The sequence below is a fragment of the Anguilla rostrata genome, chromosome 7, assembly GCF_018555375.3.
Source record: "Anguilla rostrata isolate EN2019 chromosome 7, ASM1855537v3, whole genome shotgun sequence".
Lineage (NCBI taxonomy): Eukaryota > Metazoa > Chordata > Actinopteri > Anguilliformes > Anguillidae > Anguilla > Anguilla rostrata.
The window spans coordinates 21760816-21904338 of record NC_057939.1 but is presented as its reverse complement, the minus strand read 5'-3'; the positions used below and the strand labels follow the sequence as shown (position 1 = coordinate 21904338).

Here is a 143523-nt window from a genome sequence, read left to right as displayed (position 1 = left end):
GCAGCCTCTAAGCCTCATAGCCACACGCCTCCCTCTACCTCTCATTCACAGCACCATTAGGCAGCCTCTAAGCCTCACAGCCACACACTACCTCTCATTCACAGCACCATTAGGCAGCCCCTAAGCCTCACAGCCACACACTACCTCTCATTCACAGCACCATTAGGCAGCCCCTAAGCCTCACAGCCACACACTACCTCTCATTCACAGCACCATTAGGCAGCCTCTAAGGCTTAAAGCCACACCTCTCCTCTACCTCTCATTCACAGCACCATTAGGCAGCCTCTAAGCCTCACAGCCACACACTACCTCTCATTCACAGCACCATTAGGCAGCCTCTAAGCCTCACAGCCACACACTACCTCTCATTCACAGCACCATTAGGCACCTTCTAAGGCTTAAAGCCACACCTCTCCTCTACCTCTCATTCACAGCACCACTAGGCAGCCTCTAAGCCTGACGGACACACGCCGGCACAGTCAGGTTCTGTTCCCTTTGTTCCTCTCTGATCGCGGCCCTGCGGCAGCCCTGGGATCAGAGGGAGGAAGTAAAGCCTATAATCCCGGCAGAAACATCCCAGGGAGTTTCATATTATTTATGAAATTACTGGAGCATTTTTGTTTAATAAGACGCTTCTTAATGGCCCAGTTCCCCCACTGCTGTTTGCTGCTTGCTGTTCTCGGGCGAGGCTTTTGATTAAGACCAGCGGATGAGTGCGAGACCACAGAGGACAGAGCAGTGGCACCGGAGGTTCAGATCCGCGTCTACCTCTGTGTGAATCGGGAGGGCTTATCGCATTAATGGCGGAATATGAGAAAGCAGCACGCTCGATGACAAGCTGTCCGCCATTCGCAACATTTTACTGCCTGCCTGAGGCAAGAAACATCTTTCCTCACAAATATAGTTACAGTTTAGCAGAGGCTTTTAGCTAAAGTAACGCAGGAAAGGCGCAGTAAACACGGCTAGAAATGCACCACTAGAGCAAGGCTATAATCAAATCAGTCCCATCAGAGAGATGCATGCAGTAGCACCATCATAACTGCCATATCCTGGTCACATGACTCAGGGAGACTGCAGGGGATGTGAGTGAACAGATCACAGAGAGGATGCCACTGGAAACTGTGAAGCCAAAAAACACCTGAGGGAAATATCTTCATCATGTTAAAATGACTGAAAGGGTTAAAGTGACTGTCATCAATTAAAACTATTACTCAGTAACATTGCAGGTTTGATATTGCAGCTGTTCTACGTAGAGAAATGAAGTTCATGACGATGGTTCTAGTGAATTAAGTGTCTGTTGATGACAATGGTTCTAATCATGAGTTAAGCACCTATGCATGGCGGTGGTTCCAATACGTTTAGCATCTGCATGGCGACGGTTCTAAAGAGTTAAGCGTCTGTGCATGGTAATGGTTCTAATGAGTTAGAAATCTGTAGATCATGATGGTTCTAATGAGCTAAGCTTCTGTGCATGACCACGGTTCTAATGAATTCATCATCTGTGCATGGTGATGGTTCTAATCATGAGTTAAGCATCTGTAGATGGCGATGGTTCTAACACACCAGTGTTACACACCAGTGTATCGCAGTGGCTCTAATGAGCATCTATGCATGATAATGGTGTTGAACATTTAACATCTGTGCATTATAACAGTGGGCAATTCCACAGTAACTGACATAGTAAACGCAGGATATTTTCATGCTGATGTCCAATACAGGTACATAACAGAAACGGACAGGGTTATTTCCTCCTGATGGTGTCTAATGCGTAGGTGCGTTGGACTTTACCACACAAATATCCCGCAGGTGTATTGTCAGTTATCGTGGACTTGCCCCAGTGCATAAGGGAGCATCTGCGCACTATCCTGCCTGAAGTTGAACAAGTTCTTCTGCTTTGAGCAGTACAATTTGGACAAGCACAGCTTCAGCAAAAAAATATATACATCCCACAGAACACAAAGATATAGAGCCTGGAACAGATCACCATGCTAAGAGACCTGAGAGGAGGTTTTTTCAACCAGCTCCTAAACTACTGTGGAGGTGCAGAATTTGATGCTTTCAGGGCCCAAAGCAGTTCTGAAAAAAAATCTCCATAATCTTTAAAGCAGCGATGCAATAAAAAAATCTCCACTGCAGCTTTGAAAGTCAATGAAATCCTCTCTGTTCTGTCTGGTTTGGGTCTGCTGCAGTGGGCCGAGCCAGGATCAGTCAGATTCACACAACAAAAACAAAACACATCAAACACACAGAAAGCAGAGGTCAGCCTTCCCCACAGAATGTGTGTGTGTGTGTGTGTGAGTGACAGAGCAGGCGGTTCTGCATCAAAGTGTGTGTGGGTGTGTGATAGAGCTGGCTGTTCTGCATCAAAGTGTGTATGTGTGTTTGTGTGTGTGTACGTGTGTGCGTGTGTGTGTGCGCACTTGTGTGATAGAGCAGGCTGTTCTGCATTCAAGTGTGTGTGTGTTTCTGTGTGTGGAACTTCGCTGGTCTATTCAAGTAAAGAAAATTAAGGGTCTTCAAGGAGAAATTTCAGCAGGTCCTTGAGAGCACATAAAATAATGTTATGTTTACTGGTTAAACATACATTTAAAATTTTACTTAATAAAAACTCATCAATATGGACTGTGGTAGGCGTATATATATTATGACTTACACATATAATGGGAAATATATGTTCCCAATTTCTAATCAAAAGAGAACCACTGATTAAAATCCCAAAACAATAAACACATACACACGCTAACCAATGTGCTGCTGAATTACACAGTATTATTTTAAGAGTGAATATTTGACTAATAAATGGAATTTGCTGTATCATTACGTTGAAGAGAATGTGAAATCTCTCATCAGTCTCCAGAGACGGCTCATAACACAGAGCTCTGCACTGGAGGAGGCCAGACACCGGGCTATTTATAGACTGGCAGAGTGGAGCAGGCTGCAGGACACACTCATTTTCAGCCTGGTGGGCGTGTGTGTGTGTGTGTGTGTGTATGTGTGTGTGTGAGCGTGTGTGTGTATGTCTGTGTTTGAGTGTTAGTATGTACGTATGTGTGTGTGTGTATGTGTGTACATGCATGCATGTCTGTGTGCGCTGGATGTGTATGTGTGTGCGTGCATGCATGTGTGTGTGTGTGTGCAAGCATGTGTGTCTGTGTTCGAGTGTTCGAGTGTGAGTGTATAAATGTGTGTGTGTGTGTATGTGTGCATATTCATGCTTGTCTGTGTGTGCTGTGTGTGCGCGTCTGTCTGTCTCTGTCCATGTGCGATTATCTCAATAGACTCTCGCCAGGAGAGGCAAAAGTACCTAAACGGTGTTCATGTGGTCTGTGATAAAACAGAACACAACAGTGGACTGCAGTAAGCCAGAGGACCAGCCCAGTGGCCCTGAGACAGAGAGAAACACTGCGCTGCATAAATCTGTTCCCCGTGTCGGTCTGGTTCCAGTTCCCAACTCCAGACACTCTCTTTAAAGTCCTGCGGGAGGAGAGACCGGATGATTCCGGCTGGGAGATCCTGGCACAGGCTCGACTGCCTCCGACAGCTCAAAGCCATTCATGAGGCGACACCCAGAACACGGGCCCAGAGCCAGGGTCGGATCACAACCCATCTCTGTGGCTCTGAAGGCACATCAGAGGCGGGGTGAGCAGAATAATCAGATACTCTGCAGGTCTGTATGAAAGTGTAATCACTGATGGGCAGTCGATCAGCGTGAGTCCCCCAGGCCTGAGTGCACAGGGAGAGGCAGAGCAGAATTTACCCCCAGCATTTCTGAGGTCCTCTTCAGAGCCTCCTTGTCCACATGGATGCGATGGCTCTCCATGGCTGTGGAAAACACAGGCTGGGTCAGAGACTGACGGCTACAGTGCGTTTGGGCTAAAGTAGCGGGTTTGGGCTAAAGCAGCAGGTTTGGGCTAAAGCAGCGGGTTTGGGCTAAAGCAGCGGGTTTGGGCTAAAGTAGCGGGTTTGGGCTAAAGCAGCGGGTTTGGGCTAAAGCAGAGGGTTTGGGCTAAAGCAGCGGGTTTGGGCTAAAGAGCGGGTTTGGGCTAAAGCAGTGGGTTTGGGCTAGTAGCGGTTTGGGCTAAAGCAGCGGGTTTGGGCTAAAGCAGCGGGTTTGGCTAAGGGTCTAAAGCAAGGGTTTGGGCTAAAGCAGCGGGTTTGGGCTAAAGCAGCGGGTTTGGGCTAAAGTAGCGGGTTTGGGCTAAAGCAGCGGGTTTGGGCTAAAGCAGAGGGTTTGGGCTAAAGCAGCGGGTTTGGGCTAAAGCAGCGGGTTTGGGCTAAAGCAGCGGGTTTGGGCTAAAGCAGCGGGTTTGGGCTAAAGCAGCGGGTTTGGGCTAAAGCAGCAGGTTTGGGCTAAAGCAGCAGGTTTGGGCTAAAGCAGCAGGTTTGGGCTAAAGTAGCGGGTTAGGGCTAGCAGAGTTTGGGCTAGCGAGGTTTGGGCTAAAGCAGCAGGTTTGGGCTAAAGCAGCAGGTTTGGGCTAAAGCGGCAGGTTTGGGCTAAAGTAGCGGGTTAGGGCTAAAGCAGCAGCCGCTCTGGAAGGGCAGCTATCCGCACCTGCACCAGAGAGGAACTCACCTGCCAGCACTGGAATCATGCTGAGCTCCATGCTGGAGAAGAGCTCCCACAGCCCCTGAGCCTGCAGGGACAGAGCACAGCCAGCAGGGCGATCAGAGCAGGGACGCTAGTGCAGGGGTATTACTGTAGGGAACACTACTGCAGGGACATTAGCATAGAGAACACTAGTCCAGGGACAGCATCTCCCCCAAAGCTGAAAGGAGTGAATGTGTCACTGTGAAGGATGTCAGCACAATGCAGTAAGCCCCCAGTGCTGTGCGCATACAGACTTGCCTGTAGGTTCGAGCGCAGCTCCATCATGAGCTGGTAGAGCAGGGAGAGGCTGGTGCCCAGGTTAGATGCCTGAGAGACAAAGGGAATAGTGAGTGAGTGAGAGCCAGTGAGAGCCAGTGAGAGAGAGAGAGAGAGAGAGAGAGAGAGCAAAATGGTTCCAAAATACAGTAATACTTCTATCCAGCAGTAGCTGCTTTTGGGCTCTTAATCTAAGACAGACAGGTACACAGTCTAAGACAGACAGGTACACACGCCAGGCTCACCTTGCCGGATGCCGGGGGCTGCAGTGGGTGCTTGGCTGGTCTCCTGCAGTGTTTGGTTACCAAGTCCTGGAAGCAGGAGGCGGAGTCGGCTGGATCAAGCAGCCAAGCTGCAATCTGAGGGTCCAGAATGCGGCACTGGGCCACTGTGAGGACCAGAAGGGGGGCTCAGCAGGTTTTGCCGAATTAACCAGATCACAAATCCTTTATTTTGAACAGATTAACATTTTTAACATCATTAAAACCAATGATTTGCTGGTATTAATATGAGTGTACGATCTGTTTAAAACCATGTTTCACTGTTAAGTCCATTTCAATTCAGTTGACTGATCAAATGAATTCCAATTCAAAACATGATCGGAATAACATTCAACTTCTGCAAGGATTTTTCAGTAGAATTTCAGTTTATTTCCTGTCGGGGCCGAATGGAAATGGAATGAAGCATGTGATTGGTGGGCCCCAGGGCTGTGGGAGTGATGTCAGAGCCCCGCCCCGCCTGCCTTGCTTCCAGCCGAGGTCTCCTCTGAAGTGCTGCAGCAGCGAGCGGAGCAGGTCCTTGGCTTTGTAGCACACCACCACCTGGCCAGCCGACACCACCCGCTGCACCACCTCTCTGTGGGGAATAACCAAGCAGCGCACCTCAGAGCAGGAAGCCTCCACCACACCCCCATCTGTCAGTCTCATACGGACTTGTGCAACATCACAGACTGTCGTCTTTGTTATTTATATCCATGTGTGGCAAAAGGTCACCACCTTGCAACATAGAACTATGAGACATCACCTTGTGACATAAGACCACATGACATAAGGTCACATCTTGTGGCATAAGACCATGTGATGTAAGGTCTTCACCTTTTACTAAAACTATACCACGCTCTCAATATTCGTCTACAGCCAGGACATAATGTTTTACCTGATTGTGCAGACAAGTACATTTGGTGTCTCTGTTCTTATTAAAGAGCAGACAGCGGGCAGACAGACAGCAGGCAGACAGACAGACCGACCCAACAGGCCGCCCCCCACAGCTCTTCCTGTCTGCCTCCCCGCCGAGGTGACAGATGCAAGGAATTTGCGCTCGATTTCACCGCACATATTTATTTAATCACACGCATTTAATCTTCTCATCTCCTCTGTTCTACACAGGAACAGCGCATGTGGACAGGAGAGAGAGAGGGCGAGAGAGAGAGAGATTGAAAGAGACAGAGCATGAGAGAGGACTGGGCCAGTATATGAAGAAGAGCTGTATAAAACTCAGAAAAGTGAGTGAGACTGAGAAGTGCAGTATACACTCAGAAAAGAGAAAGAGAGAGACTCTGACAGCATATGAGGAAGAGCTATATAATACTCAGAAAAGGGAAAGAGAGAGGCTCTGACAGCATATGAGGAAGAGCCATATAATACTCAGAAAAGGGAAAGAGAGAGGCTCTGACAGCATATGAGGAAGAGCCATATAATACTCAGAAAAGGGAAAGAGAGAGGACTGGGCCAGTATATGAGGAAGAGCTGTATAATACTCAGAAAAGGGAAAGAGAGAGGACTGGGCCAGTATATGAGGAAGAGCTGTATAATACTCAGAAAAGGGAAAGCGAGAGGGACAGGGGAGCAGATGGTCTGTAGGGGGTTATGATTCAGGTGCTCCAGGTACAGGGGCGCTGACCTTGATCTGCGCTCCGCTGCCTCTCAATGGCCCACTGCCGCGCGAGAGGACGAAGAGGAGATCTGACAGCCAGCCTGAGCCGCAGGAAGGAGCCAGCTATTACTCCGAACAGACCTGGCTCAGGAGCCGGGAGGACAATTAGCCCACTGGTTATAAAGCAGGGGGGATCCGATCCCTGACCGCCCGGGCTGAGCGAAGAGGTCACCTGGTGAAGAGGTCCTGGTCCCGGTCCAGGTCTTGCTGGGCCCAGGCCGGCCGCTGCTCGAGCCGGAGGAAGACGAGGCTGTCGCCGGGGCCCGGGGCCTCCTCCGGCCCGGTCACGTCCAGGCTCCGCTTCAGCAGGACCAGCACACCGCACGCCGAGGGGAGGGACTTCTGCGAGAGGGGGAACCAATAGCACGGAGGCGTCAGCGATGACATCATCGTTAGCTGAATACCAGGACAGGATTGAAACTGACAGAGGGAGACAGACCACCAGCGCAACATCATGGAAGGGTATACCACTGACACCGAGGCTCACTGACGCTGGCAGAGATGCACAGCATACAGTACAGTACCACAGAACAACACAGAAAAGCACTGTGCTGATATCAGGGTTGGGACAATTCTACTTCAGCCAATTCAGGAAAATGAAGAAAAAAAAAACTCCTCATGGGGGCATTTTGAAGTTCACTTCCTGTATGATAAATCCACTTCCGGGGCAGAAAGAGAACAGGTCCCGAACGCAGGACTGCTGCAGGGGGATCGGGCTCACCTGCTTTGGGCAGAGCTGGGTACTGCCGTCCTGGTACACCATGGTGAGGACCAGGGCGGGGGCACGGGCGACCTCCTGCAGCGCCTGGGCCCTCTCCTCCCGGCTGAACCGGCTGGCGTCCCGCACCGCGGGGTCAGAGGTCGGCGCCCAGGACGGCTCCTGCCCTTCCTCGCGGCGGTGGGTTTCCTGACCCTGCCCGCCGCGCCCCGCCCGTTTCTCTTTGAGGGGTTTGGGCAATTCGGGTGGGGCTTGTGGTCCTGGGGGGCTGTGGGACTCAGACGTCACCCCGTGTGTGTTCAGGCCCTTCCTGCAGGCCTCGGTGGCTGGGGAGGGGGCCGGGGGCGTGGGAGTCACGCCCCTGCTCCTCCTCTCCTGGGACGGGCGCGGGGGCTCCCACCTCCCCGGCCTCTTAGCACCAGAGCTCTTGGGTGGAGGGGAGGCCCGCCTCCTCTTCAGAGGGACGACCCGGTTGGCTGTGCCCTGGCTGTTGCCACGGCGAGGCAGGGGCTGGGAGTGGTCCGGGCAGGACGGGCCCGTGGTGGAGGGGGCAGGGGGGGTACACTCGCTGTTAGCAGGGGTCTCCTTGATGGGGCAGGAGCTCTCCAGGGCCAGATCCACACCAGACTCCAGTCTTCCACTGCCAACACCTGCAGCCTGAAGACAGCAGGGTACGTACAGAGCACAGCAACAGGGTTCTGCTGTTAAGCACAGAGAGTGCTCAGGAGCTTTCTAACAGATCTCCTGCAGTCACAGAGCCTGAACACAGTGGGGTACATACAGTGCACAGTAACAGGGTTCTGCTGTTAAGCACAGAGAGTGCTCAGGAGCTTTCTCACAGAGCTGCAGCAGTCACAGAGCCTGAACACAGTGGGGTACATACAGTGCACAGTAACAGGGTTCTACTGTTAAGCACAGAGAGTGCTCTGGAGCTTTCTCACAGAGCTCCAGCAGTCACAGAGCCTGAACACAGTGGGGTACATACAGTGCACAGTAACAGGGTTCTACTCTTGAGCACAGAGTGCGCTCTGGAGCTTTCTCACAGAGCTCCTGCAAGTCACAAGACGGCCAACCAGACGTGCACACAGACACGTGGGGTACATACAGTGCACAGTAACAGGGTTCTGCTTTTAAGCACAGAGAGTGCTCTGGAGCTTTCTCACAGAGCTCCAGCAGTCACAGAGCCTGAACACAGTGGGGTACATACAGTGCACAGTAACAGGGTTCTGCTGTTAAGCACAGAGAGCTTTCTCACAGATCTCCTGCAGTCACAGACAGGCCCTATTAAAGCACAGACCTCAGAGACGCTAAGACCGCCGCTGTCTGGGCATCAACGCCACGGCAACAGGCCGGGGCTGTCGAGACTCAGCCAGAGCCGCCGGCGTGTCACTTCCCCCTCCCTGCCCACACACATCAGCTCCGCCCTGCTGCCTGGCAACCCCCTGTCCCGTCAGACGAATACGTAACCAGCGGCCATGTCGCAAACGGCCAGCGGAGGACAGGACGTCTCAGGGGCCGGGAGGGTAGGGGCGGGGGGAGGGCGGGGACGTAAGGCCGTTCGGCAGGGTTAGAGAACGAATCCGCCGCAGGCTGTGACTCAGCCTTTCGCTGCCGGCGGTCGCCGTACAATCAGCGGCAGCAGCTGGCCGCGGCTGCAAGGGACGACAGGCGGGGGTCAGAGGTCATTCTCCCATATAAGGGCAGCAGGAAAGGACGGACGGGTGATCTAACTCAGCCGAAGAAGAGACTGAAAGTACAGCGCTGGGCGACCTCTCTGTAAACTTTGTTTTTACATAACCCCCGCCGGCGGCAGACCAGCGCTGTTTGTTCCCGCGCTGACGTCCGTCTCGCCGAGGGAACGCACCGACTGTCTGCTCCATCGAACGCTTCGCCACTCTCAGCGCTATTTTCCCTTTTCCACATCACTTTTAATATCCGTCTGACATATTTTCAGGTTCACGGCTAAGGGCCAGTCTGACATTTCTCCCGTAGGCACTCGGGAACACACTCAGGAGGAGCACTTCCAGCTTAGGCTGCTACTAACCTACAACTGGATCCTGCTCCCTCAGACCTTCAGCAAGCACAGCAAAGAAAAGAACAAAGCGGAGCAGAGCTTTCGCCTTCGTCACCTGTGCTAATAAGCCCTGTTCAATTCAGTTGGTTTCATGCAAGCTTTCAATTTTATTTAACGACTATGAACGCAGAGTGAGCGTCTATCCCTATAAACACAGAGAACAAGAAGCCCTAAAAACGCAAAGTTAGGGAAGAGAAACCCCACAAAACAGAGATGAGAGAAACTGGATAAAGTCTGATGGCTACAAAGGGCTCAGGTATGGAGCCTTTTGGGCAAGAAGCGGGAGGCACAGAAAAGCTGGTATTGCCATTCTTAATTATGCCTGATTCAGTGAAATGAAAGGACCACGGTGGTCCTGACTCTATTATACTTTAATGCGGAAATGCTTATTTTATTCTTTAATGAAGGCTATTGTTAGATCCTTTAAACTTGTCAATCATATTCAAAGCAATCACAATCAGGTTCAGGATAATTACGGAATCCCACGCATGCACTCACACTCTCTCTCTCTCTCTACTTCTCTCTCTCTCTCTCTCTCACACACACACACACACACAAACACACAGACACACACTTTAACCTAAGCACTCTCTCTGGTCTCCAGAAGCTCCAGAAGGCAGAGGGCAGCTCAGCCAAGTGTTGTGCTGAAGGAGGTGACTTCAGAGGCCTGCACCCTGCACATGACCCCCCCCCCCTGAATTGACCACAACCCTGCAGGTTCTGCCTCCAGCTTCTCTCTGAGTGACATGTCACCAGCATAATCTGCAAAGGTTGTCGACACAAACCGACAGTGTCATTCCACACCATCAGCAAATGACCGGTAGTTACCTGTGGGAAGCTGTCCGACACGGCAGGGAGTTTTAACAGTTATTTCAGGCCCCTGAGCGACTTTAATTCTAGTTGCACGTTGACGCAGTGTTTTTTTCCTAACGCTGCACTATACACTCTACTCTCTAATCTTTCTGCCAAAAAAAGCTTTCTCTCCCAGTGTTTCGCCCTCAGGCCGCTCACTGGTGCCCCTAGTGGCATGTAGCTGTAATCTCACTCTTCCTTTATTTCTGTTACTCCCTTTTGTTACTAAAACAACAACTTATTGTTAATAAATTCCTCTCTATTACAAATATCTAGTTTTTTTTTAGCTTTACGTTGCGACTCACCAGGGGTCAACCGACCATTCAGAGCAGACAGGCTGGGAGTCACACACACACACGCGCGCATGAACACACACAGATACGCGCGTGAACACACACGCACACAAACACGGTTTGTGGGAGTCACAGAGCACAGCTGATCCACAGCTGGGTCTCCTGTCAGAGGGGACTTCGCAATCCATTAGGGGCAAGATGGAACAGAAATAAATGCTGTACTAGATAAATATGTCTATACTCATCCCAGCAGTGCTATTTGTACACCTACAAGTCACCTGAACACTTGCCATGAGCTACTGGAATTAAACATCTGCCATACTGAGGGCCCATATTTGCACTTTTGCATAGCACGATGTTGACAGCATCCGTGCTGGGTGAACCATGACTGAATACATGTTTTACTGGACTTAACCCAACCACTCCTTTTTTGGGTCCAAAAAACAGTCTCTCAAGATGTTCTCACTGCAGATGAAAATTACTGGACCAATCTAAAGTGGGTCTTGCTTGGCTGATTCTCTCACGCACAATGGCAGTCTTCCGTGTTTTCATGTTTTCGATTTTTTGTTTTCAGAGTTAAACAACCCTGTTCTTAGAGAGTCCTGTTCTTTTGAGTGATTTTAACCCTATTACCAGTGTTAAACAGGGTTTTAAAAGCCAGCGTTTGGTGTTACTTTAACTCCATGCCAGAGTTAAACAGCTATTGTTCAGTATTAATTTAACTAGGCGTGTTGAGGTCACATACCTCTGAGCTGTCCCCATGGTCAGTCCCATTCACCTGTGAGGCGGTGTCATTGGGCCTGTCCTGATTGGACGTCTCCATCTGACCTTCTGTGAGTGAAGGACACACTGCCGCACTTCCTGGGTAGACAGGAATAAGCCTCATTGCACAGTAAAATATCCAGTGTTAATTCAACTCTAACAGTGTATGAGTTCTTAACTGGGACCATATGCACTCTGTAAGAGCTGATGTATCACTGAACATTTTACTGTGTACCTTACATTGCATTACGAGCCATTTAGCAGATGCTCTTACCCAGAGCAGCTTAGCACAGCTTATATTCATTTACATACAATCCATTTACACAGCTGGATATTTACTGAAGCAGTTCAGGTAAAGAACTTTGCGCAGGGGTATGTAAGGCGGTTTACAGAAGTGTGCTCCTTATCAGACCTCTGAAAGAAAACAGACAGTTTACTGTGCTGTCAGATAGTCAGGAAGTGTGATGAAGACACAGTGCTCAGTTACAAAACGTCCGATTGGATCAGCATTATGTAAAACTTAGGTTCTCCATCATGTACAGTGTAATCATGTTTTGTATTGCTGGAAAGCCGATGCCATGGGGAACAAGTTGGTGTCTCAGCTACAAAGGTTAACCTGGTGTGATATACTTGGAGATCAAGCAGGATCAGGATCTACACTGTTTTGTCATGATTGTGTCTTTAATTGATGACTTGGTGTTTTGCTCTTTCCTCTTTTTATACACAAGGGGAAGCATGCAATGGTTTGGTGAGACTTGTCAACATGATCTCGCATCACATGCCTATGCCCACAAGTCTGACTTGCAGAAGCACACGCCAAGTTTTGTTGCAGCTCCGTACTCTTCTCCCCTGTGCAGTATTGTTGATATAGGAAGCCACATCTCTGCTTTCCTTGAGCACAGCCCAGTTTCATAGGAAATTGTTCTAACCGGAAATGAGATTAAATATAATTCTAATGCAAAATTAGGTAACATACACACATACAGCATCTGGAGGCATAGCATCTCTGTACAAGTTTCTTTGGAGGTGTATTTACCTGTCTGGGCCAATCGAAAACATCGACTAAAAGTGAAATACTATTTAAAAAAACTCCAGAAAGTTAGTTATCCCTTTAAAACACTCTTGCAAAGACTGTTACTTTATCGCCACCTAGTGGCTGTTTGCAGATAGCACGGCATGCGATGAAAGGGACAGTTGCCCGTGAAAACGGCTTGGCGTTTGGTCATTAAGGGCCTGTGTTTGGGGCATGGCAGCGCTTCTGAATGGCAGCCCTTTGGTCGCGAAAGCCAAATGATCTCATGAGCGGAGGGCGGGGCTTGACAGAAGCACAGAACCACAGGGAGCAGGGGTCCGCGTGGGGGGCTGGCAGTCGCTGCCCGCTGATCCCATGGAGCTCCTCTGGCCCCACGCGCAGCCATCGTGTGGGCCCAGCGGAAGGAGGGGGAGGAGAGTGGGTGCGGGCGGAACAGAGAGGCAGCAGTACGTCCGCCGGGCTACACCTACATCCCACACCCACGCACGTCACAGCGAGACGCGCTCTCCAGGAGACGTCTCAAATTCCCGCTGAGCTGAAGGGTGATGCGTTTAAGAATAAACCATCGGCAGTGTTTAGGGAAAGCCGACGTACCCCCCGTCCCCCGTTCCACCCATGCCCAAGGCTGCTGCATGCAGACAGAAGTTCTTTTCTGGAGCGCTAGACTGTTGCCAGGCAAAACGAGAAGGCCTGAAAGAGAAAAGCGATTCGATTGGCTGTGACCGCCAGCTTCGCGCGCCTTATTGGCTGAGGAGTTTGCTTCCTAAATGTCAGGCCACCGCTGCCTACTCAAGAGTCAGTGGAGATTCAGGCAGGATTTAAACAGACACAAAACCCACTGACAGCACAGGCAGACAATCACGGCTAAAATAAAAACTTTCTCCTGCTCAGATTCTGCAAGGCCAATGTTGGAGGACATGGTACTGAAGGACATGTAAATGGTAAATGGACTGCATTTATATAGCGCTTTTATCCAAAGCGCTTTACAATTGATGCCAGAGCTCATTCGCCAGAGCAGTTAGAGGTTAGGGGTTAGGTGTCTTGCTCAAGGACACTTCCACATGCCCAGGGCGGGGTTTGAACCGGCAACCCTCCGACTGCCAGACAATCAGTCTTACCTCCTGAGCTATATCGTCCCTTCGCCCATGTTCTCATATAGGAATGCTGTGCATTGATACATTCATCTGAAGGATGCTCAGTTATCATCGTATGTAGTCAAAGCCAGTCATGATGCTTTGAGCTTTTTCCAGCTCCTCCAAACTACAGTACATAATGACAGGAACAGAAAGGCTATGAATGTGTCCTTTTGGACAGTTTGTATGCTGCACTCACCTGTGTATTCTCTGTTGTCCTGATACTCAGAGTGTGGATCCCTCTCAGAGTCTCTGTAGCCTCCCGCCTGTTCCTCCCTGCAGCCTCCCGCCTGGTCCTCCCTGGAACCTGCGGCCTGTTCCTCCCTGGAGCCTCCCGCCTGTTCTGCCCCGTAACTTCCGGCCTGTTCCTCCCTGTAGCCTCCCGTCTGTTCCTCCTTGGAGCCTCCCGCCTGTTCCCCCCTGTAGCCTCCCGCCTGTTCCTCCTTGGAGCCTCCCGCCTGTTCTGCCCCGTAACTTCCGGCCTGTTCCTCCCTGTAGCCTCCCGCCTGTTCCTCCTTGGAGCCTCCCGCCTGTTCCCCCCTGTAGCCTCCCGCCTGTTCCTCCTTGGAGCCTCCCGCCTGTTCCTCCCTGGAGCCTCCCGCCTGTTCCTCCCTGTACCCTCCTGCATGTTCCTCCCTGTACCCTCCTGCATGTTCCTCCCTGTAGCCTCCCACCTGTTCCTCCCTGCAGCCTCCGGCCTGTTCCTCCCTGGAGCCTCCCGCCTGTTCCTCCCTGCAGCCTCCGGCCTGTTCCTCCCCGTAGGCTCTTGGCTGTTTCTCCCTGTAGCCTCTGGCCTGTTCCTCCCTGTAGCCTCTGGCCTGTTCCTCCCTGTAGCCTCCCGCCTGTTCCTCCCTATAGCCTCCCGCCTGTTCCTCCCTATAGCACACCAAATGGTCCTCCTGTTGCACAGTGTGCCTAAATGGACTCAGTCTGTCCTCCTCCCTATAGATCGCTAGCTGGTCCCCTGCTCCAGTGTCGCTCCAGGAGGGGTTCCTGAAGCACTCTATCTCTGTAGGGGCGGCCTCCCACCCAGAGGGCGAGGTCACCTGGAATCCCCCCTGCACTGCTGGCTGCATCCCTAACACCGCACCATTTCTGCAGCGCCTCTCTTCTGCATCCTCGACCACGTCATCCCTCTGCAGGGACCGCCCAAAGCGGAGCATCTCACCGCGTCCCCACCCAACCCAATCACCTCCCTGCGTTACGCTGTCTCCAAGCAACCGGAATGCCGCCTCTCTCGCAGGCCACGACCCTCTTCCAAAGCTCCTGATCTGTCCGTCCCCCAGCGCTTTGGCAAGCCCCTTTTCAGACTCCGCCCCCTCTTTGCCCCGCCCTGCCTGCTCCCCTTCCTTTGACACGCGGTTCCACGGCGGTAGCAGCAGTCTCCCAAACTGCCTCCGTCCACCCTGAGGCCCTGCCTGGCATACTGGGTGGTTCAGGGCCCCCAGCACTGGCTCCTCTCGGCCTGCCACTCTGCACGGCCCCTCCCTCTCCCCGTGGCCGCTAGCCTGAGCCCCTCCCATGTTGATGATGTCAGACTGAAGCAGCAGCTGCCTGGCCCCACTCTCCCTTTCAGGACCCGCCCCATTGCCCCTGATCCCACCCTCATCCTCTGGGGGCCCCTGGGGTGAAAGGGGAGCACCGACTGCTGGGGCCCGCCCTCCATTCCTGCTGCAGGGACACAAGGAAAGGGTTCATTATGCCCCACCCAATCCATAACACTATTTTAATCTTAAATCCAGCGTGGCCTTGAATTAAGCTAAGTAAAAGTTACTGCTCATTTTTCATGATATTTGGTAAAACTAGCACCACAATATGATTTTTTGCCAGATATATGATGATATGTGATTGCACATATATTGCAACATGTGAAAGTGGAAATAAGTTTCACATCTTCAGACACTACATGGCCAGAAATGTGTAGAAACCTGACATCCTCATTCACTATGGGCAACACATCATTCATTGTGGGCACTAATAAGGAGTTGGTCCACCCTTTGCTGCTATAACACCTTTTACTCTACTGGGAATGGTCGTATACTAAATGTTGGAGTACTGTTGCAGAGAGCCAACTGATTTCCAACTGATCCCAAAGGTGTTGGATGGGGATGAGGTCAGGGCTCTATGCAAGTTATTCAAGTTCTACCACACCGTTCTTGACAAAAACATTTCTATGTGAACCTCGTGGTGTGCCAGGGGGCATTGTCATGCTGAAACAGGAAAGGGCCTTCCCCAGACTGTTGGGGTAGTACATGATCATCTAGAATGTAACTGAATGCTGTAGCATTACCATTTGCCTTCACTGGGTGTCCATATACTTCTGTATACAGTGTATTTTTTGTGGTATATGTTTTTTTCCATGAGGGCATGGTGTGAGAAAAATCCTTTTGAGGCAAATCAAGCAGAGGAAAAAGCTACGTCATCCATTATGTCAAAAATAGATTTCATAATGGTTATTATGTTGTTGTGACTATTTTCTTTAGACACGTTTTTTTACTATGATGAGCAAGTAAATGGGTTCCTGACGTTTTGGCAGCAGCCTTATTTACCAGTGCAAATCTTAAACACACACACACACACACACACAAGGTAAAATCTATTCTGTTTGCCTGTTAACAGAACAAAATAGGCACATTAAAATCGATTTTGACCTTGATTAAGAGGTCTGTTCTGTGAGGACGTGAGCAGCCTGAGGGGAATGGGGGACTGTGAGTGTGAGGGTGTGAGCAGTGTGAGGGGGGGCTGTGAGTGTGTGAGCAGTGTGGGGGGGACTGAGAGTGTGAGGATGTGAGCAGCGTGAGGGGGGCTGTGAGGTGAGGATGTGAGCAGTGTGGGGGGGCTGAGAGTGTGAGGATGTGAGCAGCGTGAGCGGGGCTGTGAGTGTGGTAGCAGGTGGGGGGGCTGTGAGTGTGGGGATGTGAGCAGCGTGAGGGGGCTGTGAGTGTGTGAGCAGTGTGGGGGGACTGGAGAGTGTGAGGATGTGAGCAGCGTGAGGGGGGCTGTGAGTGTGAGGATGTGAGCAGTGTGGGGGGGGCTGAGAGTGTGAGGATGTGAGCAGGTGAGGGGGCTGTGAGTGTGTGAGCAGTGTGGGGGGCTGGAGTGTGAGGATGTGAGCAGCGTGAGGGGGCTGTGAGTGGTGAGCAGTGTGGGGGACTGTGAGTGTGAGGATGTGAGCAGCGTGAGGGGGGCTGTGAGTGTGTGAGCAGGTGGGGGGACTGTGAGTGTGAGGATGTGAGCAGCGGAGGGGGCTGTGAGTGTGTGAGCAGTGTGGGGGGGGGACTGAGAGTGTGAGGATGTGAGCAGCGTGAGGGGGGCTGTGAGTGTGAGGATGTGAGCAGTGTGGGGGGGCTGAGAGTGTGAGGATGTGAGCAGCGTGAGGGGGGCTGTGAGTGTGTGAGCAGTGTGGGGGGGCTGTGAGTGTGAGGATGTGAGCAGCGTGAGGGGGGCTGTGAGTGTGTGAGCAGTGTGGGGGGACTGTGAGTGTGAGGATGTGAGCAGCGTGAGGGGGGCTGTGAGTGTGTGAGCAGTGTGGGGGGGGACTGTGAGTGTGAGGATGTGAGCAGCGTGAGGGGGGGCTGTGAGTGTGTGAGCAGCGTGAGGGGGGGCTGAGGATGTGAGCAGCGTGAAGGAGGCTGTGAGTGTGAGGATGTGAGCAGCGTGAGGGGGGGCTGTGAGTGTGAGGATGTGAGCAGCGTGACGGGGGCTGTGAGTGTGAGGATGTGAGCAGCGTGAAGGAGGCTGTGAGTGTGAGGATGTGAGCAGCGTGAGGGGGGGCTGTGAGTGTGAGGATGTGAGCTGGTAAAAGGCCCTGCATTGACCTGCTGCTCAGGGTCAGTACCGGGCTCCGGGGAGATGGCTGATCCTGCTCTACTCAGGGCCCTGATCCGAGGAGCAGGAGGCTCACCTGTTCCAGCTCAGCTCCGGGATATGTGCGTAAGGAGGTAGAGAAGGCCGGTCCCTGATCCCCTCCACCTGCAGGTGATCCCCGAGGTGACCCCTGGACCACGATCTGAAACACAGCAGAAGCTGTCTACAGGGGATCGTTCCCTCCTCTACCCCAATCCTGGTCCCTAACGGTACCACAATACTGACTAAAAACAAGAGGAAATCCCACCTCTTCAAGTCCCATAAACTATCAACCTCCTCCTAATAAACCCTCCTCCCCAGATTTGTGTCCCATATCCCATCTCCTCTACTAGCCCCCCCCGCCCCCACACACACACACACACACACCTGCCAGCTCCTCTCTGATCCCCTGTGGTTGAGCCCTGCTGTGTTCTGCTCCAGCTGCCCTCCTCCTGAATTCGCCTCAGCACAGCTCCTCCTGTTTCTCCTGCTGAAGGCACAGACCCTGTGGATTCGGTGCTACACTGAGGTCAATCGCCAGAGCCCTGTACACACACAGTACCAATGCCCTACACAGAGTACCAGAGTGCTGTACACACACAGTACTAATGCCCTGTACAGAGTACCAGAGCCCTGTACACACACAGTACCAATGCCCTGTACAGAGTACCAGAGCCCTGTACACACACAGTACCAATGCCCTACACAGAGTACCAGAGTGCTGTACACACACAGTACTAATGCCCTGTGCAGAGTACCAGAGCCCTGTACACACACAGTACTAATGCCCTGTGCAGAGTACCAGAGCCCTGTACACACACAGTACCAATGCCCTACACAGAGTACCAGAGCCCTGTACACACACAGTACCAATGCCCTACACAGAGTACCAGAGCCCTGTACACACACAGTACCAATGCCCTACACAGAGTACCAGAGCCCTGTACACACACAGTACCAATGCCCTTACAGAGTACCTAGAGCCCTGTACACACACAGTACCAATGCCCTCACAGAGTCACCAGAGTGCTGTACACACACAACTAATGCCCTGTGCAGAGTACCAGAGCCCTGTACACACACAGTACTAATGCCCTGTACAGAGTACCATAGCCCTGTACACACACAGTACTAATGCCCTGTACAGAGTACCAGAGCCCTGCACACACACAGTACCAATGCCCTACACAGAGTACCAGAGCCCTGTACACACACAGTACCAATGCCCTACACAGAGTACCAGAGCGCTGTACACACACAGTACCAATGCCCTACACAGAGTACCATAGCCCTGTACACACACAGTACCAATGCCCTACACAGAGTACCATAGCCCTGTACACACACAGTACTAATGCCCTGTACAGAGTACCAGAGCCCTGTACACACACAGTACCAATGCCCTACACAGAGTACCAGAGCGCTGTACACACACAGTACCAATGCCCTACACAGAGTACCAGAGCGCTGTACACACACAGTACCAATGCCCTACACAGAGTACCAGAGCGCTGTACACACACAGTACTAATGCCCTACACAGAGTACCAGAGCCCTGTACACACACAGTACCAATGCCCTACACAGAGTACCAGAGCGCTGTACACACACAGTACTAATGCCCTGTACAGAGTACCAGAGCCCTGTACACACACAGTACCAATGCCCTACACAGAGTACCAGAGCCCTGTACACACACAGTACTAATGCCCTGTACAGAGTACCAGAGCCCTGCACACACATAGTACCAGGGCCCTATACACAGTAACAATGATCTGTACACAAATATTTCAACACCAACCATAACTCACCCGGAAAAGCATTAGGAGTTTCCAGCACTGTACACACATAAATCTCCTAAACAGGATTTTGGCTTCACCTGCCCACGGCACACCCTAATGTCAAACACATCAGCTCAGGTTAAATGAAAGCGTGGATGACTGTTGAGCAGAGTGTCCACACACCCTGCGACCAACCAGAATCTTCCTTTCACCACACCCCTCCTTTTCCTCCAGACAAAATGTCTACCCCTCCCTCCACCCTCTTCAGTCATAAAGTCTCACTCTAACACCTTCTCTCTGGAGTAATCAACACTAGTTCAAACTCAATGAAAAGGATGGGTAGGAATCCTGTAGATCCTGAAGGTTCTGGCATCTGAAAGGATCCAAACAGAAATAAGGGGCGGTACTCTAAGGGGGATGTAGCGGGGCAGGGATGGCGTGTCAGAATCACTGCTGAGGCCACCCTAACCCTCGCCTCTCTTCCGTGCCAACTGCACAGACCGCCATATGCTGAGATGCAAGTGTGCGCACCAACCAGCACACAACCAGCTGGGCAGCACAGAGGGAAACCCTTTTTAATGTTACGGTATCAGAGAAAATGAAACAAAAACACTTGCAAGGTGTTGGGTCACAGGAATGCGCTCATTTGAAGCTCCAAAAAACAACAAAAATTATTTTACCATGTCAAGTCCTACTTGTCAAATCACCAAATTACCTGTCGTACTTTATGGGCTACCAATCTTGTGTGAATAATTACAGCAAAAACCATAAATGAAGTACTTAACTAAAAAAAAATCTATGGTACTTTTACAGAAGTCCACACTGTAGGACTGACAATTACGTACAGCACCATAACCAACCTCTTTTCTTTTTCTAAAAGACGAAGGTCACATTAATATTCTCCTTGTTTTTTCAGCATTACCATTGTTTGAGCGCCCTGTATGTGTTGCACAACGTTTGACTCATTGACAAAGAACAGGCTGGGGGGGGGCCTCACAAGCTCAGGACGCTCACACGCACAGACTGGCACGAGACTGCGGGGGAGACTGAAAGACTCACTCCGTCTGCGCAGGGCCCCTCTGTCTGCGTGCTGGGCCCTCAGCGCAGCCAGGATCCTCTGCGCAGACGCGGACAGGGGCCGTCCAGCCCGGCTGCGGTGCTCCATCTCCGGTCCTCTCAGGCCGCCTGCGCAGACGAGGAGTCGCAGCGTGTGAACATGCGCAGCTGAGGCATGAGGCCACAGCTTAGCACCGAGGCGACAGGTTCCTTTGCTAAGCGGGGGCAGACAGCTCTCCCTGAGGGAAGACTGAAATAAAGCGCTTTCTGTGGAAAAACACAGCAGCCTTACTAATCTCTTGGGACAATCTGTTGGACCTGCTGGACTTCCATTAAAACCAGAGGCAACCTGCTTAAAACCTTCATGCGATGGTCATTATCGCATCCGCCTGACCATCGGCTACTCAGCCCATGCACACCAAACCTGAGCCCACGTCCCACAGCCCAGTGGAGGCAGGGTGTGTGCGTGCATGCGTATGAGAGAGCCCACTGGAGAGGAAACAGACTGCGTAGTTCCTCCAGAAGTGCTGACGTCAAGCAGCCGAAACTCTTCAGGGGGCACTCCCATGCTCCCCTCTGTGCGCTGTGACAGGAGGGTCCCCCTCCAAAAAAAGAAAACATACGAGCCGGTCCGTGCCCCTGGCACGCCGCGGGGTCTCTGCGAGCGCTCCCGCCTCCCACAGCCCTCCAGGCCCTGCACCGCCCTCTTCGGCAGCCTGTCGTCCAGGTGACAGCAGACGTGGAGATCGCGCTCCCTCTTCAGGGTGCGGCCCCGCTCCAGCTGGGCCCTCTCACCCCGGATCTCCCCCACCATGTCCTTCTTTAAATTATTCAGGCTGTTGAGCTCAGCCTCCAGGTCCTGCGAATGTCCCTCAGCCCCTGAAGGAAGGAAAGAAGAAGAGAAGGAAGGAAGACAGACAGACAGACAGACAGAGGGATGGAAAGAGACGGAGAGTGATAGAGCCGTCAAAATTGGCGTTTCAATATTCCTTCTAAAAAAAAAAACACTTTTGTTCTAATACATTCAAATATACAATACAATTTTAAAGGTTAAATTATGTGCCAGAATTTCATCAACTCTCAGGCTATGTCAATTATGTCTTATGTCCGCAAGACGGCAAACCAAGGCAAAGAGAGATAACTAGCGTAGGTACATGTTACTGGAACTTGAATACAGTCTAGTTGAATGTTCAAGTTAATGTTGTTTTTTTCTTCAATATGGCTTTTAAGATCTACATACAGTACACTTTTATAATCAGTTTGTTTACATAAAATTAAGACAAATATGAGAAATGTGACTAAAAATTATTTTTATCCCGATCAGGGGTTAACATGAGAAGCACACAAGTAAGCATGCAAGGCAAAAGGACTAAAATGCGAGGCTATTTTATGTCCTGACAAAAAGCATCAAAAAGCAAGTGTACTTGCATGCCACTTACGTCAACCCCTGATCCTGATGGATAATTTACATTAAAGCACGATTAAAAAATGAAAAGTTTAATACCCCTATGACCCAGCAACTTCCGTTTTCAACAGAGGGGGTCGCTAAAAAGCAAGATTTATTTTTGGTTCAACAAAGCTGCAATAAAAATTCTAGGGATGGTGATCTTCAATCATTTCACAGATCGAGTAATCTCTTAATGTGCTCGATTCCAAATCGATTCCTAGCACGTTTACTGTTGTACAGAAAATTCAAGAAAGCATAACAACCCAGTATCCAAATTATTCCATCATAATAAAGTCTTGATGCTCGGTTTATTGTGTCAATAAACAGCAGGGAAGGAAACGAGGCATGAAGCCGTGATGGGTGGGAGTTTGCGGGGTGGAGGATGGAGGATGAGTGACGTGCAGATACAGACGGCAGCAGCCGGGTCCTCACCTTGGCCTTCCCACACAGGGTCTGGGTGATCCATTGCAGGCCGGCCCTGTTCCCGCACTCCTAAGCCGGGGCCGGAGGAGCTGCGGCTGGGTCAATTCTGCTGCCGCGTCTTCAGCTTCTTCTCCCCGTGCAGGGCCTGAAGCTCCTCCTCCAGCCGCACCACATCTGCCTCCACCAGCTGCGAAGAGGCCACCTGCACCGGGGTGACCCAGCAGGCCTTCAGCGCCTCCCCGAGCGGAGCCTCATCCAGGAGGTGTTTCCCGGAGTCCTGTAGAGCCCAGAAGGAGCATGCCTTCCCCAGGGAGAGCGCACTGTTGCAGCAGAGGCGCTGGAACTACTAGTGTTCGGGGAGTGTCCAACAATCTGGTAGCCCAGTCTCACCGCCGCCTCCACAAACTGACCCCCATCCAACTTCACCCCCACACAGGGGTGAAGTTATAAAAATTACATGTATATGCATGTGAAGAAAATACCAAGGGGAAGGTGTCCAGTCAGTCCCACATATCCTAGCAATATATATCAACAACAGACAGTAAAGTCATTGATGTTAGTGACAAATCTTATTTACGATTTGAGGACTTTTTTTATCGTGTTGACATGCAGCTTAATATTCTTGCATTATACTGGCACACACTGTTGAACTTTCCCTGAAAGAGGGTCGATGTTGAAAATAGACGTGGACAGGCAGAACAGGGGGGTCCATTAGCTACTTAAAACTCCTGGTTATTTGATACCATCAGTAAAAGCCAACCACTGTAAGGAAGCTGAGTCTAGCTAACTAGCTAGTTAACCGGCTAGCTAAGGTTAGCTCGCAGTAGCTAATGACTGTAAAACATCTTTATGACGCTAGAAAACGATGAATTGCTGACGATACTTAATTCGTGAAGTTTTCAGACGTCAGATCAGCTCATGAGTTATTGTGCAACACAAACAACCACTACACAAACTTCGGTAAGCTAGCTTGATTCAGCTGACTAGTTCGCTCTGATCGAAGTGAAAAAAGAGCCGCCTGAATTATAACGTTAGTTAGCTAAGTCAAGGTAACGGTTAGTCACCAAGCCCTGGCTGCCGAGCTAGTTAATTACAGTTACAGCTGGCTAATTCACATGTGGCAACGGTCAGCTTTAGGACTAGTTTAGTTTAAAACCATTCGTGAACTACCAACGAACAACGTTGATATACGTTTGAGATATTACCTCCAGATCTGGCACACACAGCGTCCTGACTCCTAGTGCCAATTTCCAATTGTCGGTCTGCTTAGTATCCGTTGTTCCGCGCCCCGACGGCCTCAAACGTGCAGTCTATTCTGCCAGATTTGAAAATAGTTAACGCGCACAATCTTTTGCCTAAATTTTAAGAAAAAAAAAAACATACAATACATAAAATACACGCGTTGGATATATATATATATATATATATATAAATAAAAAACGAACATAAATTTTCTTAGGTGTTGGGCCACCACTGGCTGCCAGAACAGCTTCAGTGTGTATTTGGCATAGATTCTGAACTCTACTGGAGGGATGGAACACCATTCTTCCAAAAGCTCATTTGGTGTTTTGATGATGGTGGTGGAGAGTGCTGTCAAACATGTCCAAAATCTCCCATAGGTGTTCATTTGGGTTGACTGGTGAAGGCCATAGCATACAATTCACATCATTATAATACTCATCAAACCACGATGGCCCCTCGTGCCACTGAGGATGGAGGCATTATCATCCTGGAAGAGACCACTCCCATCAGGATATAAATGCTTCATCATAGGATAAAGCTGATTGCGCAGAATAACTTTGTATTGATTTGCAGTGACCCTTCCCTCTTAGGGGACAAGTGGACCCAAACCATGCCAGGAAAATGCCCCCACAGCATAACAGAGCCTCCGGACCGTCACTGCAGAGGTCAAGCATTCAGTCCTACCGATCTCTTAGTGTACACCACACATGCACATGCCCACTTGTCGAGAACATGGTGAAGGATGACTGATCTGACCATATCACTTTTTTCCACATCTCTGCTGTAGACCAGTGCCTATGGTTTTTGCATAAATCTAAATGCAGACGTCACTTTAGTCACTGTTCCTATTGAAAAAGCAGCCAGTTGAGCAGTTTTTGTGAATGAAGCTCCTGCCACCTGTGCCCCAACAATGAACCCTCTTTCATAGTCTCATAGATCTTTTCATTTTGCCATCTTGATCCAAAATCAAGATCAACTGGGCTTGCTCAGCATTTTTATACATGCTACAGAGCAAGATATAATGTTAATTGCTTAACTGTATCATGCAGTACCTGTATGGAAGCATTTGTCATTTACATATATATATATATATATATATATATATATATATATATATATATATATATATATATATATATATATATATAATTTCAAAGACACAGCAGTGAAAAACACTTAGGCTTTGCGTTTAGTAGTATGTCTATCTTTTCTAGGCTCACTATCATGTGTTAACAGATAAAAGACATCTTTATATAACAGTATAATAGTTGCATATAGTAGCACGATGCAAATAAATGCAGCCACTAATTGACAGGTTGCAGGTGCAATGACGGCGGAGGAATAGGCTGAGGAGAAATAATAATAATAATAATAATAATAATAATAATAATAATAATAATAATAATAAACCAAATCGGCTCATCTTGAATGTGTTCTTTTCCCCCCAGAATATTCAAAACAGCATATGCACACTTTACCGACCATACGAACAAATTAAAACTGTGGCAAACGCTTCTTCTTGCTTCAGATTAATGCATGCAGGTGTCCGTGAATAGGCCTAAATAAACACATGCTTCGGGTAATTCCTCTGTAAATGCCAAATGAAATCTCAGCCGAGTAGAACCGATTCTACAATTTCTCCCGCGATGTATCAGCCTTTATCAGGCGAAGGGAAAAGTCCCACGCCTGATTTGTAGTGGTGTAGTGCTGTCTGTCTATGCAGGCCCAATTCGGCGGGAATCCACCCAATCTGGCAACACTGGCCGAAAGCCGCTGCTGATCGCTGATGCGCACGCGCTGGTTGTTTCAATTCACCACAGAGACTGTAAAAAATACACCACTGGTTAGATATTGTCGGGTGATTTGTCTGCTAAAATAATAATAATATAATATTCATTAGTGCATTCGTGATTCATTTATTTTTCTGTATATCAAAATACTTTTTTAAAAATCACACATAAAGATGAGACATGGTTGCACCAGACTTAGTAAAATTACACCCCGCCACTAAATAGTTACTGAGACTTCTTTATTGCGCGTCTGGCGACATTTTGTGGGAGGGGTCTGGCAACGCTGTCGCTCGCTGGCACAGCCTGGAAGTGCACTGGACATACGAGCGGTTACTGGAAACGGGCACAAGTAAGCTTCACACAATTCCCAAATTGACTTTACCCGTTAAGGAATACATGTATTCAACGATACGAGGTTAGGGTTAGGGTTAGACTACTAAATCTAAATCTGAGAATAAATGGTTAAGTAACTATGTGGTAGGCTATTGAGCATTTCTGTTGCGTGCGAAGTGGTGCACGCTGCACTTCCTTTTCTTCAACCAATGCAATGGAGTGTAACGTTAGCCAAAATAAATTTTTAAAAATGTGCGTTTTTTTGCTGGGCTAAAAGAAAAACATTCACCCACATCGAGTCTTTTCGGAGACGGCACCTCTGTTATAACAGGGTTCACGGTCATGAAAAACCTGGTCATTGAAATTTAAAATGCAATTTCCAGGCCCTGGAAAAGTTATGGAAAATAATATTTTTTGAAAAGTTTTGGAAAAGTAATGTAAATATAGCTAAAGTTGCATAAAATATAATTACTAATTAATCCAATCATAAAAATAGTATGTATAGTAATAAAACGTAAATTGGCACGTAACCTTCGCGGTATTTTGGTGGTGTGAGAAGTTAATTCGGTCTGGCTCAGTCTGTTTACAGGCACGCTTCTGCTAATGTAGCTGTTGGTAAACGTAGGCCCTACTGTGCCGACAATATGCCAGGGAAGTGCAGCTTCAATAATATATCAGGGCTCGAAATTAACTTTTTAACTTGGTAGCACTGGTGCTCCCAACTTCAAAAAGTTAGGAGCACCCACCAAAATGTAAGGAGCACCAACAATATATGCAATAGTTTTTTATTGATAAAAAACGACAATATAACAGTACGGTTTACAAGTAACAGTTAAACTGTCACGCCTAAAATGTGTCGACTCTTCAGGGAATTGAGTGTTAAAGCCGGGCACCCACCGCACGCGTATCGACCGCGAGCGCACTACGCGCGTATTATGCGCGTAACTGAAGCGTAGTTGAAGTACCGTTATTACAACGGCAGCGGGCGACGTCGTCTCCACCAGATGCGAACGCGTCGCGAACCGGCTGCGAAGCTCGCGCGACACAAGCGATCTGAAGCGTAGTTTTTCGCTTCTGTTCTATTTTTTCGGCTTGTCGTGCGTCACGATGGCCTGTTTATACACAGAAATATGCTCTAAAATGCTAGGTATACATGCTCTGATTTATATTTCATCCTTATATTACTGGGGGTGTGTCCCTAGTTCCCTCTTGCAGTAGTGGAGAACAAGATAAAACCAGATAAACACCAGATATTTTATAAGCAGCTAAAAAATACAAGCCTTTTCGTTTTTGTATTGTCCTTGCAGAAAAAAAAACTGGAACCTGGAGAAAAGGCAAACTTCGTTTCGCTATCTTATTTTGTGGAGGGGGTGGGTAAATTTGAAAATACACCACAGAAAGACGTAGTCTATTGAATGATGTAGAAGTGAATGCACCGAGCAGCGGTTTGTTAGCTCGAGTGTTGGAAGGTAGTTTTTAACCAACCGTTGCTCAGCCTATTTGATTTATCCGATGCCGTGCTTTCAAAAAGGGCTTGTTAATAAAAATCAGATAATCCACAGAGTTTTAGAAAATCAGATTATTTAGTGGTCTTGCCGATGAAAATGCTTACAACTTCATTTATAAAATAGGTGCAAGCCTTTATTGCACTTGTACTTCAAAGTTTACGGTGTTCATGGCGTTGTGGTGTTCATCTTTTTGATGATTAGCTGATTTTACTAAATCTGATCCTGTAGGCTACATGTATTGACGTGAATGACAAGACGACACGGGAATTCCCAATGGTTGATTACGGATTATTTATTATTATTATTATGATCATCACATATTCTTCATGAAATTGGCACGCTTGTTAACCAAGCAAATAAATTAATACAGTTTGAGGTGGAGTATTATGCAGGCTACGTTGCGATTTAAGCTTATGGTAATTCTTGAAAGCGTTTACTTTCTCACGTATTTACATGAGTTAACGAAATATTACCAAATTAACAAACTGAAAAAGGTCTCTCGCCAAGTATTCACTTAACCCATAATCAACAGTCGTGAACAAACGTGAAATACACGATGTAATCCCACTGCAGACTGCGAGAGCTACTAAGAATATAGAGCTTTAAGCAAGCCTTTGCGCGACACAAACGGAACCAGTGGAGACACGCTACGCGTCGCGCCGTGCTGCTTCGCCGTGCTGCTTTAATACCGCTAATTAAATCAACCGCCAGTAAACTGCATCGGAGAAATTAGCTGTTTCAACCTGGGTCGCTACAAAAAACACTACGTTAACGTTTCAAAAAAAATGTTCGCTTCACGTTTTCAGCTTTCGATAACGCTAATAAATTGAACATAAACTTTTGTCTTCAGGTAACATTAGTTAACGCGTTAGCTCTCTGTGTCGCGTGGAGTGCAGCGAAAGGGAAGGCTAATATTAACCAATTTAAAATCAGCGTTAAAGGTAAGAATGTCAAGCTCACGATTTGTTAGAAGGGTCACCGTCAGCTCACAAGGGACATACTGACTGTACTAACTAGCGAATGTACAGAGAAAGAGACGTTCGACTGGAAAAAGAAAAAAAAAAAGGTCGTACCAGAACAATTATTTGCACTCGCACAAATGCTCCCAATTATATTTCGAGGTCGCACAGATTACATTTCTGGAGCATATGCGACCAAAACGGTCGCAATTGCGAGCCCTGTTTGAGACATTGACAAAAATGTTAAACTATTCGAATTAAAATATGAGAGAATGTATCTAAGTGTGTCTGTCTGGTGTTTGTTTTAGAGAGGCACCATATGTTTCAGATGCAGACCTAATTTTACTTAGTGTTGCAATAAATAATTTTAAATCGTCCCGCTGAGATAAAGTAATTTGTTTTGGTCATGGAAATTCAGTTAAAGGTTGTGGAGAAGTCATGGAAAAGTCATTGAAAATAATTGGTGAAAAAGTGTATGAACCCTGTTATAACTTAATCACTCAGTGAACCATTGAGTAGCAATTCAGTAATTACACAGACAGCTACTATCGACATATAAAAGTCATTTTAATGGTAAGGCGATTGGAGTTAGACGTATGAACAAAGTCCAGTTGTCTAACGTGGCAGCAAAATCATATAACCACTCAGTCCACACCATTAATGCTCCTCAGTTCAGGTGCATGACCATACAGCCAACATCAGCGTCGCCGCGATTTACCCGCTGTTTCTATCTGTTTTTGTTGTGGACTACGTAGGCTATAGGTATAAGTTAAATGATTATCAAGTGATTACAATATCACATTGTGTCAGAAGCATTAAACATATATTAAGTTATGTTTGCACTGTGCAGCAGTCCATTTTTTAGCCGAAACTTGCAACCATGTTATCCTCACCCATTTATTTGTCGGGTTGTTACCGGGTTGCTAGTTTTTTTGTGGTTACAGAATGATTTAAATGAATTATCACCACATTTCTGTTTTCACTATCAACAATGACATCCATTCTGGGGAATACGGTGCAAGCCTAGACCAATAGGAGTGACTGGAGAAATTCTATTCTTTTCAAACTGCCTTATTTTAAGATAAAATTTTCCTGGAATTCACATTTCACAAATGTTTGATTTAATAATATCAATGTAAACATTTTTACTACAGTAAAGGTTTATTTATTTCACTTAAAATTAAATTGACTCAATTGTTTTCAAGGAGCTGTTTCCTTGTAGAAGCAAGTTATAGATAACAAATGTATTCTTTGGCTACAACTTGTAATATTAACCTTATTTTCTTTCCATACCTTCTCAGCTGTGTGAAGCAACGTACAATGGTTCAAGCAAAGACCTGGATTCTTCGGAAACACTTTGAGGGCTTCCCCAAGGACAGTGACTTTGAGCTCCGAGTGCAACAGGTCCCCGAGCCCAAAGATGGAGGTACTGGTCACTTCACTGACCTTCAGAATTTGCGATGGCTTTTTAGAACTGCTATTGGACAGGTTGTTGACAAATACGTCTTTTGATTTTGCCACTTGCATGCTAAATGAAATGTACGGGGTTAATGTATTTTGCCCCATGTCGTAAGAGAGAGTCCGCTAAATAAGAGCTTAACAGGCTAAATTTTGTCTATTTCAGAGGTTCTTCTCGAGGCTGTTTTTCTCAGCGTTGATCCTTACATGAGGTGTGTATTTGGAGCTATTGGAAAACCAGGGAGAGAGGATATTCATTTTGGCTGCAGCAGCTATTCTCAACTGGGAACTGTGGTCCAATAGGGCCCTCTACTAAATGGAAAGGATGTTCCCTCTCACCAAAAAGAAAAGCTTTCATTTTCATGCTTAATAAATTTAACTTTTGCAACACCCAAAAAATTAACACTTGACTACCAATATTTTCATAAAAAAATAAAGCTTGTCTGGTTTTCACATCACTGGTAATATTGGGGTCTTCTAATGATTAAATATTTGTATGCTGGTGTACTGTAGGTTAAGCGTCTGTGTACTAGTGTGTTAAATGGATATTGTCATTGCAGCTTATAATGGGTTTCTGAATTTATAAAGGCTTGCTGTGTTTGACACAGCAAGCTAATATTTGAGGTCCTCAGGCACAGGGCGGTCATTTAAGGACCATTTCAATGGGAAAAAACTGGCAACAGCCTGTACTACAGGAACTGCACGAATTCTTAAAATCTCCAGATTAACTCATGATCTCCCAGTTCATGTAGGAGCATCTGAAATGGCAAGTACAGCTTCCACTGGTATATTTGCACTGCCAGTAAACTGGCGCTAATGTGACTTATGAATAATGCATTTCATTTCATAGGCCATACAGCAGAGTACGCATGAAAGAAGGTGATGTGATGATCGGGACTCAAGTTGCCAAGTAAGACGCTATTTAAGCAATGACAATAAGGGGCACATTGTGCTTGCTGTTTCTTTTGTTGACACAATATTGTGCTTTCTCATAATTTTCCAAATAAAATAATTTGTTTATTCAAGGCAGCACATATTACTTTTTTTCTTGAGAAAATGCACATCTTGTTTTGCCATCTGTCCCACTACATTCACAAGGAGAAAAGACAAACCCAGAGGCCCCATTGACAAGCGAAAGCATAAGTTTTCTTTTCAAATGCATGTTAAACTGTAGAGGTGGCAACTCTTCCATTGTAAATATGGCAAGATATTATGCCATTATGCACTTCTTCAAACGAATGGATTGTACAAATGTCACCTTGTTCCTCTGTAGTTTGCCTAGGCTTTTTTCAGTAGCAAAGCCAAATGAATTGGTTGTGTTTTGTCCAAGTTTGTGGTTCAGTTACAAGTGGTGAGTGCCATCTGAACACATTGAGAACACATTTGAGAAGAAGATATTGGTCAAAGCAGCAATGAGACTGTTCACTGTGAAGGAAAGTTTGAAACCCACGGTCAAGGATCAGCACTTGTGACCAATCAGGTTTGTTGCATTGCAGGGTGATCCAGAGTAAAAACCCCAGCTTCCCGGTTGGGTCCCACGTGGTTACCAGACATGGCTGGAGGACTCACACTCTCTCGGATGGTACAGATATTACACGGTTACTGTCAGACTGGCCTCAGGACTGCCCAATGTCCCTGGCCCTGGGAACCATCGGCATGCCTGGGTAATGTATAAACACCAGTTCTGCGAGCTAGTGTTAGCCGTGATGTGTTCAGTTTAGCAAGGCGGCTAATGGCACTAACCCCAAGTGGAAAACCGCTGTTCTGCATTTAGAATGAACCATTGACCATATCAACCTTGAGAATGGCAGCCCTATAAATGTTTATTGAATTAAAAAATGAACTTTCATTTTGCACTCATCTAAATAGCTTTGCGTCATCTCTTTACAAAAATGGAAAAGGTTCACGGATCTGATGTTCTGCCTGTAGAGCTGTGTTATGGTGCTGAGTCCGATGGTGATGAAGCAGTACGTTTCTTGCATTTCAGGTTGACCGCTCTGTATGGTTTGGAGGAAGTGTGCCAAATTCAACCAGGCGAAATGGTTCTGGTGAATGCTGCGGCGGGTGCTGTTGGGTCTGTGGTCGGACAGATTGCCAAAATCAAGGTGGGCACAGCTGTCTCGCTTAGCTGTAACCACAGTATTAAATGCGCATATAAACAGAAAGTGTAAATGTACAGTACTGAATTAATGATGATTTGTCTTTTCTTAATTTTAGACTTAATTGAGGGTATTTCCCAGACAAAACCATGCATGACAATCTCTTCCAAATTAGTGATTTTATTTTGTTTTTTAGATCGGGGTCTTGGTAGGGTTGAATGTGCTATATTTGGTTAACAAATTAGTAGATGTCTTCGCATGCTCTTGGTTGTTTACCTGTTTGTTTTAACCACTCTATTTGACTTTCTTTAGGGCTGTAAAGTGGTTGGTTGTGCTGGAACTGATGCCAAGGTGTCATACCTGAAAGAGCTTGGGTTTGATCATGCTTTCAACTACAAGACTGTGACCTCATTGGAAGAGGCTTTGAGAGCTGCCTCCCCAGATGGATATGATTGCTACTTTGATAATGTAAGTTCAGAGTATTTCGTCTGCTTTGACATTAGCCACATAAATTTAATTGAGTACTTTGGTACTAGAGACCAAAGAGACGAGATACTTTGGTACAGTTCACCCTGATACGACAGGCCTGAAGAGACACATATTTTTGTTGTGCTTAATGCACCAAAAATTAACATTCAAAAAGCTCAACAGCAATGCCTTGTCACACTAACTATTATGCTTGTCTGGCAGCCTCAATTGTTTCTTATCCATTTATTTTACCATTAAGGTTGGGGGACCATTCTCTAGTGTGGCCATTCCTCAGATGAAGCAGTTTGGTCGGATTGCTGTGTGTGGGAGCATTTCCCTGTACAATGACACCACTCCCCAAACGGGTATGGTTCTCTCAGTTGTGTGCTGTAACTCGGTATTGATGCAAACTGTCCCTGATTGATCCACAAAATATTCAAATAGTCCAAATGACACAATGAGAACAAATCAGCAATGTTGAGACATTTGACAAAAAAGACACACCCTTTATTTTAACCCTCTTCAATAAAGTACTCTGGATATATCATTACATCATATATTATATAGAGAATCACACATGGACAGTTATAAAAGGCCTAAAATTATGTTTCTGAAGTACCGCCTTCCAAACAGAGGCCTTCTCAAAACTGAGATTTTTGCTCAGAAAGCATAGTCTGATAGTCTGATGCCCCCCCCCCCCCAAAACAAACAGTGCTGCACTGAGGCAGGTTTACAACTTCAATTGAACATTCCAAACTGGGGAATAAATAAAAGTTCAGAAAGTTGTTTTAAAAAAAAAATTTTTTTTAAAGGTTTACCTTCATTCATTCATTCCAAACAGCTGTTCAGTAAAGAGCCTCTTTGTGACAGAAAGGGTTATACTGGCCACAATGAGACTAAGGACATTTTTACACTCATAGTAAAGTGGCTTTCATATTAGGCAAAACGTGCATTTTCCTAGAATCATCCATCCAGAATGATTACCATTTTCCCAAACACTAGAGGGCATCAGTAATACCTTTTTGGCAAAGGACAAGCTGCACTGCATATATTGTCACAAAGCAGTCAAAATCTAAAAATGAGCAATTAGTCACTGAAGTAAAACAGCAGAAAAATATTGTAAGGTGAGGTTCAGTCCTAAACAACAGCTGTTCTGTTCAGGCTACCCTTTTCTAGAAATGTATATGTAATAAAATATGATTACAAAAGGAGTTGTAATGCAGTTTAAACAAAAATGTGGTTGTCCTGCAATGGCTCTTTTTAGGAAGTTGTGAAGTTGTGTGTAGATGTTAATGGATAACTTCTTCAAATGCTCCCAGGTCCTTTTTTACAGCAACATATGGTATTCAAGCAGCTGAAAATGGAAGGATTTCTTGTCGGTCGATGGGAGCATAAGAGTGCGGAATCTCTCCCGCGGCTGATATCGTGGATGAAAGAGGTAAGCTAAGCAGCAAAACTATCAACATTTCCATTAATTTACTTTTTTAACCTGACTTTTAATGTTATAGTGTTATTAGCAAGCTTCTGAGAACAAACTTCTTTAAAAAGAACAGGATGCATGAAGTAATGCGAATGCAGCCCAATCATGGTGATGATGGTCAGGATTTGCACTACACTAAGTGTTCTTTTTTTTGTGCATTAATTATCCACTGCCTTCAGTACGTGAAATGAGAATGTGGTTCTTGGCACTGATCGAACAAAGATGATCAGCGTTAAACTGGGTCTTGCAGGGGAAGCTGAAGTGCCAGGAGCACATCACCACCGGCTTTGAGAACATGCCAGCTGCCTTCATGGGGATGCTGAAGGGGGACAACATTGGGAAGGCCATCATCAAAATTTGACAATTCATTCAGAGCCTGTCCTATGCTATCCACCATTGGTACAATCATACAATCAAAAAAAATGTTTTAGGTTTTGTACAAGTTGTTTTCTTGAGTTTTATTCCACATCTGACCAGCCTTAAGAATGTATTCTGGGAGGATTTTTGTTCCCTTGAAAATAAAGAGCAGTATGTGGGGCCATAACCAGTGAAACTTACGGGTGAATGTTTTTGCAGATTCACCATTCCAAAAAAATTTTTTAAATTGCAAGTCCCCACCAGGCTTATGTTTCAGCATGAGTTTTTTCAAGTAATCAACATGGGGAAAAATTTTCTGTCCAATCTCTCATTCCCCTCATTGCAAATGAATCTCAAATGATTTGCTTAATTACTATTGGTTTCAGTTTTCTTGCAAGCCTTTTGTTTAACCTGAATGCAGGACAGTATTTTTAGACCTTGATTTGAATTTCATTAGATGGGCAAGAGTCCCGTTTCTATGGAGAAGATGGCCCTTTTTGTATGCACCAATCAGATGCTGAGAGGTGATCAAAGGAGTAAATGCTGTCAGAGGAACACCTGCCACAGACCAACGTATGAGGTGCTGATGTTCTATAAAAAATATCAATGAATGTATTAATACAACTGTGGACTGCCGAGGGATTTAAAATAGTATTTATGAGATAAACGCAGTCCTCTTTTGAGCATTAGCACCATATTTTTGTTTGAAGGAAATCAAGCAAATTGTATCTTATGAAAACGCATAACACGAAAGACTTAAAATGTGGAACCGCACGGCGGTGTCAGTTTTGCTGAACCTGTCTGGTTAATGTCTGCTATACAGATGTGTTTTGAATGAACTTATCAAACGAACACGGTTGCGTTGCGAAGCTGGTTACAGTAATAATTGTGCGTCTTTAAATTAGGTATATTATACAGATTCTTTAGAATCAGTAGTAACCACTGGATTTTCTAATATGTTCTATTGAACTATCTAGTATTTCTTAAGTCCAAAGTAACACAAAGTTGTAGTAAAGTCGTAACCAATCAACGCATTTTATCTATAATCACTCCAGCGTAAATTCTGTTGGACAAATAAGATATAAACTCGCCATTGATTTGTCTGGGCAAAACATTTCGTCATGGTTGCAAGTCACATTTAGATTTTTAAGAATGCCAATTAGCTTTTTACATCCTTTATTAAGATGTCTAAAGTTTGAGACTGACGACGCATTTTCTAGAATGGAAGCAAGCCGTAAAAGCTGTAAACGGGAGAAGACCTTGCTTGGTTCGCTGTGGTCGTGCTGCTCAGGAATACTACGTCCTAGCCCGAGGGGCTGGGCTTCTCATCGCGCTATAAACGCATTTGTCGAGAACGCGCACTGACCACAGCGCCACGGCCAGCGACTAAGTGAACCAGATCGTTTTAGGGCAACATAAATTCAAAATGATCATTGAAATCGAAAATAAGGTAAGAAACACAAATCACAGCTTGTAATAAATTATTAACGCTACCTTGGTACAAAATTAGTGACAGTTTATCAGCAATGCATTATTAGCAAGCTAACTTGTAAGGCAGCGGCACTGTCAAATGTGACTCCGTTCATTATTGTTCTAATGTGTGCACCGTTAGCTGGCGTGCCAACTAGCTCCCTACCAGCATGGCTAGCTTGTTTTTTATGTTGTAAGCTGGAGATAAAACAATTAGTCATCGTCTCTGGTAAAACCAGTTTATTAGCCAGCAGGTCTGATTAGGACTACAACCGAGTAGCTATCTGGGTAGCTGTGCAACTAGCGGCTGTCTGGGAGATCAAGGCAGGCGCAAGCACCAACTTGCTGACAGTCTATCCACTGCTGGTTTTCTGCCTTGATTAAGTAGCAGCCAGTGCTAACGTTAGCTGTTCTCTTGCCAGCAAATACAGAAGGAATGTTGCCATTTTATAGCATTCGATGCGGTCTCTGGCTAGTTAGTACGATTGTCGCCATAATAATGAGAAATGTTTTTATGTCCCAATACGGGATTTTATCTTGCGCGTCTCAGCGTAAGCACGTGTTCGTTTGTTTAAACCGTTGACCGAGCGCCAAAAGGACTTCACTCTCGAAGCTAGCAAGCCAATGACGTCGAGCTTTCTTGAAAGTGTATACAATTTAAAACAATAGAAAGGCATTATGTTTTTAAAAAGTGAAATAGTTTTTAATAGTTATTGAAACGACTCTTCATGCTGGAGCTTTTGTAGCTAGCTCGTTCCTTTTTATGACTCGTATAATTTAGGTGACGTTAACTCTGCTGTAGCTGGCTAACTTCGCCTGAATCACCAAACTGATTTTCTCATCGTCAGTGGCAGTGTAAAATCGTAACTCCGGAGTTATTTTAGGGAAGGTACTTAAAGAAGCCTTTCGTCTACATATACACTCACTGGCCACTTTATTAGGTAACGTTACACTTGCTTGTTATGCTCCTCCAAACGATGAATCATGTGGCTGAAACTCAATATAGATAGCATTCAAACAGTGAAGAGGTTTTATTTTTTGTTCTACCATTTGTTCAAACATTAGAATGGGAAAATGCGTGATTTTAGCGACTTTGACTATAGTTAGTGCCAGACGTGGTGGTTTCAGCATCTCAGAGACCGTTGTCTTCCCGGATTTTTACGCATTACAGTCTCTAGATTTTTGCGATGAATGTTGCGATAAAGATAACATCCAGTGAGTGTCAGTATTGGGCCGAAAACACCTTGTTAATGATAGGTCACAGAAGAATGAGTAGACTTGTTCAAGCGTAGAGAAAGGCCACAAATGCTCAAATAGCAGGTGATTAATAGCATCAGAAAGCACAACACATCAAAGCTTTAAGCCGAAACCTGACGATTGAAGTTTGGGAAAAATTTTTCTTGTCTGACTAGTGTTTATTTCTGCAGTAATATGCAGATCATAGGGTCAGTATTCGGTGTAAACAGCATAAATCCATGGATCCATTGTGTCAACAGTGCAGACTGGTGGTGGTGTTGTAATGGGGTGTGGAATGTATTACTGGTACATATTAGACTCCATAATATCAAGCATCATTTGAATGTCACATCATACCTAAACATTGCTGCTGACCATGTACATTCCTTTATGGTCACAGTCAATGTGATATGTCTCAAAGCACGCATCATCTCAAGTTGGTTCCAGGAATGTAACGGAGACTTCAGTCTATTGCAATCGCATGCACACTCCCCAGATAACAATCCCATAGAGTACCTTTGGGATGAGCTAGAATGGGAGGTTCGCAGCATGCATGTGTGGTCACAATCTGCAGGAATGGCTATTGAATCAGCATGATGCTATGCTATTGAATCAGCATGCACCAAAGTCACTAAAGAATGCTTCCAGCACTAACAATGTGGTTGGTGAGTATGGGTATAAAGCATGAGTGGGAGAGCTCTGTTCAAAGTGCCCAAGTGCCCATCCTGGAGTACCCCAGGGTATGTTGTTTTTTAATTTAGCTTTTTCAAGCTTATCTCATGTTTCATTAAGGTGAAAGCATGTTCTTTAAATGGAATTTAACACTATGTTGGTTTGGCTCATTACCATTTTATTTGTCTTTGAACTCTTCATTTTCCATGTGGTTTAGTATCAATGACCAGATGTCCACATTCATCATTTAAGACTTCATTGATTTCAGCTGTTGATCTGTTGGTTGATTAACCAATGCAAAACGTAACCTCTCCCAAAATTAATCATATACTGTCACATAACATAAAGTGAAACCATTAGTTGTATAAAAATTGACCTGACTGGCTGAATGTCCTTAAATTAATATGGAAAATGAATTCTTTCCAATAAGAATATCTTTCTTATATACGTAACTGAGAGTGTAATCATCCCTCATAGACCTTTAAAAGTCTCTAATAAAAATCATGAACAATTCCTGATCCTTCAAGAATTGAAATAAAGGTTTGAACAAAAACTCGCATACTCGGGTACTCCAGGAACATGGTTGAAAAGTAACCACTGTTAGAGAATGTTTAAGAGATTTTGTCTTCATTCCTGAGGTACGTTTTTAAAAGATTTTTATAGAAAAACCATAACCTCTATAATTCTTTAACAGAAAGAAACATTTTACATAATCTGGCTTTGTACCTTTAAAACGGACCCCTCAGCCTAATTGTTCTTTGTGCTATTAGCTAAACATTTTGAGGGTGACTGTTGGAAGTGTGGTTGTGCTGGCATTAGCTAGCCAGCTATGATCTCCACTTCTCCTCCAAGATATGATATTTTCTGAGATTATACATATGCAAAATAGGAATATCATTTGTTTCAACAGTTGCTCCGAAAAGGTTGGATGTGCAGATTGGTTAGGCTACATCAAACTTGTTATTTTTCTTCTGTTGTTTAATGGCGGTTGGTTATTTTCTAATGGCTCTTGCTGTTTTCTCTCAACATGATGCCCAAAGAAGTGTCAATGCCAATAAAGCAGGACATCATTTGTGAAAATAAGCAATTGGAATGAGCCCTCAGTTTGTTGCATCCGCAGGTGCCTGGTCTGACCAGGAGTGGCTTCTAGAGAGCGATGAAATCGACAGGGCTAGCTGGCTTACCCCCTATCATCCCCTGACAAAGCTGAGCCAATTGCCTCGCCAGTACAGACTTTTGGTCACTTGAAATGGGTGAACGCTTTGCTTTCAGCACGAACATCTCTCCTAGCTGACACTTGACAAAATTGTGGCTAAATTCCATTTTTAATGAAATCCTTTTACCAGCAAGAGACCTCAAGTTCAAAACCGTGAAGTGTGCATGTGAACAATAATGGTTTTCTTTGTTTCTCTTGGAAGGACGCATTTGATCAGGCCTTGAAGGATGCAGGTGATAAGCTGGTTGTGGTGGACTTCACCGCAACATGGTGTGGGCCCTGTCAGAGCATTGCCCCTCAGTTTAAAGTGAGTGTTTTCTTCAGCAAGTCATCCATATTATAATACTACAGGAAATGCATTGACCAGTATGTTCAGGGAAGCCTGTGCAACTGCACCCTGCAGCAGTTGGCAAGCAAGCTTTTAACTGAGTAGGCTGAGAACCTCTCTGTATTTGGTATTTATCCGAAACCTGCTTGTTTGTTCTTTATAACAGATCCTGAAGTTTAAGACCACCCATTAGTTGCTGATTATTTTTTTCACCAGTTGATGCCACCAATGTGTTGTTAGTGATCTGTGTGTGTTTCTCATAAAATTGGCCTAACAGTAGGCCAAATTAATTTGTCTAGCTTGCATCTCTCAGCGATTCAATGTGAAGTTCCCTATGATGTTTTAATATTTCATTAGAGGACTCAATTCTGTAGAGAGGACTCTGCAGCAAGTAGGCTATCTACATGAATTGGCAAGTCTGTTAGTGTATGAAACAACAGTTAAGCCTAGTTATTCAGATTCTCTGCCTCCCATTCCTACGCTCATGGACTGTCAGTGAGATCTAATATTTAGAGAACATGAAATTATTTGAAACCCAGCATTCCAGAATACACATAATGAATTCATTGTCAGTCTTCTAATTCTAATTCTAATTTCTCCTTAAGGGCCAATGTATAAGCTTAAAGTTATTGGGGTTTTGTAGGCCCTGTCTCTACTACACCTGGAGAAAGAACAGTAATGATGAGAATAAGAGTTGCTGTCTCAGCCTCTTCTGCCACTAAAACATCCAATTTATTGTGGATTTGGCCAAAAGCAGGTTAGTGTTTCTGCCCAGAATGATGGACTGAACTCTGTAATAAGTTGGGAAAACTCTGACCTCCCTTTCCACAGAAATTCTCAGAGGATCCAGAGAACAAGAATGTTGTGTTTCTGAAGGTGGATGTGGATGACGCTCAGGTAAGGGAAAACTGGTCTTGTTTGTCTGAAAGGTGCTAAATACAGATACCATTGTTATTATTTGCCTCCCTTGCCTGTTTTTACAGGAAGTACTATTGTTACGTCCTCATAAAGCAGTCCATGATGGTTCGCTCCAGTTGATCCTTGTTGTACTGTACTGTTTTCCAGGCTGAGCCTTTTGCATGTAGATTATTAATAACAATACTAATAGATTTTATTTATATAGTGCTTTTCATGATCTCAGAGCGCTTCACATTGAAGGGGTGAAACTCACCTCAAACACCACCACTGTGTAGCACCCACCTGGGCGATGTTCAGCAGTCATTTTGTACTAGGCCGCTTGCCATACGTCAGCTGAGCTAATTAAAGTGGGTAATGTTTAGGTGGCCAGGACTTCAGGGTCCTGGAGCACTCAAAGCACTTGTTACTGTTTCTACAGTTGTGAATGTTATTTCAATCATTTCCCACTGCTGCACATGAGATCTATTAATTAATTTGTGCCAAATTTGGGCACTTTTGCTGTCTCAGGGCATATGCCTCAGCATATGTTGGTGCCCGTCTGTGCATGTGCTTGTTGGGAGGAAAGACCACTCCTCCTGTTGGTCCTCCAGTCCCACTTCCAGCAAGAATTTTTTTTCCCCATCCGCGTACTAACCAAGCCCACACCTGCTTAGCTGTGGCTGATTGGCAAGACCAGAGTATAAAGTGGCATGGCTGCTGGAATTAGATGCCAGTTAATGGTAAAAATCTAACTGTGTTTTTGTGTGTGATTGCTTAAAAAAAAATTTTTTTTTAATTATATAAATGCTTAAATGTACCTTCTACCCTCATGTAAACGCACGCAATTTTCAAACAACTTCACACGCCCACACAATAAAGACCCAAACCTGGGTTATTTTGCATTTTACTTCTCCTCCTTTTCTTGCTGATTACATCATCACAAGTACTCCAGTTTTGCAATCAATAATTTTCTCTTGGACATTTAGCTGCATCTGCCAGTGATAAAATCTGATCAAAGAAGCCAATTGCAGCACACTCTAATACACCGGTAAAAGGACGTTGTAAAAAAACACTTTGTGGTCGCTGTCTCGGTTTTATGCGGAAGCTATAGCTTGCTTGAAAATGCTTAAATGAATTTTCTATGATTTTACATGCAAACACCACATTGTTTAATGACTGATGGCTAAACTATTACTAGGTAGTGTAATAGAAATTCTGGTGTATATGCAGTAAGTGTTTTGCAGCATAAATAACAATGATTATGTGCTTATATTTAAACAAAGGAAAATATGTGTGTGTGACTAGAATCCATAAAACCTTGGACCGTCAATGTTACTCTTTAACAAAAACATGTAATTGAACCTTCTATACTTGAACCTTGTGATATTTTATCAGGTTGGCTCAACAAATTTAGATATGCCTAACCTCACATTTTGTTGCTTTCACTTTTCTTTTAAGACAACACTGTAAAGAACAAATTTGTAAGCAATGAATACCTAAATTATGTTGCAAAAATTCAAGGTTTACTTCAGCTTACAACTACATCTCTTTTTATTCATACAGCTGGCTGGCTACTTAGCTACACAGCTTCATTAAACCAGCTGCATGGCTAGCTTGCTAACTTAAAACAAATATTTTAAGTGGTTAATTTAGGAGTGGAATGTGGGTAGGCTGTTATTTGATTCATCCTTTGGGTGTTGGTTCTGGATCAGGCTGAGATGACAGTGATTTGTGGCCTTTGTTGTGATGGCACAAGCAGGTTTCTGTGGTTACAGGGTGTAGCCATGACCTGAACCCAGTTTCCTTATTTCATTCTGAGAAGTAGAACAGTCAATATTGTTTTATGAGGAGAGGGAATTCTAATGTGTCAATTTTTGTTTGAGGTTTGGTAAACTGATGCATGCAGAAAAGGCTGAAGTTATTGGTTGTTTTATTGGGTCATTTACAGTTTCTGTCCTCTTTTTCTCCAGGATGTTGCCACCTTCTGTGATATAAAGTGCATGCCAACATTCCACTTCTACAAAAATGGAAAAAAGGTACAATTAGCACCCATTCAGTTGAAGATCTTTTGCATAATGTCTTATTGGAATATGACCGCTATATTAATTTTATATTGGCCATCTGCCTCCCTCTCATTCTGTTCAAATGGAAACTTCTAGCAAGATAATGTCAGAAAGCATGCATTATCACAAACTGGTTTCACAAGCATGAAAGTGAATTCAGTTTACTGCAATGGCCTGAAGAGTCCGCAGGTCTCATTGCAATAGAGCACCTTCGGAATGAGGTGCAACGGGAGGCTTGCAACATAAAATCTGCAGGAACTGCGTGATGCTATTGTGACAGCATGGACCGAATTCCCTAAGGAATATTGCAGAAACTTTGTTGAATCCATGCCATGAAGAATTTGGGCTGTTCTGGAGGCAAAAGTGGGTCCTGCCCTGTACACCAAATGGATACTTATAAAAGTGGTCACTGAGTGGATATACTTTTATGCAGTGTGCTTCTTTTTGTTGGCCCAAATCAGCCTACAAATCTTTAACCTTAAATGTCCAACTTTTCTGTTCCAGATTGATGAGTTCTCTGGATGCAACCCAACAAAACTGGAGGAGAAACTGAATGCTCTTAAATGAGTCTTCCCTTTGCTGTTGAATGAAATTCCACTGTGTACAATAACACTTGTGTTCACTTTGAACATTGACATTCCCATTTGTTTTTAAAGTTATTGGCATGATGCATGATAAGCTGGCATTAATTAAATGTTAACTTCGTGTTTTTTTTGTCTTAATTGAACCTTCTATACTTGAACCTTGTGATATTTTATCAGGTTGGCTCAATAAATTTAGATATGCCTAATTTCACATTTCGTTGCTTTCACTTTTCTTTTAAGACAACACTGTAAAGAACAAATTTGTAAGCAATGAATACCTAAATGATGTTGCAAAAATTCAAGGTTTACTTCCTGTTAACTTGACTTATAAATTTTAAGTCGAAATGAAGAACGGACGGCAAAAAGGCATTGTGTCATGAATGTGACTGGCTACACATTTTCCAGTTAAAATGCAAGTCACTTTTTTGAATCCGCCATGCTTGAAAACTCGAACACCGCCCCTGGTTCTCTAGTGTGGGCGTGCTAACTTGAATAGAACAGCCTACTGCACTAGTCTAAGGAATGGGGCGTTTTCGCTGAGCTATATAGCGCATTCATCGGGAACACGCCTTGACATTACCGCCACGGACTAAAAAGAACCCGCACGGACCTCACGGGGATTTACATATAATCAGAATGGTCATTATAATCGAAGATCTGGTAAGAAACCGAAATCGCAGCTTGCGAGAAATGCGACAAAGTCCTTCAATATGTGCAGCTGGCTGGCCGACTTGCTCCCTCCCACCATGACTAGCTAACATTTGTAAGTCAGTAGAGTTGAACCTATAACTATGTGCTGAAACCACTGCCAAACACGCAACATGGCAAGGTAAATGTTAATGCTCAGCTAGATGGTGAACAATGTAGCCTTGTGCGCCACAACTTTGTACACTAAGCTAGCTAGCAAATGACACGGCTTTCTTGTGAATTTATGCGATTTAAGAATGTAAATGCATTATATTTTAAAATGTGGAGTACGTTTGAATAGTTCTGCTATTTTCCCATTGAAACGACTCTTCATGTTGAGTATTTAGTAATTTGGCTCGCGAGTAGAGTAGCCGGCATGCCGTAGGCTACCTTTTTCATGACTGGGCTGTGCTAACCATAAACGTAAGCGATGCGGAGTAATTCCTAAGTAATGTTGCATTCATGTGTTGCCAGAGGTATCGAAACGTGACTTTCCAACTTGCAAATTTCATATGAACGCAAATAAAATTAGGTGAGTAAAGTCGGGAGGTCTCTGGCATTTTGATACATGAACTGACATGTGACGTTGTCGTAAAATGTCTTCTTACCGTACTTGCTTGCTGTCCGATTTGTACTGCACATGCGCATGCAAGGCGGGGTACGCTGCCCGGGCCCGGTCCCGGCCCATACCAGACACGTAGCCTAAATAACGTCACATTATACGAAAAGAATATTAGTGATGGGGAATTACGGCTCTTTGGAGGGAGCCAGATCTTATGGCAACGTTCATTTCCGAGAGCCGTTCAAAAGTACGGCTCATCGTACTTTTTTGGGCTAGGGGGTTTATCAGTCTTAAATCAAAATCTTTGGTTTATCCGCGGTAATAATCACTAGGATAATGATAGGATAAGATTTGGATCAGATTCAAACGTAGATACTTAAAGCCCCTGGAAACAAAGCCCCAAATCGTTAAAATGTAGCCTATGTATGTATGATATCAAACGTGAGTGTCCACCAAAGTTTGAATGTAAAAAAAATAGGCCTATGTTAAGGTGACAAGACAGCCCCCGAGTTAGGAGACTGTAAAACGACGCTGAAGTTGGCTCCCGATTCGCAGCTCTTGATTCGAAATTTCCGTCCACCTTAAATCGGTTGCGTTATATGATTGGACGGTTTCGCGGTCTTCCTTACGTATTTGCAAAGGTTATAATATGCTTCTAAAAGAGAGATACGGATCAAGAGAGAAATTGAACAAAGGTGGTAATTAGATTTTTTTTTTAAAAACTATTTTTAATTATGTTACGTTCACTTCACATGTCTTTTAGGACTGTACTATGGACAGATCAGTGTCACGCATTTTGTTTTCTCCTCAAAATCTGGTAGTCTCACCATTGCATCAGGTGTGTATGAGAGAACAGGAAGTAACGAGAGAACAGGAAGTAATGCACATCTGAAATGACGAAAAATCACCACCATATTCAAATTCGGTGTGTTTATTTGAAAACAGCACAGAAATAGTTTCACAGTTAGGGGCAGACATACAGGACACCATTGATGATAATCAAATGTCAACATTTTGAGGCATTAAAATTTTCAGAAGAAATTGCAATCCAAAAGATCACTTTTTTTAATATGGCTGTATTGACATGCACACACAGTCTGTAGTGGGATTATTTGAAAATGCTATAGTAAAACTGCACGCAATTGGACTAGGATGTAGAACAGGACCCCTTCTATCATGAATAAGTATCAACAGTTTGAGACCTTTTTCATTTGAGGAGAAATTCCAATCCACAATTTTACTCTTTTTATATTAGCCTGCATTGGATTACATTGAATGTTTGAAGAGGGATTATTAAAAATGGTACAGTAAAATTTCTCAGAAATTGGGTAGTATGTAGGCCAGGAACCCATCTGCCAGGAATAAGTGTCAGAATTTTCGGAACTTTTACATTTGGGGAGAAATTCTTATCCGAACTTTCATATTTTCCTATTGGCGTCTGTTGGATTGCATAGAAAGTTTGAAGTGGGATTATTAAAAATTGCTACAGTAAAATTTCACAGAAATGGGGTAGGATGTAGACCACTTCAGGAGCCCTTCTGTCGTAATTAAATGTCAAATTTTCAGACTTTTAAATTTTGATGAGAAATGGCCATCTTTTATGTCAATTTTTCAATAGGATTTTATTCATATATTTGTTTGTATAGACAGTTTGGAGTTTTATTTGAATATGGTGCAGTGATTTTTCGTCATTTCAGATGTGCATTACTTCCTGTTCTCTCATACACACCTGATGCAATGGTGAGACTATCAGATTTTGAGAAAACAAAATGCGTGACATTGATCTGTCCATAGTACAGTCTTAAAAGACATGAGAAGTGAACGTAACATAATTAAAAATAGTTTTTTTTTTAAAATTCTCATTACCACCTTTGTTCAATTTCTCTCTAGACATGTCTCTACCGGGGTAGACATTTACGGAATGTACACGACTGACAAGCCGTCAAACACGTCTGACAGATTGAATGTTTGCCGGTTAAGGTTAGCTAGCTAGTCAAATGGCTTGGTAGCCGAAGTTGCGAACTGTTTTAGCATAGGCTACTGGACTACCAAATATAGCAAGCTGATTACGATTTCTGCCAACTAATTATTTGGTTAAGTAGGCTAAAGGAAATAGTAAAAATGACTCGGCTACCGAAAAACTTAAGAGGAGGATTATTTTATGGTCGTTTAGTGCAGCTGTAAATAGCACACACCATAATGAAATCACTATGAAATGGGATGCCTGCATTTTCTGACTTCACACAGGTGGACCGTGGCCGGAGCCGCAATGTCAAGGCCAAGAGGCGCCACCGCCCACCCCAGTGACCATAGACTGTAGCCCCTACTGTAGCTTAGTCCTCCGCAGTAATCAGGAAGTGACGCAAACTGTACCTCATTGGTCCACAACAAATATTATAACAGTGCCCAAATGACACAAATCATGAAATCGACCCATGGACAGTCATAAGACGAATAAAACACACATATTGTGACTATTTGTTCTCATGAGAAAAATTTATTGACTTTATTTTGACCGCATTTGTACCGTAGACTTACATGGAAACCGGATATGAAAACACCTATACTGGAGCCAACCGTAGTGGCGCTAGTGAGCAACCAGGAACAACAAGACCAGGAAATGAGCTTCAAAAACGAAGTCTGGTTTTGGCCGCTTGCTCCCACCAAGCACGACTAGGTTCCTTCCGTTTGTACCAAAGAGCCGTTTAAAAGAACCGAATCGTTCGCAAACGTCACATCACTAGAAAAGATGTAGTGAGAGACAGACAGTGCTTGCTAGCTGGTGGAAAGAGAGATGACTTGCGGAATTGGCCCATTTCATGCACTCGGACAGGGTAATATTTAATAAATTTGTCCTCATATGCCCATATATGTTTGGATGGATACATTTCACACAAAGGTAGTTTAATTATCCTAAATACCGGGGTTAAGGGTTAAACCGAACGGTTTTGTTAGTCTGAGTTACATTACATTACATTACAGGCATTTGGCAGACGCTCTTATCCAGAGCGACGTACAACAAAGTGTATAACCATAACCAGGAACAAGTATGACGAAACCCCTAGAGAGAAGTACCGGTCCAAGTGCAGGGAACAACCGCATAGTTCAACTTGGACCCTGAAGGTTAAACTGATTAACACTAACAATGAGAACGGCAACAACGCAATCTATGGAAAAAATACAAGCAGTAGTTAAGACAGTTAATGCACCTAAGTCACCTACGAAACAGCTGCCTAGTTACAACCCTAAGCTTACAGTCATTTACAGGGGGGTAGGGAGGGATGGGGAGAGGTGCAGCCTGAAGAGGTGAGTCTTCAGTCGTCGTTTGAAATGGGTCAGTTTCTCAGCTGTTCTGACCTCCACAGGGAGGTCATTCCACCATCGTGGGGCCAGAACAGACAGGAGACGTGTTCTGGAAGTGCAGGTGCGAAGAGGGGGAGGTGCTAGGCGTCCTAAGGTAGCAGAACGGAGGGATCTGGCTGGCATGTAGGGTTTGAATATCTTGTGGAGGTATGCTGGGGCTGATCCCTTGACTGCCTGGTATGCTAGGACCAATGTTTTAAATTTGATGCGAGCTATAACAGGCAGCCAGTGGAGGGTAGTGAGCAGGGGAGTGACGTGGGGGTGTCTGGGGAGGTTGAAGAGTTGAACAAATCCAAACCATTTGCCCATTCTTGTATGATGCACATCTGCTTTACAAACTTCACTTCGGGTTAGTTGGCTACCTCAGAAATCATATGCTGGTTTGCCTGTTTGTACTTCAGTGGCATTTTACACAGTTATACCATTAAATAGTGTATTTAGTTCGTTCGCATCGAGTGTTCAATTCAGTTTTTTAACGGTTGTTTTTTGTATATTATCAGTCTCCTGTGCGTTGTAGTTACCTTGCTAGCAAGAGACTTAAGGTGGAGAACTGGAGTGTGCTTGTGAACAAAACAAACCTTTTTCTTCGTTTTCCTTTGAAGGGGGAATTTCAAAAAGCCTTGAAGGATGCGGGTGATAAGCTGGTTGTGGTGGACTTCACCGCTACATGGTGCGGGCCCTGTCAAGTGATCGGTCCTAAATTCAAAGTGAGTGTTTTCTTCAGAATGTCATTCCATGTAACAGTGCTACAGGACATACATTGACCAATATGTACAGGACAGTTTATGTAACTGCATTCTGCAGCAGTTACCTGGTGAGCTGTTAACAGGGTAGGCTGTGAACTTATTTTTTCATAAATTGGCAATCAACAGCAAATTAATTAAAAGGAAAATGTTCTGCCTCCCATATTCCAAAAATCCCGTCTCCATTTTACATATGGTCACAGTCTCCCAATGAGTTATTCAGTTCACTGACAGAGGGAAATGGGGAACTCTGTAGGCCCTGTCTCCAAGTACACCTAGAGGAAGAACAGTAATGATGAGAATTAGAGATGCTGTCTCTGCCTCTTCTGCTACTAAAACACCAAATTTATGATGGATTTGGCCAAAATTCAATTAAACTATGTCATTCGAAGCACTGACGTGCTGAAAGATGAGGAATAACTGCACTGATATTGGCACCCATCCAGAGCAGTGTGACGCGGCTGATTGTGCTTTCGGCATGTTAGCTTTTCCTCACTGTATAATGGTCTGAACTCTAAGTGCGGGAAAACTGACCTTCCTTTTGATCACGTACCTCACTTTCTGCAGGCACTCTCGGAGAACCCAGAGTACCAGAACGTTGTGTTTCTGAAGGTGGATGTGGACGAAGCTCAAGTAAGGGGAAACTGTACTTACTTGCTATAAAAATATAAAGATGATGGTATATAAATAAATATAATGAATTGTTATATTAGTGTTCACTTCAGTTGGTCCATGTTGTTCACTGGGGTACAATACTACTTCTGCCTGAAGTACTGTTTACCAGGCTGGCCTTTTTGCATGTCGATTCTTAGTAACAATACTAATAGATTTTGTTTATATAGTACTGTTCATGTTCTCACAGTGAGTGAAATTCAATAACCTCACTGTGTAGCACCCACCTGGATGAGGTTCGGCAGCCATTTTGTATTAGGCCACTCATCATACATTAGCTGAGCTGTAGAGGGAGGAAATTATTGAGCTAATTAAACTAGGGGATGTTTAGGTGTCAAGGTTGATAGAGCCAATTGGGGAATTTTACCTGCTGGACACCAGGGAACCCCTTAATCTATGTAGCTTCAGCCATTTGGTAAGCCCCGGATACATTTACCACTCTCACCATAAAAGCTTCATTGACTTACCAAACCCCACCCCCTTCTCCTACATCACATTTCAGTTTGTTAACAGCATTGGTAACTTAAAGCCCATTTATAGCCTGTGTATAATGTGGAATGTGGGTCAGCTGTTATTTGGTTCGTCCTTTGGGTTTTGGTGCTGGACCAGGCTGAGATGATGGTGCTTTGAGGCCTTTGTTCTGATGGACATGAGCAGGTTTTTGTGGTTACATGATGTGGCCTGTTGATCTGGTGAGCTGCTGCAGTGCTGAATGGCTTCGCATATTTTAAGGGAGACCTTGGTCCAAAAATTGTGCTATAATGACAAGCCATTCACAGGACTTGACGAGTTCCTACAGTCAACCTTTTGGCATTTGGCTTTCCACTTTGGGCACACCTGTCTAGATTCTTGTGCTTATGTGGTCTGAAAGAGAGGAAAATGTAGGCCATGGTCCTGCAGCGGGATGCTGCTCTTTCCAACATATTTTTTCCTGTCATCCTTGTACATCATGAAAGTGCTTTCAGCACAGAACGGGTGCTTATTCATATGCGACTTCACTATGTTCCTACAAATAGAGATGAGAAGAACCCAGTTTCCTCACTTGACTCTGAGCTGTTGAACAGTAAATATTGTTTCATGAGAGTTCATTCTTATGCATTTTTAATGTGTCTATTTTTGTGAGGTTTGGTAAACTGATGCATGAAGAGAAGACTTAAGTTATTGGTTGTTTTATTGGCTAATTTACAGTGTTTCTGCTCTCATTTTCTCCAGGATGTTGCTGCCTCCTGCAGCATTGAGTGCATGCCAACATTCCACTTCTACAGAAAAGGAGAAAAGGTATGATTAGCACCCAATTGGTTGTGCACCTTTTGCGTAATGTTTTAGTGAAATACGCTGGCTATGTTACTTTAATATGTTGTCTGTCTCGCTTATTCTGTTTCAGTAGTTCTGAATTGGTTGTCTGAATCAAATTTTTCTTTTTTTTTGATTCGGCAAAGATCTGTCCTGTCCCCAGCAATGTAAAATACTGTAATTTCTATACATGCATTGTATCAGAATAGTCCCTTTTCATATACATGCCATCATTTATTTTTATTGAATGCGGGTTTATTTTGTTGACCCAAGTCATCCTTTTTCTGTTCCAGATTGATTCTTTTTCCGGAGCTGCTGAGCAAACCCTGAAGGAAAAACTTAATGCTCATAAATGAGTCTTCCTTCTGATCCTGTGCAAAGAACTGATCTTCCATCAATGGCTAATATTCCAAATTTGGCATTTTGTGTACAATAAAAAGTCAAAAGTCAATGACAAAGTCCTTTTTGTTAGTGGTTCTTGCATGATGAGCAAACATTAAATATTAAATTCCAGTTTTATTTATTTATTTTTTTTGTCTTTAACTTTTTAGACAGAATATCACAGGCTTCAATTCAATCAGGCTTGCTCAAAACAATGAGATGTCTATTCCTAATGTTCACATTTCGCAGCTTTCACTTTTTAAATATGATTCTGTTACAACCTGGTCTAGGGTCAGACCGTGACAGGATGAATTATAAGGAAAATGAGTGGGGAATGGGTCAGGGAAATGTACTGCAAACCAACCAGTAACTCCGGCCCCTAACTGAAAGCTGGCTGGTCTTCGAACAGTACTGGGCACGGGGCAGCTTTGAACGCTGATCTTTGGACAATTTAGTCTGCAGTCTTAAACCAAAAGTCTGAATAGCGTACCCCCAGCAGCTAAAACTCGCACCAGAGTACCTTCAAAAATAATAAAGGAAAAATAACAAGTGTCCCGATGGAAGGATTTGTAATCCAGCTGGGAACACACCAACTTAACCAGAGCACTGTTTCACTGTTTAACCATTTTCTCTTTAAGAGTTGAGAGCGTGGTTAAACATGGAATCCAGTCAGCAAACAAAGCAAAGGGGCTAGGCGAGAATCGGAACCAAATACAAGAGCGAATGATCAGACCAGGGTCAGACACACAAATTCACGGGACTAACAAACTATATGGGCTAAGCAGAAGGGCTAGACTGAAATCGGAATCAAACAAAAAAAGGGTAAAAAACGCGAAGTCAAACAGAGCAGTCTTTATACACAACACAACAAACACGACTCCCACTGGTAAGTAACCAGAGACGGAAACGGCCAATCGGATGACTCTCACGGAAGAGAGACAAATGTAAACAAAACTCATGACCGGGGTTCGTAACAACTGTAGAAACTTTTGTACTAGCTTTTTTAGTGTGTATTGTTTTTTAAAGCACCTAGCTATAAAATTTATTTCATCTAATGGTTGTTTCCACACTCTTGTACAGGGGCAGGAGAGCTTCCACAAATGGGAATATATTATATATATCTGTCATTGCTGAGGATCTTTCAGTCCTGTATATATAGTGGACATTATATGGGGAAACATGTCATCAAATGTCTTACTGGATAAATAAGAGAGAAGATGCAGAGCATTTTCTATAAGGGAGCAGTGAAGTAACCTAACTGGCTGAACACAGCAAACTTTGCCAAAGGAAATATTGCGTTCTTGGTAGGACAGCAAGACTGAGATGTACCAGTGAGAGATGTGGCAGCCTCTATTGCCATATTGATAAGTTCTGTTTTTAGCAGTCCAGCGCTAGTAAGTTTTATATCCGGTACAGACTCCTTAAAACCCTCTGCTAACATTCCTGCCCACAGCATTAAGAACATGGAGATTATCCTGTGTGGTGTAGCAAAATACATTGTTGAGCAAAATACATTGTATAAGCCAGAGAGGAATTATCCAAGGGCTCAACTCAGACTACACAATATGCTATGGCAGAGATTCAAAAATGATGTTGATATGTGTTTTATGCTTTAATAAAAATGTGAGAATAGTTTACACATATACATTGGACAATCGCATCATAGTTTTTACACATAATACAAGTAAAAGTATATAGCAGCATATAATTAATACTGTTGATTTTCTATATGAAAAAATACAGCTTTATTTTACAAAAAAAGTATTTAAAAAATTATGGTTTACAATGATTTTCATGTTCCATATCTACCTCAGCAAGAATACAATATCATTCTGAAGAGCACCTCATGTGGAGTAGCATCTCAGTTTTAAAAGTGAAAATATCCTGATTTCCTTTTCCTGAAAGAGACAAACATAAATTAAAATGCTTATTAATTTTGATTTAGCAGTTGCTCTGCTTTAAAAAAAAAACACTTCATGTGAATGTTTACCAATGTCCAGTTTTTTCAAGGATATAATTACAAAGTAACATGAAATCCATATTTGGTTCTACAGATTTTATCTGGTTTTTACCAGTTTTACACGTGTAAATGAGATATATACAATGGTAAGAGTCTCACAAAATGGCCCACAGCCAAACCCCTTCTAGAAACTCCCTGCCTCTGACAAGAAGCTCTCCAGTCATAAGGAAAAAAAATAATTTCTGTGCCAAAACAAAGGAATGATTCTTCAAATATTGGCTGGTTATGATTTTTATTTTAACCCTCAGGTCCATAACATTGAACAGTTTGGGTGGTTTGCCAAGAAGTGTAATCAAAACAAAGTAGTGTTTAAAAATTCTAATAACATTAAATTGATGTACATATATTTTTTTTAATCTGGACATTTATCACCAGTCACATGACACAATGAAAAAGGTGTGAAGAGGCAGAGAGAACCCCTTCTTTCTCTTTTTGATACTTCTTTCACCATCTCTGTCATGAGTTCTCTGACTGGGGAGTTTTCATGCTCATATGATCTCTAGTTTCATTTTCCACTGACTCAGTAAACGAAAGGCAGAAGGTACTGAAATCAGCACATCTGGCTACTGTGGGGACATCACGCTTGCTGGCTCACACTAGACAGGTGATATATGCTGTTTCACACAGACTGCGTAGGGTAGCAAGAGAGCAGTATAGCGTGTGTATAAGCGGGAAAAGGTTTATTTTAGGTGTGTGTGTGTATGTGAGTCACCTGGAACAGTTGTGTCCACTCCATCCCTGGCTGCAGTGACATCGGTTTGGCCTGATGCATCTCCCACCATTCAAACAAGGCGAGGAACAGACCGCTAAGGGCAACACCAGAAACATCCTCAGTGAGCAGAGTCAACACAAGCCCTTCCAAAAGCTCAACAAGCTCACATTACGTTCTCTGGGTGTTGGTTCAACACCACCACACTATTGCTCAACAAAACCAACCATTGGAATTTCTGGTGATGAAATTCTCTCTCCAGATAATTGGGTAGGCTGTTGCAATATAGAGCAAGGAGGCCCTCATTTCTCTTGGTCTCACAAAAGAAAAGAAACAATCAAAGGAGGACAATATATGCTTACGCAGGAAGTCATTCCTCTGCAATGGCAGGTGATCTAGTAGGGATGGTGCCGAAAACATATACCATATTCGGCAACACTCGAATAATGCGTTCTCTCCAAATGTTTTCTCCTCCCAAATTTGGCCATTATTTGGATTCTGATTTTTTTCCCCACCACCTCTTTAATGCAATTTGCAAAATTTGTGCCATTTTCTCCACAAAACCCCTCGCCAGACAATAGACAACAGGTGTTTTTACCAATGATGTGAACGTGTTGCTGTGTACTCCAGCATGCTATTCAACTGATCAACCAGCACTTTTCCCAATCAAGCGCTATCAAAACTAATTTTGCATATAGAATCACACAAAGTGTATTCACTGCAATCACGTGGTGAAGTTGATAAAGCCTTAGGGTGGGGATGAATAATTGCGGATGCTGTAGGTGTAGAAATGATAGGCTTAGAACTCTGTGGAGATAACGCCACCATATTTTCCAAAGTCGCACTTCGTTTGTAACCACCCTCCCCCTTTACGCCTATCCAGCCCACATATGCCCTCCCCACATCCTTGTGTGTCAAGCTAACCACTGGAGATTTCCTTTACCGGTAAGCTGTTTGCAAAAGAGATGCCGTGTTTCAAGCAGTGTGTGGCCACTGCCCGCAAGTAGTGTGGCAATGCCCCCAATGAAACTAGCCCTCTTCTCCACAGCTAGTCTTAAATGCTGCTTTCGCACTGCATAACACATTAAATGCTGTAGCAAAAATATTTAATTCTAAATAAAGTTTGGCAGAGCAGTATCACTAACTGCTTCTTTAGCTTTGTTACTGCAGCTAGTTAACACTAACTCTACTGCTACCTAGCCAGAAATAATGCATCAAACTCAATCATTTTTGCCAATAATATCATGCTTGCTACAGCGCATAGCTGTAAATAAAATCTATAGCTATGTTCATTGTGCAGTTTCATTTCACTAATGTTATATTTTCTTTTCTACCTGTGAATGAGACATGATGCACTGCACTCCTTTCCCTACTTTTCAATGCTCTGTATGTTTTCTCTGCAGCACTCAGATGTCAGGTAGTGCGTGTGCATCTGTTTGGAGGGAGGGGCTTTGGAGGGAGAGCTGAGGGGAAGTGGTGGGATTTTTTTTCAAAATCTAGCTTTCTCTTGCTCATTGCTTAAAGCTTACATACTGCACCTTTAAGGACTCATCATGGGCCCCACACCTCACTTTATAACGGTCACAATCTCCAAAGGCAGTCAAAGAGACTGGCGCCAGGCAGCAGGGAAACTACCAACGTTGTGGTTTTTTTATCACTGCTGCAGGTCCTTGGCTGTCCCCATGTGTTCCAGCTGTGCTTCGGGGAGCACTGGTTGCTACGGTGACACTGTGGCTGATGTATGTATGTACCTGGGTGAGAGGCGTGTGTACTTACCGCTGTGACATCGCGTCCCTGTCCAGCCCGTGGGACATTCGCACTGGTACGGAGCCACGCAGCGACCCCCGTTTAGACACGGCAGAATGCAGATAGCTGGAATCAACATATGAAAAAACTCACCACAAACAGAGCATTGTTCAGTACCATTGGTTCAAGTACAAGGGAATGTGCAGTGTCATCCTGTGCTGGCATCATTCACAAGGAGGAAGTACACACCCCAGCTCTCTTACAGAAGTACTCGGTACTTAAATTTACACACACAACACAACGCCCTTTTGTCAATCAAGATTCATCTTTAGCTCACAACTAAACGGAAGTGTTAATTTCATCTCTTGGAACTGTGAGGTGACCTGTAGTTGCTCCAAAAATACTGTGTTGGTGTTGATTTACAAAGTTGAATTTAATTCTTTGAGGTGTCAGATAAAAATATCTGGTAAGACTGTTCTTAACTGAGCTTTCTAATGCTGATGTAACAGTCACTACTGGTAATTGAAAGCATAGGAGTCACCCCAGCAGTGCTAGCCACTTCTCTCAGGATGAAAAGAGTTTGTGAAAGCACATGCCATTCTTGTGCTAAAGCATGTCTTGAAATTTAAATATTATTTAGTTCTATATTTTTCTTACCTGTTGTTTGGTATTAATATATTTATATAGATTCATTTTTATTTGTAAATGACCTAGTTATATTTATTTAACTAACTGTGCACAGACTTCGTTAAATAGAAAAATCTACTTTGTGATTTTTATTTAGGTTAGCATCTTGTTTGAGCCGACAGATCTCACTTGGCAGTGGCTCTGAAATAAATAATGAAACAGGAAACTAAGTGGCTGGTGCCTCTTGCATTGGATTACACAGCCTCTGTGAAACAGAGAGGCAGCACTGTCATTTCCTGCCTCTTAGATGTCGGCAGTTAACAGACGCTCTCACACAGACTGCATTTTTACATACAGTTCATTTGCACCGTTGGGCATTTTGACCAAGGCAATTAGGTTCAGTGCCCCGATGAAAGGTGCGGTGGCAGCCCCTTGGCTGGGAATCAAACTCACAACCCCTTACGAGGCGTCACAAGCCCGGTAAATTCTTGCTGCCGGTGTCAGCGGGGTGACCCCAGAGAGGCCTGTAGTGCCGGCGCCAGAGACTCCCCCCCGCCTTAGCGTCCTCTGGTCAGCGGTGCAGAGCCCTCGGCCGCGGCGCTGTACCACGGCTGGCCGTGTAGCCGGCCCGGCGCGGACCCGGCGGCGGGGGAACGACTTACGGTCCTCGCACAGTCGGCCCATCCAGCCTTCGGGACAGGAGCAGGTGTTGGGCTTCAGGCACACCCCTCCGTTCTGACACTGGAGCCAGCACAGAGCTGGAACAAGCAAAGAAACGACAGGCGCTCTGTAAGACCTCTTTTTTCTTTTTTTTGGGTCGACAGGATATCCCAAACTGGTCATTTCTGGAGTGGAGCTGCAGGTACTGAGAATGTGTTAGCTAAAGAAGCGATCTCTTAACTTCCCCCATTTCACAGTTCCCAACCCCACATCAGAAGAGCTGTAAGAAAAGGCTTCATTAAGAACCTGTTTGGAGCATGAACAACCATTCAGCACAAAAAACCTCCAAATATGTTGCTAAGAATTTAAAGAAAACAATTAAAGGGGAACAGGTTTTGGGCAGAACACCCCCCCCCCCTACATAAGCGTGTCTTCACACTGAGATGTTCTTAAATCACATGGTAAATAACTTTGTAGAATGCTATACCAGCATTAAAGGAACATGCTTTACATACCAAAGAGTTATGGTTATTTCAGAAATACAGAAAAAAGAAAGAAAGAAACATGCTGTAATCATGCCTGTCCGTGCCACAGCAAGCCAGGCTATAAGGGACAGCAATGCTGTACAGCAGGTATCAGAGACGCTTCTGAGATTAGATCCACCCTAGCAGTGAAAGTGGTGGCCCAGCCCTGTTCGCTGTTTGCCATTCCGCATGCACGGTTTCAAGAATACTACAGGACTTTAAAAATGGAAAGAACCCTTAAACACAGACCCACAGCCACCAGATATCAGGAACGGGCACGGCTTTTCGAAAGCACCTCTTAGCTGGTGATGCGGAGCGCTGAGGATTGTGGGAAAGGAGAGGAAGCAGGGCCCGAGGACGGCAGGAGCTGGTAGACGCAGAAGTGGGGTGGGGGGGGGGGGGAACGGGGGGGTCGTTGTTGCGCTCTCTACCTTTGCAGGTGGGAGGCGGGGTCCAGGTGCCGTTCTCCAGGCAAACGCTCCTGCTGGAGCCCACCATGCCGTACCCTCCGAAGCACGAGTACACGGCCGTGTCTCCGAACTGGAAGACCGCCCCTCGCACCACGCCGTTGGCCACGTGGAGCGGGGGACCGCAGGCGACCCCTACGCATAACCAGCGGAGAGGCCGTCCCGTTAAAGCCAGACCAGCCCTGCACCCCGAGGGCCCACGTGCCACCCCCCCGCTCCTCAGCACGGGGGCAACCCTCCTTCAGTTCAGCCCTTTACAATGCATTCCAGCTTCAGCATGCGTGCAGGGCCAATTTTATGACAGGATATCTTCCAAAGCTGAAGATTATTTATTCTTGTTATAAAACCAACAATTCATCCACAAGCAACCCACTAATTAGTATACCTAGGAACAGGCACAGCCAGTCAAACACATTCAGCAACCTTTAGCCACAGACAGACGGTTGGAAAAGCACAAGGGACAAAGAACAGCAACAGATAACAACCGCACGCCCATAGAGACCTTTCAGGAAACACTACCGATCACAAAACATGATCAACTGGTTTGACATGACAAAGCATTGTGAGGAGGGTACTGCGTCATTCTGACTAATAGCGAGGCCATTATATCGTATAATTCATATTGCTAATGTATTGTTAGATGTCGGATTCTCTGTTCTCATGAGTGGCTTTACTGATGTCTGAAATACACTGTAAACCTTTACTTACAATCACTCTGGCAAAATCCATACAAAGCAAAAGTAATTTCTCAATTTGCTGTTCAGCTCCACACTGGAGTAATAGTATATGTAGTGAAACTGCAACTTATGCTAGAAGGTTTTAGGTCAGAGTCACAGATCAGCTGATCCTGTGCCCTCACTGCAGTACTCAAACTGCTTTGGTAAATAGCCAATACATACATACAAATAGCCAAACTGTGAACTCTTAAAAAGGCAAATAAATGAATAATCACAAAGTATAGTCTATAATATGTTACGACATAATAATGTTGTATGTGCCCATACCTTTATTATATTGCAACAACAACAGCCATGGCCAGCCATGCATGCAAACACTCCGCTGGCCAAGAGACCAGGAGCCCTATCCTCTACTATGCCTGCGGCTAAAACAAAATCAATTTCCTGTAGGCTCACCTGATGTGATTACATCACAAATTAATCCACCTTGTACAATCTATTCATGGAAAACACTTGCCTGTCATTGCCGGATTGTCTAGAAAAAAATAGAGAAAACCTACCCAAATATGATATGCATAAATGTTTGCAAACTGCACAGATATCCAGAACCATGACAAATCAGCCTTTACTGTTCCATCAAGAACACATAATTCTAAGAAGCAATGTTGGTACTTTATACATGTCCTTTCTGCACATTGGTGCTATGATAAGGGGAATGAGCTGGCTGAATCCGCAGAGTAAGTCTGTGTTCAAGCACAGGCTGAAAACCCCACATCTTCAGACAGTTCCTAACCTCCCAGTCACAGCGGTCTTAGAACATGAAAACATTGGAAAAATGGTTTTTCAATCGTAGCAAAAATGACCGCACTTTATGTTCCTTCTGTTTTATTGTAATGTTGATCAGTAATAAAGAATATCATGTGACATACATGCTCACTTTGTGGGTTTTTTCACTGGACTTTCAATACACTGAACATGTATTGGACTGAGTATGCTACTTCCCGCTCTGTTATACTGCTTGCAGTTAACCAATTGATTTGTACTTGCCGTTTTTCATAATGGTCTTGGCAGTTATTTCAGACAAAAGCAATTGACAGCTGAAAAGAATGAAATAGTGACCTTTGTTTTTACCACCTCGTATTTTCACTCACGGTTTGCGTATCAGTGACCACAACAATAGGGTCCGTCCGTTCCAAGCCCACTGACGTCATGGCAGCTTTCAGATTTGTCAAACAGGAAAGACGGTCATGACTAATTCGGGTTTCGGGTTACATGCCTTTGAGAGCAGAGATAATTAAGGAAAAAGAGGACTGGCTTGTGGATTCTGATTACAGGTTTTTAAATACTGTCCTGAAATCGGATATCATTTGAGTGGTTCTCCTCAAAGGCACTGCTTTGCCATAAATATTTAAAAATCGATAGTAAAGTCAGGACACTGCAAATTCACCTTACTTGGGAGAAATTATGTAACACAAACCCCCGCCCCACCCCATCCTGCCCCATGCTCGCAGAACTGAATGGTAGTCCCTCTACACCAGGGGTGTCAAAATCCAGTCCTGGCGGGCCACAGGGTCTGCTGGTATGTGGAGTGTTTCACCACAAGTGATTAATTTAAGTTACTGGCTCCAGAGTCCACACACTAGGCCTTAACTGGCTGCTGACTGAAAGGAAACCACAAATACCAGCAGACACCGTGGCCCTCCAGGACACCCCTGCTCTAAACCAATACATCATAAGCTTCCCAGTATCATCCCAAACAACCCTGAGCTAATAATCAGTCACTGATTAACATGGTCTGAAGCTGCAACAGTAGTGTTTCCTGAAGTTAGAATGGTTAGATTTAAAAGGAGAGACAGCACTGAAAAACAGAAGGAAAGGGTACATAGTATATTGCATCACAAAATGTTGGGTCAGAGAATGTTTTTTCTTTTTCTTTTAAGAAACAAACAGCCAACAACATCCCATTTCTATACTTGGACCGAGCCCAAAACCCAGAGCCCAACACTGCTATGAAAGTGAAGTAAAACAGGCTGGTCTGTCTGCCACCCACTTGCAGCAAAGAATCTCCTGCATAGGAGGAATTGGAATTTCAGACACGACAGGCTCTCACATGAAGGGTAATAGACCCCACTCACTCTCACAGGCCGCGTTGGTGGAGGTCCACGTCTGGTCACTCTTGCAGGTGACGGAGACCACGCCCTGGGTCTGATAGCCCTTCGGACAGGTGACAGACACCCTCTGGCCCACAAAGAACTTGTCCTGAGTTGCGTGGCTGCTCATTTCCTCATGCCCTGGGGGCGGGGGGCAGGGCTTGGCTGCAGAGAGAAAGAGAGAATCAATGATGCTGTCAGAGAGAGAAATCGACCAACTGAGCCAATATTATGGCACTGTTATATCCAGCAGAGCAAGGCAGTGACGTGATCTTGCACACAGACTGGACTCAAAGAAGGGGGCTACAGATGAGCACAGTTTAATGAAAGACGTACGTGCACAAGTGGGGAATTCAGAGCTCCAGGAGCCATTGCTCAAGCAGTGGATGAGCGATTCTCCCTGCAGAGTGTAGCCCGTGTCGCACTGGAATTCAACAGCGCCCCCAGTGGCCAGGAGGTGTTCTTGCATCTTGCCATTCAGTGGCTCTCTGGGGGTCTCACAAACCTGCGCAGCTGAATGGAGAGAATAAGAGGAGACTAAGAGGAAAGAAAGACATTGACCACAGAGAGAATATCACTGCTTATTGAGTCACAGCACATGTTTACATTAAAAGAGCTGTGTTTTTCCCCCACTAATGTATAAATACAATGGGGCTGTTAATCGGGGTATACATGGTAAATGGACTGCATTTATATAGCGCTTTTATCCAAAGCACTTTACAATTGATGCCTCTCATCCACCAGAGCAGTTAGGGGTGAGGTGTCTTGCTCAGGGACACTTCGACACGCCCAGGGCGGGGATCGAACCGGCAACCCTCCGACTGCCAGACAACCGCTCTTACCTCCTGGGCTATGTTGCCCCTATGAGCTATGCACTAGACTCACATTTCCCACAAAATGTGCACCACAGGATGTGCATAACAAAAGATTACATTTATAAGCATAATATTCATTTATAAATGTTTTTCATGTATTATAATGGCAGATTTTCGCATATAAATAAAACATTTCCAATTTATCATAAATTAAGAATAGGAAATCGCCTTAGAAAGCAAGGCTCTTTTTTGAGGGATTTTTCATATTTCAGAACTGCAGGCACTTTGCGGAAGGTTTTCACATACCCTCACACTTTGGTGCGGGCTGGCTCCATGTTCCGTCGGCAAGACAGGTGAGGTTCTGAAGGCCAACCAGTTGTTGGCCAGAGTTGCACAGGTAACTCACATTACTTTGGTATGTTTCACCTGTTGCCATAGCAACGGCATTCTCCACAGCAGGGGGCGGACCACATGACACAGCTGAAAGGTGGGGGAGGGAGAAGCGTGAGGCGTGCAGCGGTTGACAGTTAATGAATGAAGGAAGAGAATCTGCTGAGTCATGACGCAGTGTACAGTGAGCTACTTACCATTACACACAGGGTGAGAGCCACTCCACGTCTTATCTCCTTGGCAGATCTTTATGGAATCACCCTGTTATGTACACAAATACATAACAAACTTCTTTATTCAAAAGTCACTTTACCCTTATCTCTTTACTAACTGTCAGTTCCAATTTTAAAGAACATTAGGCATAGTTTCCAGGAAATCATTTCTGTTAAATGAAATGTAGGAAAGAAGGAAGGGGGATGAGTAATTGCAGGAAATGACTTGCGGGATGCTAACAGGACACTGTAGAAAGCTTTTTCACCAGTCATGCCAACTTAATACTCAATTCCTACTGCAGTTCCTGGCACAAGTATGGGAGGTTAATGCAGTCAATAATATCCCTTGTTCAATTCATCTCAAGTCTAATATAGGTCATTGCTGACCCCTTATGGAAAACGCTTTACCTGAATGCCTTGAGGAAAAATATGTGTGTGTTAAACACCGTGAATGTGAGACTTACAGTTTTCCGACAAAAATGCTCACTGAAAAAACCTGTCTCAAAAACAATGTGTGAATCATAGATGACTAGCACACCCTAGTACAGTACACAAACTGCTACAGTACAACCCCTGTATTATAAACACACTCCAGTACCTGAATCTGGAACCCAGGTAGGCATTTGTAGATGACTGTGTCACCAAAGTTAAAGCTGTCGCCCACAACGTTGCCATGGTGAAGGGGGAGGGGCTTTCCACAGCTGACTGGAACACAGGTGCCAGAGGAGAATGGTGGAGACCAGCTGCCGCCAGGCTACAGCAAACAGGAAACAATGATTCATTATTGTTTTCTGCAGCTCCATTTGTTTAGCCTGTAATAAGACATGCTGCTAATGCAACATCCATATTAAGACACCTAAATGCCTATTAAAATAATTCACATTTCAGGTTACCTGAACCCCCTTAAATTTAGTAGTTGCAATTCACTACAACTGTGCACAATTGCACCAAGTGGGCATTGGAACAAATTAGGCTTGTTCATTGATAGGTTACACAGATCAATAAGTAAGGATTCAGTATATGATTTTTTGTATTGCACCATTCTCATTATGATTGGTCTCTATCAATTCAATTATTAATGGGTTTATCAAGCCAGTTACCCTGTAATGAATTCAAAGATTTACAGGCTACAGAGATTTCAGCTGAACTGAAGGCTTGTGATGTGTCCAAATCGAACTGCAGAAAAATCAGGGATTCAGTTATGATGTGCACATGGAGGGGGGGGGGGGGTGGCACTCGCCTGGCATTCAGACATGGCGGGCCCCTCCAGCTGATACCCCTCCTCACAGGACAGGGTGATGGTCCTGCCCTTGGAGGTGACTTCCTCCCCTGTGATGATCACGTTGGTGAGGTTGGCGGGTAGAGCACAGGGCCGCGGCCTGCACCTGACGGCATGGGGTGACCAGCTGCCGTCGCTCAGGCAACTCAGAGACTCCGCCTCCGTCTCCAGCTCGTACCCTTTCACGCAGCTGTCCGGAGACACAGATGACTTCACTCAGCATGCGCCTCGCTTCTCCCCTACAAGACTTTTTTTGTACTAAAACTACTGCCTAACATTAGTTGGAACATATAATGTCACTCACACTCTTCAAAGGCTCTACCTGGATCATGCTGGATGGTGTATGTACAGCCAAAAGATTTTTCCTTTGGGTTTAATATGATAATGTCAAGCATTGCCTGGGGATATTTCCTTATGGGTGACAGCATTACAACAATAGCATTTGCATGTTGTTTGCATTGCTTGCGTGTGTTTTTACCCTTTATGACTGCCCCATATGAAAGAGCTGTTCTCCCTTTACCTGTAGCGTACTTGGCTCCCGAAGGTGAAGACACTCCCGATGATCTGCGCGTTAGGGACGGGCGGAGGGGGGCCGCAGGACACGGGCTTGCACATGGGGTGGGGCTCGCTCCACCTGCCGCTCCTGGTGCAGGTGAGGTGGGGGTAGCCAATCATCCGGTAGCCCGGCCTGCAGCTGTAGGTCACGGTGTCGGGCGAGGTGGCGCTGGCCCCCTGCAGGACGGCGTTGGGCACTACGGGGGGCGGGGCGGAACACCTGTCCCTCACACAGACGGGCACGCCCGGGCTCCAGACCCCGCCCCTCTCGCAGGTGGCCTCCGTGGGGCCCAGGGTCCGGTAGCCCCCGTCGCACAGGAAGCGGACCCGGTCCCCGCAGGCGTACTCCCTGCCGAACACCGCCCCGTACTTCAGGACCGGCTGGGCGCAGGCGCACGGGCGGCACTCGGGCACCGTGCCCACCCAGGTGCCCGCCGCCGAGCAGCGCAAGAAAGGGTTCCCCACCACCTGGTAGCCCTCGAAGCACAGGTACTCCACCACGTCCTGGAAGCTGAAGCTGCTCCTGTTCAGGTAGCCGTGGCTGATGTCTTTCGGCGGGTCGCAGGTGTTGATGACGCACCTCGGGGGCGGGGCGTCCCAAAGCCCGTTGCCCCCGCACACCAGACGGGCACTGCCGGTCAGGGTGTGGCCCTCCTCGCACTCGTACCGCACCTCGGCGCCGTAGCCGAAGTCCGAGCCCAGGAAGCGGCCGTTGAGGACCACGGGGGGCCTGCCGCACACGGCGGGCCGGCAGGAGGGGCCGGCGTGGCTCCAGCTCCCGTTGGCCAGGCACAGGCTGCTGGCGGGCCCCTCCAGGACCCAGCCGGGCTTGCAGCTGTACGCCACCTGCCTGTTGAAGGTGTGCTCGTCCCCCTCCACCTCCACGCCGGCCGGGGTTTCGGGGGCCCCGCAGGACACGGGCTCGCACCGCGGCTTCTCGCCGTCCCACCGCCCGTCGGGCAGGCAGGCGCTGGCGCCGCTGCCCCGCAGGAGGAAGCCCTCCGCGCACTCGTAGCGCACCGCGGCGGGGAACAGGAAGGAGTCTCCCAGGACGGAGCCGTTGGCGAGGGCCCCGGGGTTCCCGCAGGACACGGGCCTGCAGACGGGCGCGCTCTCGCTCCACCGCCGCCCCGAGAGGCACTGGCGCACGGACTGGCCCTCCAGCCGGTAGCCCTCCTCGCAGCTGTACTCGGCCAGGGCGCCCGACGCCGCGTCCCAAACGGCCACCGAGCCGTGCTCGGGGCCGGGGGGGGGGCCGCAGCTGGCCGGCAGGCACTGGGGGGCCGTCCCGTTCCAGGAGCCGTCCTCCCGGCAGGCCAGGGGCGCGGCGGCGCTCAGCTCGTACCCGGCCTGGCAGCGGTACGCGATCACCACGCCCTGCAGGAACATCAGGTCCGCCGCCCCGCCGCCCGGCCCCACCACGCCCGCCTCCCCGCTGGGGTCCTGCACCTTCACGTAATCCCCGAAGTCCACGTGGGGGGGCAGGCCGCAGTCGGCCAGCACGCAGAAGGGCGTGGGGCTGGACCAGCCCGTCTCCTCGCAGGTCAGGTGGTTCTGGCCCACCAGCTGGTACCCGGGGAAGCAGCTGTAGAAGATGGTCACGCCGTACTTGTGGTCCAGGCCCTCCACGAAGCCGTTGTCGATGGGCCGGGGCGGGGTGCAGTAGATCTGGACGCAGGCGGGGGGCTCCCTGTCCCACTGGCCCGAGGCCAGGCAGCTCAGCGTCTCGGGCCCGTCCAGGCGGAAGCCCTGCAGGCAGGAGTAGGTGACGGCGTGGCCGAACTGGAGCTTGGCGTAGGACGCCACGCCGTGGGCGATCTCCCTGGGCGCGCCGCACTCGATGGGCTGGCACGAGGGCGCCCCCCCGATCCAGCGGCCGCGGTGGCCGCACAGCACGGTGGCGTTGCCGCGGAGACTGTAGCCCGGCCGGCAGCCGTACACGGCCATGCTCAGGTACATGAGGCCCTGCACGTCCACGATGCCGTGCTCCACCTCCTCGGGCTGGGGGCACTCCACCGGGACGCACTCCGGGAAGGGGCTGCTCCAGCGGCCGTCCGCCTGGCAGGCGACGGCGCCGCGCGACCTCAGCGTGAACCCGTCCATGCAGGTGTAGGTGACCACGCTCCCGAAGTAGGAGGGCGCCGGCGAGGGGTCCCCGAAGGACACCTCCGGGGGCGGGCCGCAGAACACCTGCTTGCAGACGGGGAAGGTGTCGTTCCACTCCTGCCTCGGGGTGCAGCGGAGGTACCGGGCCCCGTGCAGGACGTAGCCGTCCTCGCAGGAGAGCTGGACGGTCCCCGAATCCGAGTCCAGGCTCTGGAGCACCAGGTGGTTCTCCTCCAGCGGGGGCTCGGGGCACTGGACCGGGGTGCACTGGGGCGTCCTGGACGCGTCCCACTTCCCGAACTTCAGGCAGGTCCAGACGGCGTCCCCCGTCAGCTCGTACCCCTCGTCGCAGACGTACTCCACCTTCTGGCCCACCTGGAACCGGGAGCCCCTGTAGCGCCCGTGCGGGATGGTGGGAGGGGCCTCGCAGGTGAGCAGGACGCAAGAGGGCGGGTCTTCGTTGGACCACTGCCGATTGGCCTGGCACACGCGCTCCGGCTTGCCTGCCAGGCGGAAGCCCGCCTCGCAGGCGTACGTTACCTTGCTGTTGAACACGAAGAGGCTTTCGGTCTGTGGGGCCACAACACGCCACACACTCAAATAAATTCCAGCAACAAAAACTCCTAAAACATTCAAGATTTTAAAAAAAGGTTTTTGATCGTTTTTATTACAGAGCAAGTGAACAGTGCAATAATGCATTACTTGAAGGTGGTTCATTTTAACTTAATTGACATGTTTGACCCACATTACTTTAAGGGTGGGGGTTAGCGATGTTTACTACGTTACAGTGATATTCATGGTGGACACAGCATTTGCTGTTTAGCACAGGATTAGCCTACCGGAGCACCAGGCAGCAGATGTGCAGTTACCTCGATGAAGCCGTTCTTCAGGGGGGGCGGGTTCGGGCAGGACACGGGCTGGCAGGACGGCAGGGTCCCGCCCCACTCCCCGTCGGCCTTGCAGGTCCTCCTCTTCTCCCCCCTGATCAGGAAGCCCTTGTCGCAGCTGTAGGCCACCACCGCCCCAAAGTTGTAGTTGGTCCCGCTCACGTACCCGTGCTGGATGCCCACGGGCTTGGCGCAGCGCACGGGCACGCAGCCGACGTCGAAGGGCGAGGGCGCCCACGCCCCTCCCACGGTGCACCTCAGGGTCGCCGTGGTGTTGAGCATGAAGCCCTCCTCACACTTGTAGCTCACCTCGGTGTTGCTGGTGTATTTGGGCTTGTTGACCGAGTCCAGGATGGCGTGGGGCAAGTCGGGCGGGCGCTGGCAGAAGTTGGCGATGCAGCGGGGCGTCTCCTGGCCCTCCGGCGGCACCCAGACCCCCCGGGAGTCGCACAGGACTTTGGAGTTGTTGGCGGCGATGTAGCCGTCGGCGCAGAAGTAGATGGCGGTGTCGCCGAACAGCTGGTGGCCCGCCTCCGGGAAGGCGTGGGGGATCGGAGGGGGCGGGCCGCAGGAGCGCGGCACGCACTGGGCGGAGCTCTCGCTCCACTCGCCGCTCGGAAGGCACTCCCGCGTCTCAGGACCAATCAGAGTGTACCTGCAGCCAGAGGAATCCAACCAGTGCTCAGCCAGGTCTAATCACTCCCAGAGTGTCACGTGTACTAGTATGCGTATATCAGTTGACCATATGTGATGTAACGCAACTATAGCTATGTAACTGCCCTGTGGGGGGCACATAAACCCGAATTGAATTGAAAAAGCAACAGTAAAGAGATGGTAAACGGGTAATGGTATGTGATTTAATCATTTTGCACAGCCCACCTTTTACAACCTTTCATATTTCTGATCATTCGTTCCCATTCAGACTGCACAAAATGTACAGCGGTGTGAGAGAACACAGCCTGTTTTCTCTGAGAAAGCTCTCTCAGAGAGAGAGAGAGAGAGAGAGCTTGTTAAAGGAATGGTGCAGTTACCCTTCTTTGCAGGTGTAGTGCACCTGGCTCCCCAGGGTGAAGTTGCTCCCCAGCGTGGCGGCGTCCCTCAGGGCGGGGGGGTCCCCGCAGTCCACCCTCGCGCACAGGGGGGCGCGGCCGCTCCACTGCCCCGAGGCCTCGCAGAGCACCTCCGCGGGACCCTGCAGTCTTAAAGCCAGCGTCTCATCGCACACGAAACAATCGACAAGAAGCAAGACTAAACCTGGGGGATTGGCATGTTTGCTAACTCTTTAATCATTATTTGTACTCTTAGTTTTTGCATTTAAGCGCAGCACCCCCTGCCTGGGAGCTTGGAAACTTATTTAGATAAGTGATAATGCTTGCAGATGCTCAAAGTTATTAAAAAATTACACGCGGAGAAAAACGAATGACTAAGTATAAATTTAACCTACAAAAACAATCCGCTGTCCCCCCCTAATCAAAGTCCTCCTTTTTTTCAGATTTTAAAGGTGACCGCACGAGTGAGACTGATCTTACCTGTACCCCTCGATGCATGTGTAGGTGGCTGTTGACAGGAAGGTCTGTCCGGTGAGGGTGACATTTGCGTTCTGGACGATCGGGGGCTCGCCGCAGGCAACGGGCTCACAGACAGGGGGCGCTGTGCTCCACTTCAGGCTCGCCAGGCACTGGATCTCGGCTGGACCCCTCAGCACAAACCCTTTCTTGCAGCTGGAGGTGCAGCGAGCGCCATTGATTTTGTACTGTCTCTCCATATTTATTACCATGAGAATGAAACGTAGGCAATGTTCTCTTCCTGTGTTTTTACCCATTACTTTGATTAAGTTATTCTTGGAACTAAGGCTGCCTGGCAGCCTTTGATATCATCTAAACTGAACAGAATGCTATTAGTTGCTTAGTTACAGTATAATGACATAGTTGGCACAATCAGCATAATTTTGTTATGATTGGCTTGTAATTCAGCCATATACGTCATCATGACATCAGCAAAACAGTTTCTTATCAAACCAGGCAAACAGACAAGGAATCTTTGTTTTTATTTTCTAATGAAAGCAGAGGAAAATAAGAGGCAGATACAGTATATATTTCTGGACGTCTGCCAGCATATGATGTAGATACAGTCTGATTCAGTGTAAACTGGTTATTTAATTTATCTGTTCTATGGATTATGGGACACACACACTTTTTTTAAATGTCTGACCGTGATACCTGAAAGTCACCTTGCTTCCGAAAGTGAAGTTCTTCCCCGTCGCGAATCCATTTTCCAGGACTTTGGGCCTGCCACAGGACAGGGCTGAGGGAAACCACGACAGAAAAAAACAGACAGTCACGCACACGCTAGGTCACCTGTTTATAATATCATAACCAAGCAGCTTAAATGCAGCATCCATTCAGGAAAAGGGGAGTGCCCCCTCCCCTGTCCCTATTACTCTATTGGGGGGGGGGGGGCTTTCAGATTGCAGCAACGGCAGAAAAAGCTCAATGTTCCAGCAATGCGGGGAAACCAAAGCAAACAAAGCTGCCTATATAATTACCCTGAACAGTGCCAAAGGGTCCCTGATCTGTTTGTAGATCAAACCCGGGCAAAAAAAAAACACGCTCTGCCTGTACATAAAGACAGCAGCGCGGGATCAGTCCTTTCACAGCCATGAATGAGAGCCCATCTGCATCAAAACAAGCTGTGACGCACGTTACATAACACCTAGCCAGCTATTGTGCTACACTGGGGGTACGCGAACACTATTGTTTACACATAATGCGCATTGTAGCGTGTCCATTGTGTTTATGCAAGTCCCCTCTGTTGCATTCCCGTGGCTACCGATCATTGCTCCAGACCCTCTAATGCTAAGGACCAAGAAGAGGGAAGAGGGGCACTTTTAAAGCTCCCATCTTGGCATGATTTGGATGGAGTAGTGAATCCATGGCTACTGGTTGTCAAGGCAGAAACTCTTAATGCCAAAACCTCTGGATCACATGCCGGAGGATGGGGGAATGGGGGAATGGGGGAGTGGGGGGTGGGGGTGGGGGGTTGGCTGTCGTTATGGCAAATCGGTCTGAACTGGAGTGAGGTTTGTGCCATTTCAAGGGTCTCTGTTTTCTGTTCCTTGGGACAGAACACATTGGACACCATAGAAAAAGTGTTAAATCAACTCTAACAGGGTTTTATGAGTGCAGAAGGGATAATACAGTACATATTCTATTACTGTTAAAAGTACACTGAGTGTGTTTCTATGGACAATGGGTATGAGAGCTATTTTACCTCTGCAGTATGGGAAAGGGAGATCCCAGGTTCCCGACTCCAAACATGTGATGTGGGATGAGCCAATCAGCTCATAGCCCTCCTCACAGGTGAAGACCACCTCACTTCCCATTATGAAGTTGCTGCCGTCTCGATGGCCGAATTCTGGAAAACCTGGGTCCTTACATTTCACTGGTTCTGATCCGAAAAACACAAGAAGCACAGACTGGTACTGGACAATCTAGTACATAAAATTCTCCTTTATGGTGTGTTTCCCCAACCATGAATAAACAGTAAAAACAATCTGAAGAAAAGACTTCATGTTGAAGTATAAATGCAGTGTTTTGATAGTGGATCAAAACCCATCCATGCAAGCGTTACCACAACAGATCCCAAATTCAGCTAAGATTAATTTCACCAAGAAAGTACCATTTCTGTCTTGATGCATTTTTGGATAAAGCCACTATGAAAACAACCTCAATGAAAATTACAATTACGATAACAAATATCATAATATTTTTCCTTATCATTACGAAACCTTATTATCATTAGGGAGTTTCAACTGCAACTGCAATTTTTCCTTCACGGTCACTGAGAGAGTCAGTAAGAGCCCTAAGAGCGCTCACTGGGCCGCGCGTGCCGCTAAGAGGACGAGCGCTATCGTGCTGCTGTGTTAGCGCGCTGCGGCGGGCAGGAAGCGCAGGCCTCGTACCTGTGCAGTTCTTGCCGTCGCCGCTGTACGGGTGCACGCAGGTACAGGTGTAGGAGCCGTCTGTGTTCTGGCACCTAGCGTGCGTGTCGCAGTCTGAGCCGAGGGCACATTCATCCACGTCTACACAACACACACGCGGGGAATTAGTAGCTATAATCACACTGCCTGGGTGTGGCTGTTGGCAAAAACATGGTGGACTGCTAGCTTAGGCCCCAATGATCAGCAATATGAATGAGTACACAGTTTAAATTTGGAAGCAAATAAAAGATTGTGACTAATTTTGAGCTCCATAATGTTTGGGACAAAGACTTCTTTTTTTCTTGATTTGGCTTTGTACTCCACACTTTGTTTCCAAATATGTACTCTTTGATGTGGTTTCTTGTGACTTCCTGCTCAAGTCTGAACCCACAAACACTTACCCCGCAGACAAATGTGCCTCACAACACGCTAAGCTAAAAATTAATGATGACCAGCAATTTTATGAGGCAGAAATATGCACGCAAAGATACAGCAAATGTCATGGCTGTAAGTCTTCACAGCTGCATAAGTGTGCGTCTTCATGAAACAGGGAAGTTTTTGCCCAATGATCAGATATTTTGTCTTGCTCCGATTTCATTTGGTATTTTGAAACAGCCCTTGTCAGGCAGAAGTCGGAGAGCTGCTATGTATACAGCTTCCTTTGTGCATACACCAACTATAGAAAGAATCGTGTAAACATGGCTATTGGAGTAATCACATTACTTATATCCATGTGTACACAAAATCTAAATACTGGCATAAACTGATTACTCCCAATAATTGGGGTATTGGCATGCATATAAAGATAGCCATCTTTGCACACTGGAATAATCCCTCTTTCATCCTGTACAGAAAATAATACAATGTCACTGAACAGGAAATGAGTCTTTCTGTATCTTACCCAGGCAGGCTGGGGGGTTCCCTTTCCAGGTTCCGCTATTGTCACAGGGCATCTTGGCCTCCCCCAGCAGGTAGAAGCCGGAATTACATTGGTATGTCACAGAACTGCCAGCGTGAAAATCAGTTCCAAAGTAAAGGCCAAACTCCAGGGGTAGAGGAGGGCCACAGTTCACCCCTGAAAATAAATATACAAATAAATAAAAACCAACAGAGTCAATACCCTGGAGGAATGGAAGGGAAACCAGCAAGGACATATTCTCTCATGTTTTTCCTGGTACAGCATTTAACAGCAATGGGGCATTTCACATAAAAAAGTAAAACATTTTTCCTTGGAAAATTACAAAACGCAACTGGATTGGAATGGTTGCGGGAGGCATTGCCACAATAATTGCACTGTGAGAAGGGAACATGCCTCCTGGGCACTCATGACTCATGTTGCCAGGAAGAAGCACAGCAGATGCCATTCATGGCTTCTCTTTAAGCTCCTTTAAAAAACTCCTTGAGGATCGTATTTTGGAATAATCAGGTACTAGGTGCAAGGTAAAGGAACGTAGTGCACCCTTTATCTTATATCTAATCCAAGAGGATTACAAGCCTGGACTGACTTCTGGTCATGTGTATATTTAATACTTCTAGACTACCTGTGGTGCTAGACCTGCATACATGTTTTGTTATGGCTGCTGCTCCAGAGATATGCATTATAAGCATGGTATCTTTTCACGGAGAGCATTCGAGCATCAGCCGACCTACTACAGTTCAGGCTTAAAAATCAAAACTATGAGCCAGTTCACCTTGAGGTGCTGGTCAAACGAAAACCATTACAAAGCTGACAAACCCCTAAGCCGTACTTCACCCCTTCCCTCATGCCACTTCCTGTATTAGTGACTTAGTAACTCACTGTCACAGCGGGGCAGGGGGTGGCTCCACGCCCCCTTGTTGAGGCACTGCTGCACTGACTCCCCCTCCAGGTAGAAGCCGGGATCGCAGGACAGCTGCACCTGGGAGCCAGGACTGACCGCAGGGCTCAGAGCGCGCAGGTGAGGGACGGCATTCTCCAGCAGGGGGCAGTCTGGAAGATCACAATTTAGCTATTTAGCCATTTAGCTGGTGCTCTAAGCAAGACATGCCAAACCCCAGTCTTGGAGGGTGGCAGTGTCTGCAGGTATTTGTGGTTTCCATTCAATCAGCAGCCAATCAAGGCATTGAAAACAATGTGTGTGGACTCTTTAGCCAATCAGCAACGCAAATGAATCTGTCCTGCTGAAACGCACTGAAAACCAGCAGACACAGGGGACCTCCAGGAGTTCGACACCTCTGCTCTAAGCCAAAACAAACGGTGTATTTAACATGGCTAGAACAGCACCATTAGAGCTAGAGCTTAGTAAAGGTATAGTCAAACAATGTGACATCGTAGAGAAGCGTACCACAATAACTGTGTAATAAAAGGGAGAAGGACAACCACAAAGCAGTCATTACATCTCACAATATTGTAATAAAAAAACACCTGTTCTCCGCTCCTCTGCTCACATAATTGTGATCTCTAGTGAGCCCATCACAGTCCTGGCAGGATGTGAGGAAGGGATTAGAGACATCTGGATATAAACCAACAATCTGTTGTCTTGTGTGTCCAATACAGTAGTTCTCGCTCTCTGTGGCTTTCCGTCAACAATCACAGGCTAAGCTGAATTATCACAGCTAATGTGTAATGACATGGAATGAACAAGCTCTGTTCTGCCAAATGGAGCTCACCGGCACAGAAGATGCTGCTTGCTGTGGTCTTCACCCTCCCAATGACCCCAGTGAGGAAGTCTGACCAGGCCAACACGTTGCCTCTGGAAATGTCTTTGGGGCAGCTGGTGGCCAGTGATTTGATCTACAGAAGAAGACAGAGAAGATAATCTTTTAGCTTTTCGCACCATTATCTGGTATACACATGTACGCATGCCCACACAAAGATGCGCATCACGCTTTTGTGCAAAGGATGCAGGATTTACTTGCTGTGCCGTGAGAACACGGTCCCAGATGTTGAGCTGGCTGATGGACCCCACGAAAGACTCCACAGGGTTGAACCCCTCACCCCTCTGGTCCTGATCTTGCCCCAGAACTAGCGCCCCTCCACCTACAGTGGGAAAAAAAATGAATTACCCATACTGTCCCTGTGCATACATCAGCAGTGAGAACACATAAGTATTTTTCAAAACCATAGATCATCAACACATAATGCAAGCAGTAATATTTTCCAGGTACGCAGTACTTTAACCATTAAAAAGAAAGCACTGGGCAATATGAATCCAATTGAATTTGCCGAAAGTGATTTTACATTAAAATAAGATTCCCGTGTCCTGGCTTTATATTACGGGCCTCCTCCATCTCCTCTACGGGCCGGGTGCTGTCGAGCTCTCCGACAGGACAGAAGCCGTTACAGAAGGTTCAGTCTTAACGCAGCACTAAACCTGGGATAGTGGTGCCAACCGACAAGCCTTTCCCTCCGTCCGAGAGCCCCCCGTCGATGTAGACCTTCCAGTCCCCGTCCCTGCTCCTCCAGGTCACGCCGATGTGGTGCCAGCGCCCGTTGTTGACCGCCGGGCAGTCCGTGATCCTCTCCTTCCCGTTCACGTACACGACCCACCTGAGCAGACAGGCGAGACCTGTCATTTCTGTTTACACACATTCTACCCTGGAGGAAAGGAAGGGAAGCCAGCAAGGACATTTTTCTCTCCTGTTTTTCCTGGTATAGCACTTTACAGCGATGGGGCATATCACATAATTGCTTTCCTTGAAAAATGACAAAACGCGACTGGATTGGAATGGCTGCGGGAGGCACTGCCACACTAATTGCACTGTGGGAAGAGAACATGCCTCCTGGGTACTTCTATAGCACTCATGTTGGCAGGAAGAAGCACAGAAGATGCCCTTCATGGCTTCTCTTTTATCAGGAACAAAACTCTTTGAGGATCGTATATTGGAATAATCAGGTACTAGGTGCAAGGTAAAGGTGTACCCTGTAGCTTATATCTAATCCTAGATGATTCCAAGGCCGTACTAAGTCCACCACGTGAGCCAGCAGAGGATGGACTGCCCCTCTGTAGCCAGGTACCTCATTTACTCGCTTTTTGGGAGTTCAGGCCTGGTTTTTGCCCAATTTTCCTTCTGTTACTCTATAAAGCGTCAATGTGACAGTTCTCAGTAAAAAAGCACTACACAAAAAAAATTGATTTGATATGATTTAATGTGTATGCTGATCTACATGATCTGTGTCTCACTGTCATCTGTGAGACTGTGTTAAATAACATGAAAGGACCTCTCGCTGACAGGCAGGAGTGTTAGCAGACACCTGAGAATCCAGCTTTACACTGCCTCATTAAATATGTAGTGTTACAGCACTGTCGTGTATGTGTACTAGATTCTACTGCAGTACTTTAATAATGCTGCTAAGCAACACGGTGCTGCATTATGGGAACTGCAGCTTTACACCTGCTATCAATAAGCTGCGTGCTACAGCAGTACCCTTATGACCCCTGCATAATTTCCTCTGAAAGTACCACACAAGTCAATTCTTCAGACATGACAGAAACTACAATGTTTTTACTCAGAGGACACATCATACGACTCTCCTTTGACTTAATTTAATGCCCATTCCACTTAGGAAACATGACCCAGGAACTGCAGAAAACTTCCATGGGTGACAGGACAGATGGGAGGGCTCAGAAGAAGGACTCACCCATTGTAGTCCACCAGCAGGAAGGCATTATCACTCCCACCCTCCACCGCATATGAGATGGGCGTGCCATAGTTGGTGGTGTCTGATGACTTCATCCAGAACGTGCAAGTGATCTCCTTGAGGGGAGGCATGACACCATCCATCATGACGAAACCATGGATACCGGACACCTCAAAGTCCAAGTTGAAGGAGGAGGACATCTCTGAGGGGTTATAAACACACCAGCCAATGAAATCACAGGAAAAGCTGGAACTACTGGCTCTGGAAAACATGCTTGTGTGAACCTTTTCTCAATTCTCCATTATGCCATTATGAGACATTCTAAGAAATGAGTCCAGGTGAGACTGGGCTTTAGTTCTTTCATGATATAGTTAACCTTTACATCTCTCTTATAGCAGCACGTTGTGCATTCGTGCAACTGAGTTAGGTTCAGCTCAATTTAATTCCTCTCACAGAAAATCTTTTTGTACCAAGTCCCACTGTCAAAACAGGGCCTGGCCATTCAGTCTCCACCTTCCACTCTCTGTTGCTATGGTGTCTATACCTGTCTCACACCTGGTTCCGTTGAACCCAGGGGGGCACCGGCAGGTGAAGGAGCCCTGGCCGTCCACACAGGTGGCTCCGTTCAGACAAGGGCTGGGGTCACATTCGTTCACATCCACCTCACACAGCCTGCCTGTGTATCCGCTGGGGCACTGGCACCTGGCCAAGGGTAATACACAGAACACATTACACACACACACAAATTCAAAGCACACAGACATACACACATGCATGCATACAGGCCAGACACACAAACACACTCATACACACAGACACACAGACACCCCACACACACACTCAGAGGTGAACGCTTACATGAAATCATTGACGGCATCTGAGCAGGTGCCTCTGTTCAGGCAGGGGGCGCTAGAGCACTCATTCACATTGACCTCACAGCTGTCCCCGGCAAACCCCTGGGCACAGGTGCAGGCGTACCCTCCTGGCAGGTCCTTACACACCCCGTCGTTCAGACACGGGCTGGACAGACATTCATCAATCTCCAGTTCACAGAACACACCTTTTTACAAGAAATGAAGAAAACACATTATTAGGGAAACTGTGGTGAGTCATCTTGTTTGGCTACTGATTTATGGCTATTGACTCACTCATTCTGACATTGGTTTATTACAAAATGGAAACAGTGGGAAACTAGAAGTGAAGGATAATGAAAAAGCAAAAAAGCATAAAGTCAAAAACCAAATACACTGTATCACAGAGCAAACAGGCATAATGTTGACACATATATTTATCTTATGATATCCAGTATTGACTTTTAGGACATATTAATGTTGACTGTATTATTGACAGACTTCCAGAAACAATTTAGTCTGCAGGGAAATCTTCTCTACAGCAAATATAGTTTGTTCACTGAGGCCACTGAGTCAGTCCAACCACCCACTACACGGATCGCTGAATCTGTGCATCGCTGATCCGAAAAAAGCAAACCCTCTGACCCCGTCCACACAGTCACGAGTGAGAAGGCCAACTTCACCCAAGAGGCCCCAGGTGTGTGCTGCTGCCTCTCACCTGTGTAGCCATCCAGGCAGCTGCAGGTGAACTGGTTAACCTCGTCCACGCAGACGCCGTCGTTCACGCAGGGGTTAGAGCTGCACTCGTTCACCTCAGCTTCGCACAGCGAGCCTGAGAGGGGACCACGTTCCCGTCAGTACTGACACCAATGAGAACAGACACAGACCCATACACACACACCCCTCAGTACTGACACCAATGAGAACAGACACAGACCCATACACACACACCCCTCAGTACTGACACCAATGAGAACACACACAGACCCATACACACACACCTCTCAGTATTGACACCAATGAGAACACACACAGACCCATATACCCACGCCCTCAGTACTGACACCAGTGAGAACACACACAGACCCAAACACCCACTCCCTCAGTACTGACACCAATGAGAACACACACAGACCCATACACACACACCTCTCAGTGACCATGGACACACCAGACCTACCCACCTGACGAACATGAGACACACAGACCCAAACACCCACTCCCTCAGTACTGACACCAATGAGAACACACACAGACCCATACACACACACCTCTCAGTACTGACACCAACGAGAACAGACACAGACCCATACACACACACCCCTCAGTACTGACATCAATGAGAACACACACAGACCCATACACCCACTCCCTCAGTACTGACACCAATGAGAACACACACAGACCCATATACCCGCGCCCTCAGTACTGACACCAATGAGAACACACACAGACCCATACACACACACCTCTCAGTACTGACACCAATGAGAACACACACAGACCCATACACACACACCTCTCAGTACTGACACCAATGAGAACACACACAGACCCATACACACACACACCTCAGTACTGACACCAATGAGAACACACACAGACCCATACACACACACCTCTCAGTACTGACACCAATGAGAATACACACGGACCCATACTCACACACACCTCAGTACTGGCACCAATGAGAACAGACACAGACCCATACACACATATCCCTCAGTACTGACACCACTGAGAACAGATATAGACCCACACACATTCCCTCAGTACTGACATCAACAAGGACAAAAACAGACCTCTCCAAAGACAACTTCCTTAGCACTGACATGGAGAAGAGAAAAGTCACAGACTCATCCACACACATTTTCCTCAGTAACGAGCGACAGACAGACGGACCCCTCTGCACTGCTGCCAGCAACGGCTCACTGTGCACAACAGCATGAGCGATGTGGGACAAACACACAGCACAGCAAAAGACAAACAATCTTGCATTTGGCTCCTCTGGGTCATCATTACTCCCCATTATTGAGTGCAGGTGGGCATGCCACCCAGCTGGAAGCATCATCATCATACCTCAGCTGTAATCACAGCCAAATATACACTTTACCTGTAATGAGTTCTGCTTTAATTACTCCCACCGCGAGTCAATCAATGTCCCCATAGGGCAGAATATGAAAGTGTGGAGCGCTGTAACTGTGCCATACCCACGTAGCCAGGCTGGCACTCGCACACAAAATCCCCCATGCCATCCTTGCAGATCCCACCGTTCTGGCACGGAATGGAGTCGCATTCATCAATGTCGCTCTCGCACTTCGATCCTAAGTTTACAAACAAACAAACAACACAGTTACTGAAACTGACCAGCCCATTCCAGCCCAGCCCAGCCCAGCTCAGCGTAGGGCATGTACACAATCAGATCACTAATGAGCACTGCTGTACTGCAGCTGGTCTCTCACTCTCACCACCACAGAGGGTAGATCAGAGTCACTGACTCATTTTCAAACTTTCACATATATTATGTTCTGAAGTATAACAAATTTCAATAAGAAATGTGAAAACTATTAAAAGATTGCAAACGAGTCTGACACACAAAATCTACTTAATCTTTTTAAAAACCCTATAAAAGATGCATTAACAGAACTACCTGATCTGCATCAGTTAAGATATCTGCACTGGCTGGCACATTTTTGAACTTTCTACCATGCATATTCAATGAATGTCGAGGCCACTGCTGGTCACAGTCATTGCAGAGCACACAGGTAAGCTACTGTATACTTTATTGTACCTGTGAAACCAGGTAGGCAAGTGCACAGGTAACCGGCCCCCACCTCCTCGCATGTCCCCCTGTTCTGACAGGGATTGAGGAAGCACTCGTGGAACACCTGCGGGGGAGTGAAGAAGGACGGTACACTCAGAGTTTACTCACAGCTGTAACACTGACAAGCATGGGATTCTCTCTTCGTGTCTGTGAGGCGACTCAGAGTTCATTCTTGTGTGTGGTCCACGGATACTGACCCTGCTCATAAATACAGCCCTTTCTGCCTCCTCTCTTGGTTCACCAGTGCACATGGAACAATTCCATCTCACACAGATGAAAGCTCAGCATCGCCCTCTAGAGCTGAGATCATTCTTCATTACACAGTCCTCAGTATAAAAAGATGGCTGGCCAAAAGGGTTAGCTGCGACCACGCAGTGACAGTGGCAGGTGCACATTGACCCACCTGGCTGCTGGCCTGGTAGTCCACACGGGCGACTTTTGGGGGGGTCGTCATGCTCTCCTCCTTGGGCAGGAAGCTGGAGCCGAAGCCTGCCGAAGAAACGAAGCGTGTGTGTAAAATGGGGAAGACTCTCAGCAGGACAGAAAGCTCGTCTCTGAGATACTGCAGAATGGCACTGCGATCCTGGATCTAGCACGTCATGCTATGCCTCTTGGATACACATATTTTCAACAGCAAAAGGATGTAAACCGCAATAAACCACAGTCATCTTCAGCAAAAACTGTCCTTTAATTTGCAACCGCTAAAAGACTGCACTCTTCCCTTGTGTCAGCTCGCCAAAGGGGGAAACTCCAAGCACACGCACACGAAATTAGTGCTCAGCATGAATACATTTTTTAAAGATGTGTTCAGTCTCTGCATATTCCCTTATTCATGAATTCAGTTTTAGCATGCAACACGTTAATTATGTTCTCAGCGAATGCTCATTCTTTTGCAATTGGCTGATGTGGACCTCACTGGAGCAGTGCTGGATGGTGGTTGCCCCGGAGATGGTGGTGGTTCCATAGAAGGGGCAGGACAGGCAGAAGGACCGCCCCTCCTCGGGTTGGTAGTAGTCTCGTGGGCAGGGGTAGCAGGGCACCAGCCCTGACCGGGAGAAGTGTCCGGCTGAACATGGGACTGCGGGGATATTACATAAGTCCATTATTGTCACTGCTAATTCCCCTTGACTTCAGTTCCCCACAAGGCACTTGGATTGTGAAGTGCTTTCTGATTACAGGATAAACAATGGCTGACGTTGTTGAGAAAGTACTCCTGGTTACAGGGTCCCTGGAATTGTTCTGTGGGGTCTTCTGTTTAAACAGCTGCTCAGTTCCCCCAGGAAATACTCCTGGTCACAACCGTTGCCATACAGTACTCTAAGCTGTGCCTCCAAACCACCACCCCCCATGTACTCACCTCCGCATTCTCCTATGTCCACCGCCCCTCTGTTGACAGTCGTGGTGTCCCCTGGGCAGGGCAGGCAGAGTCTTGAGCCAAATCCAGGCTGGTACTGTCCCAGTGGGCAGGACTCACAGGTCTCCAGCCCGTTCAGAGAGAAACTCCCTGGCTTGCACTGCGCTGGAGCAGGAAGGGAAGGGGAGGTTCACATTGGGAGGCTTTACAGCAGCGCAAACAGCTAACAGCACACTCTGTACAGCAGCGCTAACAGCTAACAGCACACTCTTTACAGCAGGAAAGCTAACAGCCCTGTACAGCAGCACGACCACTCTTACACAGCGTAACAGTAACACACACTCTTGCAGGTAACAGCTAACAGCACACTCTGTACAGCAGCGCTAACAGCTAACAGCACACTCTTTACAGGAGAACTAACAGCTTACAGCAGACTCTTTACAATAGTGTTAACAGATAACTGACCACCTTTGTATTAAACTTCAACTTTGTAAATGCATTTGATATAGCCTACAAGGCTGAACTGAACTGAATAATGAACACTGCACTGTGACTAAACTCATATTTATAAGATGCAGAGACATCAACAGTGTGTGAACACTTCCTGGATTGTTGGACACAGTCAGTATGGTACCTGTGTGAGCTTGGTCAGTGGGACAGGTACGATACCTTTACACTCGGCTTCGCTGCGGGAGTGCAGATAGGCTGTGGAGAACCCATCTGGACACACTTTGCACTCCATCTGGCCCTCCAGGTCCTGGTAGGAGCCAATCCAGCAGCTCTCGCAAGTGGTGTACTCCAGGGAGTAGTACGTTCCAATTGGACATTGAACTGGAAGACAGCCAGGGGCTAATCAGTTAACCAGGCCTCCTATTTGTCTGAACAACTGCAGATGGAATACAGAATATGCCCATGCTACCAGAGAGAGTAATGCACTTGTGATGACGCCACATATTTAGTACATTCAAAAACGCAACCATGAAGTCACCAAATGATCTGGACAAGTATTCAAATGCAGAATAAAGTTTCTTGTTGTGATTTGCACTTTGGTGAAATAAAACTAGATGCGTGATGCTACAGAAATAGAAACCTAAAAAATGAAGTGGTGTGACGACAGTCTGGACAGTATGAGATGGAAAAGGCCATAGACCATAACCAAATGCTCCCATTTAATTAAAAAATTTTTTTGACACTATGCACAGCATAAAATTGAATTAGTATTGCTGTGGTAACCCCCTTAAGCACTGAGGCTAGCTCTCACCACACATCCGTCCGTTCAGCACGGACCCCGGCCTGCAGTACAAGGAGGCTTTTCGACTCTCCAGGGACTTTGGGTCAGCCACGATCATCTCTGACGCAATGTTGAAGGTGGACAGGGGCTGCCTGCTCAGCGTCCTCTTCAACCGATTGGTCAGCTGCTCCAGCGTCCGCAGCAGCCGCTTCTGATTGGCCACCTCCGCCGAGTCGTTCCTCGACAAGGGCAACGGAATGCTTGCTGGGAGAATGGAAGCAATTTATAGTACAGTCGTGTGGGAATTTCCTCAAATCAAACTTTCAAACAGGCTTCCAGAAACATTTTTGTAGACAGGCACTATTGGCACTTAAAGAACTGTGAACCTCTAGGACAGGTGTAGGCAAGGAGGGTCGTACCCCTTTCGGGATTTTAAGCCAGCTTCTGCCCTATTTAAATAACTAAAATCATTTATCCAAATTTACCCCAATCAATGATCTGACATTGTACCACATTTCTTAATAAGCTGATGAACAAAGGCTGTTCTTGTGTCCGTCGCGAATATAAAATGTGTTACTGTGGTCTAATCCATGGGAAAACTGGTGTTGGTGTACAGTATATAGATAATCAGTATAATTGATCCAGAGGAGCTGGGTAACTAGTTGCAATAAGAACACACACACACACTGGCCCTGCACACACAGAGGTCCTCTAGAAATGGAACTGCTCAGAGATTAAATGGGTTTGACTTAATGGATTGTTACCTGTGATGTTGAAGAAGATCTGGATCTTCTGGTCCCGGGTGGGTCCGATTAGCTTGCGGTGCCGTTTAGTCCTCAGTGGGTGGGTCCTTTGGGTGGTGACACCCTGCTGTTGCTTGGATGGTTGGCGGTCAGTGGCAAAGCCCACGTCAAAATATGCATACTCCTGTCCGTCCTGGGGCCCCCAGTTACTGCCCCAACCTCCAGGACCTGGGGCGACACAGAGAGGAGATCCATAGTCCTCCAAGGTTCAGAGAACTGACAGTGCAATCAGATTAGTCAGAACAGGATGAACCAGTCTGAGTTAGTTCATGCAATTAGGTACAAGGTTTATATTTTACCAATGGCAAATCCATTTTCATAATCATAGTTGTACTCGAGGCATTGGCCCTGTGACATCATCTCCAGCTTGCAGGAGATATCATCACCGCTGCAGAATGTTGGGATCTTGAAATTGGAAAAAAAAAAAAAGAAAAAAGAAATAGCCAATGAAAAACAGCAAAGGCTACAGCAGAAAAAAAATCAGTTTCTTAGTACACCTCATCTTGGGACACACCATGAAACAAGTCTGTGAAGGCCTTTTGCATGCTAAGCTAGACAGACACTCACTGCACCAGGGGATAGACACTGAAAGTACACAAAACTATCTCACTATCCATGGCAGGACATTATATTGCTGTGTTCTCACTGTGGAAGAAGAACCAGACTGGATCATTACAGTATGCTCCTTTTCCACTGTAGAACTGGAACCAGACTGGATCATTACAGTATGCTCCTTTTCCACTGTAGACCTGGAACCAGACTGGATCATTACAGTATGCTCCTTTTCCACTGTAGACCTGGAACCAGACTGGCACAAACTGGAGCCGAGTGACAGGTGCTTTTCCATTTGTGACAGGTCTGGGTGCTTTTCCACTTGTCTACCCAGAAGCACATGGCCTCTCACTGAATGCTGCCATCAGCCCAGATCAAGACTGTCTGCCATCCGAGGCTGAGACTTTCGGGGGAAAAACCCTGACTTCATAATAATTACAGCAGCTTGTGGTTATTCACCGTGATTAATGGCAGGAGCCATGCTCCCTTCTGCCTCCCGTGTTTACCTCCTCGCAGTTTTAAGCACTGACGCTGAGGAAAGCCAGAAACGTTACAGAGACGAAGCCGACACGGGTCAGAAACCCCAAAAACACTTAATGTCTGAAACGAGCCAGCCAGCCTGGTTCCAGTTCAACTGTGTGTGTCTGTGTGTGTGTGTGTGTGTGTTCATGTGTGTCCCGTTTGAAGAGCCGTCAGCCCTACAGCTCTCCAGCCGAGGGTTAAAAATTAATCTCCGAAACCCGGAACTCTCTCACCGTTCCGCCCAGCGCGGTGTTGAAGTCCCCGGTGAAGGACTTGAGCAGGTCCTGGTCATCGCAGCGGGAGGCTTTGAACAGCATTTCAAAGGGCTTGAAGCCGTTATTAGCGATGCGGTTCACTGGAAGAAATAAGGAGCAGGCACGGCAGTTAAGAGGGACCAGAGAGACAGAGTGAGCCCAGTGAGAGAAAGCCGGAATTCAGGCATCTAGAAGGGAGGGAATCTTGGTTCAGAGACATTTTAACATAAATGGACTAAGTTAACCCCAATATAGCTCAGATTTTTACCTGGATATAGCCTGGCTATGGCCTAGCCTGCTCAAAAACTTTCACGTCCAAATGTAGCTTGGTTTATTGTGTACTGACTCAAAATAAAAAGACTTAACTATCAATGTGAGCTTATGTATTAGTTATTGATTTGTAATCAAAATAAAGAAGAAATATCTGTTGCAGTGCATGCAACTACTAGTTGATTTTTAGTATAGGAATAACGTTAAACTAAACTAAAACACTAAAACCTCAAACCTATCATTAAAACAATATGGTTTTAAAAATGTTTGAAAACATTTTGGACCCTGTCACACAGCTGGCAACCATGTACCCCAGCCCAAAAACAGAGGCAAAGTGAGAGACAGAAAAAGAGAGGGAAAGAGAGAGAGAGAAAGGAAGAGCAAAAGTCAGAAAGAAGAGAAGGGAGAAAAAGGGAGTACAACAAAAAGTGTCCTACGAGAGACATTCGCAGGCAAGGGACACATAGAGGACTCTGCCCAGCTGTCAAGATGGATGACGCATTTCCCACTCCTGCCTGACCATGAGAAATTACAGATCCTCCTAGAACAGGAGGCAGACATGACGGAACTGGCAGAGCAATATGTAACTGCCTGTCACAAAATGACAGAGTGTAAGACCACTTTAAATGAAAAAATATGTACAAAATTATAGGTAATATATTAATACAGTGTGTTGGGCATTGCTAAAAAAAATGTTTTAGGAAAATGGTACACAGTATTACTCTTTTTTGGTTTTGTATGTTCTTTTGATTTTTATTATTTTTTGAAAGCGAGAGGGAGAGTGTGGGGTGAACTCATGTCTTAAAATGCTTTGGCAGCACATGCTGTTGGATAAGCTGTGTCATACCAATAACAAAAAAATACTTTCAGCATGAGAGGGAGGGAGAGAGTGAGAGAGATAGATGGATTGCAAAGGGGAGAGAGGTATGAAGTGATAGTGACACATGCACACACGCACACGCACATACACACACACACACACACAAATGTCCACACACATGCACGCATGCCCACACACACATACACACATTCCTGGCGATTACTCACAGGAGCAGTCGGTCTGGTCTGAAGAGTATGGCGGGTTCCACAAGCCGTTGTTGGCGCAGAAGTAGCTCTGGACGGACTCTTGGGTGAAGCTGTACCCGTCCTTACAGTGCAGGGTGCAGTTGACACCCCCGTCCTCCTCTGTACAGGAGAACTCCCCATTCACAGGCTCAAAGGGCTGCTCACACGTGGACCCTGCAGAGCACAGAGAGGCAGCACCATTACTGAAGCTTTTTACCCTCTACGATGCAAGACCACGAATATGTGATTAGAAAGTTCTTAACTGAACATTCTAATGCTGATGTAACTATCATGACTGGTAATTGAAAGCAATGGAGTTCTAGAACACTGACTTAGAACTTTAAAAAAACACTCCAAAAAGACTACTCTTCAAAGGGTTAAAATGAGAATCCAGGAGTGCCTTAGGGATGTGCAATATATACTATCTAGTAATATAATATATAATGTAATATTATATAATATTATAATATAAAATATATATATACACAATAGTATATCAGATATATGTGTATTTTTTGGAAAATAATGCCCAATATAATATATAGTAGAGTATTATTTATTGCAATATTTGACAGGGGCAATCATTTGTGTATATGTGCCAAATTTTGTGAAGTGTTGCAAGATATTCATAGCATATTTATTTCAAACATATTTTCAAATACATTTCATTTCTGTAAGAGGTACAGAGACAGACCAAGCCGTGTTTTCTTGGTCCAAGGTTATAAGGAATGTGTTGACAGTTAGACATCTGAGTACATCTGTACCCAGCCAGTGTGATACAGTACATGAGGAAAACTGGGAAAACTAATAAAATCATTCTGAATAATATTTTTATGCCAAGGTTACAAAATTCATTTTTTCCTTCACAGGGCCACTAAAAGAAAAGTTAAAGAGACGTTAGGATTACAAGTTAGCTTTCTCTGCACAATGAGCAATGAGAGTGCTGCACCTTGAATGATGACATGCAGGTCACAGGTGCGGTTGTTTCCGGAAGGGTCAGTGGCTGTGTATCGCACCACGGTCTCTCCCATTGGGAACACAGACCCTGGGGAGTGGGTGCTGGAGATCTTCAGTGGGCCCCCTAGGACATTTCCCACAAAAAAAATGGCGTCACTGTTTGGTTAAAATGTAAATGGCATGATGCATGATGAAACATGGTCCAAATGACTAAGAACAAATACTCTGATAGTGGGTAAAATAAGAACCTTATTGTTACTAGAATTAAAAAAATATTTAAAATGTCAACGGAATAAAATAAGCTGTATATCATAGTATTTGTTTTGTTTGGTTCTGTATAAAATTGTTTTAAAAATTAGATTACACAGTATCTTTTAAAACCTACATTAACATTTAATGACAACAATGTAAAAGATAACTAGACAAAGTGCTTTTTACACTGCATGCCTCTGTGACCTTTAAATGCACTTGAAGTAGTAGATAGAAAAAGCAAACGATTCATTTCTTGTCTCAGTATGCGAGGTCCACATCCCTCATCATTCCTTTTATCATTCCCACAAAAAAACATACGCTCACCCAAACTCCCCTCCACCTGATGTAATGAGAGGAAATCCCCTTCACTGGAGGTGATTACAGTCAATCCAGAGATCATTCAATAGAAGGGCATCTAGTATTACTGGCAAAATCCCAAAAACCCAAGATAATCCACTTGAATTAGATGCAGTGCCAGGATGTTCCTAAAGAGGGCAGCGCTGACACTGTCCCATACCTAGGTATGACTCACTCCGGCAAACCATAAAAAGTTATAATAAACTCAGACATGTTGACACGTGAAAATGGGCAGTCTGGTCGGCACATGGCACCATAATCATATCTGGGCAGTTATGTGTAATTGCTACCCTGCGTGCTCCCGGACCCAGAGAAAGGATATGCACATGCTACACTACATCTAGTTCAGACAGTACCGGGGGGGGAGGGGGTACAGCGCCGTATTCCAAACTAGCTGACACATGTCTGGCAAAGCCAACGCCGGTGTCATCCAGTCTCTGAAATATAACAGGTCATTAAGTGTGGCCGAGGAAAGCGAAAACACCGACGTTTCGCTAACGCTCCATGACGTTATCATGGTCTGGCACCGCATCCAGAGAACGCTAGCCTAAACACCAACGCACACTCCCTTATTAGATTTGTTGTTTTAATACGGTGAGAGCGACGGCTGGCTACGGCTGAATGGCAGCGGAGCGGGCCGGGTGCGGAGACTCGGGGTTCGGTTACACGGCGCCTGCCGCAGCTACCCGCAAGAGAGGGCCCGTCATCACTCTTTTGATCGCGTGGGCGAGAGGACTCCGTTTAGAAGCACCAGCGTTCATTACGCTCCCAACTCTCATACTGAAAACACATGGTAGCATCAGAGCTTCCCCCATTACGTGGTTTATTCTATTCTTTTCCCTTTCTTTTGGTATTTATAGCCACTTTCTTCAAATCCTGCTTCGCCACACATCCTCTCGCTCCCCCACACACCCTGCTCAGCTGAGTCAGAGGCACTCCTGTGTGATCAGGTGGGAGAACAGCTCCAGACTAGAACCCTCCCTCTGAGAGGGAGAGCTTCACTGGTCTGCCCAGTGAGACTCCCTCCCGCTGTTCACATTGCAGTTTGGTTCTATTCCAATGGCTGCCCCTCCACACCAAGAAATAGTGGTAGATAAATAGATAGATAAACAGACAGACAGACAGACTGACACAAAAAGACAGACAAAGGATCTCTAAGAATGGATACCTGAATTGTCTGAAAACTGAGGCACCTCCCACACAACAACAGTTTCCGTCTCTGTAGTCTGGAAAGGGGGTGGGGATCTGCACCTGTCAATCACAGGCGGCTCCGTATCTAGGAGAGAATTCTCACAGTTCTTAAAAGCTCCAAATCTCTGGATAACCACATGTGGACACTGTGAATGTGAAAATCGGATGACACATAGGCCACACTGGTTAACTGTGGCATATTTACACATACTGTATCATTAGCCTGTCAAATTTAACTCCATTAAGTGGTTAAAGACATACAACTTAAACACTGGTGTCAAGAACATCTCAGATGAACATATTTCAGATGATGCTACAATCACTGCTCAGTCACTACATATCACACTGGCACCTTGTCACAGTAATGTAAAGAACACATTATCCACCCACCTATGACCCTGACAGTGAAGGAGCAGTTAGCCCTGTTTCCTGAACCGTCGGTGGCCATGTACGTGATGCGCTCCTCTCCGATGGGAAACATCTGAGGAGGGGTGAAGATCGGAGTCATCTGAACCACTACCTGCGAGGGACAGAGAGAGAGAGAGAGTGAGAGAGAGAGAGAGAGAGAGCAGTGGGTCTAAAAGTACAATGATGATCCACGGCTGGGACGATGGATCAGCACACGTGCGTGCTGTGCTGTTTGTGCGTTGGGTTGTGTATGGGCATGGACCATTGCCCCATTACCGTCCTTTTCATTTTGCATCTAATTGTCAGGGAGTGGGGGGAAGGAGGGGTGATGGGAAAACCCACCTCCTCCCCAGAGTTGTCCTGGGCCCTTGGAGCGTCCCAGCTGACGTTGGCCGAGCCGTGGTGCTCCGCTGTCTCCGCCATGACGTCCCTGGGGCAGGTGATCTGAGGAGGCTCCAGGTCTGGGGTTCACAACAAAAAAACAGGGTCCAGCCAAACATTCCCAGAAAGTGAGGAATGAAACTCAGAAACAGGAATAACTGCATGAACTCCTGCGACTCACCCATGGGCTCAACCTTCTCTTTACAGCTGACTTCCCACAATCCTCTGTTATCAATTACAGCATCATGGGGATTTGCCAGAATCCTCATTTATCAATTACAGCATCATGCATATTTCCCACGATCCTCTTTTATCAATTACGGCATCTTGAAAATTTCCCAGGATCCTCTGTTATCAATTACTGCATTATGCAGCCAACACTACAGCTTAAGGTTTTGTTAATTTCCCTAACAGTCCTCTGCTATCCTTTGATACCGGCCTTTAATGCCTTACTTGCACTGCATGTTAGCTTTTTATAGCTCGTTATGAACAGGGGTGCATTCAGGTTAAGTGACTGTTGCGTGACAGCAGGACAGTATCAGTCATGTTTATAGCTTTGGTTTTGGAACCGAGTACAGTGTGGTCATCTCTGTTTCCCGCATCACCGCACCTGAGGCCATCCTGCCGACGTAGATTATCGGCTGAACAAGATCTCAGCCATTCCAGCAGGATATTACCCACACACTGAAACATCCATCTCCATAAAAATAATGCCCCGGTGCTTTAGGAACCCTTTATTAGCGGGAAATTCATTGTCCGTGTTACAGCGGTTATGAAAGTTGTTGGAAGGGCGTCCGCTGGTACTTTTCCCACCGTTAAACAAGAAGAGCGTGAGGGCATTTGGGTCCATCCCCTCCAAGGAGAGAACGTAAGACTGAGTCACGGGGATGAGGCAGCGCCCTCACCTGGCCCAGACAGAGCAGAACACCTCTCCGAGCTTCTCCATTTTACCTGAGCACCTGCAGTAGCACCTGCTACAACTGATCCAATACCAAGACGAGGCAGTTAAGCTCCATTTCCTGATATGTGGATGTTACTGTTGTGGGTCAGCGTTCATGAATGCTAATGATTTCAAATAGGAGTGCAGAGCAGCGGTCAGAGCACCGGATTCTATGTATACTGGACAAAAACCCAGGGACACGTAGCACTACTGAGTCCTGCATTTAAATTAGCCCAACAGACAATCCTAAAATGTATTTTTATAAAGTCTTATAATGGAACCATAATAAGGGCATAAAAAAATAGAACAATGTGTAGGAAAATAACTACACATGCAATAACTAATAACTGGTAAATACAGACACATAAACTTGCCCATGCTCCAGCAGAGGTATGGTGATCTAATGCACAGGAAAGGGTTACCTTTACAGGTTGCCTTGTGCACACTGGTGCTCCAGTCTCCTGAGGGAAGACACCGCACCTCCAGGTCTCCGAGGAGCCTGTAACCTTGGCGACAGGCCAGCTGGCACACCGTGCCGGCCTTCACATCCTTCTCTCCGCAGGTAGGGGGCGACAGCAGTACATTTTTAAGAGTCATCATCGGAGGACAGCGGATCTCTGAAAGCGGTGAAGAGGAACGGCCTGGTCAGGGCCTCAGGAGAAACTGCCGGCACACCCTCTCCGTACTCAGACACAGAGCACGAAAGGAACACTCAAGGCAGAGCTACATGCACAAAAACATACATCCCGGAGCGATGCTAGATCAGCGAGAAAAGCTCTTTTTAAGGGCATTGTGATCTCCTTAGTCTAGTTCAAGGGTGTCCTATCTTATCTGAAAAGGGATGATGTGTGTATGGGTCTTTGTTTTAGCCCAGCACTATTACACCTGATTAGTTAATCGTGGTCTTCAATCAAGACCTTGATAAGTAGAGTCAGGTGTCTTAGTGCTGAGCTAGAACAAAAAAACCTGCATCCACATTGGCGCTTTACGGAAAAGACAGGACATCCATGTTCTAGAGGAATTGTAAAATAAATTAATAAGTCTAAACAACATGTAAACTTCTTAAAATTAGCAAGCCATTAAGTTATTAATGAATGTACTCTAAGTTTTATCACAGGCCACTTGCAGAAACTAGGTAAATGGACTTTCCAATCAGATCAATCAATCATTTTTTACTGAATCACTTTCTGTGTATTGGACTGTACTGGGGATATAGAGGATCAAAACAGAAGTTGATTATAAGAGTGTTGGTATTTCACCCAAAACTTTCAAAAAATATTTTCATATGCCCTTGTCGAAAAGAAATTACGCCCAAAACTGCCTGCAGGACCAAGAGTAGCAACGAATCCAACAAAATCCAGACTTTTGTACAAACAGAACGCAATTCAGTCCAAAAGCTGAGATTCCAGGTGATAAACAGCTATGAAAGCCGCCTTCTGAGGAGTGAGCAGACGTCTGCAACTTTTAAATAGAGGCCAGTGACTCATGTACTGTAACCGTCTAACAAAATGGCCAGAGCTTTGAGGGTAAATGCTTTCTCCTACCCTTTCCTCTTTCAAGTGGGTGTCCGTTGAGTGTCTGCTAGTGATGTGTATGAGAGTGTGTGCGTTTGTATGCGTGTGTGAGAGAGAGACTGATAAAGAGAATTAGAAAGAAAGAGTGAGAAAGAAAAAGGGACATGCTTTGTATGTGATTGTGCGTGTGTGTGTGTGTGAGAGAGAGAGAGTGAGAGTTAAAGAAAGAGGGACATGCTTTGTATGTGACTGCGTGCGTGTGTGCGTGTGTGTGTGTGTGTGTGTGCATGTGCGCATGCTCATGCCCTTCACTCCCCTTGGCCCTCCCTGACCTACCGTGTTCTCCCTGAGTGTCTGACAGAGACAGACACAGTGACCTGTTGTTATGAGAGAGAAGCTATAACTCTTTCTGTGAAGTGATTTACTGCCACTGTAGTCAAATCCAGACCATATGTTCAGTAACTGCTGTACTTTCTCATATCTGGAGTAGTGGGATGAATCCAGTAATGATTTCTAACCTTTGACATAAAGTACACCACAGGTTGTTACTTTGACAAAAGCTTTAGAAATTAGGTAGGAGGTGGGAGTGGGGCTTAGGGTGCAGCAAAGAGCTGGGGAGAGGGAGTGTTCAGGATTAGGGGTGTTTGAGAGGGCGTACAGAGGGTGAAAGTTTGAACAGGGAAGGGGGGTGAAGATGGATACCCACTGTGTTTGGTGAGTGGGGTTTGGGGTGAGTCGGGTGTTGGTGAGTGAGTTTTGGGGGTGAGTGGGGTTTGGGGGTGAATGGAGTTTGAGGTGAGTGGGGTTTGGGGGTGAGTGAGTGTGGTTTGGGTTGAGTGGGGTTTGGGGGTGAGTGTGGTTTGGGTTGAGTGGGGTTTGGGGTGAGTGGTGGTTGGGGTTTGAGTGGGGTTTGGGGTGAGGGTGCTTTGGGGTTTGGGGGTTTTGGGTGAGTGGGGTTCGGGGTGAGTGTGATTTGGGTTGAGTGGGGTTTGGGGATGAGTGAAGGGTGCAGCAGGCTTACCCACACACCGAGGTTGGGTCCCGCTCCACTGGGCGTTGGCCTGGCAGGTGAGCCGCGTGCTGCCCTCCAGCTTGTACCCCGCGGCACAGCGCACTTCGCACCTCGTTTTGTAGGAGGCGCTGCCCTCCGTGCAGTTTATGCGCCCGTGCCGAGGTGGAGAGAGCGGGGGACACGTGCGGACTGAAGCAGAGAGACACAAAGGGGAGGGAGCACACGTGTGCGGGGTCAGATCCGTTAGGGCAGCAGTGGGTTTAACTTCGTCATTGCAGAGAAGGCAAAAAAAGATCTGACGTTTTCCAACTGAAAATAATATGCCTGCATTATTCATTATATATGTTTGTTTTTCTCCTCAAAAATGGATTTAAGGGAGAGTAAAACCACAATAAACAGAGAGGGAAAGAGAGAAATAGAGCGAGAGAGAGAGAGAAAGAGAGACTGATCTGAGGAAGGCTGGGCCTCTTGTGCACAGCTGCCTGTGCGTGTAAGAGAAAGGAAAGAGGAAGCGCGAATTCAAGTAGGACCTATAATTTATTTTAAAATAAAACTCAAAAATATCCATGATCTATGGCTGGGCCTTGTTAGCCTGTGGTCTGCACCAGCAAAACTCAGATTTTGGGTTCCCCTCCCCTCTGTGTGGGAGGTGCTCAGTGGCAGTGACGCAGAGCGGGTGCGAGAGATTCAGAATCGGGGGGTGTGAGGGGGCGCGGGGGGGGCATGTTGCTAGTCTCGGGCTGAGGGAGACAGACGGATCGGGGTGTTCTCCAGCTGTCGGCACAAGGCGGCAGTTTCGCAGTAGCTGTGAGTTGTTTGCTTCGGGTTCAGTCTAAACACATGCGAAAGCAATATACTCAGACGGTGCGTACAGACAAATAAAGTGAAACTTTCTGTTTGATTTAACAGGCCTTATCACAACAGTACGCTCAAAAGGGAAATAAAAACAACTAACAAGCCGTTGTACCACATAAATGTTTATGTGGGCACGAAAACCTCTAAAAACATCTGAAGAGACTACAGCTCTGGAGAACTTTGAAGAGCTTCCCGAGGTCCATGTGGTTTATAAAGATCATGCTGTGATCAAATTACACTGCATGTACAGGCAAGCTAAAGTTAGCTTTAATGACTGCTTAAAGTTATTCTCTGGAAAAAGATCAGTAGATTACCTTATAATTGTCATCAAACATGTGTCTGTATTTATATAAATCGGTATTTAAAAATGAAAGGAAAGTATATGAGGGCAATTCCATTAGGACCAAACATATTTTTAACATCACCTGGATCACCTGGATCATGTGTAGATTTTTAAAGTGTTCATCTGCTATTTATAATGCAAAGCAGCTAATACGAAGCATGTCAGTCTGGCTGACGTGTACAGGTATTAGCTGCTTGTAAAGCTGCTGCTGTAAAGGCTAAAGAATATCTTCCTAACCAAATACCTGTTCCTAAAGATTTACATATGTATGTATATGTGTATTACTGTTTGTATATACCCTATGTGACCAAAAGTATTAGCACACCCCTTGGTCTTGGGCTGTTTTTCATGGTTTCGAGTAGGCTCCTTGGATCCAGTGAAGGCTAATCTTAATGTTAAACAATACAATTGCATTCTAGACGATTCTGTGCTTCCCCAACAGTTTGAGAAAGGCCTAGTCTGTTTCAGCATGACAATGCCCCCGGGCAAACAGAAAGGTCCATATAGAAATGGTTTTGTCAAGAACAGTGTGGAAGAACTTGACTAGCCTGCCCAGAGCCCTGACCTCAACCCCATCCAACACCTTTGGGATCAATTGGAAAGCCAACTGTGAGCCAGGCCTAATCGCCCAATCAGTGCCCGGCCTCACTAATGCTCTTCTGGCTGAATGGAAGCAAATCCAAGCAGCAATGCTCCATCAGGTATAAAGCCTTCCCAGAAGGGTGGAGATTCCATACTCTATATGAATGCCCACAATTTTAGATGAGATGTTGGATGTCAGGTGTCCACATACTTTTGGCCATGTAGCGTACATGCACACGCACATGCACACACGCATCTCTCACCTCTGCAGCTGGGCTCTGAGCCCGACCAGCCACCGTTGGGCTGGCACAGGCGGATGCTGCTGCCCACCAAGTCGAACCCAGGCTTACAGCGAATCCCACAGGCAGCGTTGAAGTGGTTGTTGCACGCATTCTGGATGAAGAAGCCATTTTCTGGTGGGTAAATCTCTGGGCAGTGAACCACTTGAAATGAGGAAACCAAATGAAAGATTAGCATAATTAACACACACACGCTAATACACAGGCAAACACACATACATGTACACCCGCATGCAAGCACATTTACACAGACACACACACACACACACAGGCAAAAACACATATATGTACACGCTATTGAAAACGTGAGGAAACTCATTTACACAGACACATACACACACACACACACACACACACAAAGGCAAATCTGTCTGACAGACAGTTCTGCTTATGTGGACGTTCTTCTGATTGGAAAATTAATGTTCCTGGAAGTGTGCATGAAGGTGGAAAATTACAGCTTGTGGAAATACAACAAATCCAATATCCCCAGGGATCAGAGGCTCAGTAGACTACACAGCTGCTGATCTCTCATACACTCATGCTCTGCTGCTTGTTTTGTATTACAGCCAGTCTTTTATTCATCTCACAGAAACAAAGGACTCCAGGAGAAGACAAGACTCCTGTAGTCTCTCCCTTGGGTGAGTACATGTGTTTTTACACTGGGAAACTGCTGCACTTCCAAGTACAAACAGAATGAATGATCGGTATTGCAATAGGGATGATACCAATATAATGCTACAATGGTGCTTGTTCACTATAGCTATGTGTGTGTGTGCGCGTGTGTGTGTGTGTGTTTGTGTGCGAGCGTGTATGCATGTGTGTGTATGTGAGTGTGTGTATGTATGTGTGTATGTGTGTATGTGTGTGTGTGCGCGTGCGTGTGTGTGTGTGTTTGTGCATGCGTGGGTGTGTTTAAAGCTGTAGAGGTCTGGTCATACCCTCACAGGTCTTGCCCGCTGGGCTGTACCCAGGTTTGCAGACGCAGTCTTTGGTGGAGGTGCTGCCAGGCTGGGAGGTGTGGTGCTCATCAGGGCAGGGGATACAGGTACCCAGCCCTCCAGGTGAGCCCTCGGGCTTATATGTACCAGGAGGACAGGCTGGCCAAACAAGACAAACGGTCACAGTTATACAGACTAATCAAAGTCACAGCGGTTTGTAGGAATTATTCACACAGGAACACACAGGAAAATATATAAAAATTCAGAACAGATACATGCATGCGCCCAAACACACACACACACCTGATAAACACATATGCACATGTACACATAAATATATTCATGTTTATGTGAACGTGCACAGTTCACACACAAAGGCAGAAATCAGAAAGTCTCCAGCATATTAACACAGGTAATTCCTTTTGAAGCTTCCAGCTCCTCTGGGCTGGGTGAGCTGGCCGCAATCCGCTGCCTCCCGTCTGTCTCTGCGTCTGAGGACCCACAATGCACTCAGCTCCGCAGCCGCAAGTATCCCCGCATGACCACTCCACCGCACCGCGAGGAACGTGCCGCGTCTCTCCCTCCCTCCCTCTCCGTATTTCATGTCTCCTCACCTTCTTCTCTTTCTCTCCCTCTCTCTCTCTCTCTCTCAACCCCTTGTTTTTTTTCTCCCCCATAGCTGGCACACACACTCCCGGGGCGGAACACGTCCAAACAATAAAACATCCACGCAAAGTACTCCAGTCTTTCACCGAGGGATGATTTATTAAATGAAACAACATTAAAAGCTCTTTGCTGCATCATAAAAGAAGGGTTTGCGGAGAATAAATCCATAGCCCAACACCCTGTGAAGGTGGGAGAGCATGACGAGTGGGGTGCTGGGTCCTCTGTGTTACATTAGGGGGTATTAACAGGCTCGCCCGTCCCATCGCTTTAATCATCGCTCGCCGTTTCCTCCCCCCTCCCCCCCCCCGGGTCTCCAGAGGTGCGAGAGTCGAAAAGCGGCGGAGAAGTCGGACCTGTGTCTTTCACGCTCCTGCTCTTTATGGAGGTGAGCCCCTGCCAAAAGCGCTGTGGCCGCAAGCCAAGACACACTCATTTCCTACCCAAACACGGGAAGGTCAGCCAATAGCAGTCACCCCTGTGTAAAAAAAAAGAAACCTGAGCATAAAAATACGCTTTTACCCACATCAAATGACGAACAGCCATAAATGTTTGCTTTTTGATGCAAATTACATACATACAAGCTTTTTAAAACTGTTAGAGTTATCTCTGGTATAGCGTTTTCTTTTCTTCAACCTGTGAGAGGTTGCACAGTCATAGACCTGCTGCAAGTGCTGTATGTTCTCTTTGTCTTTAAGGGGCTTAAGTCAAAGTTGACTGAAAGCCCAGTTGTATTACATGGATACTGTTTTGCTTACAGCATAAGAGCTCAAATGCTGTATTAAATTTAATTTTTATTCCTGGAATTTTTTTTTTTTTTTTGTAGCTGGCACTGTCTGGACAGGAGTCTTTCGCAGTTGGGTTTAATGCACTGCACTATGAAAGACTGCAGCCATTTCATTTGGCTGGCAGGGAGAAAGAGGATGAAGACTCCGAAACAAAATGAAATCCTTAAAAGAAGATAAATTAACATTCCAAAAAAAAGTCAATATGCAGCACGGTGTGAATTAACTGACAGAGGACACACCGGACATTTCAGGCCATAAACATAAATATTGCATCATAGTATAAAGCAAAAACCCAATAAAACTCCACATCTGGCTACAAAGAAATGAAACTATGTACATTACCTATTGGGATGCAAAGGAAAAGTGCAACACAACCCCTGTGTACAATCATGAGATTATCCAACTGTGGGGGCGGCGGTGCAGTATAATGGGTGAGGACCTGGTCTGGTAATTTAAAGGTCACTGGTTTGACTCCCAGGTCGTACTCAACCTGCATTGCTTCAGTATATGATCTGGATAAGAGTCTGCTAAATGCCTGTACTGTAATGTAATGCAACTGACACAAAGCAGAGAAGTGAGAAAACGCACAGACTGATTGAGAATAGCCTTGGTTACAGACTGTGCTCACACTCAACTTGAGAAGGTTTGAGAAAGAACTGCACTTTCTCACTATAAGTGATTAACACATCAGGGAGAACACCTGTTCCCCCAAATCACTAGATTCATCTGAAATGCCCCAAATTTGACTTTAAAAAAAAACATCACTCTTGGGGAGGAGAGAAACAGCATTTTGCTATCAGTGAGGGACGCATTTGCCTGTCACAGCTTGGGGGCAGTGACCAGTGAGACAAAAACCAAAATAATTATTGGAAAGAAAAGGAAATGGGTGACATATTTATTTGATGTGTGAGTATTAGTGCCAGTAGAGCGTTCTTAGGTTGACATGACTATGTGTTTGTATTTGGGTGTATGTGTGTGTGGTCGAGAGTAGAAAGAGGAAGAGAAAAGGAATAATTTACAGACTTTTTATTGTGCTTTTAAAGTATGTGTTTGAATGAACTCACATCTGTGAAATGTCACAGAACAAACTGACAAAATATGTTCACAAACAAATGCCAAAACAAACAAAGAGACCCACGCGTCAAACAAATAATTAAAAGCATGTGGACTACATTCATGCGCTTGTTGTTTATTCCAAATGACTGGATTCAGTTATTATTCTCTTTGGGTATTCTGACTTAGAACCAACTGTAAACATTTGAAAATAATGAAAGATAAAGAATCACATATTATATTCAAACTGTTGATTTAAGTCCAACCTTAGTTCTGGTCGGTTCTTTTCGAACAAACAATAACCCCCATACCAGGACGAGAAGTTATCCCGCAGGTTAAGATGAATTTAAATGAACGCCTAAAAGAAAGTAAAGAAAGTGTGCTAGAAAGTGAAATCTCGTTATAGTGGGGTTAATAAAAGGAAATGAGTGCGTTCCATTCCATCAGCGCGGTGACATAACTCTGTCGTAATGAGCTTCAAGCCTGCAGGTCCCTCCAGGAAACCAAGGGGAAGCAATTAAGCCTCGCTGCGTTTTAGACCGTGCACTAGAGAGGGAATAATGCACTTCACTTACAGTAGAACCAACCGCCATCCATTTAACCCTGGCATGTTGTTTCGTAATTGGGTCCGAAGGGCCAAATATCTCTCAGGACTACACAGGAGAAAAATGGCTGCCTCACAAAAGAATATATTAAATGGCAATTTGTTTATCTTGCAACATTTGAAAGTAGCTATTTTCATGGTTTTTCCATTGTTGTCTAGCTATTCTCATATACGCATTTCTAGCGAGTAAAATAAAAAAAAATAAAAAATGGGGATGCATGAAATCATTTTTAAATTCAGTATTAGCTTTGGTAAGAAAAGCACATGCAAGGATACAAAAACGAAACCTCAAATGCTTCTTCCTTCCCCCCGTCGGGCAGTTTAAGACGCCGCTGTTCCCCTTGCAGGAAGCAGATCTCGTTTTATTGTCTCGGTACCTCTCAGGGCCGGAGTGAGCGAGTGCAGAGCGGTTTATCTGCATTCGGAATGCAAACCCTGGTGCCAGAGTTGCAGACGACATGAGGCACAGACCTGTAGTCCATTCAGAAGAAGAATGGCAAAAACACAAGAGCGGAAACAAAACAAGAACGTCCAAGAGAATCCCCCCTGCTCATCTGCTTAGGCCCCAGTGCTAAAGGACGTCTTTTGTATTTACAACAGAGAAATACTGATACCTATAAAAAAGCCCGTTTGAATTGTGTGGCCATCTTTGGATGAGTGGGACTACACTTTTTTAAACTAAAGTTTGTCTGTTGGAAGAATTAAAAAGTCATACAAGGTATTGCCTTTTCTTGTTAAAAATCTTGTTGTTTTGTTGTTTTCTTGTTGTCAAAAATCTTTAAAATATATTGTATGTATGGCCGTTGAAGATTATTCAAAAAGCACATAACCGGCCACTAACACTCGTTTGTGAAGGCCTTATGTATCTTATGGTCACAGAAATCCTGGCCAGCTTTTTGTTTAATTTCTGTCTCTCTGAAAGAAAGAACAGAGGTAGAAATCTTTCAGAAGGTTAATTTTAGACTGAGGTGGCTTGTTGGTCTCTCTCTGACCACTTGGCCACTTTCCAGGATTCCACTGGACTATTCTCATCTAATAGCAATAACAAGAACACCGCCGTCCTGTCTGTAATACTTTTTTTTTTAATTTCTGACATACCCAACTCCCCCCTTTTCATGTTGTGTAATAATGTACACAGAAAAGGGGAAACAGTTTGAGGGAGACTGATTTGGTTCTCTGTGCTCTTCCTTTCAAAGGACTTCCCGTTCCCGCTGGGGTCAGAGGTCAAACTGGGGAATCCGAGGGCACAGCGATCGGAGCCGCTGGGGCAGAGAAATAACTGTCGACGCCCTGACCCTCACGCTAACGGCCCGATGCTAGCGCTACAGCGGCTCGCTGACCGCCACAAAGGCCATCATCCCGCAGTGCATACCCCTGCAATGGCAGACAGTGCACGCACAGAGGACGTGCGGGAAAAGCCCCACCCAGGGCACTGAGCCTAAGGGCAGTGGTTCCCCAAAACTGTATCAGCATTTTCTGGGATCCACCCAAACTCTAGAAATGTAGAGTGTTGCAGCATATTCAGTTATGAAATTAACGTATTTTTAACCCTATTGCTGCAACACCTGTATGCGCATGCTCTGCATCTTGTGCAATGTTGAATTCAAATGGGGTCAGTAGGTCCTGATCAGTTTTGGGGGGGTGGGGGCAGCTGCTCTAAGGCACAAGAGGTCAGACAGCTAGTCTGTCTGAGGAAAGCCGCAGCCGTCATTTCCTGGACTCTGAAGCGGAGGCCAAAGCTGGCCGCAGGAGGAAGAGGAGGAGGAAGAGACCTGGCCGCAGGGCCATTATTTCATTATATATGCCCATCTTTGGGCTTCATTTTATTCACTCTCCCGGAGAGAGAGATAGAAAGGGATTCTCTCTTTCTCTCTCGCTCTCTCTCTCTCACACACACATACACACACACACAGACACACAGTTTGTGAACCACACTGGACATCCCAGTCCAGCAGAAAGTCATAGGCAATCAAAAACATATACAGGGAACAAAAAAATAATAAATTCTGAACAGAGTAGTGCTTAAATTGTCTGATCTACACCGTTCCATAATTCCTGAATTATGAGAAAAATTATGAGAAAAATTATCACTGCCAGGAAACGTGAGAGTTTCGCAAATCACACAGTTCATAATTCCTTACAGAAAGTTCTCCCTTACCACAAAAATTATAGTTTTTTTCACCTCAATCTCCATGGAATATTAATGCAAATAAACTAAAATCCATCCAGTTCATTGTATTCAAAACATAGGCGATCCACATGCACACGCTGTATATTGTCCGTGGTAGCTCTGAGAGACTCTTCCTGGCATTTCTGGAAATCAGCACTGTTGAAAGGGTAATGAGCCCGTGACTCAGGCCAAACTCAGGATGTGGTAGATCACCTGCAAAGTAGGTCCTCATTCCTCTTCTCCTGCATTTCTACTCTTGGGGGGTCTACTCGGCTGGGGAAAAGGGTCTGCAGACAGACAGGGTGGGGGGGAGGGGGAGTGGGGCCTGCATTCACCCGTATTCCCTGTGACTCCTGCCACTGTATTGATGGGGGGCCCAGATGGTAGCATGTTGGGATGTTGGGGGTGGGGGTAGTAGTTAGTTCCACAGAGCAGCTGCTCGTTTCCTGCACAACCCTCAAATCCCCCCTTTCACTCCAAACACACCTCCCAGACAGCCCAATGCTGGGGCCTCTGCCAGAGCGTGTGTCCCCACTTCATCACCTCCAACTGAAGAATCCCACGCTTAACGCCTCAGGGAGCAATACAAACAAGCCTTTCAGAGAGAGATAGAGAGAGGTGATGGGAAAAGGAGAAGGAATGAGAGACAGAGTCAAAGAGAGAATGGGGCAAAGGGAGAAGAGGGGAAGGGAAAGAATGAGAGAGAGAGAGAGAGAGAGAATGGAGGTAGGAGCAAAAGAAAACAACTTCCTCTCTGGAGACAAACTGCAGCGTGGTTCTCAGTCTCTAGAGCAGAACAGCCACACTGGAGGAGGTAACAGTCAGGCTAGGTCGGTCAAGGGAGTGAGTTTCAAACCAAAGCTCAAGGGTTTCGGGCTTCTGTGATCCTGTCTGGGCCGAGGGCCTTCAGACCACTGGCAGCCGGTAAAATTAATGGCGACTGCGTGTGCCGACACTGCCGTCCTCCCGCCGGGCCCTGCCTCAGCTCTGAGTCCGCAGGAATTAGGGCGGATTTAACAAGGGTTGCTTCTCCAGCGAATAAGACCTACTTTATACTATGCAGTAAAGTAAATCTTTTTATGGCTGGTGAGAGAGCACATGGGAGGCGACTAGTGGAGCCAGAGGTTGGAAGGAGTGCTAATGTCACTGCCAGGTTCTACTGTCACCCCGGGAACCCGACGCGGGGAGTTACCGACCTTCTCGTAGGACGGATATCAACACCCCGCTCCTGTAAGGGGCGGGCCTAGCTACCGTGGGCCCAGTGCAGTCACACCAACGGTGCTCAGAGCAGCACACCCAAAACAAGAGAGACAAGTCTTAGGAAAATCACAGAATGCCATTGACCCACTTTTCATTCAGAACCATTAGTCAGATCTTTAAGGGGCTCTTTTCTATGGGAGGGGAGGGATATGGGTATAACCTCTCAGATACTGCGTTCTCAGTTGAAATCTGGTTTTTCAGGCCTAAAGACCCAGAGCTTCCTCTCCCCGTCCCCCAAGTTCTGTAAGACACTTCAAACCATAGATCAAGCGGCTGGGACGAGATCCATATGTCTGCACAGGGGGTTCGGATGACTGGGGAGGGTTTAAACTACTAATATTTTAACTGAAATTTCGACTTCTCCTTTATCTGTGCTACTGACTGATGGAAAAGCAATATGTTTTTTTGGTGGGGGGGTACTTCTCTAAACAAATCCCCACTTAAGTCAGTATCACATGCATTCATATACACAAGCCTCAAACAAGAGTGCGGTAGGAAGCACTGGAAAATGTGTAGAGTCAAAGAGCTGCTGCTCCAGCTTATCAGGAGGTCATGGAGGCAGGTCAGGCACATTGACTGGGACCACTGACGGCCAGTGAAGGCACATTAATCACAACCATCAACAGGAAATGGAGGATCTGCCACGATCTCTCGTAAATCACCCGAAACCATCTACGGGTCTGTCTCAATTAATTTAAGAATGGGAAGCTCCTCTTAACCTCTGCTATCTTCAGATAATCTCAAGTATTACCCTCCTCTGCCAAATGTTTGGACGGGAAGACGTTGAGCAACTCTCGAAACGTTTTTTTAGAAAGCCCATTTCAGTGGGCTTGCCGCCATATATTCCCATAAGAGATTACACTGTCATGCGAAGTATTCTCACTTATATAGGAAGAGATCATTCATGGAAAGGTTTACATAACCCGGTGGGTACAGTACATCACAGCAAGCCACGAGACAAACGTTTATCCAGGGTTACAGCCTGCGCGGCAAATATTTAAGGAAAATAAACACATTTAGTCTATTGCTTCCTCTAACAAGCTTCTGGTATTCATTTTCCATTACCGCCCCCCATGAAGAGCTTTCATTTCTTACACAAACAAACTTGGCAAGTTGAATTTGTGTACATGAATGGTTAACAACAGGCATAGATCTACTGCAGATGTGTAGCACAACAACAAAACTACAGTTTAAAAAGGCTGCAGTATTAAATAGTTAAATAAAAACTACTAAATAAAATAATAATTCTGGGAATGTTGTGTATCCACCTCTGGTGTGTTTTTAAATACATTTGTCCTTACATTTTAGGCATTTTTGGCATCCAGAGTGACATACAAAACTTATAGTCTTTTCACATACAATCCATTCATACCGGTAAATATTTTTATGGAAGAAATGCAGGGTAAGTACTTTACTCAAAAGTACTACAACAGCAGCATCCCACCTGGGAATTAAAACTACCACCTTTCAGTCACTAGCCAAGTTAACCATTATGCTACATTGCCAGCTAGAGAGCCCATTTCTATTATTATCAGATGTGCCATTCTATTGGATTGGCCGAAAGCATTTTCTGAAAATGCCCAGATTACATTTTTGCCCTCAATTTGTTCTGCAAATATTTCAGGTTTTAGCCTCTACCAAACTCAGACTGTCCCTGTTCCGTCCCACTGCTGCTGCAGAGACAGGCGACAGACAGTAGCGATGGAGCGGGTTTTAGCCTTTACCAGACTGTCCCTGTTCCGTCCCACTGCTGCTGCAGAGACAGGCGACGACAGTACGATGGACGGTTTTAGCCTTTACCAGACTGTCCCTGTTCCGTCCCCGCTGCTGCTGCAGGACAGGCGACAGACGTAGCGATGGAGCGGTTTTAGCCTTTACCAGACTGTCCCTGTTCCGTCCCCTGCTGCTGCAGAGACAGGCGACAGACAGTAGCGATGGAGCGGGTTTAGCCTTTACCAGACTGTCCCTGTTCCGTCCCGCTGCTGCTGCAGAGACAGGCGACAGACAGTAGCGATGGAGCGGGTTTTAGCCTTTACCAGACTGTCCCTGTTCCGTCCCACTGCTGCTGCAGAGACAGGCGACAGACAGTAGCGATGGAGCGGGTTTTAGCCTTTACCAGACTGTCCCTGTTCCGTCCCACTGCTGCTGCAGAGACAGGCGACAGACAGTAGCGATGGAGCGGGTTTTAGCCTTTACCAGACTGTCCCTGTTCAGTCCCACTGCTGCTGCAGAGACAGGCGACAGACAGTAGCGATGGAGCGGGTTTTAGCCTTTACCAAACTCAGACTGTCCCTGTTCCATCCCACTGCTGCTGCAGAGACAGGCGACAGACAGTAGCGATGGAGCGGGCCCAAGCTGGCGACGGGTCAAAGGGGCGCTGGGGTTCAGGGTGACTGCGCTGCCAGTGACAGAACCGAGCCGGACTCGGGCTCCTCCGGGACCGGCTTTCACGCGAGCGGGAATTACTGCGCCTCTCCCGTTTTTTTCACGGGTGTCGAGGGAGGGGAAGCGCTGGCCGCTTTTTGTGCCGGACCGTCTCCGCGGCTCTCTCTCTGAGAGACCGGCCGGAGCCAAGCGTCATATCGGCGCCCGCACGGACGAACGCGAGGTCGGTCGGGTTCAAGCGCATGCTCGTGTTTTTGTTTTTCCAGGCGAACTTCTCGATTGCACTTTATGGCATATTCGCACGTGCTCCAAGTTACGGGAAAGGCGCAGTTTTTCTAACCCTCCGGAGCTCTCCAGCATTGCACTAGATCCCCCCCCCGCCATTCCCTGACTCCTGCATGAGCGCTGGATTTATGTCCGCCTAGGCGCTTCCTCCGGGATTCTCGGCCGTCCAGTCGCAAGCAAATATTTACGGTCGGGGCTTTAAGGAAATACACGGGACCATTTCATCACACCCCCCTATGATCAGCTGGCACAGATTACTGACAACTGTAGCCGCATCAGGACTGCCAAAGACCCACACGTGCAGGATCTGCATCGCAGACACGCAACGTCCGGCACGTCAGATTCACAGTGATTCATACAAGACAAAGCTGAAAGGCTCCAGGCCGCCTGCATCTCTCTCTCCATCCCTCCCTGTCTTTCCATCTCTGGCTCTTTACATGGACTGCATTTATATGGTAAATGGACTGCATTTATACAGCGCTTTCATCCAAAGCGCTTTACAATTGATGCCTCTCATTCGCCAGAGCAGTTAGGGGTTAGGTGTCTTGCTCAAGGACACTTCGACACGCCCAGGGAGTGGGCGAACCGGCAACCCTCCGACTGCCAGACAATCGGTCTTACCTCCTGAGCTATGTCGCCCCTTTACATCCTTCCCAGTCTTGATATGTCTCACCCTCTCACTCTCTTTTAATCACTCTCCCCTCTCATTCACTCATTCATATTCATGCATTCTTTCAAATCATGAGGTTGAGTGGCAATACCAATCTGAAAAGTAAATAAACAGTCCTGTTAACATACACCATTCCTTCCTTCCAGCTTCTGGAATTTTGATAATACTGGGAAGGAAAAAAAAAATCACTCCTCATGTTTGTGTTTAACTTTCGGACATCCTGTTAACTCAGTTAGCTGGCGATGCTGTTACGTACTGTATCTACAATGTGCATGTGAATGATAGCTCAAACTTGTTCCTCTGCCCTAACATGAAGAATGCTTTTTTTTCTGCATCTACCTTAAAGCCAAGGTAAACACATGCAAGCTGTTGTGCTGCTGCTCAAACGGACTGGAGTAAAATCACAAGATGTCTAATACTTAAATGGCCTTTTAAAAAATAAATATTTTATTGCCTATATTGCTCTGTGGTAAACATATTATAAATTTAATAACAATGATTACTATTTTTATTACAACAGCCATATATATATATATATATACATATATACATTCCCCAATTTGTTACTGACCAACATAAGAGTAACAAAAGTGGAATTAGGACAGAGAAGACCTGCCTTGGCTGTGAAATCCTTTTAAACATTCGGCTAAAAACTGAAAACAGATGTAGAATATCAGAACCTGTTGTATGTGCATTGGTCTGCTAAACTCATCAGCAGTAGTGGGGCCATTTTGTTTATCTGCTCAGCTCACATTCTAGGCTGCTCCAGGGTGCCTTACATTGCTAGCATTTCTACCTGCTACCCATTTGGACAGCTAATGTCCTCCAAGAGCTACCCAGTGCCTCACAGTCAGGCCTAAGGAAATCTATTCACAGGTCCTGTAACATTATCCCTGCTCTGTACAGCTGGTGCTCCATTTCAGATTAATTACTTTATCCTGCTCTGTGGTTTGTGGCGAGCGAGGAGGTGGAGAGGTGAGGAGGTGGAGAGGTGGGGACGTGAGCAGGGTGGGGGCGAGACGTTTTGGGATGATCTGGAATTTGTAATGAATGAGCAGATCTTCAAGAAAAAATTCCCCAGTGGCTAGGAACAACAAAGGATTATATCCCCCACCTGAAAACCAGCAAGACCCGAGTCTGGGAAGAGCCAACGGGAAGGAGGGCCTCTGCGCACTTTTTAAACCACTAAAGATGTGGCCAAGCCTCCGAAGAGGCATTCCTCTTCCAGCTTGAATAAACCCTGACCCTGGCCAGAATATAAGACACAAATACACAACAGAAGAAAACGAGCAGCAGGCTTAATGTACCGCTTAACATAATTAATCTATATGCTGGGGACCTATAGTCTTAGTGACAGTGTGATAGTGGCTCTTTGGCTGCTATAGTGGAGAACCTCTTACAGGTTGGAGAGCCTCATGCCCTCAATGTGCCTTCAAAATCATAACATAGACTGTATTAAACAGTAGTGTGGGACACAAACATATTTGGCAAATTGCTAAATGCTAAACACCACATACCACCATATATTTACAAACTCTGCACAATTATAACCCTGAAAGCAGGATGCAGATGGGTGAGTGCTGTTGTGAGCCCAATGCCTGTATTCATAAAGCATCTCTGAGTGGGGCTGCGGATCTAAGTACAGCTCAAAGTTTTGTCTCATAATGGATAAGGTTAGGATACGGACAGGGGAAACCTGATCCCAGATCTGCTAAAACGGAGCCGCTTTTTCAACACAGGCCCAGGTCTGCGTTCACTCTCATTAATCAATTTGCCATTTCCGTTCTGAGTCCCAGACGACAACTTAATCGTGATTTTCTTTGATTTGATTTTGAAGGTGAACTGAGGACATGAGAATCACTGTGCCTGACCTGAAAGAGGGCCTCCTCCATGGGGCCCCATCCCAAGAGCCAACTCCACTGGTGTATGTTTCCCACCACTAATTAATTATTCAACAATTAGTCCAGGGCGATGGCCAAGTGTCAAACAGCATCTGAGTGTGATTTAAACAAGACTTTCGCTGGTGACTCACATTGCCTGCTGATATGGCGAGCCACTGATTAGAGCCATCCAACCAACCCAAAAAAAAAACTGTGATAATTTACCAATTCCTCCATGTCCCAGACAAGCAATCACAAATGTCACCGTTCATCAACACAGACGTCAGTCACCGCATTCTAGGTTACCCTGCCGACCCCCTCCCTTTGTTTTTCTTTCTACTGGGATTTACTCTCCAACAATCACAAGCACCGCCTCCTTTCTAGAACCGCTGATTGAATACTTGGCAGTTGTGTTCATTAGTTCAGCATTTTCTGCCTATTTTAAATCAAATTGAGCATCCCCGTTAGGTCATATGACTCTTGTTTTGGACATAACTGTGCAATCCTTCATAACATTATCCAAAAATTATTTCCCAACAATCACGTTATTCTATGATGATTTGGTCTTTTTTCAGACATTTTTTCTCTTATTGTGAATCTGTTTGGGTATCTGCAGATGTACAAAACGTTTACATTACTGCCTATCACCCACACCCATAGAGGACGCATTACAACTGAGCATGGACTCTCAACCAATATACTCAACCATGGACCAGTAACGCTCTTCCACATGTGTAACCCAGTGTGTAACAATGAGAGCCAGCAGGTCTGAGGAGAAGGAAAACTCCCTCCTTGCTAAAACTGATCACCTGTAGGCTTTTGCTAAGCAGCACAGCAGCATTTATGCAGTGGGAAGCAGACTCAAGCCTTCTCTATCGCAAACGGGAAAGGGGCTTCACTGTCAGCTTTTTGACACTTTCCCTGAAATGCCTTTTGGGGGTTCAGGCCTGGTTTTTGCCCAGTTTCCCTTCCCCTCCCTTCCCTTCTGTTTCTCTGTAAAAAAGCACCATAGACATGAAAATTGAAATTGACACTAGTGATACATCCCAGAATAAACCAGCAAGTCTGAGCCATAGAACTCAGCCGGTTCTTCTGCCCAGAACCTGTCCAACCAGAGCAACTAAGGAGCCCAGCTGTGGTCATTGTTTGGCCATTCTTTGGAGTACATAACGTGTACAATTTCAGCATTAAGTACTGTGCCAGGTCTCTTTTAATGCCACAACAGAGAGGAATTTCAGCTGGGTGCAGAGAAATTTAAAAAAATGTTATGAACGATTTTGATGATCTGAGCTTTAAATCCATTGAGCAGAGATATATTCTGGGTACAGATGTAGTTAAATATTTTTACACATTTTACTCCCTGACCCATCCCTTTCTGCAGTACAAAGGCTTTCATGTCACATTTCTGACTTTACCAGAGGTCAAAGGTCACCAACTGTTTAGAATTCAGATCACAGACTGATTAAAAATACTTAGAGGAGACAGTTGCAGGTTTCCTTTATCATGGAGGAAAGAAGGAAGGAAATAGACCCTTGAAGGAAAGAAGACACCCAAGGAGCGCTCTGTCTGAGTGGCCACACACCCATTGGGTGAGTTTGCTTTGGAACAACAGAATGTGTTTTTTCCTCTGTGGCTTGTCTTATGTATCAGTTCCTGAATGAACCAGAGACTTGCAGATAAAGTCAAACGAAACAGACGTCTCGTGTTCGCCAGCAGAAAGCAGGGCGCTGGGTGTTTTTGTTTATTTGCTGAGTGGGGAAAGAAAAAAAACGCTCCTCTCGAGGGCTTCGTGAACTTAAACACACAAACACGCTGCTCTGGCTCATGGCAGCGAACACCTCAGCATTACCGCATAATCTACACCGGACTGATAATTCCTCGACTATTTGGTTCATAGACTCATGGCAAAGCACTTTTTCTCAAGGGTACTGCGACCATGATAGAGTACATTTATTTACACCTCTGGCAGATAGGTATCAAACGTTTAGTGGGGTTCCACGCTGATGTCATTTGCTTATATAGTGCACACACAGACACACATACATACACAAATGCACACACACATGCAGAAATACACAAACAAACAACAAATATTTAGACTTTTAGTGGGACCAACACTCTAAGCAGATTATCCAAAAAAGACAGGGAAAGCAGAATGGGGGTTGGGGGTCCCCATGCAATTGCAACAGCCAATGGTTACCTAGCAGCATGTGCGGTACCTGTGCATTCTGACTACATGTTGCGGTACACCGCGCTACTGTCCCGTGTGCGTCATGACCTGTGGAACCATGTGCCTGTGACCATTACCGTCGCTGCAGGTCATTGGTTACCTGGTGGCACACACCATACCTGTCCACTCGTGCTGCAGGTCATTGGTTACCTGGTGGCACACACCATATCTGTGCACTCGTGACGCAGGCCCCTAGTTACCAGGCGGCGCGTGGCGTACCTGTGCACTCGTGCCGCAGGCCCTTGCCGTAGTAGCCCTTCTCGCAGACGCAGTCGTACTGGCCCGTGCGCGTGCCGCACTTGCAGCTGGCCATCAGGTCGCAGCAGTCCCGGCCCTCCTCACACAGCGACGAGCAGCGCGACGCCTCGTCCTGGATGTAGCTGCCCGTCGGGAGATCTGGGGGGGGGGGAGGGGGGTGGGAGACAAAGAGGGGAGTCAGGGAGGGAGCGCTGGGAACCCCCTCCCTGAATGAAAAGCGAGGGCGGGCACTTCTCAGGGCCGGCGAGGTTTGCGCAGGCTTGGCGCAGTGATGTCGCTGCGAGACGACAGGCCCGCTGTCACGCAGCGCGAGCACCCGGAGCTGCGATGCGCGCTGCTGCGTCGGACAGCGCGTTGGATTCGCTTCCCCTCAAGCAAACTCAATAACCTTGGCACCGTTTTCGCAGCGCACTGCGTTTCCCTCGGTCAGAAAACCAGCAACTGTCTGACCTTCCCTCTTCACTTCCACAGACAGTTTCAGAACAGAACTGCAGTGCTTCATAATGCAGAGCTGAAACGGACGTGCGTTTCCCCACGGCAACCAAAACATGCACACTTAAAGCACTTAATGAAATTAAAATATACAATTGCAGAGCTCAAAACAATTGTTTTCAAATGTGTTCAACATGCCATAGAACATGTGATAATTTCTCCGCGGTAACCAGAGAAACAAGACTTCTTTTAGGAAGAAGTCTTTTCCCCTGGAGGACAGGGGCTGAAGTTCCTGGAAGTTTTGGGGGGGGGGTGCGGGTGAGCCTCCTCACCTTCATGCAATGCGCGACGGGCCAGGGCCTCGAACTCGGCGAAGTTGTGCAGCAGGTAGCAGTGCTCCTCTTTGGGGTGCGAGGCCATGTCGTTCAGCTCCCGGATGTTGCCCTGCCAGATGCCGAAGGTGAAGATCTCCACCCCCTGGGCCCGCAGCAGGGCCGCCACGGGCCGGGGGTCCCCGCCGTTGGAGTACCCGTCCGTGATGAGGAAGATCACCCTGGTGGCGTTCTCACGCGAGTGACTCAATATTTTCTGCAATGAAAACAATAATAATAAAAAAATCTTCAATGGCTCCCACTCTACAGTACTTACATTATTTACATTATTTTCTTACTTGACATGAGGTACACTTATATTTTCTGTTATATTGCACGTTTACTCAAGTGTCCCAAGGTTTTGCTCAGTGCTACACTGGCAATGATACACATGGCTAGAATCCCTCTGGTACAAGGCCTGCTCCGTACCATATAATCCCCAGGGCATCCTTATGCTCTCAAAAATAAGAAATCAGCCAACTGCTTCTTTTTAAACACATAGCTAAGCCACCCAAGCTACGGTAAGTCACTCTGAAGGCAAATGGCGAAACTGCATATTACACTGTAGCAGACTGTGTAAAACTCCCAGGCTATAACTTCTCAAATTTAGGTCACTATAGTTAAAAAGCCGCACCCCTCACCCCCCCCCCCCACCCACCCACCACCACCACCACCACCACCAACAAGTTTCTGTGAAGTGAATGACATGTTCTCATGAGTTTGAGTGAATAAACACATTACAGAGGCTGCACTGTAAACTTCAGACTTCACTCATTATTCCTCGACTCTGCTGAATTATAGCTGACAGGAACAGGCAACTGTACTAAGGCTATTAGGTGGAGTCTGGAGTGAGTCCTGCTGCTTGCTCGTATGCTCCCCTACAGCAGGGGGAACACAAGTGTAACTGCCAGTCTTTAAGTGAATCCAGCACAGACGGCTAACAGCACTGAAACCAAACCCTTTTACATGCTTGTGTAACTCAGCATTGGAAACCTTTTCATTTTTTTCTTTCACATCCACCCCTACATACACCCCTACTGTGGGCTCCTTATAATTAGAACCGATGTTTAAAAATCATTTATAAGTTTCCTGGCAGACGGCAAAGGATGCCTCGCTGCACGTGTTCGGAGGTCAATTTGTCCAGCATGCACGTCTGTCCACTTTGACTGCCTGTTGGGTTTATAACACAACTCAGTCACACACACCGAGAGCCAAGCCTTGGCGTTTGGTTTGGCGCAGATTGTTGTGGCACAATGCATGCAAACGCACATAAAAATCTGCCACCTTAACCACCCAGAATGTAGAGCTTCTTCATCTTGCTAAACGTCTACCTATGTATCTCTGTCTGTTTCTGTTCCTGCATCTCTCAGAGTCTCTCTCATTCTCTGTATCTCTGTATCTCTCTCTCTCTCTCTCTCCCCCTCCCTCTCTCTCTGTCTGGCAAAACTCTACATATTAAAGAGTAAATTGTACATCCGTGAGCAAACGCTGAGCTGAAAGGCCTCCCAGAGGGGGGACGGCTGGGCCGTGAGCTTCAGTGTGAAAGATGGCTGAAAGAGCAGGGCAGGGCGAGGCTGTGCTCTTTATTGTTTAATTGGCCGAGCTTCAAGCCGACACGCTGGGAGAAATAATTACAGACACAGCCAAACGAGCCAGGCCCCTCCGGTCCCTTCGAAGTGGGGAGAGCGCCGGTTCCCATCGCAACCCCAATGCACCCAGGCACAGCTGTCTGCCGGTGCAGCAGCGACAAAGCGCAAAAAAAGGAGGGGAAAAAACCCTTCTCTTCGTTACTGGCAGCCACATTTAAAATGCCACCCTCCCCATTGCCTGCCATTACCACAGTGATGTCAATGCGGATCCACTTCCCTAAAGGAACAGAGTAAGGCAGGCAAAAACAGAAAACCAAAAGAAAGAAATTGCATGTGACTTTCGGTTTTCATCCAGCGGCCTCTCGAAGGCGCGGGCTCGTCCTCGCTTTATCTTCAGCTTCGCGTTTCATTCGGTCGCGGTGTGAAAGGGCGGGAAAAAAACCACCATGGCGTGTCATCCAATTGGGGAGAGACAAACAGCCATGCGTGCCGCTGCGTTCTCATGCCAGGCTGAAGCGTGAGTACGACAACAGTCATGGAGGACCCCGCCTTTTTAGCAGGAAGATTGCGCCTGCATGCGTGTCAAACATAGAGAGAGAGAATCAGAGAGAGAGAGAGAATCAGAGAGAGAGACAGACAGAGAGAGAGAGGAGGACAAGAGATGGCAAGAGAAAGGCAGGGAGAAAGAAACAGTGCCCTTATTGTCTTGTACTCTTAGTCTTGTAAAATAATTTTTAGATTGTGATGGTCTATTGAAAATCTACCGTGGCTTAAAAGCACAGGTTTGCATCACTACACATCTGTGAGATATTTGTGATATAACTCACAAAAGCTGCTCCAGATCAAAAGCCAAGAAGGAGCACAAAGAGACCTGTTCTTTCAATAACAACTACAAAAAAATAAAATAAAATAAAGTCACAGCACGTGGACTACATTAAAGTGTTTGTTGTTTAACCAAAACGACTGGATTCAGTTACTATTCTGTATAGGTATTCAACCCTTTAATATGTGAAATATATCAAAGAAAGAGAGAGTGAGTGAGAGAGACGGAGAGAGTGCTGCCAGGCGAAGCATCCTATTTGTCTTGTGCATGGACGGGCCCCATGGTCTGGTATCGAGTCTGTGCTGTGACAGCTCTGACTGTGGCTGGCAGCCCTGCACCTGACTTGTGAACTGTAGTTTGAAAAGAAGCTTACATCTTCAACTTCAGAGAAGAGCACACAATTTTTCTGCGCTCTCCTCAACCAACAACAAAGGTTGAAATGAGTGTCGCAGAACTCAAAACCGGGGGAAAACAGGGCCACGGGGGAAAATCCAAAGCAGGTTTACTACTGCCCCAGCCACTATCCTGAAGAACTCCCACCAAAATGCACCCACAGAGCTGCACCCTCCAGATGAGAGATGCCTTTAGTAACACTGAAGGGATGTCTGGAGGCTGGGGGATAGGGGGGGCCTATGCTAGTGTATGGTGTGTGCCAACTCTGCACCAAAGTTCTCCATTCATCAATGCCCTCTATGCACCCGCCACAAGACCTGAATATTAAATCTCCACTTCCACCCCCATCAACACCTTCAAGCTGTTTGAAAAAAAGCTCAGTGAGCCACATGCCCTCAACACAAATCTCTGCTTGTCTATCAGTGGTGAGAGAGAGAAAAAGAGAGAAAGAGAGAGAGGGAGAGAGAGAAAGACAGAAAGAGAGAGAGAGAGACTGATCTGAAGAAGGCCGCACTTCTTGTTCACAGCAGCCTGTGCCAGGTGCATGCTGGGAAACCTCCTCTCTCACAAGAGGAGTTTCCCTACTCGAGGGTCGCTATGAAAAAACTGTGGTGGGGGTTCTAGGTAAGATACAGGAAGCTTGTATCTGAATTTCTGAACCTTCCAAAAAAGATGTCTCCTTCAATGCATTCCATAGGAAAAGCAAAGCAAAACAAAACAAGAAAAAAATTCTAACTGATGTTAAATGAACACTTGCTTGTTTTGAAATGGTGTCTGGCCTTCGACTTCAATGAAAGGAATAACAAGAACAACCCAAACAAAGGAAAATCTGTTAGACTCAACTCTCGTCACCGCTGGGCTGTTGAGCAATATTTTGGAGCACATATTTTTACAAGGGTCATCTTGAGCGTTTAGGATTTTTTACCACAGCTCTGACACTTTTCTGGAAAAGGTTTTTTTGGCTTTTGTGTTCATGAACATGAATATGTTACTTTTTTTGTAAATCACATCACCAGCAAAATCTTTCTCAACACATTTTGAATGATGAAATTCTGAAATATGAGAAACAAGAAGACGGGACTAATAAAAGCCCATGTGATAAATTTGTTAAAGCATGCAGTACATTCTGTCACTGTACAATAATGCCATGAGGCTTTTATCAATCTCATTTTAAATTACATATTCTGGAATGTTCATGCGGTGCTTCCCTGACAACAAGGAATGTGTTCTGGTCAAATAATCTAGACAACAGCCAATAGCAAGGGAACACTTCTGAGCTTAATGTTTCATAATTATAGCACCTCTGGGACACTTAACGAGAATCACAACATCTCCGTGGCTGATACCTTAGCCCAACACGGACCTTTTTGAAAAAAGTTCAGCGTGTACTGCAGGTTTTGCAAAGTGCAGCTTATAGGGCGAATACTTTTGCGAAATTGCTTTGGATATTCAGGCAGGACTTTTGTGTGGGCTTACCGGGACAGAGATAAAAACGATGCTGGATAATGGGCAATTCCAGGTTAAAGGGACGTTTAAAATGTACTGTACAGCATTCAGACATGACAGAGTATCTGAAGTGAGCTGGCAGACCAGGGACCATTATTGAGGGAAGTTCCTGAATTATATCCCCTCAGTAATTTAGACCCCAATACTAGAACATGTCACATCAGCTTATTGCTAATATGTATTCTTACAGGTCCTTGACTGAAGTTGGTAAAATTATCTGGCATCCAATAAATCCTAATTTGGTCATGACTCATGAAATTTCCTACTGCCAGTAAAGAGGTCTCCCAGGGGTGGTTTGGGAAGAAATTAGGAATTGTGTAATTCCTGCTTGCTTCACAAATGCAGTGGCAAAACCAGGGAAAAAGATATTCCAAACTGATACACACAGTAATAAACAAGGTTCCTAATTTACATGAAGAAGCCTTCTTCAAGAGGGTACAGACAGACAGACAGACAGACAGGCAGACAGACAGGCAGACAGGCAGGCAGACTGGGGGCCATGCTCCTGCTGTGCGTCCTGCCTGTGGCACACAAACACAAGGTTGAATTCAGACCTGTTTTTAAGCTTTTCCCTCCCATAAGTGTGACAGTGTCTATTTTTACAAACGCTTTCCTGCAGGACGAATATCAGGCAACAAGTGACCTGAGCCAAAGAGTCAGACGGCTGGTCTCGAGTTCAGCGGTGGGGGGTGGGACTGGGGAGGGCTCAAAGGAAGCTTGGCGCTGATCCCCTCCATTACGAGATCTAATCTCTCCCCAAGCCCGCCCCCACCCCCACCCCAGTGTTTTGGTAGGGAAGTTGTGCCTGCATGTCGGGATTTAAGTGAACGCCAGCACGAATGTAACAGGTCAATCCCGCCCATCTGGAACGGATTGTGACCACCTATAGAGCGACAGACTGAGTGACTGAGCAGGTCTGACATCATGCAGAACCTCATGATGAATGACAGATAACCTGGGCTGAGTGCAGGGTATCTCACCTTGCGGTTTCAATAAAGATTCTATATTTTTTCAGCCGCAGTGCTGTATTCGATTACCATTGCCCAATCATTGCCCACATTCTCACTTGCATTCACAGCATCATCCATACTGGCACTTATCTGTTATTCTACTCTGTCATTGCTGTCAGTTACATTTATGTTATTTATTATTATTGGTATTATGACTATCATTATTCCTATTATTTTGCAGTGGCCTAATTTACCCTCGAGGCTACATTACAGGGAAGATTAATGACAATGATCAAAATCGCCAACGAGCTGTTGCTGGGTAACAGCTTGTTTTGAATTTTACCACATTGCAAAAGCGTTGATGGTAATTGCGAAACATTTGTTTTGCTGGAAATATTGCGGTTATGAATGATGTGGACCATTCCGTGCAGGGGATTCGACTCCGGCCAACATTCCTCGCCTCGGACCTGACTGACAGTTGTGACGCCGCGCCTTGGCCTCCACTCGGGGCAACTTTATGGGGCTGAAATCAAAACAGAAGAACTAATTGCTGAAGTGTATGAGGCCGCGCGTACAGAGACGGGGGGGGGGGTGAAATCCCCCTTCATCGTTATCGGCCAATCATCGCAAAGGAGAACTTGAACGGAGGCCAGTGGGTCTCTCGTCCAATTAGAAAAAAGAAAATGCCAGAGCTGGAAGGCCATTTGAGACGTTTATTGATTCTGAGATGCACTAATTGCCCTTCTAAAACAATGAATCCCAGGTGATGAAGCTGTTTTTCGGGGATATCTGGTGAGAGGAAGAAAATTGGGGTGGGAGAGAGGGGTCTAATGAATCTCATTAATGTGTAGAGATGTAATGAGCTCCCACATGTCAAAAGGGTTTTCTCTCCACAGCAAAGCATTACATATTACATTACTGGCATTTAGCAGAGGCTCTAATTGAGGAAGACTTTGTGTTTCACAAAGTATCCATTTATACAGCTGGATACATACTGAAGCAATTCAGGTTAAGTACCTTGCTCAAGGGTACAACGGCAGTGCCGAAACCTGTAACCTATGAGTTTACAAGCCCAGTTCCAAAACCATTACACTGCAATGCTGCCAAGTAGGATTATTCATTCATATCACTCTCACTCTCATAGCACTCTACAGTCTTCGTTTTTCACAAGAATTTGTCATCTGAAAATGTCATCCCGTATTCCCAACAGTCACGCGACCATTACCTGACTTAACATCAGGCAGCTCCATTAACTTTTATTTATCCTTTAAAAGTAAATGAACTTAATGTAAAATGTCATGACTAAAACTTGCAAATGCAAAAAGCAAAGGTGCTTGCTCCAGAAAATGCTTATGGTTTCTGGGTGCGAAAAAACGTTTGTATAGTATAGCAGTCCCATAGTGGGGTCCTCACAGCTTTTGTTCAGCTGTCCCCCATGTGCAAGTTCTCAGGGACCCCCTTATCGGAGAGATTCAGGGGGCCTCCTGCGTGCTATGACCCCGAAAGAGGGTAACGGGAGAGATGGAAAAGGGGTGTCAACAGCGCCGATGTCTGAGATCCTATTCTCTTTGAACTTCAGAGACGGGACAAGGGCTGTGTTGAAAGGGAAAGTATTTTAAGTAAGAGGCCAGGCTACTCTCCCCCCACTGACTGGTGAAACCTGGAAGAGAAAAAAAGCCTCAGGGGAACTGGGCAAGCGAAGTTGGAATACTCTGCTTTTAAACCTGGCCGCCGGGCGCAGGTTCGGAGACACGTACAGGTTATCGTGCGGATTATTGTAAGAGCGTTGTGTTTTTTTTTTATAGAATTGCTGCACTCATGAAACCTTTACCCTGATGAAAAATTTCTCTTCATGAACAGAATGAAAAACAATCCATTACATTGACATCAGCAATGTGAAAAATTACATTTGCGCATTAATCATTCTGGGCTTTTCAGCCCGGGCTGCTGGACACGTTTTATAGGTTACTCTAGACTGCTCCCCATTTTTCTTTTACGTATCTCGGGACCGGGGCAAATAGTTTATTTTAGAGGGGAACACATATCACAATCTTTTCATTACACCACCATATTGAAAGCAATAATTTCTGGAGTAATTCTGTATTAGTTTCTGACTCAGAAACACCCAGAGGCTGAGGACAATGAACAGAAACATTCCGCTTTGTCTCCTGTAATTCAAGGCCAAGTAGACCCTGTGTGCTGATCTGGCAAAATAAGGTGACATCTACATTCGCAAAGACGCACAAAAATGAAAGGCAGAAACCATCAATTGCTCCCACACACACATATACTGTACAATACATGCACGCACACACACACACACACACACCCTTGTTAGCGGGATGTCGCCATGACAAATTCATGTTGATGACAAATTCATGCTGGCCAGGCAGTAGCAGATGAAGGGTGAGACCTCCTTGGAGAAATTGTGTCATGCGGTGAGCTCCCCTCTCAGACTGAATGCGACACACATTAGCAGTGATGTTAGCAAGCCTCGCACTCGGCTATAAACGGTTAGCGGTGCAATAAACCAGAGGCACATCCAAAGCTCCGGTCTAATAATCCCGGTCTGGTTTCAGGTCCAACGACAGGGCGCGCATGGAAACCACGGGGGGGTTGGACCGTTAATCCGAAAGGAGGCTCTGCTGTCCGTGCTCGGCCTCTGTTTCGCGTGGATCTTTGGGGCTCTGGAGCTCCGCAGGCAGGGTGGTCCAGCCCTCCGTTAAACCGCACTGCTCCTCAGCATTAGAGGGTTTGACCACACAGAACGCAGGCCTGTCGCAGCAGACCGCCGCCGCGACAGGAAAGACTGACATCACGCTGCGGGTCGCGCCCAGCCCAGACGGCGTGACTCAGACGGAGGGGTGGCCTGGCGCGTGACGTCATTGTTTCGTCGACGGCGGGCCGGGCGTGACATAAATCCTCGGTGTGCCACCGTGAGTCCTGTAACCGGACCATAACTGGAGCCTGCTACTCTGCAAACAGCGCCACCCCAAGGCACTCAGGCGCAACTGTGCTACGGTCTCCTAATCATTGTTTCTGCACACACACACGGGCTCACCGCTGATGACTGTCTGGGCCCAATCGAATGCCCCCACGGATCGCAGCTCGTCACAGCAGCGGCCGTCCACATCGAATCAAGCTCTGCTCTCTCCGTGAAAACCCTATGTGACCTCGTCAGAACCAGAGTGAACTTTATCACGTGGTGCCATAAGTGGCAGAAACCATGGAGGGGAAGCACAGACACCTCCCTCCCCATCCCAGCCAGGACCGACTGTAATTGGAGTATCGCCTTTCCCATTGCAAATAATCACGTTCACTGGATAAAATCTGGCCTGAATTCTTTCTCAGGAAGATTTGACATGTGAAAAATTGTGATGAAAATTGCTAAGTTATAACAATGTTTTGGTTCTGAACATAAACTGTCAATTCTACTTTGAGTAGCGCAACTCTGGCTATTCTTGGCAGTGTGTATAACAGCCAAATATACTGTGCTGCGTACTACACCCTCCAGTGAGCGGGGGCGGAAACACACACAGACAGACTGTCTCCTTACATATTTCCATCTGATAATGATTTATGAGCAATCTCATAGCTGTCATTCCCAGGGTGGCAGAACTACGTTCCCCATGATTCCAAGTCTCATTGCTCTGGCCCTATCTGTGAAACTGGGCTGCTGTGAAGCAATGTTGGAGTGCTACATTCAATATGTACATTTTAAAACATAACACACCTTTTCACCAGGGGGTTGGGGTGGGGGGAGAGAGAAAAGAGCTTAAAATCTACCTGGCGATCACCTCCAACCACTACACTTCACATGGAAACTGTACATACAGCCAACACCACCTACCGTATATAGAGCTTACCTAATGACACACAAATATTGCGACACCCTGAATATCATTTACAGCTGGGTGCACCTGAAATTGACCCAGTGCACATGCTGTGCACAAAGACAGGCATCACTGAACATTTGAATCAAGGGTGCCATGGTAACCCAGACTTCTATGAGGGAGAAACTCTTTTCTACCTCTTTTCTGGTCTGGCTCACCTCAGTAGTCATCTTGCAGTGAGGGGTGGGGGGCAGGGCAATGCGGGGGTGACACACCAGACGGAGAAAGTGCTACACCGCTGTATCCTTCCTGAGAAGTCTGCCAATCAAAATATCTATTTCCCAACCTTCAGTACCTCGAAAAATCCCAAAAACTGTTGAGCACTGCTGAACCAAATGGGATAGGCATTTCATTACACGCAATGATTCGATTACATGCTTAGATCCGCCCCTCCACAGCGTGAGCTCACCGGTGAAGTAACCGTTGGCAACGGCACCAGAAGGCTGAAGAACACCTGAGAGGCAAGCTTAACAAGCAACAGAAAAGAGTGAGACGCTTAACGAGCTTCCACGGGGGGACGGGGGGATGGGGGGGAGTGTTTGATTTCTACCAATTTCACATAAACCCAGACTGGGCCTTTTCCATTTCTGCCTGAACACAGATCTCTTTATAATGGTGGATCAGTCCTGGCCTGCAGAATTCTGGGGGGTGTGGTCATCTCTTGTTTTAAGAGGGAGACTGACTGACTAGTAGAGTGGAAATTACCCATCGCCTCATGGGAAAGTGTATCGGAACAGCACAGTGCAGTCAGTAACGCATTGAGCATTTCTCTCCCAAAAAAAAAAAAATAAACACCTGAAAAATGGGTTTAAGATCAAGAAAAGGAATACCGACTGCAGTGCAAAGCCATAATGATACAAAGCCTCCCCCCCTCCCTTCCCCCCAGCGTGTCTCGTCCCACGCAGAAATCCACTCTCATTTACGTTTCTGGTCTCAGGAGGAGGGGAGCTTAAAAGACGGACATTCCTCCGCGCCGTTATCGAGGTTCGGCGTGACAGCGTTCCAATCGCCCTCATCAATCCTTATTAGAAAGACAAACACGGGGGGGGGGGGGACGGAGAAACAGAATCCCCGCTTTAATCAAAGCGCATTCCCGGCGGAACCAGACCAAAGAGATGCCGTCCGCCCCCTCGGCTCCCCGCGGGGGGCCCGTGATAGCGCTGGCGCTAATCTGAAGAACAACAGGTCCCGCCGGTTCAGACGGAGAGCGCCGCGGCGGCCCCGAAGTGCGATCTCCGCACTCCCCCCCGCCACCACGCGCCTCACGCCAAAAACTTACACGCATTAACGTGTGTAGACATTAAAGCTGAATGGTGTGTAAAATCACTTGGCTGCAGTTATTACGGAAGGGTTTTTTATGGGGGGCGGGGGGGGGGGGTGGTTGTGCAGAAATGATTCATTTTTTGCCAAAAGGACTCACGGAAAAGATGAAAGCAAATTCACTTTACAGCACAATGCCTCTATCGACGTGCTCTGTGTTTATTCATGCTTCAGGTATGATATAGGCCTACAGCACATAGAGGCACATTCATCGTGTTCATTACCATTTATTATCATTATGTGCATTATATTAACTCAGAAAGCCGTACTATTTTGCCTTCGGATATTTGGATATTTTCCCATTCACTGGCCATGTTGCATGTACTGCCACTCCCCACCAATGCCTCACATTTCACTGTTTGAGTCAAATTTGCTTTGTGATGCAGACCTGAAGGAAGTGTGAGGGTGTAAAATGTTTACATTACATAACTGCATTCTCTGTAGAAAGAACAGGGAGAAAATGAGATGTGCCAGATCAGAGCTTCTATGACAAAACACTGGTCTTCAGTTAAAAGGCCTAATTAAACCACAGATATTGTTTTTTTTTTGTCCTAATGGTGAGGAACACTCTGTACAGAACAACAACAAAAGAAAAAACAATAATGCACATGACAGATGCTTGTGAAAACAATATTAAACTCTGAAATGGTAATATATCAAAGAGCAATGACAGGCCTGCTCTGTCTCCCGGTGCACTGTTCATAAATCCTTTTAGGGTCAGTGGCATTTAAAAGGGAATCCTCAGGAATCTGTGTTTGGGGGCAGTCGGGGAGGATGTGGTGGTGGTGGTGGTGGTGGTAAGGGGGGGGGGGGGGGGCACGTCCAGAAGGAAAATCCAATATTGTACAAAACCCCCACTTCCTATTCCCTCCCACCTCCTGCAGCCAAAAGGGGACAGAGCCATCTGAGGAGATGCAGCTGTTCTCAGAGTGTGTGTGGGTGAGTGTGTGTGTGTGTAAGTGCAGGGGGTATATGTGTATGGGTGTGCTTGTGTGTGAGTGAATGTGTATGTGCACATACATACATCCATGCATGTGTACATGCACGTGCCTGTACATGTGCATGTGTATGCGTTAGTGCGCGTGCGTATGTGTTTGTGTCAGTGTGTATGTCGCTGTGGGATGGAGAGGGGGTGCATATGCCCCACCTGTCTAAGTCTTCATGGCCCTTCAGGCAAAATCTCAACATTTGTTGCAGGCAGCAGAGCCAAGCTGCAGGAAACTAAAGCCCAACGTTCCCACAACATTTCTGCAACACTTGGAGGACTAGGCCATGGCTACACTCTCCAAGGGGCCTGGCAGATTCTAATCAGAACCCAACGCTGCCAGGGCAGTTTCATCACCCCTGCCAAGAAGAACGGAACAAACAAATGCTCACCACGAGTGCCAGCTATGCTCCATGGCATGGACTTCACAGGCTCAGCCTCGCTATGTCACTAGCCAGCTATGACCAGGGGGGTCCACCGCAGAGCGGGATACAATTTACTCCATCCTGCCAGCCAGCGGGTTTAAGATGGCTGGGGGTTCCTCATCTGCAATCCTTCCCATTCTCCATCCCCGCTGGGGGCACTGGACTCCCACTGGCTACCTTCACTTCCAAGCGGTGCCAGCTCTCCTGCAGCACTGTGTGGCCTGTAGCGTGTGAAATAGCCACTGGCTTTCAGACAAGTGCATCGGAGGGCTGCGTGCATGGCAGTCCTGCTCTGGGCCTCGCACGGTTGAGGGAGGGACACTGCTGACTCAAAATTAGATAATTACAAAATTGGGGAGGGGAAAAAAGAGTGAAATGTAAGCCCAGAAACAAAGTGGAGCTTCATCTCTTTCGTGTCACAGAGCAGCCCTGTAAGAGAGCAGCTTCACCACCACTGTGTCACAGAGCAGGAGAGTAAGAGAGCAGCTTCATCTCCACTGTGTCACAGAGCAGGACAGTAACAGAGCAGCTTCATCTCCACTGTGTCACAGAACAGGACAGTAACAGAGCAGCTTCATCTCCACTGTGTCACAGAACAGGACAGTAACAGAGCTGCTTCACCACCACTGTGTCACAGAGCAGGACAATAAGAGCAGCTTCACCACCACTGTGTCACAGAGCAGGACAATAAGAGAGCAGCTTCACCTCCACTGTGTCACAGAACAGGAGAGTAAGAAAAGAGCTTCATCTCCACTGTGTCACAGAGCAGGAGAGTAAGAGAGCCGCTTCATCTCCACTGTGTCACAGAGCAGGACAGGCATACTGAAAATATATTAAAATAAATTATATTTCTCCTCTGGTATAATTCACAATATATGAACAAATATACAAAATTACAGCTGCTTTCAAATTTTTATATACTTTTTAAAATACACTTAAGTAAAATATACTCATTATACTTCCACATATTTCTGATATTTTGCAGTATGTATTTCCCGAAGGGAGGCCACTGTTTGTGGTCAGTAGACATTTTTAAAAGTGTAGCAGTATGATACACATTTCCAGGTATAACTGAGCTAATGTACCGTTAATCTACTACAAACTCTTTTCCCTGGAAGTTGCTGGCTCGTTTCACACAGCTATGCAAGGCTGTGTAATCCTACTGAGGTGAAGTCCAAATCTAATCTATTTTGTACTGTCAATGGCCAGAAATGGGCAAAAGCAATCCTTTCGAGGAGCAATAGTAGGCCTATATGGAAACAAACCAGTATTTGCAATTGCATTTTCCAGAATTTTAAGGACACTGAAACAAGATTACTGATCTAAGACACAGACTTCTCTAGGACTTTTCTACGGTAGATTAACTTGTCCGGGAAAAAAGAAAAAAATAACAGAGGAAAACCCACAAACCTTTCCTCTTTGTCATCACATTTTTTTCTCTCAAAAATTCTTCCGTTAAATTCGAGAAGAAGGAAGAGAAAGACAGACGGAAAGGAGTGATCCGTGCCGAGTGGAGTCCTCGTGACCGTTCCCGGCTCTGAGATGGTTCGCAACGCAGCTCCCGCGAGCGTCCCAGCCCAGGCTAATTAGATCTGTCACTCACTGCGCGTTACCGTCTCCGATAGCTGGCTAACCTTGGGACGCAGTCGGACTGCCAAACCAGGCAGCTCAGCCAGCTGTTCTTGTAAAATAAAATAAAAATCTCTCTGGGTTCCAAACATCGCTTACAAGACAGATCGGCGAAATGAATAAAAATACGCCGCTTTCATTATGACAATGATTAATTACAGCAATAAGCACATTCTGAGCCTTAGCACATGGACTCCTTAGTATTTCATCATTACAAAATACATTTTTAGAGATGGTATTTTTAGTGAAATAGCTAAACAAGTGATGAATTAAAAAATGCCGCATAACCAAGTAAGAACGGCAGAGCAGAGGTAGAGCTGTAAATAAGAGAATGTATTGGGTAACACTGCCAGCAATGTCTGCAGAGGTCATAAAAGTCCAGGCAAATTTGTCAGATTGTGACAATGTGTTCAAATATATTTTTGGTACTTTATCACATGATTGCCAGCTACAAGATGAACTTAGTCCTGAAAGTTCACAGTCACATATTTGATGGCTTTTATTATATGTATTTATACCACAGGGAACCCAATTAAAACTCTGCACCATACAACTTAAGAGAAAGGAAGCTACAAATCCATATGAGGGCAGACTAGTGATAAATATGAGATATACAATGAAGAGGGGAGAACATTGAAACTCACAGAGTGGAATTAGAGTGGGGTGATGTTGATATACATTAACTGCATTATAATTCTGTGAAGTAATAAACAATGAGTTTAATATATTCTATTCTGAGCTGAATTTATATATAATTCAGAGAAAGGCCTTGGTTATCATTGGCCAAGTTCTAACACCGCATTGGGGTGCATCACCATGTCACCATATATTGTTTTGGGAAATAAATTCCAGTTACGGTTGATGATGTCGTCCCCACTGCTACCACATGCCGTCACCATGCCACTTTGGCTGTGAACACACCCCTGTCCCATAAGTTTATTTCTACCCATGTCTACCCTGCCATGTTGGAAATACATTCAGTCTACCCATGGACCCACCCACATACTCTCCATTACATTATACATCATTTTGGGGTATGGAAATCAGTAGTGTGGCTGTCAAACCTTGAATTACCCTAGGTGAACTTTGGTTTTTGGAGCCATGTCAGATATTACTCAAGGAAATGGCTAATAGCACAGTTCCTGCCGAGGCAAACGGTGGCATGTGAAGTGCTGTACTGAGAACCACTCTGCAACTGGAACAGCCCCCTGTACCAAGAGCTGCTTCATAGGGTAAGAACAGCTCACTGTACTAAGAGCTGCTTCATAGGGTAAGAACAGCTCACTGGGCTAAGAACAGTAATCTAGACTGAGAAACATTCCCTGAAATCAAATCAGCTCTTGCTAGAAGAACAGCTCCCTGGGCAAAGAACATTATTCTAGACTAAGAAACATTCCCTGACCTCAAAGCAGCTCCTGCAAAAAGAGTATCTTCCTGGACAAAAAGAGCAGTTTCCCTGTCAAAGATCAGTTTCCCTGGGTGAAGGGCAGCAGCCAAAGCTCTTTTGACTGAGAACAGCTCCAGTAGCGCTCCTGTGTGTTTACACAGGGCCGTCGCCTCGCCAGTACACTGTCAGACGGACAGCTGAGGCTAAACTTGACTGATGAGCTCCTCTACATGGGGACAATTGGAGACGGATGGGGACAGACCGATTGGGAGGGTGGGCGGGGGAGACGTTCAACCATCCCCCTTCATCTGACAGGCTTTTGAATCAACAGAAAACAGACTCAGAATCTTGCCCTCCAGACGCCCAATCCTGACCATACCCCCCCAAGTCCTGACATCCAGAGGAAGACCTAAATTCTGCTGTTAAATGAATGGAATTTTCTCCCATTCTATCGACCCAGATAAGGGCACACAGTCCTGCAGAGGAGGCCCGTGACAAATCAGCGAGGGGCAGGAGCGCAGTGGCTCCTTTCATTAGCCCCTCATTACCCCTGCTCGCTGTGTTTACACTCAAACTCACACTCCCACAAACCACTGCTTTTACTGGGCTTTCTCTTCCTCTTTTAACAACCCCCATTTGACACAGAATTCTTCACTGGGGCTCAGTGCTTACTGCCTGTTTAATAGCCTGTAAATGTCGTTGATTTATGTCCTACAGGAGCAGCAGCGCCGTCCCACAAATGAAGTTTAGATTTGCACCCCTGTACAGTTCAGTGCCCTGACCGCTGCTCTACACCGCTGAGCGGAACAGTGAGCATCCATGGTCAGAGCTTAAAATACACATGCACGCAGACACACACACACACACACACGCATATGCACACACAAAAAAAACAGACATACATGCTCTTTCACACACACACCTAACACACACACAAAAGCACATACACTCCCTCACACAGACTTACATACACACATGCTCTCTCTCTCTCACACACATACACACACACACACACACACACACACAATCTCTCACACGCAGACACACACACACACGCGTACACATGCACACACACGCACACACACACACACGCACACACACACAGGTACGGAGGCTCAGCCTTACCGCAGCTTGCTGGAAAGCCCCCTTGGTGTAGGTGCCCCCGCCGCGGTAGGTGATGGCGGGGATCTCCTGGTTGAAGAGGGAGCACTTGTGCTGGTGTGAGCGGGGCGCGGAGACGTGGTCCACGCGCGCCAGCACGTGCGTCTTGGACGAGAAGGTGACCAGGGCCACGCGGGTGGCCGAGGGCACCACGGGGAAGTCGGACAGCAGCTTGCGGACGAAGCGCAGCTCGCTCTGGAAGTTGGCGGCGCCCACGCTGGACGACTCGTCCACCAGGAAGACCAGGTCGAGCCGGGCGCTCCTCTCCCGCAGCAGCCGCACGCTGCGCTTGAAGGTCTGGCCCAGCCGCTCCACCTTGCCCTCGGCGCTCTCCGACAGGTTGAGGCGCGGCGGCGGCGCGCGCGGCGGCTGCAGCTGCAGCTGCTGCTGCTGCAGGGCGGGCCAGCAGCCGGCCGGCCGCACGTGAACGCAGAGCGCCAGGAGGCAGCTCCACACGGCAACGGGATCCCTCAACGCAGCCATAAACGCACACGCGCAAAAAAAACTACCAAATATTAATAACAGTAACAGCAGAGTCCTTCCCTCTCACCCTGTAGCGGAGCGCGCAGTCGACCCCCCTCTGTCAGCGGCTCTGTGGCGGGAGGGGTGGGAGTTTGGGGGGGGGGCGTCCGTGCAGAGGACCCCGATGGGTTAAATCAAAGCACCTCTCCTTCCTACCCTCAGGCTATGACACTCCTGCATCCCAACCAGACTGAAAATGCTTATTCCCTCTCTTTCTAAACCATTTTAAAAAAGCAAAAAAAAAAAGTTCTGAGAGGGAGAGAGAGAGAAAGAGAGAGAGTGAGAGAGAGGGAGAGAGGGAGTGAGAAGGAGCGAGAAGGAGAGAGGGAGAGAGAGAGAAAGGGGGCAGTCACAGCAGTGAAGTGATTTTTTTTTCTTCCTCCTCTCTTCTTCTCTCCTCCGTCACCCCTCTCTCTCTCTCTTTCTCTCTCTCTCCCTCACTCACTCACTCTCTCTCTTTTCCTGCTCGACTTCACTGAGATTCTGTGTCACCAGAGTGCCTTGCCTGTCAGGCTGTCAACATTCCCAAAGAAAACATCAGCACCAGCGCTCTGATTAGCTCCATATGTTTGGCACTGCGCTCACTGCAGCTTCCACTCCGCTCAGCAGATACCACAAGTGCCATTGTAATTAGAAACACTGTGGAGAGAGGGGGGGGGGAGAGAGAGAGAGTGAAGAGAAGGGCAGAGGGACAGAAAATGGAGAGAGAGAGAGACAAGATAATGAGACGGAGGGGTACAAGCAGATTGTGAGAGAGGGAGAGAGACAGAGAAAGAGAGAAAGTGTGAGTGCGGAAAGAGGGAGATAGACAAATCAATAATTTCAGGGGGACATTGATTTTAGTCATGGTCCTACTGTGCAGTTCCTCACTCACACACACACACACACACACACAGAGGGCATGGCATGAGACTCACATTCAAATGCACTATCAAAGGCAGCATCAGTATGAGTGAAAGGCTGTTATGGAGTCAGCATTCTTCAATCGCTTCCCATGTGTTTTCCCCAGTGGCCTGCACTGAAAAAATCAGGAGAAATGAAAAATAAAAAAAAACAGAAATCACCCTCTTGCTCTGTTTTTCCTTTTGTGATTTTATCTGTTACCAAAACAAAAAGCCCTGTGTTTAGGAGCAAAGATAATTGCAACATGGCCACAAAACAGCACAATTTGCTGTTCTGTTCCCCAGAGTTGCAATGGTGACCCGATTAGCACTGTCTGATGGAACAGTCAGACAATATTAGGACTTCCACCACATTTCCTTAATTATCAGGTTCCAGCATGAAAACGGCAATGATGCTCTCACATTCTTACTGAATAAATAAGCCTCCTCCTTTTCCCTTTTACAGCTCTGGAAAGTTCCGTCTGAGTAAAAATGGCTTTTTAAAAAAGCTCCCCACTCACCAGAGAAATGCGGTTTGAGCAGACACGCGGACTTCAGAGGGACTGACGGCCCCGTCTCTGCAGCTGTGACTTCCTGCCTCAGACGCCGCACGCCCCCCTCCCCAGCGAGGCCCCCCTCCCTCCCCCCCAATGGTATCCTCTGCTTTTAGGGGGTGGGGGTGAGAGAGGGATCTGCTATGAGCTGGTAACAACTGCAGCAGAACACACACAGAGACAATCAGACACACACACGCACAGAGAGACAATCAGACACATGCGCACACACGCACATAGACACAATCAGATATACACATCCACATAAACACTCACACTCAGACATATTCATGCACAAAAATGCACATAGAGATAATCAGACGCAGACACACACACAGTCGGACACACACACACACACACACACGCAAGCAAAAAATACAAACACACCGCCTGAGAGCTTTGACGAGCTTGGAAGTGTAGTAAACTGAGAATAGACCTTGCTGTGGTTTCTGCTCTGTGGTTATTGCTGGCGAAAAACACTTTGGTCTACAGGATCTGGCTCTGTAAATAAACACTTCTCTGTGAAATCATAAGGTACCCAAAACAACCCTACAAGTCATTTTGTGAGGATATTCAGTCCACAGGCAGGTAGAGCTGGATTCTGGACACATGCAGCATAGCCACAAGGTTTTCAAATGCTCAGTTGAATGGCAGGCCTAGGTCAAATGCATAAATCAATTTATTTAACCCTTTAGTCACCAAAAAAATATCTAGAAGTTAAAGATTCAAAGATACATCAACACTCAATATATAAATTTTTTTTTCATTGAACCCGATTCACTGATTTTGGGCAAATTCAATGTGAAGGGGAACTGCAGGCTTACAGAGTGAAAACAATGAGAGTTACTGAGACTGCTTCTCTTTGTTTTCCACTGAGAACAGCCCCTAGCAGGCCTGCTGAATTATAAAGCTTGGCTTCACTCTACAGTCTATACAGTGAAAAATGAAGACAGGTTCAAACACAACTAATCCATATTAATCGGACACAGAACATCGGAGAGCTTTTAATTTTTTCTTTTGTTTGAAACTAAGAATGTATAACCTTTTTAGATTTCTCTACCCACCCCCCTCAAATCAGTGTCTGCTCTCCATTCATATCTCAACCATCTTTACTCTTCCCCCACTCTCCCTCTTTTCAAAGAACATCTTCCCTCTGCCTCCACTCCGTCTCCCAGACCTGTCCTCCCTGATTCTTTGTCTCCTTCTCTGCCTTTCTACCTCTCAAACCCACCTCCCTTATTCCACAATCCTTCTTTCTCTGTCTCTCACTCTATCACTCTTCCCACCCATATCTTCTACTGAGCTTCAGGCTCACCTTTGTTCTCTCTCTCTCTCATACACACACACACTCTTTCTTTCTCTCTTTCTCTCTCTCTCTCACACACACTCTCTCTCAATCTCCCTCTCTCATACATACACACTCTCTCACACACACACACACACTCTCAATCTCTCTCTCTCTCTCTCTCTCTCACACACACACACACACACACTCTCTCTCTCTCTGGGTGGTTGCAGTTTTTCTGTATTTATAGATTCTGGTGTGTCTTCTTGGGCCCTCACCTGTCCCCCCAACCCCCTTTTTGGGTGACTGTCAGAACAGATGCAGGAAGCAGCACATTCCAGCCATCCTCTCTCTGAAGGAAAGCAGTAATTCCAGCAACGTGGCTCCCCGGAAAAGAAGTAGGCCTCAACACAGCTGCCAGCTGCCGGTTCCGTCCCAGTCTTACCGATTCAATATACACGTGTGCGTCTTTTTTAAGATACATAAGTATTTTTTTTCGTATACAAATAAAAATCCTTGGATTCGCCAAATAGTCAGTCAAGGTCACAGGAAAAATGTAGCATTCTGGCTTCAAAAACCAAGCCTGATAGGTACGGCCTTTTACAGTAGCCAATACGGTCTGAATGTACAAACTTCACATTTAACCTTAAGCTGCTGACAGGCCAGCGATTGGATGAAAGTGGGCGAATGTGAAATCACTGTCGCAGAACTGAGAGACAGCTGCTGGGTGGAGATGCTTTTTCCGGTTCTTAAAAACGTCCAGATGGGTCCATAACAGGGGCATCCTCTTTTGCGGCCGGAAATATGCATGAGGTAGCCATTTACCATCCGCGCCCAGCAGGAGTAGCCACTGCTGGGAAATGCTACCACTTCCTAATACTCGTTTTTGCAATGGAGTGATATCATTATGTATTACAGTGTTAGAGAGATGTGAGTGTGCACAAGGGCTGTAATCCACAATGTCAAAGAGGTGAGCTGCAGGTGTGGGGGGCACACACGCATGCCCTACCCCTGCTCAGTCATCACACAGCAGTGCGTGAAGAAGGGTGTGGGCTCCGTGACGACAGGAATTTACCAGTGCCGATTTAAAAAAGCCACAAAGACGCTCACTCCCGGCTCCAAGAAACTTATTAAACCCTTATTAAACACAACAATTAACTCAGATTCTTGTTACAACTAAATTCCCATTCATGGGGCTTAAATTAGTGACAGATCAGAGTGCTGTACACCCTCCCACTAAATTACCACCAATCCCTTGGTAGAAACAAAATTAAACTATTAATTCCCATCCTACTGAGCCCCGGCAGACCTTTAATTTTTTTTGACATAATACAAGAGATTTGAATGACAAAGCGTGTTGCAATGAAAATACTTTCAAAAAATATTATTCATTTTAACAGAATATCCCTTGTAGCGTAGGTTTCAGAATAGATTCTAGTCCCCTAGAGGGGACAAAAAAATGTTGGGTCTTAGGAGGATATGCATTATTAGGACTGAAGTAAAGGCCATTTCATCCTAGTATTTTTTATTTTAAAGAATTGTCTTTTTCTAAGGGTTGCTCAAGTCTGAGTCAGTAAAAGCAGGCAGTATAACCTCAAGATGAGACCTATAGAGACAAGTGGTTGGAAGTTCAAGTCAGGATCAAAACATTAGCTGACTGTGACCAGGAGTGGGTTATGGTGGGTCGCGGGACATGCTTTGTACTGGTTGGGTAGTACACACGGAAGGACACCAGCATTCCTCAGGTCAGTGTTGCATGAGCTACCCAATGCTTAACTAATATTGTGGGTCTGAAGGACAGATTCTACTCCACTGGCCACTCTCCCATTGCGTACTGTGCGTCTCGTAGTGTGGGAAAGAGTCTTGCCCGGCTGAGTGCATGGAAGTGTTGGTGTCAGTGTGGGTGATACAGTGGCAGTGACGGCACAGTACAGTTAGTGATGTAAAAAAACTAGAAATGATCTTTAGGATAATGTTACCTGGTTAGTTTTCTCAACTTTCAGTCACAGTGATAGACCATTTCAATGTCTGACCACCGCCAGATTTACGACTTTTATATCTGTAATAGTGTAACGTGTATTAGGCTAGCGTGCGTTGTTTTACGCGCGCCTCGCCTGCGTGTGTGTATTCCAAACGGCAAATATGTTCTTTCGCATACTATCAGACACTGCATAAAACAGGCATTATTAAAATGGAATTCCTGCAGTGTAAAACGGCAAGAAAATCTTATGTAGCGCGGGAACTTCAATGGTATTTGCTCCATAAACTCTAATTTCTTACTGATGTATAAAATGGCAAATGGCCCAAATCCGGTTATTGTGTGGCTATGTAGCTGCATCCAAATTTTTGGCGTTCAAACGAGCTCTATGGTGAAAAAGTGAACGTTCGTAATGCACAAACCTTCTGGGGAAATTGCGTAAACTAAAGTCTTGTATCTTCCAAACACTTGTCTCTTAAGTAACTAATTCTGCTAGCCTAGTAGGACAACTAACAAGCAAAGACAATCCGTGGTGAAGTTTCTGCATTTCATTGTGTTTTTGTGCGGTTTCTGAAAGTCTACTGACATATCCTAATAGCCTGCTATGAAAAAATTTAGGTGTGAAAAGTTTTTCCATTCTCTAGATGATTATTTCAGAGTGGCAAGCTACCCACATCTGTGCGAAATAAGCATCAATATGAATATGACTGACAATTTTCGCGCGTTTAGATGCGTTTGGAGCATCAGCAAGTTTAAATTGGATATTTGTGTTATTGGCTTTGTTTCCTTCCTGTTGGTCTGCTTAAAAGTATCAACAGGAAGTATCAAACGATACATTTGAACAAGTTTAGCAATCTTTAGAGCATGTGTAGGTGACATGGAGTTTTGCTACCTTTAGAGCATGTGCAGTGGCATGGAGCAATGAGTCCCTCGGCGAGGCCTTTGTTTTTATGTCTGGAGGGATCCAAGACTGAGTTCATATATTGCACTGGCCTGCCCTCTGGTGGTCGGGTGTTGCTAGTTGCTTGGTTTTCTTTCACAAGTGGCAAATCACAGCTTTCTGAAATTAAGCGGGCCTAAAGATAAAACTCAGCACTTGATCAACTTCACTTTTTGTGCTAAATCGTTTCTAACTCAGACAATGGGCATGAGTTCATGAACAGCACCATTTGTCACTGAGGAGTCCAATGTAGTCTTTCAGGTCTTGTAATCAGCTCTCTGTGCAAACTATTCTGTGTGAAGTTTTACGTTAATTTAAGTTACAACTGCCAAATCCTTACATGTAAATCACATCAGTGCAAATCAGTTATGTCATGTGTTTGGGTCAGGGTCTGTCAGGAACTCTGCTTGTGCTAACAAGGCTGCATGTCCCCCCACTGGACTCAGTGCACTTGATGTTTCATCAGAAAATATGGGCTTACAGAAAATAGCCATTTAATCTGCCTTCCTGACTGATTCAAGATGATCACTCCAGCATTGGGGGACAAGGGTGGAGGAGAAGCGTTGCCATGAGGCGCAGCTGCTGGGGGTCTGAAGAGACCTCTGTGCAAGGCATCTACCACACACGATGCCTTAGGAAAGCACAGAAAATCATAAAAGACTTCAGCCACCCAGGCTATGGTCTGTTCTCGCTGCTGCCGTCTGGTAGACGCTACCGGAGCATCCTGGCACGGACAACCAGACTCACAAACAGTTTCTTCCCCCAGGCCATCAGGCTTCTCAACCAGCAACATTAATCTCAGGGATCACATTGATCACATGACCTCCTATGTATGCTCCTTCACTTCCTATGTACGTTCAATGTACATTATCACAATCTTATGCACATATTCATCAGCACTCCTGCACTTTATATTTTTAATATTTAAATATTTAATACTCATATTCTCACTGTCAATATCCCCCATCTGTACAGGCTGGTACTGCTGCTAATATTTAATATTATGTTTAATATTATGTATATTTTAGATATTTTTTGATATTTTTGCTCTTGCTTCTACGTAGTTGCTGCCTGCCATGTCATAAGAATTTCTTTGCTCAGAATGATCTTGTGTTATACTGTGCACATGACAAATAAAAACACTTTGACTTTGGTTATTTTATTCATTTTTATTTATAACATATTATTTAAATAAAAGCTAGTTAAAACATGAATCCAATACACCAACACATTACCAAACATGTCTTTTCACATAAAGAAAACTCCTAAAAAAAATTTATTTTTATATATAAAGAATTCCTTCATACCTTGACATTGTAGAAATTAGACTAAAAATTAGTCATAGCTTATATAGTGCACACCAAAATATAGCAACACTATATAATCTGTTATGGAATTTTTAAAAAATTTATTTTATTTATTTAACCTTTATTTAACCAGGTTAGTCTCATTGAGATTACAAATCTTTTTTTCAAGAGAGACCTGGCCAAGAAAGCAGCAGTCAATTACAGACACAACAAAATTTCAACATTTATCATAATATAAAAGCAGACAAACAGCAATGTTCAAAGTTTCACAATCTGGTTACACATGAGTAGTCTCTAGTACAACCAATGGTCAAAACAATTACAAAAATCACTTTCCTCCATCACTTTAAGAACTTAAGTAAATTAAGTTCTTTCTGGATTCTATGCTGAAGGAGCTGAGAACTGGAACACTTCTGATTTATTCATTAACATCATGATATTTAGTATAAAAGCATACAATTAATGCTGTTTATAAATAGTCCATATTGAGCATGTAATAATGAACTTCCATGTTGAAAGCCGAACAGTCCTAAGATGAATGTTATTTTTTCTGTCCCATCTGCAACAGCGAAAAATAAGCAAGCATAAGGAAAAGTTCCCTGATACACTGAGCTGACACTCACAAACCCAAATATATCAGTTTATTCTTTAAGGTGATAATAGTTTTGACATTTTACTCTTTTGTGGTTTAATTCTGGTGCTATATGAATATGTTTCATTAAAAAAAGATTTCTGTGACCATTTAACACCATATCAGTCCTGTAGTTATGTAGCTATAACAAGAACCTCAAATTCATTTTACAAAGTCACATGAATGAGGACAACACTAACAGTCTGAAAAGGCGCTTACCTTTCTCGTTGAGGAATGAATCAAAGTCTTCACCCATCTGGCTTCAGGATCCACGCATATCTTGTTATTGAGTTTTCCTCCCTTCATTGTAATACTATGAGAGAACCAGTGCTCATGGTTAAACTACAAATCCCACAGGGAACTGTTTTAGATAATGACATTATAATGACATCATCACAGACAATTTGCAGACAAGCAAGATGACCTCCTTATCTCAGGTGATAGAGATGTGTAATAAATCAAAATTCAGAGCTGGTGGGGAGAGAAGATATTACCCAGAGAAGATTTCAAGTGTGAAGAATTTTTATTAATTTGTTGGTCTTTTAATGTAGCATACATTGTATTGTCCATGTTTTTTTTAACACTGTGTGTGTGTGAGTGTGGTGTGTATATGTATATATATATATATATACATAGACACATATGCGCATGCATATACATGCACACACGCTGATGAATACAGTGATGCAGAAACAAACACACACACACATATATTTGGCTGATTTCCTGGAAAATATTTTTCCAAAGGAATGTATAAAAACACTGTTCAATTAATTTCTTTATATATAAATAAAATGTATCTTCGTCTTCATCCATCAAAATGATAAAATTACACATTTAGGATTGCTGAATTTGTGTCACTTTTTGGATATAAGACTATTATATATTTTGCTGATTGCTTCAATTAATGCCACTGATTGGTATCTCAGGCTTAAGGCTGCATTCAGACCAGATCAGGCAATGCGGCACCTTCCTGCAAGGTTGTGCGGAGGTATAGGTATGTCACTACATGGCCCATTGTTGTGAACATTAACCCCCACCCTCTATTTCCTGTCCGCTAACTCAAACAAATGGACACAAACCGAAGGAAGCTTCTTGCTATCGTTATTTTGCAGCGTAGACTGCAAGCCAGATGCAGACGTCGAAGCTGGGTACACAAAATAAACCAAGCGAGGACACAACTGGGAGAGTATCATCGTTTGGTCCATCAACTCTGCCTGGATTGCGCCCGTGATTGGCCACCGCAGCGTGACGTCGGGTTGCATTATGGCGAAAGTTGATTCTGGTTCTACATCTTCCCGCACGGCCGCTGCGGTTTTTTTCTGCACCCCATGCGGTCCCCACTGCCGTTTTTCCCGCATTGCCTGATCTGGTCTGAATGCAGCCTACATGATTAAATAAGCCCTGAATGGAGGGGAAGAATGAAAATCAACAGTACTGGCCTTTCAGGTCAGTTTTGAGAATCCCTGATGTAGAGGGTTTCTGGTTTGTTAAGGGTTTGCTTTAAGGTTCAGGTTATGTTTTTCCAAGGGTATCCAACCCTGGTCCTTGAGTGCCAGTGATGTTTCCGGTGTTTGTTCTATCTGAGCTTGACCTCAAGAGTCTGATGGATTATTAAGGGTCTGAGGCTGAATATTCACAGTCTGAATGGTGAAATGCTGAGTGCCTCCAGCACATGGTCACCCGTACTTTAAACCTGATCATTAATATAATTATGTAGTTATGGGTTTGGTAAAACAGGAACATCTCTGGCACCTCAGGACCCAAGGTTTCCTATACCCCTCTGTTATTCCAGGTCCCTCACGATTAACTACCTTGAAGATTCCTTCCCTAGCCTGGAGGTTGGTTAATGCTGTGTTATGAGGGAATGCCACAAGTCCCTCAAAAGGTCTGAGAGCATTCCTCATGGTGACACATGGAACGGTGGTGAGACTCACATGACTTCCGGCCTTTCGCAGTGTGCACCTGCGGGGATGATCTCCAGCTGATGGATGTGCTTGCGAGGAATGAACTCACTGCGTCTTTTAATGCAGCTGCAACGCAGCTCTAAGCCTGGAGAGGAGGAAAGAGAAGAAGAGGAGGAGGAGAAAAAACATGAAAGATGGAGAAGAAGAGAACCGTCAGTTGTTGGCATCTAATTGAACAATTAACCATAGATACTAGTATGCATTACTGGATAACAGCACATTGTTATCATTGGTAGGACCACTGGAAAAAGCTTACACATTGATAATACACGTAATTGGATCAAAAATATCATTTATTTACAGCAGACAGAAACGCAGTGATACCCATTTTCGCAGCAGGATACTATGGAATACCAAATGAAATGCGACAAAATGAAATTGATACTGATATAAATAAGCAATTAAATAAATGCATTGATAATTGAATAAATAAATAATCAATTAAATAAATAAATAAGCGACAAAATAAATGAACGTTTACGAATGATTTCATGTCTCTTTTATTCATTTCATGACACTTTGCACATTGGGCTCTTCATTAATTTCTTCGAGTAGTCTATTTATTTCTAAATAACGTATCGTGGGTTACCTGTAGTGGTGATGGACACAAACGCCAGGCAGATGAGAACGGAAGCTATGACCCTGCAGTCCATGGTGGTATCTGGGTTTGCTTCACCGGAACAGCGGAGAACACACTGGTGGACCGGTGCGGATATCACTTCAGGCCTGTGCGGTTCTGCCTCTCGTGGTAACTTACTCGCTCCCAGTGTCTGACCGTGCAGTTGCTGCCTTTTAACCATTTTTATTGAATGAAAAACCACCCCCTCTGACGAGCGTGTTTGTCCCACGCAGAGTTTCGTTGGAATACTTTTTTTTTAATGTGGCCTACAGTGGCATTTTATCTTGCGCAAGTTCTTGGCACAGTGAAATAGAAAAGTGAAAATCGAGACCATTTTCTTTTGTGGTGAAATATATCCTGTTTAACGAGCTGTGTTTTTGTTAACAGTTTTGTTTCTATCCAAAATGATGTCCCAAATATAATTTGTATAATTCCAATAATTTAAACCCCCTCTGAAACTCGTTTAATTAAAATTAAAATACGAATTCTGTAGAATAAAATTATCTTTAAGTATAAAGGATTGCCCGATTGAACACAAAATAGCGGATCACCGATCACTTACTATCATATAAAACGTAATTCCCAGAATCATTTTTTGAATTTGAACACAATTTAAAACAAATGTAAGATTTTCGTGGGTATTTCACCAGCAAATGAGCATCTGTCTGGGTCAGGCCTTGGAGATCCAGAGTTGCACGGAGGGTAGAACAAATGGAGTGGAGGTAAAAACAGAAGAAGCCAGGAGTAAAAAGCACTCTGCTCCTTTGGATAGGAAGAAGATCACGCATTGCAGTTTAAATGCTAGTGCTCTCAGCATCAGGATTTTACCACTGGATTTTTGACATTTATCCAAAATGATTCATGTAAGTCTAAGTACTTTATGAAGTTACAGGAAAAGATAAATATTAGGTTCTTTGGAATATTGTTGAATGTCGACTTTCTGGCCTACTTTGAGGGGAAGGTGGCTATCCGGAACTCCTTCACTCATCCAGTGAGGCCCCCTACTTCCCAGGACAAACCCACTGATACACCTCCTTCAAGATGCTGGAGGACTTGGATGTACTCCAACTCATGACCACTCATCGTGCAACCACCTGTCCACGAGACCGGTGGTTCTCAAACTCGGTCCTGGAGGCTCCTTTGTATGCTGGTTTTTGTTCCAACTACAATTGCAATCACAGAATTTTAACAAGATGTTAATTTTTCTTTATTGGCTGTATTTCATGCGTTAGAGGGATTATTTATTCTCTTAAACATTATGCCAGAAATAGCTATGCATGCCATGAAGAATAAAATCCCCATGTTCATATTGTGCTAAATTGAGCTATATTGCAAACAATGAGATAAAAGCAAGTATTTTTTATTCAATGAAAGACTGAGGTTAATTCATAGGTTCCTACTTCGGTTGTTGAACTTATGTTTAATTTCTTTAAAATTTTCCTTAACTTATTAGCACAGTGCAGGTTTGGCAAGTTATTATTTGCTTTGTCTTTGAATTTTTCATTGTCTTCCAGATGGTTCTTTTTAGTGGTCAGGTGTCCACTTTTACCAATTAGGAGCCTATTGATTGACCTCAGTCTTTCATTTTTACAACTAGATTGACCTATTTAATGGCGTGCAGGTTGTAGCAATTTGTTGGTTTGTGTTGTAATTGTTTGCAATACAGCTCAATATAGCACAATATGAGCATGGGAATTTTATTCTATGAATATGAATAACTGTTACATAATTAATATTACCTATCTATCTGATAAATATCACCACTCTGCAGGGCACTCCCAATCTGGGATAATATTTATCACTTACGTCCCCCTCTTTCATGTTACACATGTACCTCCTGTGCCACTTTCATGTTACATGTACCTCCATCCAGCCCTCATTATCTCGATGTTGTAGTTTGACATACCTCCTAGTTTGACTTAGCATAGGTTAGGTCAGAGTAATGTTTACTGTGTGAACTGGACTGAATGTGTTCATTGCTATGAATAATTGTTACGTAATGAGTATTGTAACTTACTGGACCTGTATTTTGTAGTTGTTCCAATGACCTTCGGTATGCACTTTTTGTACGTCACTTTGGATAAAAGCATCTTCCAAATAAATTTACGTCCAGCCCTGGGCCCCAGCATTCTGCCAGAATGCACTTTCAGCTTGTGATTATTTTATGCCAAGAGTTGCGCAATAACATCTCCTTTATGTGTTATCAGTCTGTGAGACTATGATATGGAAGGAAGTTCTGTCCTTCTAAAGTAAATGAAGAAATACAATTCCGTGGAAAAATGAAGGCGGAGTTTGGGGCGGTGGGGCGGGTCAGGGTGAGTAGGTCCTGAACAAGACCAGACTCGCTGCATGTTTGCTTCCCTGCTGACTTCACAAAAGTCAAATAAGGGAAGATTGGAGCGATTACACAGAGTGAGGGAATGCAACAGCAGGCATTACTCATAGGGCTCTTGCTTCTGGAGAACTGTTTTAAATGTCATTTCATTAAAGTGGTGAAAAACATCTTAGCTCTCTAAACTCTCCTTATGATGATGAAAAAAGGGAAAAAATATTTTTCTGCTCTACTGTATTAAAATATTCAGGAGAATATGCGTGTGAGACTAAACCTGACAGAAATGCACATAGGCTACTGTTTTTGTGTGCATTAATCCTATCTGTATTGAAAGGATTAGTTTTGACATCAGAGATATCAACAACAACTAAAAAATCACCGGGGAACTCCACCCTAGCTCCCCAGTGGTTAAACAAACTCCCTGTTCCTCTACCGTGGTCTGAAGACACATCTCTTCAGACTGTACCTGAACTAACTATCACTACTCTGCAGGGCACTCCCTATCTAGGATTGCTATTATCATTTGAATCCTTCTAATTTGTTCCTGTAGCACTTTCATGTTACACTTGTTCCTCCATCCAGCACTTGTATTGCACTTGTATTGTAATCATGATGTTGTAGCTCGTTGTCATGCTTCCTAGTTTGACTTACCATAACTTTATGACTTAGCCTATGCTTACTGTGTGAACTGGACTTGATCTGTTCATGGCTATGAATAACTGTGACATAGTGTAATGAGTATTGTACCTTGTTGGATCTGTGTATTGTAGCTGTTCCAATGAACTTTGGTATGCACTTACTGTAGGTCACTTTGGATAAATGTGTCTGCCAAATAAATGTAATATAAAACAAGCCTTTATTTAGGCCCTAGATGTAATTGTAATTCAATAACAAAATATCACCACAGTATTACAATTCAAGTCTTATCACTTGATTCTCCCATATTACCCAGGTAAAGCAACAGTTCTTGGTGTAGTGACAGGCCCCATAGCAATCGTAGGAATCTAATCTTGACCATATCATTGCAGGTAGTGTGTGGGGCTATCATTGAGAAACACCCAGCTGGACATGGCATCACAGCCTGCTGAAGAGGATTCACAGTATTCCCACAGATATTAGTAACAGGAGTTCCTGGTGTTTTCTGAATGTTTTCCAAATGGCCAATCAAACAGCGCCATTAAGGTCGTACCCGCTAAAGGAATTTTATGAAAGTCAATCAAGCTTGCAGCATTGATCATCTGGTTAGTTTGTAATAACATCTTTGGCCCACCTCCCATTAGTGACTCTGGTGGTCAACCGGAAGCTTGCAGACCCCTGCCACAGCTGTACATGCATGGCAGCTGTCAGTGACTGCACAACTGAACAAGTAGATGGCAACTGGGTAGCTAGAAGTCCACCTGTTAAGCTGCAAGTGATGTATGGCTTAATTCTGTGCCAGCCTGCCAGCCAGTGTGTCAAGAAGTGCTGGATGACATCACATGCTTCGGAGGACAGCCTGTGCCTGTCTCTGCTGGTGGTCCAGTGATGAAAAAAAACCAAAGCCAAAAAGCCAAAGCCAAAAAAGTACCAGCTGCAAATATAATTTAATTCAAAGGGGGGTCAAAATCAGCTGTGTTCATCAAAATAGGATTTAACCTTTTAAGGATTAAGATGTAAGTAGAATGATGTTTGAACTGAACATTTTAATGCTGATGTAACAATCACAAAAGCAATAGAGTTCTAGAACACAGACATATAATTTTGAAGAAAACATTCCAAAAAACAATTTACATATAGATACAGACTGCAATTCTTATACCCTATTTTCTATTAATTGTAGCCTAAAAAACTTGGGTTTAAAACAATTTTATTTAATATGTCGACAAAAATAATTTTGAGACATGTGATATATTTCATAACATCACGCACAGGTCGAAGGCTGATGAAAAAGCCCCATGTCATATGACTAGCACATGAATATAGATTTGTGGAGTCAGCTTGTTAACAAACTGATCTAAACAACCTTCTGCTTTGGCCTGAAGCCATTTTTTGTCCAATAATCTAAAGGGGCTCTGGAGTTGTAAACAATTTGACTTTTGTATCTTCTGGACATAGTGATATTGTATTTAATGTGGGTCATGAACATGTCAAATTTCTCCTTCCTCTTCTTCTTTTGGAGGCATGTGATGGGTGAAATGGCACTTCTGAGAACTGACTTCCCATTTCTTCTCTGGTGTCTATTTAAAGTTTAAAGTGATTGTACTGTTCAGGAATGTTGGAAAAATTGAAAGTGTGTACCTTCATGAATGTCTTTGCTACTTTCTTTATTCCTGAACAATTGGTATATGATACTATAAAAAATATTATACTGTAAATGAACTGATAAACCAATTTTACAATCTTTGTGATAACTATGACATTTATGGACAGTGATATTGAGTAGGTACATAGTTTAAGACATTCATGTCATGAAGATAAAGATAAGAATTAAAATGTATATATGCACCTACTGTATGTGTACGCACACATTATGAAAATTCTTTGGCTCTAATATTTAACAGAAATATATATTCACAAAGAAGTGGGAAATCTGATTCAATTTTAATTGTTTCCTAAAAGATTCATTGCACAAATATGACAAATCTTTCCCAGACATGCATATTTATATTACACCAAACAAAGTAGAATGGTTTGCGCACATTTTCATGCTTATATTTCTAATCAGGTACAGAATGGCAGGAAAAATATAAAGTAGTTTCTGGAAATAACTTTAAAAAACTGGTACAAGATTGTTATTTGCTTGTGCACAGTTGTGTATGATTTATCCCTATTGTATCCATTTATTTTTACATTATGGACAAAAAAGACAATAAATTATGGGGTTGACAAAAATTTAAAAATTTAAAAACGGACAAACCATGCCACTAAGTCACAGTGTTGGACCACCTCTGCTTATAATAACAAAACTGCAATAAAACTGTTTGCTCTCATGACCAGGATGAAATTTGCAGTCAGCAGATGAATGGTTGCTCACCTGTTTTACATTCTATTTTGAATTAAATAAATGGCCACCCCAATCTTGTAGTCTGCTTCTGTCACCTATTACCTGTGCTGATGGACCTTATCTTCTGAATACCCCACTGATGCTCGTGAAGCACCTAGAATCCATCAGCTGAACTGTATAGTTATTAAACATACACTCAGGAGCCAAGCACACAGAAGATGTATCTAGTGAAGCCACACTGTGTGGCGTTTTCTGGCGAGTGGCATTATTTATGGTATGGAACATGCTCTCACTGGCAAGTTTTAAATGTACTCTCCTGTCCAATTAAGCCCCTGAAAAGCAAATTGCAAATGTGAAAACGCATGCACTCACATACAGATACACATATAAAGTAATAAAATAATTTTTTTAAAAGTTCAATATTGTAAAATTAATCCACCAGTGGAAAACTCCCAAATTCCAAAAGTGTTGCAAGTGATATGGTGATAAATGTCCAGTACCCCCAACCCCCCCACCCCCCACCCCCCCAACACACACAAACACACACCTCCGAGGTTGTACCCCTAAACATCATCATTGAAGACTCATCTCATGACTGACCACATGTTGGAAGTGAAACGAACATAGTCATGCTCATACTCGTACATACAACATATTTAAAAAATTGGGATTTTAAAAAAAAACCAGGGTTGTGGGTCAAGTCATGAGACTTGTGTTGATATATATCTTAGGCAGAATGTTCCAGGACAGCACATCCACAGAGCAAGCCAACAGGAGGACAGAGAATCAGCTACAGACCAACAGTACAGACCCAAGAAGGCACAACCACCGAGCAAGCCAACAAGAGGACGGAGAATCAGCTACAGACCAGCAGTACAGACCCAAGAAGGCACAACAACAAAGCAAGCCAACCGAAGGACAGAGAAGCAGCTACAGACCAGCAGTACAGACCACACCATGCGCACATCAATCTTCCTCGTGCTGAGCATCTCATTGCTGGTGGCACATGGTAAGAAAATAATTGCCCTTATTCCTCTGTGCTGTTTGTGCCGCTTCATGGGTGTTTAACCCTCCTGTTGTGTTGTCATTTTATGATGCCTTTTATGTTTGGGGTCAAAGTGACCCCGACATTGTAGCTCAACACAAAAGTATTATAACAGAAAAATTCTGAAACTTTGTGTGTCACCGCCTTAATGTCTCTCAAATTACTACCTTTTTATCCCTAAATATTAAAAATATGTGAGAAACTTCTCCTTTTAATGCATGAGGTGAGTGAAAAATTGAAACCTGTTTGGGAAAGTGCCACAAGTGCCACAAGTGCCACTTACAATAAGTCATGAGATAAAAATAATAAAAAAGATTGTACATTTTCGTATGGTTTATACAGCTACAGAGTCTGGGGTCAAAATCACCCGGCACAACACCTCTGCATACGAAGTTGGTACAGGAAACATAGCATTATGATGTTGCATATTTACTATTTAATCCCTTAATCCCAACAAATGAGTCAAGATTAAAAAAAAAAAAAAAAAAGTTACGGTTTAAGAGATGTCAAACAGAACGGAATCTGCGTTCTTTTAAGAGATGTCTAACACAGAATGGAATCTGTGTTTGACACAGATTTCTACAGTCAGTGCTATGGTTAGTATGGTATTGAAAGTACTTACATTACACATGGTGTAAAACAGGTGCTTGTATAATTATTTCCTTGACAGGACTCATGTTAATAAATGTATATTCAGGCTGAGATTAAATCAATTGAAGCACTGATTAAATCAGGGGTGGCCAATTTGATTACTGGAGGTGCCTGTGTGTATGCAGGCTTTTGTTTTCACCAATTACACATGCTTGTTTAGCTAAATAAGCCTAGCTGGATACAGCACTGATGGTTCACTCATCAATTAGTTCAGTTTCACATAGGGACATAAGAATGTATGGAATATCTAAATGACGTGTCACATAATGATTAAGCTTGTAAAATAATAATGAATAAAGATGAATTTGGCATGAAATACAGAAACAGAACACTTCTTGTCCTCCCCCAACTAAACCCATGGAAGCAACAAGAGCTTTCACTCTGAATTTCACACAGACATTTTTGGTTGCAACATTTTATCAACGATGTGTAGTTTAGTACAGGAGCTAGGGACTAATGTGTAC

The 143523-nt window shown here is 45.6% G+C and overlaps 6 protein-coding genes across 9 annotated transcripts in view; 3 read left to right on the top strand and 3 right to left on the bottom strand.

The window, feature by feature from the left end:
• Positions 1-23505, bottom strand: part of poln (polymerase (DNA directed) nu) — a 90310-nt gene extending 66805 nt beyond the window's left edge. The window contains exons 1-13 of the mRNA XM_064343736.1: positions 23420-23505; positions 20348-20473; positions 17895-18012; positions 17566-17670; positions 13861-15332; positions 11479-11594; positions 7518-8171; positions 6969-7138; positions 5607-5719; positions 5110-5252; positions 4847-4915; positions 4574-4634; positions 3758-3822 (exon numbers count right to left, since the gene is read on the bottom strand). Coding sequence (XP_064199806.1) covers positions 3758-3822; positions 4574-4634; positions 4847-4915; positions 5110-5252; positions 5607-5719; positions 6969-7138; positions 7518-8171; positions 11479-11594; positions 13861-15332; positions 17566-17670; positions 17895-18012; positions 20348-20453 — 3192 coding nt within the window. The 5' untranslated portion in view covers positions 20454-20473; positions 23420-23505. The remainder of the gene's footprint in view (positions 1-3757; positions 3823-4573; positions 4635-4846; positions 4916-5109; positions 5253-5606; positions 5720-6968; positions 7139-7517; positions 8172-11478; positions 11595-13860; positions 15333-17565; positions 17671-17894; positions 18013-20347; positions 20474-23419) is intronic.
• A 1931-nt stretch (positions 23506-25436) lies between these two features.
• LOC135259372 (prostaglandin reductase 1-like) lies at positions 25437-34095 on the top strand. Its single transcript, XM_064343727.1, has 10 exons — positions 25437-25595; positions 29348-29472; positions 29671-29716; positions 30355-30414; positions 31001-31168; positions 31492-31609; positions 31916-32071; positions 32331-32436; positions 33391-33509; positions 33802-34095. The coding sequence occupies exons 2-10, from the start codon at positions 29367-29369 to the stop codon at positions 33910-33912; spliced, it is 990 nt and encodes a 329-aa protein (XP_064199797.1). The 5' UTR covers positions 25437-25595; positions 29348-29366; the 3' UTR covers positions 33913-34095.
• Positions 34096-35146: 1051 nt separating this feature from the next.
• Positions 35147-42585, top strand: LOC135259374 (thioredoxin-like). The gene is made up of 5 exons (XM_064343729.1): positions 35147-35358; positions 38705-38809; positions 39662-39727; positions 41698-41763; positions 42295-42585. The coding sequence occupies exons 1-5, from the start codon at positions 35335-35337 to the stop codon at positions 42355-42357; spliced, it is 324 nt and encodes a 107-aa protein (XP_064199799.1). The 5' UTR covers positions 35147-35334; the 3' UTR covers positions 42358-42585.
• Positions 42586-42874: 289 nt separating this feature from the next.
• LOC135259373 (thioredoxin-like) lies at positions 42875-50152 on the top strand. The gene is made up of 5 exons (XM_064343728.1): positions 42875-43034; positions 47589-47693; positions 48297-48362; positions 49614-49679; positions 49988-50152. Exons 1-5 carry the CDS (start codon positions 43011-43013, stop codon positions 50048-50050), a joined length of 324 nt encoding a protein of 107 aa, XP_064199798.1. The 5' UTR covers positions 42875-43010; the 3' UTR covers positions 50051-50152.
• A 1511-nt stretch (positions 50153-51663) lies between these two features.
• On the bottom strand, positions 51664-127383 carry svep1 (sushi, von Willebrand factor type A, EGF and pentraxin domain containing 1). Of its 4 annotated transcripts, none has more exons than XM_064343723.1 (51): positions 127289-127382; positions 126804-126904; positions 125329-126525; positions 109265-109520; positions 108462-108638; positions 94255-94413; positions 93281-93460; positions 91247-91426; positions 89134-89328; positions 87733-87851; positions 87373-87502; positions 86960-87067; positions 85175-85306; positions 84208-84399; positions 82870-82991; positions 81862-81967; positions 81524-81730; positions 80790-81023; positions 80198-80359; positions 79532-79693; positions 79091-79252; positions 78578-78663; positions 78142-78238; positions 77561-77674; positions 76069-76182; positions 75358-75559; positions 75044-75201; positions 74500-74701; positions 73232-73407; positions 72773-72897; positions 72528-72651; positions 71677-71847; positions 70780-70953; positions 69861-69980; positions 69170-69346; positions 68119-68203; positions 67429-67620; positions 66931-67098; positions 65882-66554; positions 62872-65582; positions 62313-62541; positions 61671-61826; positions 61058-61121; positions 60777-60950; positions 59992-60168; positions 59641-59820; positions 56793-56963; positions 55840-55935; positions 54581-54676; positions 52808-52901; positions 51664-51973 (listed from the first exon to the last, which is right to left on the bottom strand). In XM_064343723.1, exons 3-51 carry the CDS (start codon positions 125845-125847, stop codon positions 51943-51945), a joined length of 10839 nt encoding a protein of 3612 aa, XP_064199793.1. In that variant the 5' UTR covers positions 125848-126525; positions 126804-126904; positions 127289-127382; the 3' UTR covers positions 51664-51942. The 4 variants fall into 4 exon arrangements, with proteins under 4 accessions (XP_064199793.1, XP_064199794.1, XP_064199795.1 ...); XM_064343724.1 differs by having other exon boundaries at positions 126804-126899; positions 127289-127305; XM_064343725.1 differs by lacking the exon at positions 56793-56963 and having other exon boundaries at positions 127289-127383.
• Positions 127384-132705: 5322 nt separating this feature from the next.
• Positions 132706-136229, bottom strand: LOC135259368 (interleukin-8-like). The gene is made up of 4 exons (XM_064343722.1): positions 136019-136229; positions 135400-135514; positions 133682-133775; positions 132706-133390 (listed from the first exon to the last, which is right to left on the bottom strand). The coding sequence occupies exons 1-4, from the start codon at positions 136227-136229 to the stop codon at positions 133373-133375; spliced, it is 438 nt and encodes a 145-aa protein (XP_064199792.1). The 3' UTR covers positions 132706-133372.
• Between the last annotated feature and the right edge of the window lie 7294 nt (positions 136230-143523).

Bases quoted from the DNA above. Each gene is read 5' to 3' on its own strand.
- LOC135259368 (XM_064343722.1), bottom strand. From the start codon at position 136,229: ATGGTTAAAAGGCAGCAACTGCACGGTCAGACACTGGGAGCGAGTAAG. The intron at 135,515-136,018 runs GTAACCCACGAT...CCTCCTCTCCAG, and splicing joins TGTGTCCATCACCACTACAG to GCTTAGAGCTGCGTTGCAGC. The intron at 133,776-135,399 runs GTGAGTCTCACC...GTTCTCTCATAG, and splicing joins TGCGAAAGGCCGGAAGTCAT to TATTACAATGAAGGGAGGAA.
- LOC135259374 (XM_064343729.1), top strand. From the start codon at position 35,335: ATGATCATTGAAATCGAAAATAAG. The intron at 38,810-39,661 runs GTGAGTGTTTTC...CCCTTTCCACAG, and splicing joins GCATTGCCCCTCAGTTTAAA to AAATTCTCAGAGGATCCAGA. The intron at 39,728-41,697 runs GTAAGGGAAAAC...CTTTTTCTCCAG, and splicing joins TGGATGTGGATGACGCTCAG to GATGTTGCCACCTTCTGTGA.
- LOC135259373 (XM_064343728.1), top strand. From the start codon at position 43,011: ATGGTCATTATAATCGAAGATCTG. The intron at 48,363-49,613 runs GTAAGGGGAAAC...CATTTTCTCCAG, and splicing joins TGGATGTGGACGAAGCTCAA to GATGTTGCTGCCTCCTGCAG. The intron at 49,680-49,987 runs GTATGATTAGCA...TTTCTGTTCCAG, and splicing joins TCTACAGAAAAGGAGAAAAG to ATTGATTCTTTTTCCGGAGC.
- svep1 (XM_064343723.1), bottom strand. From the start codon at position 125,847: ATGGCTGCGTTGAGGGATCCCGTTGCCGTGTGGAGCTGCCTCCTGGCG. The intron at 78,664-79,090 runs GTGAGGTCCACA...TTTCTTCGGCAG, and splicing joins CACCATCCAGCACTGCTCCA to GCTTCGGCTCCAGCTTCCTG. The intron at 60,951-61,057 runs GTAAGTAGCTCA...CCCACCTTTCAG, and splicing joins CTCTCACCCTGTGTGTAATG to CTGTGTCATGTGGTCCGCCC.
- LOC135259372 (XM_064343727.1), top strand. From the start codon at position 29,367: ATGGTTCAAGCAAAGACCTGGATTCTTCGGAAACACTTTGAGGGCTTC. The intron at 31,169-31,491 runs GTAATGTATAAA...CTTGCATTTCAG, and splicing joins GGAACCATCGGCATGCCTGG to GTTGACCGCTCTGTATGGTT. The intron at 32,437-33,390 runs GTATGGTTCTCT...AAATGCTCCCAG, and splicing joins TGACACCACTCCCCAAACGG to GTCCTTTTTTACAGCAACAT.